This window comes from Lepisosteus platostomus, chromosome 5 (genome assembly GCF_059453375.1).
Source record: "Lepisosteus platostomus isolate fLepPlt1 chromosome 5, fLepPlt1.hap1, whole genome shotgun sequence".
Classification (NCBI taxonomy): Eukaryota; Metazoa; Chordata; class Actinopteri; order Semionotiformes; family Lepisosteidae; genus Lepisosteus; species Lepisosteus platostomus.
In genome coordinates, this window is record NC_142615.1 from 9,054,995 (window position 1) to 9,161,402 (window position 106,408).

At 43.9% G+C, this 106,408-nt stretch overlaps 2 protein-coding genes, 1 long non-coding RNA gene and 20 other non-coding genes across 23 annotated transcripts; 10 read left to right on the forward strand and 13 right to left on the reverse strand.

Moving 5' to 3' along the window:
• The first annotated feature begins 10,041 nt into the window (after nucleotides 1-10,041).
• trnal-uaa (transfer RNA leucine (anticodon UAA)) lies at nucleotides 10,042-10,124 on the forward strand. The gene has a single exon. It is a non-coding gene; the product is annotated as a tRNA-Leu (tRNA).
• LOC148663127 (zona pellucida sperm-binding protein 3-like) lies at nucleotides 10,048-19,912 on the forward strand. The gene is made up of 6 exons (XM_088630872.1): nucleotides 10,048-10,064; nucleotides 18,844-18,947; nucleotides 19,025-19,199; nucleotides 19,277-19,394; nucleotides 19,593-19,693; nucleotides 19,771-19,912. The coding sequence occupies exons 1-6, from the start codon at nucleotides 10,048-10,050 to the stop codon at nucleotides 19,910-19,912; spliced, it is 657 nt and encodes a 218-aa protein (XP_088486998.1).
• On the forward strand, nucleotides 12,570-12,641 carry trnaw-cca (transfer RNA tryptophan (anticodon CCA)). The gene has a single exon. It is a non-coding gene; the product is annotated as a tRNA-Trp (tRNA).
• A 7,628-nt stretch (nucleotides 19,913-27,540) lies between the features above and the next one.
• On the forward strand, nucleotides 27,541-27,651 carry trnal-caa (transfer RNA leucine (anticodon CAA)). Its single transcript has 2 exons — nucleotides 27,541-27,578; nucleotides 27,606-27,651. It is a non-coding gene; the product is annotated as a tRNA-Leu (tRNA).
• A 9,988-nt stretch (nucleotides 27,652-37,639) lies between these two features.
• Nucleotides 37,640-37,712, reverse strand: trnak-uuu (transfer RNA lysine (anticodon UUU)). The gene has a single exon. It is a non-coding gene; the product is annotated as a tRNA-Lys (tRNA).
• Nucleotides 37,713-39,026: 1,314 nt separating this feature from the next.
• On the reverse strand, nucleotides 39,027-39,098 carry trnaa-cgc (transfer RNA alanine (anticodon CGC)). The gene has a single exon. It is a non-coding gene; the product is annotated as a tRNA-Ala (tRNA).
• Nucleotides 39,099-54,624: 15,526 nt separating this feature from the next.
• Nucleotides 54,625-54,706, forward strand: trnal-aag (transfer RNA leucine (anticodon AAG)). Its single transcript has one exon. It is a non-coding gene; the product is annotated as a tRNA-Leu (tRNA).
• A 1,012-nt stretch (nucleotides 54,707-55,718) lies between these two features.
• On the reverse strand, nucleotides 55,719-55,792 carry trnat-agu (transfer RNA threonine (anticodon AGU)). Its single transcript has one exon. It is a non-coding gene; the product is annotated as a tRNA-Thr (tRNA).
• A 1,678-nt stretch (nucleotides 55,793-57,470) lies between these two features.
• trnal-aag (transfer RNA leucine (anticodon AAG)) lies at nucleotides 57,471-57,552 on the forward strand. The gene has a single exon. It is a non-coding gene; the product is annotated as a tRNA-Leu (tRNA).
• Nucleotides 57,553-58,554: 1,002 nt separating this feature from the next.
• trnat-agu (transfer RNA threonine (anticodon AGU)) lies at nucleotides 58,555-58,628 on the reverse strand. Its single transcript has one exon. It is a non-coding gene; the product is annotated as a tRNA-Thr (tRNA).
• Nucleotides 58,629-68,835: 10,207 nt separating this feature from the next.
• On the forward strand, nucleotides 68,836-68,908 carry trnav-aac (transfer RNA valine (anticodon AAC)). The gene has a single exon. It is a non-coding gene; the product is annotated as a tRNA-Val (tRNA).
• Nucleotides 68,909-69,483: 575 nt separating this feature from the next.
• On the reverse strand, nucleotides 69,484-69,555 carry trnah-gug (transfer RNA histidin (anticodon GUG)). The gene has a single exon. It is a non-coding gene; the product is annotated as a tRNA-His (tRNA).
• Nucleotides 69,556-70,241: 686 nt separating this feature from the next.
• On the forward strand, nucleotides 70,242-70,314 carry trnav-cac (transfer RNA valine (anticodon CAC)). Its single transcript has one exon. It is a non-coding gene; the product is annotated as a tRNA-Val (tRNA).
• Nucleotides 70,315-72,031: 1,717 nt separating this feature from the next.
• Nucleotides 72,032-72,104, forward strand: trnaf-gaa (transfer RNA phenylalanine (anticodon GAA)). The gene has a single exon. It is a non-coding gene; the product is annotated as a tRNA-Phe (tRNA).
• A 109-nt stretch (nucleotides 72,105-72,213) lies between these two features.
• trnav-aac (transfer RNA valine (anticodon AAC)) lies at nucleotides 72,214-72,286 on the forward strand. Its single transcript has one exon. It is a non-coding gene; the product is annotated as a tRNA-Val (tRNA).
• Nucleotides 72,287-72,860: 574 nt separating this feature from the next.
• Nucleotides 72,861-72,932, reverse strand: trnah-gug (transfer RNA histidin (anticodon GUG)). The gene has a single exon. It is a non-coding gene; the product is annotated as a tRNA-His (tRNA).
• Nucleotides 72,933-74,935: 2,003 nt separating this feature from the next.
• Nucleotides 74,936-75,281, reverse strand: LOC148663142 (uncharacterized). Its single transcript, XR_015937131.1, has 2 exons — nucleotides 75,103-75,281; nucleotides 74,936-75,027 (listed from the first exon to the last, which is right to left on the reverse strand). It is a non-coding gene; the product is annotated as an uncharacterized LOC148663142 (long non-coding RNA).
• A 547-nt stretch (nucleotides 75,282-75,828) lies between these two features.
• Nucleotides 75,829-77,528, reverse strand: LOC148663143 (zona pellucida sperm-binding protein 3-like). The gene is made up of 5 exons (XM_088630873.1): nucleotides 76,758-77,528; nucleotides 76,541-76,656; nucleotides 76,359-76,465; nucleotides 76,103-76,230; nucleotides 75,829-75,834 (listed from the first exon to the last, which is right to left on the reverse strand). Exons 1-5 carry the CDS (start codon nucleotides 77,037-77,039, stop codon nucleotides 75,829-75,831), a joined length of 639 nt encoding a protein of 212 aa, XP_088486999.1. The 5' UTR covers nucleotides 77,040-77,528.
• A 5,466-nt stretch (nucleotides 77,529-82,994) lies between these two features.
• Nucleotides 82,995-83,066, reverse strand: trnaw-cca (transfer RNA tryptophan (anticodon CCA)). The gene has a single exon. It is a non-coding gene; the product is annotated as a tRNA-Trp (tRNA).
• Nucleotides 83,067-85,511: 2,445 nt separating this feature from the next.
• trnal-uaa (transfer RNA leucine (anticodon UAA)) lies at nucleotides 85,512-85,594 on the reverse strand. Its single transcript has one exon. It is a non-coding gene; the product is annotated as a tRNA-Leu (tRNA).
• Nucleotides 85,595-98,601: 13,007 nt separating this feature from the next.
• On the reverse strand, nucleotides 98,602-98,674 carry trnav-aac (transfer RNA valine (anticodon AAC)). The gene has a single exon. It is a non-coding gene; the product is annotated as a tRNA-Val (tRNA).
• Nucleotides 98,675-98,783: 109 nt separating this feature from the next.
• trnaf-gaa (transfer RNA phenylalanine (anticodon GAA)) lies at nucleotides 98,784-98,856 on the reverse strand. Its single transcript has one exon. It is a non-coding gene; the product is annotated as a tRNA-Phe (tRNA).
• A 1,835-nt stretch (nucleotides 98,857-100,691) lies between these two features.
• On the reverse strand, nucleotides 100,692-100,763 carry trnad-guc (transfer RNA aspartic acid (anticodon GUC)). The gene has a single exon. It is a non-coding gene; the product is annotated as a tRNA-Asp (tRNA).
• Between the last annotated feature and the right edge of the window lie 5,645 nt (nucleotides 100,764-106,408).

A 106,408-nucleotide genomic window follows, 5' to 3' on the forward strand; every position in this document is an offset into this window, starting at 1 on the left:
TTCACGATACCAGGGGGACAGTGGGTGGTCAAGTCTCCCCTAAACAATGGATCTTGTCAGATTATGATGTCAGTGCATTTAATAAATGTTGTTGAACTCTCTTTAGCCCAAATACAGAGGAGCCCAGACCCAGAATGTTACACATACTGACAGAGAGTGATCTCATTATGTGTGTTTGGATTTTAACAACTATTTTTATTGTTTGCTAGAACCAAAACAATCTATGTTAGACATTTTCATCTTCAGCCAAAAATACAAACCTGTGTAGGTAGTGTGGTGCAGGTTCTTGTCCCATCCTGCTCTTGGTCCAGGTTGGAGGGTTGCACCGATTCTGAATCTTGTTAGCTGGTATGGATGGGTTTGGGGGTGTTGATACCAGAGTGGTCCAGGAGGGGGATTCAGGTGTCTCGGGGGCATTCTTGTTTTTCTATGAGTTCAGGTTGATTCTGTTGGTTCTGTCATGAATCTCCCTCACGCAGGCAAGCTCTCCCGCATTCCCTCGAGCTCTGCCCATACCAAACATGCACATGTCAATCAGTCCTCTACTTAAACCCTCATCTGTCCCCCGGTCATTGCTCACGATTGAGATTCTCTCCCGGAGCTTACCTACTAACTACGCCTTTGCCTTACTATGACTTCTCCCCTGGACCTCGACCCCGCTTTTCCGACAACTGCTTTAGCCACTCGATTTTGTACCTTCGCCTGTTTTACGCTTTCTCGGATCCTGACCCCAGCCTGTCTCTTCATTTATGCCTCTGCCTACCGACGCAACTTCTACGCCTTCCCGGACTCGGGCCCCTGCCTGTTTACTCCGACTACGCCTGCGTCTTGCGCCAACCCTACCAAGGGCACCGCATTGGATCCCTATCCTCAGCAGTCAGCCCCTGCGTGACAGGTTCTGAGTGTCTTGGTTACATCCGTTTGTGTGTATAGATGAAAAAGCTATTGAAGAGCACCCCCACACCCCCCACCCGTCTCGGTGGAAGTTGCCATGTTCAAAAAATCCTAAAAAGATAATTAAAGTTGCACACAACAAAGCATGACTGTGAAAGGTCAGGAGGCCTGCCTAGTGAGCACAACACTCGATTACAGTAAAAAAAAACATTAAAAAATAAAGAAATGTTCCACAACTCAAAGCAAGGTTGTATAAGGTTAGGGGAAATGTCTGGTGTAAAACACCTGGTTGCAGCACTGTGGCTGTTGTGCTTGAAGAGCTATTGACTCGTGAATAGCACCCCCCAATCCCCATGTACCGCCTGTCTAATGGTGCCATATTGAAAAACTAAAATTCTTATTAAAAAAATAAATAAAGGGGCCACAACCACAGAAAGGTTGTATAAGGTTAGGGGACCTGTGTGGTGTGTAAAACACTTGGTTTCAGCAGTGTGGTTGTTGTATTTGAAATGCTATTGAGCCATGAAGACGACCCACCTATCGCACTGTGTTACCTGTAGTGTTATCTTCAGAAAATCATAAAAAAATAAAGAAAGGGGCCACAGCCACAGCAAGGTTGTATGAGGTTCTGGGGCCTGTTTGGTGTGTAAAACGCTTGGTTTCAGCAGTGTGGGTGTTGTATTTGAAATGCTATTGAGCCATGAAGATGACCCACCTGTCCCAGTGTATTACCTGTAGTGTTATCTTCAGAAACTCATTACAAAATAAAGAAAGGAGCCACAGCCACAGTAAGGTTGTACGAGGTTCCGGGGCCTGCCTGGTGTGTAAAACACTTGGTTTCAGCAGTGTGGGTGCTGTATTTGAAATGCTATTGAGCCATGAAGACGACCCACCTGTCCCAGTGTATTACCTGTAGTGTTATCTTCAGAAACTCATTACAAAATAAAGAAAGGAGCCAAAGCCACAGTAAGGTTGTACGAGGTTCTGGGGCCTGTCTGGTGTGTAAAACACTTGGTTTCAGCAGTGTGGGTGCTGTATTTGAAATGCTATTGAGCCATGAAGACGACCCACCTGTCCCAGTGTATTACCTGTAGTGTAATCTTCAGAAAATCATAAAAAATTAAAGAAAGGGGCCACAGCCACAGCAAGGTTATATAAAGTTAGGGGGCCTGTCTGGTGTGTAAAACACTTGGTTTCAACAGTGTGGGTGCTGTATGTGAAATGCTATTGAGCCATGAAGATGACCCACCTATCCCAGTGTATTACCTGTAGTGTTATCTTCAGAAAATCCTAAAAAATATAAAGAAAGGTTCCACAACCCAAAACAAAGCTGGGAAAAGTCAAAGGACCTGCTTAGTGTGCAAAACACTTGCTGCATTGTGGGTGCTGTGGTTTAAATGCTATTGGTTTGTGAACAGAATACCCCTATCCCAGTGCATTGTGCCATATTAAATAAAAGCATGAGAAAAAGAGATTCAGAATGCAAAGCTGTGTCAGTGTTCTGTGTAAAAAATCGGTTTGAACATCATGGGAGCTGTTTTTAATAAGCTGCTGAGAAAAGAATATTTTAATCTTCCTGCTGTCAGTAGGATTGTGAATATAGTTGACCCTTACCTGAATGAAAACAGGGCGTAAAGGAAGGGTTTCAGAAATCAAACAAAGCTTTATTCCCGTGCTTACAGTCTGGGTAATGGGAGACTGCGCTGTTCTGCTTCCTATGGTCATACACGGGTTTTTCGCACGAAGCCGTATTGAACAGTATTTCTCGCGTTGTGAACGTGTGCACACAGCGGTCTCCCGGGTTCCAGTTCGTGCGTAATTACGCATCGATGAAAAACCGGAGGTGTAAAAAAAGATAATTAGCTCACTGATAGTTTGATGTAAAGAGTGTGGAAATATCCACAAGTCGTGGTCTTTAAAATGCATTTGGTTTGACGGCGTTCTGTGCTTCCATTGCGAAGATATGGACAAAAGAATATTCGTGCTTGGTCAAAAAAATGTCATAAAAACGAAAAAGTAAAGGCTGAGAAAGCATCCACAATGTATTTTATACACAAAACAAGCATTCTCGCAACTCTAAGAGGTTTCGTGAAAGCGCTACAGGCGTGCCAAAATCGTTTTCGAACTTCGAGCTAACTTTACCCCGGTAAGTTAGCTTGAAGTTCGAAAACGATTTTGGCACGCCTGTAGCGCTTTCACGAAACCTCTTAGAGTTGCGAGAATGCTTGTTTTGTGTATAAAATACATTGTGGATGATTTCTCAGCCTTTACTTTTTCGTTTTTATGACATTTTTTTGACCAAGCACGAATATGCTTTTGTCCATATCTCCGCAATGGAAGCACAGAACGCCTTCAAACCAAAAGCATTTTAAAGACCACGACTTGTGGATATTTCCACAGCCTTTACATCAATCTATCGGTGAGCTAATTATCTTTTTTTAAACCTCCGGTTTTTCATCGATGCGTAATTACGCACGAACTGGAACCCGGGGGACCGCTGTGTGCACACGTTCACAAAGCGAGAAATACTGTTCAATACGCTTCATGCGAAAAACCCGTATATGACCATAGGAAGCAGAACAGCGCGGTCTCCAATTACCCAGACTGTAAGCACGGGAATAAAGCTTTGTTTGATTTCTGAAACCCTTCCTTTACGTCCTGTTTTCGTTCAGGTAAGGGTCAACTATATTGAAAATACTACTGACAGCAGGAAGATTAAAATATTCTTTACTCAGCAGCTTATTAAAAACAGCTCCCATGATGTTCAAACCGATTTTTTACACAGAACACTGACACAGCTTTGTGTTCTGAATCTCTTTTTCTCTTGCTTTTATTTAATGTGGCACAATGCACTGGGATAGGGGTATTCTGTTCACAAACCAATAGCATTTAAACCACAGCACCCACAATGCTGCAGGTAAGTGTTTTGCACACTAAGCAGGTCATCTGACTATTCCAGGCTTTGTTTTGGGTTATGGAACCTTTATTTTTTTATGATTTTCTGAAGATAACACTACAGGTGGGATGGGTGGGTTGTCTTCATGGCTCAATAGCATTTCAAATACAGCACCCACACTGCTGAAACCAAGTGTTTTACACACCAGACAGGCCCCCGAACCTCATACAACCTTACTGTGGCTGTGGCCCCTTTCTTTATTTTGTAATGAGTTTCTGAAGATAACACTACAGGTAATACACTGGGACAGGTGGGTCGTCTTCATGGCTCAATAGCATTTCAAATACAGCACCCACACTGCTGAAACCAAGTGTTTTACACACCAGACAGGCCCCCTAACTTTATATAACCTTGCTGTGGCTGTGGCCCCTTTCTTTATTTTGTAATGAGTTTCTGAAGATAACACTACATGTAATACACTGGGACAGGTGGGTCATCTTCATGGCTCAATAGCATTTCAAATACAACAGCCACACTGCTGAAACCAGGTGTTTTACACACCAGACAGCCCCCAGAACCTTATACAACCTTGCTGTGGTTGTGGCCCCTTTCTTTATTTTTTTATGAGTTTTTCAATATGGCACCATTAGACAGGCGGTACATGGGGATAGTACATCGTGCTCTTCACGAGTCAATACCTCTTCAAGCACAACAGCCACAGTGCTGCAACCAGGTGTTTTACACACCAGACAGCTCCCCTAACCTTATACAACCTCGCTTTGAGTTGTTTAACATTTCTTTCAAATCACTTGGGTTCATCAATCATTTGATAATCTTTCAGCGTGGAATAAACCTAATACTTGTTCCTTGGAGATTACCATCTGCTGATAAGTTATGATCGCTATATTGACCATATACAATTTCTTGCATAAGGAATTCATATTTTGCATACACCGATCCCCCCGGAGTCCCAAGTGATTCTGGTTTGGAAAGCTAAAGGACAATGAGCTTCACGATACCAGGGGGACAGTGGGTGGTCAAGTCTCCCCTAAACAATGGATCTTGTCAGATTATGATGTCAGTGCATTTAATAAATGTTGTTGAACTCTCTTTAGCCCAAATACAGAGGAGCCCAGACCCAGAATGTTACACATACTGACAGAGAGTGATCTCATTATGTGTGTTTGGATTTTAACAACTATTTTTATTGTTTGCTAGAACCAAAACAATCTATGTTAGACATTTTCATCTTCAGCCAAAAATACAAACCTGTGTACGTAGTGTGGTGCAGGTTCTTGTCCCATCCTGCTCTTGGTCCAGGTTGGAGGGTTGCACCGATTCTGAATCTTGTTAGCTGGTATGGATGGGTTTGGGGGTGTTGATACCAGAGTGGTCCGGGGGGGGGGGTGCAGGTGTCTCGGGGGCATTCTTGTTTTTCTGTGAGTTCAGGTTGATTCTGTTGGTTTTGCCACGAATCTCCCTCACGCAGGCAAGCGCTCCCGCATTCCTACGAGCTCTCCCCGTACCAAACGTGCACGTGTCAATCAGTCCTCTGCTTAAACCCTCATCTGCCCCCGGTCATTGCTCACGATTGAGATTCTCTCCCGGAGCTTACGTACTAACTACACCTTTGCCTTACTACGACTTCTCCCCTGGACCTCGACCCCGCTTTTCCGACTACCGCTTTAGCCACTCGATTTTGTACCTTCGCCTGTTTTACGCTTTATCGGATCCTGACCCCAGCCTGTCTCTTCGTTTACGCCTCTGCCTTCTGAATCCACACCGACGCCTTCCCAGACTCCGACCCCTGCCAGTCCCTCGACTACACTTTCGCCTGTCGATTCTGTGCCTACGCCTGTGCTACATATGGAAGACCGAGTCAAAAGGTCAGGACAGTGACTATGCGTGGGAAAGGTTTTCTGTTCGCACCTAAGACCACTGTCTTAGGTGCAAACTAAAGCCTGTGATTCCTCACACCCATTCAACCAGAGAAAATTGAAACAGATTGTAGGATGCCAAATGGCACCCCCCTGTCCTGTTTGTTTGACTTCTGACACTGCCCCTTTCCCTGTATGTTCCTTTGATATGTTAAAGTATTGCCTACTTTTAATGTATAAAAAAGGAAAGTATAACTTCAGTCCAGTGAGCATGTCTTGAGTGCTAGGGGAAACCCTTTCTCTGTGATATGCTCCCCTTCAGCTGATTGTATTAAAGTTCTCTGTTGACAATCTCCCAACCTGAGTGAAGACTGAGTTTTTTTCGACATACGCCTTCCCGGACTCGGACCCCTGCCTGTTTACTCCGACTACGCCTGCGTCTCGTGCCAACCCTACCAAGGGCACCGCATTGGATCCCTATCCTCAGCAGTCAGCCCCTGCGTGACAGGTTCTGAGTGTCTTGGTTACATCCGTTTGTGTGTATAGATGAAAAAGCTATTGAAGAGCACCCCGACACCCCCCACCCATCTCGGTGGAAGTTGCCATGTTCAAAAAATTAAAGTTTCACACAACAAAGCATGACTTTGAAAGGTCAGGAGGCCTGCCTAATGGTGGTGCTGGCCCCACTAGCACCTCTTCCAGCAGCAACCTTAGTTTTTCCCAGGAGGTCTCCCATCCAGGTACTGACCAGGCTCACACCTGCTTCAGTACTGAAGGCTGCTGATTATGGCCAGCAGCCATATCACCCTGCAACTCACAACTGGCAACCCACTGAAGCTAAGCAGGTGTGAGCCTGGTCAGTACCTGGATGGTAGACCTCCTGGGAAAAACTAAGGTTCCTGAGGGAAGAGGTGCTAGTGGGGCCAGCAGGGGGCGCTCACCCTGCGGTCCATGTGGGTCCTAATGCCCCAGTATAGTGACGGGGACACTATACTGTAAACAGGCGCCTTCCTTCGAATGAGATGTAAAACTGAGGTCCTGACTCTCTGTGGTCATTACAAATCCCATTACGTTTCTTGAAAAGAGTAGGGGTGTAACCCCGGCGTCCTGGCCAAATATCCCCATTGGCCCTTACCAATCATGGCCTCCTAATAATCCCCCTCTTTGAATTGGCTACATTTCTCTTCTCTCCTCCTCACTGATAGTGGTGAGTGTTCTGGTGCACTATGGCTGCCGTCGCATCATCCAGGTGGATGCTGCACATTGGTGGTGGTGGAGGGGAGTCCCCATTACCTGTAAAGCGCTTTGAGTGGAGTGTCCAGAAAAGCACTATATAAGTGTAAGCAATTATTATTATTATTATTATTATTAATGAGCACAACACTTGATTACAGTAAAAAAATCATTAAAAAATAAAGAAATGTTCCACAACTCAAAGCGAGGTTGTATAAGGTTAGGTGGAATGTCTGATGTAAAACACCTGGTTGCTGCACTGTGGTTGTTGTGCTTGAAGAGCTATTGACTCGTGAATAGCACCCTCCTATCACCATGTACCGCCTGTCTAATGGTGCCATATTGAAAACATCATAAAAAATAAAGAAAAGGGACACAGCCACAGCAAGATTGTATAAGGTTAGGGGGCCTGTCTGGTGTGTAAAACACCTGGTTGCAGCACTGTGGCTGTTGTGCTTGAAGAGCTATTGACTCGTGAATACCACCCCCCTATTCCCATGTACCGGCTGTCTAATGGTGCCATATTGAAAAAATCATTACAAAATAAATAAAGGGGCCACAGCCACAGCAAGGTTGTATAAGGTTAGGGGGCCTGTCTGGTGTGTAAAACATATGGTTTCAGCAGTGTGGCTGTTGTATTTGAATTGCTATTGAGCCATGAAGAAGACCCACCTATCCCAATGTATTACCTGAAGTGTTACCTTCAGAAAATCATAAAAAAATAAAGAAAGGGGTCACAGCCACAGCAAGGTTGTATGAGGTTAGGGGGCCTGTCTGGTGTGTAAAACATATGGTTTAAGCAGTGTGGCTGTTGTATTTGAATTGCTATTGCAGGGGCAATGCTTGTTAATAAGACAGAATTAAGCGTTGGTATGCTGTCCTAAAGGAGGCCCCATCTCACCCTCCATCTCTGTGGTGCAGCCACAGAGAAAGTATTCATGCAGGCTGATTTAAGATGTTTTCTTTTGATAAGGAACAAGCTCCCAGACGGGGATGCACTTAGCTAAGCCTGGCTATCATGATCAATGGTCATCCATTGGCGCCTATCAGTCTAGAGAGTGCCGAATGGACATCTGGACTGCATTCCTAAGTATCAAGAGTAAGTGACTTATATCTCATCTTGACCAACCAATCAGGGACTGGCAGGGCGTGGTAATACCATGTGGGTCTCCAATGCCCACCGAACTCTCAACCAATCAGCACACACCTGGGTCTTGGTCAAAAAGGGTGCGCAAGCTCAGATCGGGGCTCTCCTTGGCCATTTTCGTGCATCCTCAGAGACAATCACGTGACAACTGCTGTTGTCTGCAAAAGGACTTGGACTTTGTTCTAAGCGCAAGGCCGAGGATCCCGTACGTACTCAGAATTCTACCAACGTGAATGCTCCGCTTGATCAACGGCAGCCTACAGTTGGACCCTCGTCGACAACCTGAATAGCTTATTCAGAAGCAGCGCTGGACCGGGAACTAACCAGTTTCTTCCCAGGCAAAAGAGTGACTTGTGAGGACTCGCGGTCATACTCTGTGCATAGAGACTTTCTACTAGCCAGCCGGACTGCTGGTAGATCCCCTCGGAGCAACGACTGCCCTGCGCGCCGCAGTCAGATTTCTCCGCCCGTCCTACTCCGAGCTGCACCTTGACTGGTTGGCCGGTAGCCAGAGAACGCCGACACAACGCCCATTGGACAACCGCTGCAACAGAGGCTGCAACAGAGCCTGTCAGCTGGTTTGGTGTTCGTGCCGGGAGATTCCAAATCCATACACAGTGGAAAAGTAAACCCCATGTTCTACATTGCTTCTCGAGAATTCAATTGTACCTCAACACAAGTTGTTATCAATTTAATTCATGAGTAATGTATTTACTTCCGAGTTTAGAGTAACAGTGGGTAATAACACTGGTTAGCGATCTGGTAACCGAACGATATATATTGAAATATATTCTCTGTTGTGTATCTCTTTGTGTTTGCATCTCTTCGAGATTAAGTACCTTGTATATTGATAACCCTCACAGTAAGGTCTGCTGCTCGTATCCAGGCAGACTAGTATATCTTTGGTGCACAATTTATATTAATACATGTATCTCGTGTATTGAACCCGTGTGTGTGCGTTGTTAGTTGTTCTGACGATTGATTTTCTAAAAGCTACAACGAACAACCTCGTGATTACTGTTACAATTAATAATTGTCTAAGTAAACCCATCAAACCACTACACTATTGAGCCATGAAGAAGACCCACCTGTTCCAGTGTATTACCTGTAGTGTTATCTTCAGAAATTCATAAAATATAAAGGTTCCACAACCCAAAACAAAGCTGGGAAAAGTCAGAAGACCTGCTTAGTGTGCAAAACACTTACTTGCAGCATTCTGGGTGCTGTGATTTAAATGCTATTGGTTTGTGAACAGAATACCCCTATCCCAGTGCATTGTGCCATATTAAATAAAAGCATGAGAAAAAGAGATTCAGAACGCAAAGCTGTGTCAGTGTTCTGTGTAAAAAATCGGTTTGAACATCATGGGAGCTGTTTTTAATGAGCTGCTGAGTAAAGAATATTTTAATCTTCCTGCTGTCAGTAGTATTGTCAATATAGTTGACCCTTACCTGAATGAAAACAGGGCGTAAAGGAAGGGTTTCAGAAATCAAACAAAGCTTTATTCCTGTGCTTACAGTCTGGGTAATTGGAGACTGCGCTGTTCTGCTTCCTATGGTCATATACGGGTTATTCGCACAAAGCTGTATTGAACAGTATTTCTCACGTTGTGAACGTCTGTACACAGTGGTCCTCCGGGTTCCAGTAAGTGCGTAATTACGCATCGATGAAAAACCGGAGGTTTAAAAAAAGATAATTAGCCCACTGATAGTTTGATGTAGAGGCTGTGGAAATATCCACAAGTCTTGGTCTTTAAAATGCATTTGGTTTGACGGCGTTCTGTGCTTCCATTGTGAAGATATGGACAAAAGAATATTCGTGCTCGGTCAAAAAAATGTCATAAAAACGAAAAAGTAAAGGCTGAGAAAGCATTCACAATGTATTTTATACACAAAGGAAGTATTCTCGCAACTCTAAGAGGTTTCGTGGTTTAATTTTTTTTAATTACTGAATCATATTTAAATGTTAAACAACTGAAAAGCATATTGCTGTAGACCAGGATGGCCGAGTGGTTAAGGTGTTGGACTTAAGATCCAATGGACAAATGTCCACGTGGGTTCAATCCCCACTCCTGGTAGTGTTGTAATAAGTTTTAAGTGACAGAACACTTTGATGATTTACACTCTATTTAAATATGAATTTACTAAATTTCAGTTCAGTTCTCTTTACTCCCACTCCCTGGCATAACTGAGCTCTCACTATCGCATACTGAAGGCTTTACATGCATTAGCTGTGATACAGCTCCCAATAAAGACGGAATCAAACAGTTTGTTCTGTCTCTCATGGTGATCCTCTTCTCGATCCAAATGAAATGTTTAATATGATGCGTCGAGAAAAAAAAAGGAGTGAATTTCCGCCTGTAATGATTGATGCCCCATCAAACATTTTGTAACATCCCCGGAAGATTATACAGTAGAATCCTGGTTTGTGGCTTAAATTCAAGGTAAACAAGACCAAGGAAACGAGTTGGAAACTTGATGTCGAACTGGAATTTAAGTACCCGGAATATTTCACTACATTGGGCAATATGTGCCAGAGAGGAGCACTTTAAATCCCTTCGATAGCTCAGTTGGTAGCACGGCTGACTGTATTAGAAACAGTTAGGAATCCTTAAGTTGCTGTTTCAACTACAGCTCGAAGAAAGGTGCTTTTGTGAACTTTAATTAAATAGTTAAAATAGCGAATCTTTTTCACTCAGACGTTGATCAAAAGCTCAATAAACGATGAAGCAGAGGCTGTTGTTCCGAATTCAGCTAACATCTGGTTGTCTTGTTTTGGCAAATGTCTTATCTGTGAATTAAGGGACTATGCTGTCTGATTTGTAATTCAAAAGTAGATACAAATGTCACTGTTTTCAAAGGATAGGTACTTAATTGGCTTTATGATTTGGTATTGATTTTGTATCATTATATTATTACGTTTGTGCTTTCTGTGTTTTTTATCGTATTGTGAACTTATTTTTTAAACAAATGCTTACAAAGGCAAACACAGCACACATCTGTTTATACCAGCGGTGAATTGTACATTTTTATTAAGTACAATCTACTGTATTTTTAGAAATAAATGGCATACTGTGCACGATATGTTGCAGAAACACAACCTGATATTTTCATAATTATTATTTTAATCATTTAACAAGTATGAGGTCCCGGATCCAAATCTTCAGTTCTGATTTTTTTTAAAGTGATATCTTCTCTTCCTCTTGTGGAAATCACAAGATGTGAGCAAATGTTTTTTGTTCTTTTTTTTTCACGTTGCGATTTAAAGAGCCTCAGACGCACAGTCTGATAGTAACCAAACCAGAATGGATTCTGCTGGGAGCCGGACTGAGCTCATTCTCACTCCCTGTGCTGAAAACAGAATTATCTCTTCCCCGAACATCGTCTACAGCTGCTAGATATTGCTCTGTGTCCTACTGCTCCAGCAATTCCTTTGACCAAAGACAGATCACTTGTGTGCTTTTAAACTTCTTGCCACTACAGGCTCTTTGATGGCTCATGCTGATCGTCCTGTGGATCCAAAAGAAAATATTAAAGCTGATACTGATATTTTCGATTGTAATTTGCATCTAGCTACAACGCCCCTGGAAAAGATAATTTATTAGTTGCGTGCAATCGGAATCTTTTACTTTATGTATGGTAGTGGAAATAGTTTTAAAAATGTTTTCTAAAGAAGATTGTATTGCCAGGACCTGCCTTTAGGGCTCACTAGCGATGACGCTGTTGATATAGATGGAGAAGAAATGTAAGATGAATTGATGATCTAAGCTAAAATAGCCCTAACACGCCTGCTGTAACAGTGTTTGTATTCATAGAAAGTAATATTCTTTTTCAAACCCGAACGTTCCTTTTGCATTGTGTTATGTAACCATTAGCGGTTTCGGTAGCTTCTGAAGAGCGCACTTTTCCAAACTGAAGCCTATAAGAACATTATTCAAGATGCACCATGGCCCAGAATCGTGCATCGGGACTAGGATTAACATCAATTGAAAGTACTCCCAAATAAAATATTTGACCGAAAAATTAAAAGAGTAGGCAAGTATTAAAAAAAAACCATAACTTCTTGACTTCCAATCTCTTTCCTGGTTCAGGCCATGTAAAATGACATATTCAGTGGACTCATGCCGAGGTTGTGAGTTTAAGCCTCACCTGCAGCAGCCTGGTTTTCTGTCTTGACAGGTAAACAGTGTTTTTTGTTATTTGCTAAATGGAGAGAGGATTCTGTGTTAATTGTGCTCCTCCTGGGAGAGGTCAAGATGAGACGTTCACGAGGCTGGTGGTAAATATCCTGTCCAGGAATATCGGGGCTGTAGGGGGTCAGATCTATAGATGTAGTAAACACATCAGTGGAGACGGTGTGTCTGCTCTCTGTGAGAGAGCCGGGCGGAAAGAATATTCTGTGGTCTGGGAAGAAGAGTCTCTCGTTGGAAGAGCGGCGCTCCTCACAGGAGAGAATGAAAAAAAATCTTTTTCAGGGATGCTGATTGTTCTCTTTGGGGGAATTAAAAGCACTTGTGGCGAGTGACCTCGTGGCGCAATGGTAGCGCGTCTGACTCCAGATCAGAAGGTTGCGTGTTCAAATCACGTCGAGGTCAGCTGAGGAGTTTGCAGGCGCTGCTGGTGCCGAACCCGGAAATTACACCACGCAGTCGGGTTTTATCTGTACACCACATAGGTAATCTGAACGAAGTAACAGCGCAGTACAAAACACCCAAACAGGAGCTTATGCAGCGAATCATCATGAACACGACAAGAGAAAAGGCACATTGCATATCCGCGAAACATCACGCCCGGCTTTAGAGACAGTGACATCAGAGAATGGAAGCTTCAGACCCCTTTTTTGTTACAGGTTCAAGCAAACCTGAAAGTTAGGGAGTGTTTGGTCTCTTTTGTTTGAAAAAGTGTCTGAAGCCTGTAATTATAATTTGCCCTTTTTTAATTGTGGTTGAAATCCACTCCCATGTACCAAGACCTTACAGTATATTCATGTTTACTTAAATGACTAACGCCATTGGACATTAGTTGGTGTTTTTTTTTGTAACGATTTGCTATTTCATGTAGGAAAGAAAGGAACCCAGACCCAACGTTTGCTTTCAGGTGCGGTTCATTTACATAACGGACATCTATTTCTGAGGAGCCTGATTTAAATCACACAACCCCGGTAGAAGTCGAATCGACAATCTAATAAACCGAAATCAGACGCGTTATCCATTAAACCACCAGCCCGTCACGTAAATGAATTGCACCATGGTGAGTTCAGCGCCGCTCCTAGTAATACTCCACCCCCATCTTAAATTTCTACGTGAGAAACGTGTTTTCTACATTTTTATCAGTTTTTAAAAATCATCACTTTTAAGCAGACAAAGCCTTTATGTGTCGCTCTGAATTTCTAATTGATTTAGAATTCCAAGAAAAAAGCGTTTTGTTCCACAACAGCGTGAAATGATCACGTCTTTCACTCTACTTCTCTCTTGTAGTAAAGCAGACCTTGCTGGGTGAGTATTTGTTCTGGTAAATTAGGTCACGGATCATGTTAACTCACTTCTGTTAAACACAACATTTCCTTATGCACGGGAGTGTCTTTGTACAGCTGTTATACAAAGGGCTGGTGGTCAGGGACGCGCTTCGGATTGTTTCGATGTAAACATAATCTCCGCTAAAAGCCCTCTTGAACTTTGCAGGAAATGTGCGTGAAACCATTTTCACGTGTGGAATTTTATCTTCAGCTGGCTGTAGTTAGAATGCCTTATACACCCGTTGTGTATCCTTAGCAAAAATGTTTTAAAATTATAACACAGAGTTGTCGGAGAACTCGACAATCATTATTAAATGAGCACAGTACAAATGTACATTGATATTTTTGTTGTATGTACTTTAATTTTAAAAGATATAAACATAACTGTGCTGATATGGATGTTCATTTGAAGGATTTGAGGAATCTATAAAAGATGTCAGAACAACAAAAGAAACATTTGGGCATCTGCATATTTGTAAAGATTAAAGAGCACCCTAAGTGTGAAGTTTGCACATACGAGAGAAGAAATCAGTTTCAATGCACGTCATTAAACTGATGGTGTGCTTATCAGTCGTGCATTAAACATATATAGCAGAGGATGGCTTTGATCCATTGATCTTTGGGTTATGGACCCAGGACGCTTCTGCTGCACCACTCAGCTATGTTTAACACAACTGCTTTTGCACCTGAGATGAAAAGTTTCAACGGTAAACGCAGACGTCACTGAGCACTTGGTCTTTTGTAGTACAAACCATCACACGCTGCTCTACATGGGCGTCTTCAAGATCGTTGAGAACCAAAGCTTCTGCCTTCCTGGTTACTGATTCTTTCTTCGTTAATTCCCAAATCTTCAATGAGAATCAGTGAAACGAAAACCAAACACATGTACACACTCGCGTCCTAGCATGAAAGAAAAATGATGGAAGCGTTTGAGAAATAACAAGAGTAGTCTGAACAGCTCCAGCCTATCAACTGCTCTACAAAGTGATCGCTATCTCCACACCCAGTTTATAACACTGAAAATGATTCAGGAAGCACAGCAAGGTTCTAAAAACAGCGGTTGAAAAGCATCTAGATACATAAAATGACAATTTCTCAAAAGTAAAATCTTCATCTTTTAAATATTGTCATCCATATATTTTCGTTTTCCTCTTTTTTACATAACACGCTTTCGAGAAATAGAGTGTCTTGTAATGAAGGCTGCATTAGAAAATGTGTATCTAAATTAAAATCGGGTTTATTACTTCTGCGTTTTTCAGCTTTCTTAGCGCTTGGGTCTCGATTCAGATATTGCAATGAAAGCAACAGGGGAGTAAGTTTTCCTTTTCTAAATCAAAGGTGATCTGCTCACAAGGAAGTATAAAAACTTCAGCGTTTACTTTTTGAAGACCGCAAATTGTCGAAACACTGTTGCTTCATAAGCTTATAAGTAACGTTTCTGAGCATGCATTGTATTACTCATGCTGTTATTAATAAAAAAAAGCTTAAATTCACATAATGGAATTTGGACGGCTCAAAGTAGTCTATTTTTTGTACAACTTTACTTGCCCGCTGAGTAGAGTTTAAAGCAACTGCAGCAGAAGTAGCAGTAATAGCAACAGCATGGTTAGAGTGTCACAATACACTCTGAAATTATTGCGGCTTCAGATCGTTTTGTTCTTTTGAAGCTACCTACAGGCCCTGAACTGTTGACATTGGCTGTGATCTTCTTTTTTCAGGTTTCATGAAATTCTTCACATATTTGAAATATTCCATTCGGGTTCGCCTAATACACGGTGCAACCCGTACCTGCAGCAGAATGCTGTGGCACATGAAGCCGTTTTGTTTATCGGTTGTAAGGATTGAGGAGCGTACTACAAATCGAGCAAGCGAAAAGAAAATTAAACAGGAGTCACTTTTTGGATTGCTAATCCATTGTACTCTGCTCGTCTAGGTTCAAATCCCATCCTTGTCATGGTTAAGGCCTGAGACGTGTGTGTTTTTTCTAAACGGTGTTTTCATTTGTTTCCTTTTTTACTCCTGTACTAGAGCAGTAATATTTCTAGCGGTGGAAGAACATGGTATCACATGCTGACAGCAGGAACACGTGGCCACAAGCTGCAGTACATTGGTTTGGGAACAGCAATAACTTTCCTGTGGAGACAGGTGCGCCGGTATTAATACAGCGCTTTCGAGCGGAAAGAGTTACAAGAACTGACTTAAACTTACCAGTTATGTTCAATAGCTAAAAACACAAAACCAACCTCTTCAGTGGTTGAATCTAAATAACACAAGCCAATGCTGCCATCAAGGGAAAAAAAATCCTGAGTTATGTAGTTTGAGACTACATATCTGACTTTCAGTTTGAAGCGGTACAATGGATTCTAGGTCACATTCGTTCTTGATTCAGGATATATATGAGTGTGCTAATGGTTAGAACTGTGTTTACATGAGGTACAAACGGTAACATTTTCATTGCGAGAAGAAAGTCAGTCCGTGCGCATTTCTCAGCATGCACGTTGTCAGGAAAACTAAACCCACAGTGCCAGCAAACCTTTCGATAGCCTGTAGGTACTGCCATTGCAAATGTAACAGGTTGTTCATACACACAAATGACATCGTTGCTATCTCGTAATTAGGAGATAATTTGGTATTTATTAATTAAGATTTTTTTCCTGGGTGGCAAAAATGCGCTTCCGCAATAAATCATAGACTCTGCTTTCAAAATAGCTGCACCAGGCACTTGGACACAGATAAACACAGGGATTTAAAATTCAGGAATATGAATGGTCAACTGCTTACAGTTGGGTTTTTACGTTTTCTTATTTAGCGATTTGTGTATCAATCTTTTAACAATTCATTAAAATGCTAACAACATGTAAAATAAAAACAACAGCACCGTTAAATGAAGGGGAGACAGGTAGTTTTTTTTTTTACAATCAGATTCCAATCTCTAATGCTGTGTGTGAGAGCTTAGGTAACTTTCCTTTTCTCACATTTTCTGACGACTATTCCAAAGGGGCACCCTGTCAACTCCTAATACTTTGTATGTTTGATTATTGTCGTTTTATTTAGAAAAAGTTCAATATTGATCATAACTTTAGAAAATTATGATCACGAATAAAAAAAGGGGCTAAAGATGTGAGTTGCTCTTAAATCAGAGCCGGGTGACACGGGCTTCTGTTCTGATATGGTTGTACGAGAAGCAGGAGGAATCGCTTCTCTCCTATGGAGCATGAGCTGAATCAGGAGGGAGACATTTTGTATGCTCGTGCATATGTTAACGCATGACCTACATCGTAAAACTAAATTAAAAACTAACATTAAGTTGTCAAAGACATTCATTTATATACAAACAAGAGACAGACATAGCAATGGTTCTACATTAACTTGTCCTGCACTGACCAGACTAATTGAAATGTATGAAAGCCCGTTTCTGCCAGGGAGTTAAAAAAACGCGCTATGGTATCGCAGAATTCCGACTAAGTAACTCAAAATTGCGACTTGGTAACTCAGAACTCCGACTTTATATCTAAAATGTTCTTTAGCTCAGCTAGCAAGGCCTGGATTCAAGCCAATACAGTGAGGCACGAAGTAGGGTGGGAGCGGCGAGGGCACAAGCCCTAGAACCCGAGTCCGTTACAATAACAAAAGGACAGACAATGAAATATGGGCTATTTCGAAGTCGCAAATGTGAGATATAAAGTCAAAATTCTGAGTTTTTAGGTCGCAATTCTGAGATTCTAAGTCACAATTCTGAGATACCATAGTGCGTTTTTTTTACTCCCTGGCGGAAACGGGCTTCCATTGGTTCTCAGTGCTGCGAAGCAAAAGCAATCTCTGAGAAATCAGACAAATTATTATCAGAACATGTCAAAAGCTGATCAGTATTTCTTTACTGGGAAGCAAAGAACTGCTTGTATTACACATTTTAATATGACATGCAATTACACATGAAAATTAGTAAAAATATTATTGTAAAATTACGTGTTGATAGAACAGCCCCCTCGATAAAAGAAAGTGTGGACGGACGTGTCGCATGTTCCGTAATCTGTCTGACAGCGAGTTTAACACTGTCCTTGGAAATTAGAAACGAATTGAACAATAAATTAATCTGAGCAAATTTTACAAGTGTGGGTGATTTCATTCTGTCGAAATTACGTGGAACTCCTTCGCTGGGGTCAGATACACACGGGAAAGTGTTCAGGCGGCTTCACGGAGACCCGCCTCAGACTGGAAGCAGGTTCTAATTAGACGCTGAGAACAATTCGGGTCTCTGTGTGTAATTGATTGTGTTGATTGAGCGGTAGTGCGACCATGTGTGTGGTAGCATAGTCCTGCTAGTATAAAAACCTAGTCACCGCGTTCACACTTTATGCTCTCTTGCTTCAACACAGTTTGGTGGTTTATGTGTCTTACTTCTGTAGCAGTTTAGCGGGACGTCAATTTGGCAATGCGCTCGTTTCTCTTTGTGCTGTGCCTGTGCGCAGGGGCCGGGCTCCCCGCACTGATTTCCGCCGGGCCGGCTGGCTGGGACTCTCGGGAATTAGCGCTCCAGGCCGACCTCCCGGCTCCTGAAGACTCAGCCCAGTCGGAGGATTTGAACCTGGCAGATGCGCCCTCCGAAGACCTGTCTGCAAGCGAGAACGACTCGCAGTCCTTGGCTCCCGACTTTCGCCGCCTTCCCGTGTCCAGAGACGCGTACTCGCCCTACTTCGACAAGGAGAAGATGAAGCCCGAAGCCGGCAGCCGCCCCTTACCCGCCTACATCAAGAGCGTCCTGTTTCCTCCCCAGCGAGGGCGGCAGCCGGCTCGCCCGGCCATCGGGGGCACCTGAGGAGTGGCTGTGTGGTGCGACTCCAGCAGGCTGTACGTGAGGGTCAGTCGGCTCCTGTTCGGCTTCAGCTGTCGGCCATCGGAGGTGACCTTGGGCAACTGCAGCGTCAGCCGAACCACACGCCGTTACTTCTACTTCATCTACGGGCTTCACGAGTGCGGCGCCGAGCGATCGGTAAGCGGCTCTTCATCTACAGGCAGTGTATCGATGTGAGCTGTAGGGCCAGTATCGGGGTTGCCTTTCCTGGGAATATCCCTTCCTCTGTGACTTTGCAGGTTGTCCAGGGCCGCCTGGTGTACTCCAACACTCTCCGCTATGCCCCGCCCTCCTCCAGTGCACCTGTGCATCGCTTCATTCCCTTCTCTGTGCCTGTCAAGTGCTCCTACAACAGGTAGGCAGGGCTCTGCTGCTGCTGAGAAGCCGCTGGGAAAGTGTCCAGAAGCCCCTCATCCCCTCTGTCCTGCAGGTTCCCCTACTCCTTCAAGGTTGGCTATGTCCCCACGTGGGCCTGGAGAAGGACCTTCAAGGACCTGAAGAACAAGCACAGCTTTGTCCTGCTCACCACCAACTGTAAGCTCCTTGAGCGAGTGGCTCCACCTGCCTGCAGGGGGTGCTGTGTGCAGGTGTAATGCTGCCTCTCTCTCCAGCCCACTGGGTCCGGCTCTCTCCCAAGGATGAGTACTTCCTGGGTCAGCCCATGTACTTCCAGGCCACTGCCTACTTTGCCACAGCGGAGCAGAGGCTGTACATCCACTCGTGTTACGTAACTGAGAAACCAGACCAGCACTGCCAGCCCCGTTTCCCCGTGATCGACAACTTGGGGTACGGCCCCTTCTGGGAGGGGAGGTGGGCAGGAGCCCTGAGAGCCTGCAGGGGTTCATCCTTGTCCTTGTCCCCAGGTGCATGGTGGACAGCAAGGCAGATGGCTGCCTGTCCAGGTTTGTCCCCTCCAAGCAGAAGGATGTGCTCCACTTCACAATTGATGCCTTCCTCTTCCAGAAGAAGCTGTCCAGGAAGGTACTGCTCTCAAAGGCTGCTCAGCCTTCTCGCTCTACTGATCCATGGTCTGCTTTTCCATCCATGATCTAGATGTGAACCAGACTGTGGCAGCTGTAGTTCCTAGAGCTGCCAGCTTGCCTTCACTGATGGCAGAAGGTCCTTCTCTGTCCCTCTATTGGCCTTGATCCCTTAATGCTGTGACCTTCCCTCTTGCAGCATGAAGTGACTGAGCTGTACATGCACTGTGTCATGGCTGTGGCTCCTGCTAAAGCAACACCAGGGACCAAGTCCTGCACCTACAACAGGGAGGCTAAGAGGTACTTCTGCAAGGAGCCTGCTGAGGGTGCTCTGGGACATGCCAGGTTTAGGCCTCACCTGTAAACCTTTCCTCCAGGTGGGAGGAGCTGTATGGTGACCATGAGGTCTGTGCCTGCTGTGATTCCAGGTGTGCTGGCAGTCGGAATGAAGGTGGGTCTGGTTCTCTATCCCTTGTGGATGCATCTCTGCCCAGGAGACAACCATGCTTGGACAACTGAGGAATGATCCCATGCTGGACAAAGGGACTGTTTAGATGAGTAGCATCACTGTGGGACTCTGGGTATAGCGGATCCCTCACTCCTGGGTGTTGCTTGTCCACAGGTACCAGGAGCCTGGTGACCAGCAGTCGGGTGGCTGTGGCACCAGTAGAAGCTCCTCTGGATGTGGGAGCTGACTGGACTGAGGATGAGGAGGGAGACCCTCAGAGCTCCAGTGAGGATGCTGAGAGCACCAGTGAGGATGTGGAGGGAGCAGAGGACTTTGGAGATGTTGGCCAGTGGACAGGTAGGGTCTGGCAGGAGGAGCTCCTGTAGGGGTGGGTGTCCTGCAGTTCAGCTGGATTGTTCTCCTTCTTCCTCCCCAGGTGCCTGAATGAAGGCTCCAGCCTGGCCCTTGTGACTCTCCTGCCTCCACTTGCCTTGTAATGGCAACATCTCAAACCTGTGAAAGACCCTTCTGCCTGCCCTCGTTTCTTTATGGTTTATAGGTTTGAATGGGGTGGAGGAATTCAAGGGAAGTGAGACCCATTAATCAATGGAAGTATTTGTGGGGGTTCCCCTTTCAAGAATGCTTCCCGTATTGCTGCCAATGAGGACTGAAAATGTCTGGAGTAATAGTGTTGTAGTTGGGGAAGATGGCCGCACTATTCCTTGGGCAGGGTAGTGTGACTTTTTTTTTTTACTTGGGGAGAGACAGAGGTGTTCAATATACTGGAAATCCTCCTGTTTCCGAGAGGGGTAGTGCTTATGGAGTGTGAGTTGCTACTGTAGTGCCCAGTAAGAGTGAGATCTGGTTTCCTATTCTAGGCTGCACAAACTGACTAAAAGAAACACAAGGAAGGGATTGTCAACAGGGGCTTGGTATAAAGTAGGCCTTCCCTTCCTTAGCAAAGGAACAATACTGGTGCACAAACATCAGTGAATAATGGTGTAGTTAGAATCTCGGAGGTCTTATCTTATGGGTGTTGGTTTCACAGTAGTGGTATTGGACAGTCATGAGAAGTATTAGGATTGAGACTGGAGATCCCAGTACTTGACTAGGAAGACAGGTGTTTACAACCACCTCTACCAGCAGCACAGACTGTGTAGATTGAGACTGAATGCTTACTACACAAAGCCTCTCCCCTGTTTCAGTGTCCCAGTCATGAATAACAAGTGAATCCTAGTCTTCCTTTGTGACTACCTATAACTTGCACAAATCCTGCTGGCCCACTAACAGTTAATCTTTAGCCCTACTGCACTGACCTATTAAAGCTTCAAGGATTTAGGATAAACTATTTTATATAATGGTTCCAAAGGTGGCTTCTCAAAGCACTTGTCTTAATTACAATAAGAATACACAGGATAAAACAATTCCAATAGACAGAGGAGACCATGGATGGTGGTACTAAGGAAAGTAGAAGCAGGGGGGTAAAGAATGGAACCAGTTCAGTAAAGGCTCTTCTACAGAACAAGGTGTTGAGTCTGAATTTGAAGGAGTTTAGGGAAGGTGACTCTGCTATCCTTGGGCAGAGCGTGGGGGCATAACAGGAGAAGGCCCTGTCACCCATACAGTGTAGACGGGCTTGGGGGACAGTTAGGAGACCAGAATTAGAAGAGCGAAGGTTATGAAGTGGGGAGTAGGGTGATAATAGATTAAACTGCAACTGAAATGTGAAGGCACGTTCTACAGTTTATGCAAGCAAGGGTAATGTTAGGCTTTTATGGGACGGGGGTAATGGCAGCACTTTTGAGGACCGTTGGTACAACAGCAGTGCTCAAGGATTCATTTTTAATATTGAGGACAATGGGTTATATACCCATCGTTCTTACCAAAGGCTCAGAGACCTTTTGCTAAATAAAAAGACTTCTTTCCACCACTAATTTATTCAGGTTTGGTTCATTTGGGTTTTATCAGTTAAACATTTAATATTGTATGTCAGTTTGTTGATGCCTGTATATCATAGTGATCTGCACACACACCTTTGACTGAATATGGGCTGCCAAACCTCTCCACCAAACTTATGTATCACGGTAGGTACACAAGAAGTTTATTTGTACTAACAGAGTTGTTGGTGCCAGTAGTCAGATTGGGTCAATTGCAAGGTAAGAACAGCATCACATTAACTGGAGATGATCCAAAGATTAGCATGCAGCTCTGTACACCAGATTAATACCGATTTGCAACTCGCTCGTCTGCTGACTTTAGTCCCCTGCTCAGTAATCACAATGTTCCCAATTGCAATGAGCCCAAGGAAACAGCTGCTGCTCTCTAGAGGACACTACAGGACAGGACTAAGTACAATTCCTGCAATAGACTAAGCAGTTTAGTGCCAAACTGATGGAACACTGAATGCTATGGGACAGTTCCGAATGTAGTAACAGCTTAATACTGAAATAATATCGTAAACACCTCGTGATCTTAAGAATCTGTCGCTGTTAAAAAGTATTATACTAATAAGCTAAAATTGTACTGCAGCCACAACACAGTGGACTTGCAGCTCCTGTCCTGATCATACAGAAAGATGTCATCACTATAACACCTGTTAACAAACATAGCACCTGCAGTCTGTGAAAGAGAGCTCTGAGGTAAATATTCCTTGCAGGGAAGTGAACTGAAAAACAGGCAAATACATCACTCACATGAAGAGCAACGACTGTCGCTAAAGAAAGTGAGCGAGGGTACACCTATAGTAGTTCATCCACAGAAATTCAAACGTAAATTTGTGACGCACCAGAGTACCACAAAGCTAGAAGCGTGCCTTCAACTGGAGTATTGTAGCACGACTATGTATAAGTAATATTAACTTATTCCAGGCGTTCATCTGGTTTAAGAATACGAATTGATGCCTTCAAATAGACCATTAACAGTCCTGTGATGTAGAATTAAGAAAATGGGGAAATATCTGATCCCGTTCTCAGTCCAGTAGTTTATGGACAGGCGCTCTCAGCGGACTGTGTGCAGGAGTGATGGGTGATGTGGAATTCTATGGGCTCAGTGGGACTCTGGGAGTCAACTCAGGGCTCTGCTGTAGATTCCTGTAGAACCGGTGTGAAATGATAATGTATCGTTGGCTGGTATTGTTAATGTAAAGTTTACTGGTACGTTTCGGCCAAAACATATTTTATTTCTTCTTTTTTTCAGCATGGAATAAACCTATTACTTGTTCCTTTGCAGCCTACGCATGCTGACGCAGCTATCCACCTGAACTACAAATTGTATGTTGGCCGTTCTGTTACACTATATTGATGAATCGTACAAGATCATAGGATCTATAAGCCTGAAGACTTGTCTTGTACAGTGACCTGATAAAAATCAAATTAATTACATTAATTTTTATGGAATTCCATTTCCAGTAGTGAGGCTTCCATAGTACACGGATGGAATAGTGGACGGTGGGCTTTTAATTTTTTTTTTTATTTAAACACCAGAAATACAAAAACGAAGACAATATGAAACAAGATACATAAATAGACACTTCACATCCAGGAGAATTCACAATTATAAAAGCTGAAACTTTTTAAATATTTCCATTGTATGTCATTTTTTACTTTAAAAAAAAAACTCTCCTTAGCTCAGCAGGCAAGGCCTGGGTTCGAGCCAATGCAGTGAGGCACGAACTAGGGTGGGAGCGGTGAGGGCACAAGCCCTGGAACCCGAATCCGTTACAATAACAAAAGGACAGACAATGAAATATGGGTTATTTCGAAGTCCCAAATGTGAGATATAAAGTCGGAAAGTTCTGAGTTTTTAAGTCGCAATTCTCAGTTACTTAGTCGGAATTCTGAGATACCATAGCGCGTTTTTATTTTTACTCCCTGGCGGAAACGGGCTTCCATAGAAATGGTCAGATTCAGAGCCATTGCAGTTCGTGCTAATTAGAACACCGCCAGTACTGAACCCTCAGCACCGTACTGACTACTGAGCACAAGTTCAGCTGTTCGCCAGCTTTGTTACGCACAGTTTTGCATTGCTATTGAGCTCAGAACAGGAGCTGATCTTCAGACAATACCGTGTTAAAAAAGCAACATGAGCCAGGCAGGAGTCAAACCTACAATCTTCTGTTTCGAAGTCAGATGCGTTATACATTACGTCACTGGCCCTAATCTTACGGTGCTCAACTGCACCATAGTGACCCTAGCGCCACTACTAGTAATACATCGCCCCTGGCCAAAATTGCTTAGTAAAAAAAAAACGTTTTCTATACTGTCTGTTTAAAAATATTATATCTTTAAAAAAGACAAAGGGTTTGTGTGTCGCGCTAAAGTTTCGATTCATTTTGAATGCAAAGAAAAAACATTTTCTTCCAAGAAATCATAAATTTGTCTCATCCTCCATACTATAATTCTCTCTTGTAGTAGTAAAGCATTTTGAGTCAAACCGAACAATATATTAAAGGAACAAGTAATAGGTTTATTCCATGCTGAAAAGAGAAGAGAGAAAACACAACGTTTCAGCTGTGAAACCTTCTTCAGGTTTGTTTTCTCTCTTCTCTTTTCAGCATGGAATAAACCTACAGTAGTACTTGTTCCTTTGCAGATACGCATGCTGACGTAGCTACCCACCTGAATATATTAAACGTTTCATCCATACGATTAACATAATGTTCTCCTGAATAACTACAGTAGATGACAAAGCCTTAGAGCCACAGAGAAAAACAAATTGCATTTAAAGTAATTTTAAAGGCTCCAGATAATATTGCACTATAAACGCAAATCTCTGTCTTCTTTGTGGCGCTTACTCTTTGTTGCTTTAGCAAATTTCATGCAGTTTATTTCTGACACAAGACATAACAAGCTTGTGTATTTATGACAAAAAAGCAGGGCAGCAATTTATATCGGCCTTGAAATTGATATTGTTAAAAAGTGAGTTAAATGCAGATATAGTAAATATATGTTCTCATATAATGGTGTGTTTTTTTGTCTAAAAATCCTTCATGAATGGTTTAACAGACACCTTGCATAATTAAAAAAAATATATATTTACGAATATTAACCTTTTATACAGTTAAGTTTTGTTGTGAACATGAGCCCTGTTTATCGATGTCACCAACACAGTTCTGGATTTTATTCTGCCTTCCTACGCACATATGAATTTTCTTTCACACAACAGCTCGCATGTATGGTAGCGTATTAGCGCCAGGGATAAAAAGAATGATGTTGGCTTTTAAATGATAAACCATTTGCGTTTATACAAAATCACAATGCGTTGTCGCAGACATTGGGACATACTCTGTTTAAACACCTGTCATTTTCTCTTATATTGGCTCCTGTGCTTCGGTCCATTTGAGAGAGAAGACACTGAAAAAGTCTTGTGAAAGTGGATTTTGCACCTACGCCAGTGCTGTAGTGGTATCATACAGACACCCATACAAATCCATCAAACGTTGGAAGCTCTGGAAGGCAACGTAAAATATTGCTCTGTCCGTTGGTGGATTAGGTATGCATGCTACATTTCAACGTAAAATGCAATGTAAAAAGATCAAATTTGATTCAAAATCGATTAATGTAAAAACCGATAAAGCTCATGTTTTTTATCTAGTTTTATCTATATCTATATCTAGTTTTTCAAAGGTCTTAAAAAAATGTTTATCGCGATTGTGAAAGTTCGAGAAGGTGTACCAGCGCGTGCCTTTATATCGCCAGCTTCAGTCTCGCCTGTAGCTGCGAGAAGGTTATAAGCGCACAAATGATCTGTCTTTCGTCCAAATAATTGCTGGAGCAGCAAGACGTAGAGCACCATCCAGCAGCTGTAGACGATGTTCGAGGAAGAGCTAATTCTGTTTTCAGCACAGGGAGCAAGAATGAGCTCAGTCCGGCTCCCAGCAGAATCCATTCTGGTTTGGTTGCTGTCAGACTGTGCATCTGAGGCTTTTTGGATCGCAACGTGAAAAAAAAGAACAAAAAACAATTGCTCACATCGTGTTACTTCTACCAGAGGATAGGAAGATATCACTTAAAAAAATCAGCAATTAATATTTGGATCCGTGGCCTCATACTAATTATTTAACTATCAGATTGTGTTTCTGCAACATTTCGTGCACAGTATGCCGTATTCAACAATAAAACAACAGTCACAACGAGGCCTTTACACCCAGTCTGGGGTATTTTCCCCTTTTATATTTTTGCCACTTTATATCGAACCTGTTATACTCCCAGAAGTGCGCAGTAGCTTCTACCTAATAAAAATATACAATTCACCGCTGGTATAAACAGATGTGTGCCATGTCTGCTTTTGTAAGCATTTGTTTCAAAAATAAGTTCACAATATGTTAAAAACACAAAAAGCACAAACTTAATAATACAACGATACAAAATCAAAACCAAATCATAAAGCCAATTAAGTACCTATCCTTTGAAAACAGAGAACACCTTTATATCTACAATAAAAAAGTGACATTTGTATCTACTTTTGAATTACTGTACAAAGCAGACAGAGTATTCCCTGAATTCAAAGATCAGATCTTGGCCAAAACAAGACAATCAGACGTGAGCTGAATTCAGAACAAGAGCCTCTGCTTCGTCGTTTATTGAGCTTGTGATCAAAGTCTGAGTGGAAAAAGATCGGCTATTTTAACTGTTTGAATGAAATACACAAAGGGCACCTTCCTTCGAACCAGTGTCAAACCAGCAACCTAAGGATTCCCTCTTGTTTCCACTACAGTCTTCCGCTCTACCAACTGAGCTACCAACAGATGTCAGGAGATGCTCTCTGGCACATACTGTCCAATGTAGTGAAATGTTCCGGATGATTTAAATCCCAGATCGACATCGTTTCCAACTTGTTTCCTTAGTCTTGTTTACCTTGAATTTAAGCCAATACCAGGATTCTACTGTATAAACTTCCGGAGATATTACAAAATGTTTGATGGAGCATCAATCTTTCCAGGCGGAAATTGACTCCTTTTCTTTCTCGAGGGATCATATTAAACATTTCATTTGGATCGAGAAGAGGATCACCATGAGACACAAAACAAACAGTTTCATTCTGTCTTTATTAGAATCTGTATTACAGCTAATGAATGTAAAGCCTTTAGTATGCGAGAGTGAGAGTTCAGTTATGCCAGGGAGTGTGAGAAAAGAGAACTGAGCTGCCAGCTCAGCCGGACTTACTTGTTTTGGGACTATTTCCAATAAGTACCGCATTAGTAGTTGTGTGTCCTTACTGGTATCTTTTAAACATTCGGTTATATACAAACGGGACAGAGACACAGTGATAATCTGATTTTAACATGTCCTGCATTTTAACTTACTGAACAGATAAATTGAAATGTTCTGATTCAGAGCCCCTGCAGTTCGTGCTAATTAGAACCACAACAATACTCCTGAGTCCTGAGCACCACACTGAGCAAAGGTTCAGCTGAACTCTGACTTTGTTCAGCATGACTTGTTGTTGCAGTTGAGCTCAGAGCTGGAGATGATCTCCATATTCTACCACACTAACTAGTCCTAAACGTAGTACACAGTACACACTTTTTAAAAACAATTTAAAATATTGCACAAAGGCTGTAAAGCACACTCTTAATCGATCCGAATATTTGATTTCCGCGATCCGTTTAGGCAACATTAGGCAACGTGGCGCTTCTCCAGCAAAGCATTTCTCAGTTTTGTGAACTACTGGTGCTTTTAACACACCAATTATGCAACTCGTCAGGATGCCCGAGTGGTCTAAGGCGCCAGACTCAAGGACTCCTGTCTTTCCATTGCTTGGGTGTTCTGGTCTCTGAATAGAGGTGTGGGTTCAAATCCCACTCCTGACAGCTTTTCCCTCTCTTGCATTTTTCCTGTCTTCTTGTGCTCGCTGACAACGACAGAAAGAAGAAAACGGAGAAACAGGCTTGCGGGCACATGATGGGCAGGGAAATGCTTCGTGAACTCTTCAAAGTGATTAGCAGAAAGTCAAATAGGCTTCGATTTCTCCCTTAAGAACTGTTTGGGGTGCCTGTAATCGAGTAAAGATTTACGGTCAATGTATGCATTCAAAGGTGAAAGACCGAAATATAAATCCAGAAGAAGATGTATTAAAACATATTGTTTTCCTTGCGGTGTCCCCTGTATTTCATTAAATGTGGCATTGTGAAATCAGCCTGTAGCCCTACGGAATGCAGCCACTCTCCCGGTGACAGCGGCAGGAGCCGAGAGGATTAAATCAGAGCTCGAACAGAGAGTTAAAAAAATATGGGCAACTAGAACATAGATCATAGAACATTTTTTTTAAACTTTCCTATCTGCTCGGCCTTACTGAAGTATTTTAGCTGCATTTTAGCTTCTATTTATATACTTTACAGTAGATAGTGTTTAGTAAGAGAAGAGAGATACAAGCGCTAAACCCCCACAATAACCAAACCTTAACTAAAGCAGGAAGATCAGTTTCTGCTCGAGACAGCCGTTTTCTGAACTGTAAATCTCTGGCTGGAGACGCTGTGTGTCCGGACTCAGAGGTTGTATAAGAAAAGACTCGGAGAGCTGCAGGCGCAGCTCATTGCTCTGCGCTCCCCGTGCGGAATGCGCGTGTCCTCCCTCCTTCATTACCTTCATACACTTCTCTCAAACCATATCAAACTCCTGGAATATTTCGGTGAACAGATACTGGATCTTTCTTTCCGAGATCATAGGCAGAAACAATAAACACGGTGAAAACAGGAAGGTATTCTGATCGTATAGAGAAATGCGCAAAAATAAATTTCCTAAAATCCAATAAAATCTAGTTACATTCTGATGCTATTTTGATGTATCTGAATAGTTTTGGCACAGTTGTTACAGCAAAGAGACAAATAAACTTTTTAAAATTTCATTCGAGCTGTAGTTTTGAAAATGTTTTTTCAATTCTCTAAATAATACAAACACAAACACCCGTTGTAAGCGTCTGACCATTGATATTCTTGAATTATAACACCGTACACACGCTGGCAGGCAGTTCAGCGAATATGATGCCCCTGCAGGGGCCGAATATTAGACAGACGTATACATACAGTCATCGTGTGGAGTTTATTCCTCCTCTACCGCAGTCTTTGCCTCTTGTCACATTTGCGCTTAATTGACGATTTTTTGTATAGAACACCGAATATCTTGAGGAAGCCTGTCAAGCGAAGACTGATGGATTATTGAGGTGCAAACACTGGTTCAAAATCAACACCCTCTGCTATTGCCGTTGTTTCTTTGATAATTTCTTCAAATTCCTCATCTGACCTTCAATATCGAGGGATATTGAGCATAATACCATACAAATTGTAACTTTCTTTTGATTGCCAGTTTTATTAAAATGCCATCCCCTTTTACAGTTATTTTAGATGTTTGGCAAGGCGTAATATCCCCCCTCTCACCCTCAGCTAAAATATTTTAAAAGTACAACAACATTACATTATATTGAACAGCGTTTATGTTAACATTTATATTCAAATTAAGGTAAATATACGAAAATATTAAAATAGAACTCCGGCGATCTGTTGTTTTTGCTTGACAAGTTCTCGAACAGTTTTGCATTGTTTTTTAAATTACTTTAGCTGAAGATGCAACGGGAGCATAAGTGAATTCTCCCTCACTCACTGGAACATATAATTCTATGGGTGAATACTAACTGCTTGCAAGTTGCCAATGTCGGTAATTATTGGAAATTCCCGGTAATGTTGACTCTGGTACTCAAATGTTTGAGTAAATATCAAAATAGTTCAGGTTTTGCGGAACAATTAAATTTTTGCGGTGATGATGTTTACTATAGGAAGAAGTGCGTCCCTGGGTGGGATCAAAAAACCCACCTGGGGATTAATAGCCGAAAACGCTAACCGATTGCACCACAGAAATGCTTACACCTTGCTTTTTTTCATTTACATACTTTTGGTGAACAAAAAAATTCGCTCGCATTTCATCTTTCGCAAGCTGTATGATTTAAAAAAAAACAAGTTGTTCTGCAAAGGAAATGAATAAACGCATTAAACCAAATCAAGACCTCTTTGAGTGTCCCAAATTACATGTTCTGTAAAACAAGACAGGAAAAAAAAGGTACCGTTGGAATTCGGATCCAGGATTTCCTCTTTATGAAACAGGTCTTTTAACCAGCTTTACCACAGCACTGGCAGAATACTATTCTTATACAGGTGGGTACCCACCCTCAAACCTTTGTTCTCTCGCTATTTTACCTTTGCCTACTGCCCTGTCTCTCTCACACCTGAAGAAGGCTCCACGGGCGAAACGTTGTGTTCTCGTTCTTCTTTTTTTCAGCATGGAATAAACCTATTACCTATTCTTATACAGCCTCTTGGACACACCCCTCTGAGACATCTGAGGTCGATGTGCGCTGAGCCTGGTCGCCGAGCAAAATCATGCCCAAGGGGGGTGGCTATTGTGACGAGGTGGCCGAGTGGTTAAGGCGATGGACTGCTACTCCATTGTGCTTTGCACGCGTGGGTTCCAATCCAATTCTCGTCGGTTTATGTTTTCGACTTGTGATCCGTTTCTAAGTCGGACTTGCTTTCTTTAGCTACTGTAGTAGAGCAGTAATATTTCTAGCGTTGCCTGAACATGGCTTACAGCAGTAGCTGACAGATATAGTCTCTTAATATTTAGGTTAAATTTATGCTTTGTACTGCTTTCACCTGATATTAATAGTAGTCCTGATGAACGATTTAGGGACATGGCGCATCTTGAAAATGTTCTTGTTAATTTCAGTTTGGAAAAGATGCACTCACCAGAAGCAGAAACTGGTCGTATCTGCAAAATGCGCAATGCAATAGCAATGTCTTGCTATGAGTCCTTACCTGTTACAGGAGGCGTTGTAGGACTTTTTTTGTTCAGAAAAAGCTATCAATTCATCTTACATTTCTACTCCATCAATATTAGCAATGCTATCTTTACTAAGCTCTAAATATAGCTCTAAATAAATGCAAATTTTAAAATACATTTTAAAATAAATGCTATTCCATATGTTGTAACTTTGTGGTATTTAGAAATTTTATCTGAGGATGCAAGGGAAAGTATTATACAACTGTGAAAGAGGCTTGTATTTTAATACAATTTTCGATCAAAAGAAAACCAAAGTCCCTATGATATTACCGTCAATATCTCTTGATATCAACGTTCAGTTGAAAGATTTGAAGAAACTCTCAAACAAGCAACTGCAGTAGCAGAGAGTTTTGATTTAAACCGATGCTTGCAGCTCAATACTCCATTCATCCTTGAAAGAAGCAAAGACAGGGGTATTTTGAGTGTCTCCATGATCCTCTTCTCAATCCAAAAGAAAGGTTTTATATGATCCTGATCCCACTAGAAAAAGGGTCAATTTCAGCCTGCACTGATGTCCCTTCAAACGTTTTATAAGAACTCTGGACGTTTATACAGTGGAAGCCTGGTCCATTTCTTCTTCTGAACGAGACTATGGGAGTGAGTATTTTGACGTCGAACTGGGATTTAAATAGAGGAACACTACACTACATTGGGCTACACGTGTGACAAAGCGTTTGCTTTCCGACCTCTCGATAGCTCAATTGCTGGATGTTAAGACTATAGACAAAAACAGTGGGCATTTCTTATGTCCCTGGTTTGAATCCAGCTCGAAGGATGGTGTTTTCTTGTTCCTTAATCAAAAAGTGAAAATTGCGAATTTGTCTTTCACTTTGACGTTCACCCGAAAGCTCAGTATATAAAGAAGTAAAGGATCCTGTTCTGGATCCTAATCCTAATCCTCACGTCAGATTGTTTTGCTTAGACCTTTAAAATGTACACTGTGGACTGTTTGCTCTTCCTAACACAATTAAAAAGCCGCCGACAAACTTATCGATCGGGAGTTTAGTTCAGTGATAGCGCGCACTTAAGGCGCTCCGTTTTCTATCGCCGGCATCTCTGTATTCTTTTTAAACGAGATATTTTTTATTCTTCGTGTGTGAATTTCAGGGAGACTCATAAACCCTTTGTCTGTTTTAAAGATACATTATTTTAAACCAGACATAATGAAAGACGTAGTAACTAGACACACATACAAGACACATGAATAGTAGCGGCTCTGAATGCAATACAAACGCCAATGGCGCAATGGATAACGTGTCTGATTACGGATCAGAAGACTTTAGGTTTGTACTCCTTCCTGGTTCGTGAAGAAGCTTTTAAACCTCACTACTCAACACTGACATCGTAGGGTGTGCGGTCCTACACAACCTTACTATCGACTGGATGAGTCTTCTGTTCAATCTCCGATTCTTTCCGCACATTCCTGCTATTTCACCACCGTTATTGTAGGATAACAGCCACAGACACGAGAAGATATACTATTCCGAACAAATGTCTTAAACAATCTCGTTGAAAAAGGTGACAATACGTTTTTGTTTCTTTAACTTAACCTTACTTTTGCCTGTAAAGTTACATTATTTTCTGTAGCCGCAAATCCCAATATTTCTGCTGTCTCCCGAGAAACACAAGCGTGGAGTCCAATCATATTAAATAACACAACACATCTATTAATTTAACACCCAGATGTGACAGAACACATGTAAGACTTACACACAGCTTTTAATATGCTCTAGTGAATCTGCAGGTGTCCTGGGGAGGGAAGAGAACTGATATTAAGGAAATACATATTTAAATGGGATGTAAGTCTTAAATGTGTTTTGTCACATCTGGGTGTTAACTGAATAATTTTTTAGCATTATTTATTGTGTTTTGACTCTATACTTGCGTTTCTCAGGAGACAGCAGAAATATTGATGTTTACATTTCTATTCACATTCCCGGTGATATTGACTGAGGTAATGCAGAAGCATGTTCTCTATAACAATAAACGGTGCGAGAAGACAGGAAGAAAGGCACCGCTAGGATTTGAACCCAGGATATCCTGTTTACTAGACAGGCGCGTTAACCAACTAAGCCACGGCACCGGCAGAATCCTCCTCTTTTACTGCGACTTGGACACACCGCTCAGACACCTGCGTTCAGTAAGCGCTGAGTCGGCTGGCTGAGCACGTTGCCTCATTTACATTCAATAGGAGCCCCGACACCAAGAGAAACGTATAGAAATGGGTTTTATCCGGCACTTTTCATGTCCAATGCGCTTGACATCTCCCACGGGCGACAAAGTTCATTTACACCACCTTTCTTTCTTTCTTCTTTCAGCAGGAGTACAATAATGGCAACAACATGTTTGGAGTTCGGCATTTCATTTAGTCTGAGGAAACATCGTATCGGAATGAACTGCCTAAGATAAAAGAGTAATTGCGGCTTCAGATCGTTTTTACAGAGCATTGCGTTGTTCTGCTCATGCTGACAACACGCTTTAGATATGTCATTTACTGCAAGCGTTGCTTTTCCAGGTTTTTCTGAAATTCCTCGCATTTGACCCAGCACTAAAACATTTCATTCCCGTCGCTGAATACATCGTGGAAACGGTATTTGCAACGGAATGCTGTTACACATGAAACATTTTCGTTATTCGGTTCTGAAGTTTGAAAATGAAATTAAAACGGGGGTCACTTCATAGGCTTGAAAGAAGTCCAAGCAGCATAAAAACCCGCAAATTCTTACAAAGGCTGTACCTTTCTTATGCTGCTTTTATAAATCAGCCTTAAACATTTGAATGCATACCTTACTGCTGCTAACCACATTCACGTGTTTACGAAGCTTTTTTCTGTCCGTTATGTTTTTGCTAAGCAGTTTCTCAGTTTTCCTCGTACTGTGATTGTCAGCGAGCACAACAAGACTGAAACAGTGTAAAGGCAGGTAAAAAAGTCAGGGTAAAACGCCTGATTGTCGGGAGTGGGATTTGAACCCGTGCCTCTATTTGGAGAGCGAAACACAAAGCTTATAAGACACGAATCTGTAAATTTGCTGTTTTAAACCGCTCAACTATCCTGAAGAAATGGGTGCGGATTGTATCAGTCACATCCGATTTTCCGTAAATTTAGGACGATTGATACAACTGGACGAACAATTTGTGGCGTTTAGCATGACATGGAAAACGGTACCGGAGCGTTCGGGTCCGGACTACAAGACTCAGAAACAGTTTTTACCCCCGCACTATCAAACTATTAAACTCCCAGCCTCTCTCACTCTCTCCTCACCTCTCACCTATGATCTGAACCTCACAGTGCCTTCTTTCTTACCAAAAACCCAAACACACATTGAAAATCTACCTCTACCTTACATGTCAAAAAGCTCACTCCCCATCATTTCTATCCCTTTATTTCATTCTTTTGATGCATGTTTTTGCACATAACCTGTTACCTTTTTGTTGTTTTGCACACTGCCCGTTGTTGTTTTTTGCACATCGGCTGTTGTCTCTGTCTTTCTTTTGTTATACAATTGTATTGTTGTTGAGTTTTTTTCTTGTACTACTTATGTCCGAGAGCTAGCTAAATAGCATTTCGTTATACCATATACCTGTGTATGAGTATAATGACAATAAACTTGGACTTGAACTTGAACTTGACATAGTCTTGCAGGCAGTATATTATTTTATCGTTTACTCGTTTAAAAAAAATGGTCTTCTTGTTCCTAAGTCAGATTTTTAGTGCTTCCAACCTGGACTGACAGCTCACCCGATCTGTTTGTGATCAGACCATGGAGTCGGGGGCTGTACCAAGCGCACGTTCCTTCCCAATGCTGAGGCGATCATTCAGAAGATGGTTGTGAAGAGAGACAAGCTTTGTCGACTAAAAAACAAGGCAGGATATGCAAGAATACTAATCACTGGCGACAGTTATGCTCTCTTACTATTGAGACTCTTACATTGCGAGTTTTTTTGAAGACTTTGAAACTAAAGGAAAGTGGAGACAAATGAAACAGGCACGGGTGGGGTGAACCCACAATTACAAAACCGACGCCTTACCACTTGGCCACCGCACCTTCGAGGAAATATGGGAATAATGTTGTTCAAATTATTTTTTTCTGAATCTGGTTTACATCGCCTGGAGGCAGCAACAACAATAAAAGGGATACTTAACAAGGAGATACGCTGTAGCAGTGCGACTCCAACAGATGCTCCTGAAGAGGCTGGAGGTTTAAGCCAGCTCCTTAAAGCACTCAGCCACGTTACTCTCAACAGCGGCTCTTCAGCTCTTGTTGTTTGACCTAGTGTTTTTATAACGCGTGGAATTGACCGCAGCTTCGTTTTCTGAGATGCTTTCTCTCACGTGGTGAAATCTCGACCTCTTTGGCATCTCTGGCTATAGTTCTTCTGTAGAGCAGGCTTTCACACCTCTGCTTTTAGTGCCCTTGAAGTCATTTTATTTTTACAGGAAGACGCATTCCCTAACGATCTCTCCTGTTTTAGAAATGCTTCATAAGGCGTGTTTGATTCAACGGACAAACAGTATACTAATTGTACAATGCAGATTTATGCGGCATTCGTACTGGATTTGAGTGGGATTCTGAAATACTTCTTGCAAAGGTATTCAGACTTTCTTGAACCTATAATAAAAAAACAGACCTGAAACTCCCTAACTTCCAATCTCTGATGTTGCTGTCCTTAAACTCGGACGTGATGTTCTGCAGACGTGTGCATAATGTCCTGTTTTCTTACAGTGTAGACATTTTGCTGTTCACGCTCCGCATTCATCTGCTTTGTGCATTGTTAGTCCGCACCTGTAACATGTAATGTCAGCCGTCCCCTGTTCTTCTATATCTCTAGCATGACTGCGTCCGGCTGCTCGGCTTTTGTTTGTAAAGTTTGAGCGAGCGCCCCGTTCAGTGTCACTTTGTCACTGTGGTCAGAAAGCATTCTTGATTCTGCTTGAGCTGCTTCATGAATTCTAGCGACTTTAAGAGCTCTTTCTAAAGTCAGCCCTTCCTCCTGCAGCAATTTATAGTCTCTTATGTGCACATTTTTCCACAAGTTGATATCTTAACATGTCAGTTTCCAATACTCCAAAGTCACAAGATTTAGCCAGTTCTCTTAGTGCAGTCACAAAAGCAACAACAGATGCGTCCTGAGACTAAGTTCTCTGCCTAAATTTATGCCGTTCCAAAACCACTTTTCTCCGCGGTGTAAAGTAAGCGTCTAAGGCAGCTACAGTCTGTTCATATGTACCTTTTTCTCCAGGGAGGTTGGCGAAAATCCGCTGCACGGGAGCCCCGATACAGTGCAGTAGTGTAGCCCGTCTTACGGCATCCTGAGCTTCTGTAGATCCACTGGCTATTTAAAAAAATCTGTAGGACTCCATCCATATCTTGTATTCCGAATACAAATCCGGAGCTCCGAGGTTCAGTAGAAATGGTGGAAAAAGCTGAGCATAAGCAAAGCTTCTCGGCGCGGCTACCATATCTTCCATGGCGCAAGCTAAACGAAAAGTCTGAAAATTCAGAAGTTCGTTTCTACCAGCAAGAGAACTAAAATCAGCAGTGTTCTGCTTGCTTTGAGTCCGTTAACCACTCATCTCTCGTCGCCATAAATGTTGTGTATCTAAATTTAGAGACGTTTTTATATTATTTTAACTATTTTATTAACTACACAGATCACGCCTTTACACCATATATTCCTGCCTTCTACTCTCTCGTTCTGTTGTCTCGCGATGTCTACTCACTATACTACATTTAGCATGACTTCTTGTTGCAGTTGAGCTCAAAGCTGGAGATGATCTCCATATTCTACCGCACTAACTAGTACGAAACGTAGTACACTTTTTAAGTGAAGTCAGGTTGTTAAAAAATTAAACCAACGCCCTGTCACAGAAACGTACCCCACTCTCCGGCGCAACAAGCGGGGGTACTCAGCACTATACTAAAGAGGAGCGCTTGTCTGCAGCTGAGCGTCAGCTCTGTTTACTGTCAGCACTCCTTTCCAAAGACTTTTTCACCTGCTCTCAGCTTTTAAAGACAGTCATAAACGCTCAAGAAGTAATTCATGTCAGTTGGAAGTCTGTTTCTGTTGTCTCAGCTCTTGATAAAGAAAAGCCGTGCTTGGAAGACTCCCTCTCTGAAGAATTTACCGTCACCCTGCGAGGGAGAAGAGCCATCAATCACCGAGGCAACCACTGAGACAGTTAACATTAAACACGTGAAATGCGAGATGTTGTGATTTTTTTCCCGCTTAAGGCTTCTATCGTTTCTACTCTAACGAGAAAGACCTCTTTATTAGAAGTGAGATTTTAACAAACGTCTCCAGGGTTAACTGCGACCTGAACGCAACGCCTTAGACCAACAGCCATCTTGCCTGTGCTACTTAGAGCAGCGCTCAATAAAAAATGATCAGAAACCGAAAGCGCTTCTTATGCGGATCAGTATATTCCGATTCCACTGGTTCTGCAGAAGAAATAAGAAAAGACGAACTCAAAGCACTGTGTTGCCATTACGGGTACTCTGCGGCTGCTTTAAGATCTACTCACACCGTGTTGCCATTAAGGCTACCTAGTTAAAAAAAAACTTATCGTCACCTTTTTGAACGTGATTATTAGACACCCGCTAAATCTCCACCGAGTTTTCTTGAGAGATCGTTCAGCGAGCAAGTAATAAAAACTACTTCGCTTCCAACCTCTGCTGTCACTGTAAACTCGAACGTGATGTTCTGCAGATGTGCAGTGTACCTTTCCTCTTGTCGTATTCAAGAGTTCTCACTGTGTGAGCTGTACTCTACTGTGATTTAATTTAGATGATTACGTGGAGTAGAGTGACAAGATCTACTTGAACATTTTCGTTTTTTGAAATGAAACACTAAATACACTACTGTAAATACAAGTAATGGACATTTAAAATAACCACAGTACAGCTAGAAGAGTGAAAGATAAAAGACTATTTAGAATGACATTCACAATAGAATTAAAAACGGCACAGCCGCCCGAACAGGGACTTGAACCCTGGGCCCTCAGATTAAAAGTCTGATGCTCTACCGACTGAGCTATCCGGGCTCTGAAAGAAGGAAGACACTGTCGGGATCCTCGCAAGTCACGTGTCTCTTGTTCCGAAGAGCAGTCATACCTGACCCGTCTGGAATGACCACTGACAGACTATCCAGAAGCGACGGCACCAATCCCAGTAAAATGAGTGAGAAATACAGCATGACATGGGTAGTTAAGGGGCTCCCACAATCCATCTTTCCTCACATTACTGATTTTTTTCAATAGCATTTGGACCTTTTTTCACATTCAGATTTTTTTCTCATTTGATAAAATCTTTTAATCAACAACATTAAAAAGAAAACAAATGGAACATTTTTTGGAACAATAATTAAAACAATCTTTCAATGCCTTTGTTGTATACGTGTGCACACCCTTTATAAAGGGAGTTGCAACAGTGCTGAAATTTAAAGAGCATTTCTGTAGAGAAAACAGCCTTGATGTTAAGCTTAGGGAGCCTGTCTTTTAGAAAATCTATTTCTTAACACCTTGCACAGCCTCCCGACAGACTAACAAATATTTTTTGGAGAAATTGTCTCACACACCGGAAGACACTCACGTTTATTTACGTTAGAGTATGTGAATAACAGTTTAACCGAAAAAGTTTGTAATTGTGATATTGTTAAAATTCAATAAATCGTCTCTCAACAGTTAGAATTTATTAAGAAATTATTTTATTTAATAAACTATAAGACAATTAAGAGAGTTTATAGGTCATATCCGTCGCTTATGTTCTTTTAACTCTAGAGTTCAGGATCCAAACCCAGCTGCGGACGATTGTGTTTCTTGAATCTCTTGTAATCATCAAAAGTCGATGTGTAGTCCTTCAGTACTTTCTCGAGTTGTGCCATGGATATTTTATACGTTCAATACTTGTCATGCTCTTTTGCATTTTCCTTAACAAACGGAAAAAGTTAAAAGTGTGTTTATGGCTGTGCTTCACATCTACACGAGAGCACTTGTAACAGTACAGGACACGCAGTGAGGAGTTCGTGAAGCTTTCAGTTTAGTGCGGAGTTCAGAAGGAGGATTCGCTCGCTGAATGATCTCTCAGGAAATCCCGGGTGAGATTCAACAGGTGTTTTCTGCAACAGCCATGACAAGTGTGAAGCAATCTCAGGATTTCCTGAATTTGAACTAAATTATTAGTTCAAATAATTTAGGATTTAACAGAACTAAAAGAGGTACATTTAAAACAGCAGCGCAACTCTGCAGCACGTCGAGTGTGCCTGCATTTAATTGTGTAAACCTGGCTCTCTCTGAACACGAGCAAAGAGTTCTCACTCACCAGAAGATTGCAATCTGAGTACTGTAATATAAAGCACCTGGAGATGCCAGGGATCGAACCCAGGACCTCATACATGCGAAGCATGCGCTCTACCGCTGAGCTACATCCCCGATGCTAAAATTTGCGGAACAGACTTAGAGATGTCTAAATGCTCACTGATCACACCACTCACGAAGAATGCCTGCAGTTTCCCACTTTCGCGTTTCTTCTACTACAGAGTAAATTCATAGGAATGAAGAAATAAGGAAGGAAAAATAATCGCATCGAAGCTTCAAGAGACTGGGCACAAATGAATCTGTTATTTTTGTATCCAGTTACATGGGCAACGGTGGTTGATTCCCAGACGGGGGAGTGCTTTTTTTCTACCTCCTTACTCGACTGTCTTTCAATTCTATTTTATTTGAAAGCTTTTTGCATCTTTTAAGTGCTCTTGATTAAACTATGCATAGAAAAACAGCAGTACTGATGATTTAACGTAAAAGGGTGAAACAACACCCCAACCACAGGAATGGTAACAGGAAGGATCGTGTTCTTATTTAATATGTCCTTTTGAGATGTCTTGTCAATGCACACAGGCGGTAGAGCTGAATAATTTACTTTTACTGGTGTTTTTAAACAAAGATGGAACACATTCTTTCTATACCAGGAAGAAAGGAGCAGACTTTACCTTTAAGAGGCAAAAATGACACCTTATCAAAGCTAATATTAATTAAAATGACATCACAACAAAAGAGTGGAGCCTTGAGTGAATAAAGCCTTGAGTTTTCATTGGAAGTCTGTGTCTCCATAACTTTGTAGGTGAGAGAGAGGATTGTAATAATTTGCAGGTGCTTCTCGGAAGTGCGTTGGTGGTACAGGCGCCTTCCAAATAATTGAGTCAGGTTTGAATCCCAGCCAGTGCAAACCCAAATCTTTTCAAGATAATCTGTGGTCCGCTAACACATCTTTTGAAACACTGCAACAGGTAACACCCCGTGTGAAACATCATTAGCATCTGTTAAACCTCTCTACCTACCCGTTCCTCACAGAGACATGACGAGGGTCTAAAGGGACATTTTGAGCCGTAGAAACGTTTTATCATTCCGTACTTTCCTGTGCAGTCAGGCCAGTTCCACTTTAACTGCGCTCGACAACGGAGGTCGTTTTGAAAACAACGAGAGTAAAGGGACACTGCACGTCTGCAGAACATCACGTCCGAGTTTAAGGACAGCAACTTTAGAGATTGGAAGCTAGGGAGTTTCAGGTCTGTGTTTTTATTATAGGTTCAAGAAAATCTGAATACCTTTTCAAGAAGTATTTCAGAATCCCAGTCAAATCCAGTACGAATGCCGCATAGATCTGCATTGTACAATTAGTATACTGTTTGTCCATTGAATCAAACACGCCTTATGAAGCATTTCTAAAACAGGAGAGATCGTTAGGGAATGCGTCTTCCTGTAAAAATAAAATGACTTCAAGGGCACTATAAGCAGAGGTGCTCTACAGAAGAACTATAGCCAGAGATGTCAAAGAGGTCGAGATTTCACCACGTGAGAGAAAGCATCTCAGAAAACGAAGTTGCGGTCATTTCCACGCCTTATAAAACCACTAGGTCAAACAACAAGAGCTGAAGAGCCGCTGTTGATAGTAACGCGGCCGAGCGCTCTAAGAAGCTGGCTTAAACCTCCAGCCTCTTCAGGAGCATCTGTTGGAGTCACACTGCTACGGCGTATCTCCTTGTTAAGTATCCCTTTTATTGTTGTTGCTACCTCCAGGCGATGTAAACCAGGTTCAGAAAAAAAACATTTGAACAACATTATTCCCATATTTACTCAAAGGTGCAGTGGCCAGGTGGTAAGGTGTTGGTCTTGTAAACTGAAGATTGTGGTTTCAAACCCCACCCATGCCTGTTTCAAGGTCTTCAAAAAAACTTGCAATGTAGGAGTCTCAATAACAAAAGAACATAAGTGTTGCAAGTGATTAGTGTTCTTGCATATCCTGCCTTGCTTTTTAGTCGACAAAACGTGTCTCTCTTCACACCCATCTTCCGAATGATCGCCTCAGCATTGGGAAGGAACGTGCGCTTGATACAGCCCCCGACTCCATGGTCTGATCACAAACAGATCTGGTGAGCTGTCAGTCCAGGTTGGAAGTAACGTTCGAAAGCACAAAAAAATCTGACTTAGGAACGAGAAGACCGTGTTTTTTTAAACGAGTTAACGATAAATTAATATACTGCCTGCAAGACTATGTCAAGTTCAAGTTCAAGTTTAAAGTTCAAGTTCAAGTTTATTGTCATTATACTCATACGCAGGTATATGGTATAACGAAATGCTATTTAGCTAGCTCTCGGACATAAGTAGTACAAAGAAAAAAACACAACAACAATACAATTGTATAACAAAAGAAAGACAGAGACAACAGCCGATGTCCAAAAAACAACAGGCAGCGTGCAAAACAACAAAAAGGTAACAGGTTATGTGCAAAAACATGCATCGAAAGAATGAAATAAAGGGATAGAAATGATGGGGTGAGCTTTTTGACATGTATGGTAGAGGTAGATTTTCAATGTGTGTTTGGGTTTTTGGTAAGAAAGAAGGCACTGTGAGGTTCAGGTCATAGGTGAGAGGTGAGGTGAGAGTGAGAGAGGCGGGGAGTTTAATAGTTTGATAGTGCGGGGGTAAAAACTGTTTCTGAGTCTGGTAGTCCGGACCCGAATGCTCCGGTACCGTTTTCCATGTCATGCTAAACGCCACAAATTGTGTTAGTCCAGCCGTATCAATCGTCCTAAAGTTACGGAAAATCGGATGCGACTGGTGCAATCAGCACACATTTTTTCAGGATAGTCGAGCAGTTTAAAACAGCAAATTCACAGCTTCGTGTCTTTTAAGCTTTGTGTTTCGCTCTCCAAATAGAGGCACGGATTCAAATCCCACTCCCGACAGTCAGGCATTTTACCCTGTCTTTTTTACCTGCTTTTACACTGTTTCAGTCTTGTTGTGCTCGCTGACAATCACAGTACGAGGAAAACGGAGAAACTACTTAGCAAAAAACATAACGGACAGAAAAAAGCTTCGTAAACACGTGAATGTGATTAGCAGCGGTAAGGTATGCATTCAAATGTTTAAGGCTGATTTATAAAAGCAGCAGAAGAAAGTTGCAGCGCAGTGCAATTTGTGAGAATTCGCGGGTTTTTATGCTGCTTGGACTTCTTTCAAGCCTATGAAGTGACCCCCGTTTTATTTTCATTTTCAAACTTCAGAACCGAATAACAAAAAGGTTTTATGTGTGACAGCATTCCGTTGCAAATACCGTTTCCACGATGTATTCAGCGACGGGAATGAAATATTTTAGTACTGGCTCAAATGCGAGGAATTTCAGAAAAACCTGGAAAAGCAACGCTTACAGTAAATGACAAATTTAAAGCATGTAGTCAGCATGAACAGAACAACGCAATGCTCTGTAATAACGATCTGAAGCCGCAATTACTCTTTTATTTCGGGCAGTTCATTCCGATAAGATGTTTCCGCAGAATAAATGAAATGCCGAACTCCAAACATGTTGTTGCCATTATTGTTACTCCTGCTGCTGTAGTTTTAAGCTTTAATCAGTAGATATGTAATGTTGTAAAGGGGCTGGACTACTTTGTTCAGTCCAAATTCCATTATGTGAATTTATGCTTTTTTTAATATAAGCATTAACAACACAATGCGTGCTCAAAAACCGTTACTTATTAGCTTAAGAAGCGGCAGTGTTTTGACAAAGTGTGGTATTCGAACAGTAAATGCTGAAGTGTTTAATACTTGCTTGTGAGCCTTAGATAAATTTTCGAAATCAGACTTCGAAATTTTGTTTCCCTTTCACTGTGTTGTATTTGCCCTACTCGTACAACATCAATTGTGATGTCATCATTGCCCATTGGTTTGTCTTGTTGTCATTGTGTATTTTACATTACAGGAACTGAAAGTACTGAACTGAAGGTACTGAAGGTAGGAACTGAAAGTACAGACTGCTTTAATTATAAGAAAGTTTTTTTTTCTGCTGTTCTCTTTCCTGATGCATTGGTATTTTAAGGCTATTGGGCAGCAAGGATTTATCTTCCTGAACTCGCTATATAACATATGGGTCCATGGTCATCTTAGTTTAGATGTACCTTTTAGAGTTGGTATTTTTCTCCATCGTTCAGCCTTCAGACATACTTGGAAAGTTTTAGGCACAGACATAATCTTTCTTAATCCCCTTTTATCCTGAGGTGACGTCCCAGACGAGCTTGCCCCCTGGGAATATTCACTGTGTTCTTCAGGCTTTTTTTCTGATTCTACACAGATTTTTTCCCCTTCAAACATGTCACCACTGTCTGTGCTGCCGTGTGCTGCCCATGCATCTTCTGTATCTCCTGATGAACTTCTAAGCTCTGTGTTGCCTTCCAAACTATGTCCCTCACTTTGACTTGAAATATTAACTATAGATTGTGTACTGTCATCTGGTTTGGAATCCTTACCAATACTCACCTCCTTTTGCGCCCTAAGCACTTGGATTCTTACTTTTTTTCTATCTTCATGCCAGATACTGATAACCATTTCCTGTTGCTGGAGCAATCCTCTCCAAGGACTCTGTTTGACAGTGTTGACCACATATTGTCATGCCACCTAATTTTTTTTTTCTTGCTTAGAAAACTTCAGAAATTCTTTGATCTCATTCCCTACTCCACCAGCCCTTGACCAGAGGTCTGGTCTCCTACTCCTCTGTCCTCCTTTAACATGTGGCATTGCCAACAACCTGAAAAATAGGGAACACATCTGAATGAAGTGGAAACATAATTGAAATTCAACTCCCATTGGATATTAATAGTGTAGGAGTGCAACAGTCCATTAAATGTTTTTATTTCTGTGTTTAATTTTTGAGGGACCCTATATTTTGATATAGCATCAATCACAAAACAGCATTCTGTCACTGTCACGACCACCAGCCAGGGGAGATCAACTCACAAAAGAACTAACCAGTACCAGCAGCGGGTTAATAATAACATTTGTTAATCCACCAGCAAAGCACTGTTTTAACCATTCAAACCCGCTTCCAGCTACTCGGTATTGAGTCTTCTCTTTGAGAGTTCTACCTCGCGTTTACTCTGAATCTCGCTTACTGGTTACTGAACTCCCTTTTGCCTCTCGACCTTGGACCTTACCTTCTGTTTTGAATTGTTTGCTTCTCTCTGTACTTCCAGTATTTCGATCTACCTTTCACCTAACAATCTCGGTCTGGATTCTTCGCCTGTCTCAATAACTACTTGCTCCTGCATCTGCACAGGATCTGCATACCTTTTCACTGATGATTTCTGACAGTCACAGCCACATAAAAAACTAGAAAAGAAGTATGTGTTTCTTAAAAAAAATACCCCAAATTGTTTTTGTTTTTTAAAAGTCAACATATCTGGGTTGTGTTTGCAAGATTTTTTAAAATTGCAAAGTTTGTGTGGGTATGATTGTAAAAAATCAAATCATAACTGAAGAAGGCTCCATGGTCAAAACATTGTGTTTTCTTCTTCTCTTTTCAGCATGGAATAAACCTATTACTTGTTCCTTGGAGATTACCATGTGCCAATACGATAAGATCACTGTATTGACCATATACAATTTCTTGCATTAGAAATTCCTATTTTGCATATCCCAGCTTGCTCTCCTTGAGACACACATACAGGGAGAGAAGCTGGGGGTCAGAGCGCAGGGTCAGCCATTTATACGGCACCCCTGCAGCAGTTGGGGTTAAGGGCCTTGTTCAGGAGCCCAATGGAGTAGGATTCCTCTGCCGACCGTGGGATGTTAACCAGCAACCTTCCAGCCACAGGTGCAGATCCTTAGCCACAGAGCCGCCGCTCTGCCAAATGTGCCAATTCTTTAAAAGCAGTCCAAAAAAATGCAAATTTATTTTTAAAAATAGCTGTTGTACAGAACATCAGTGGCTATTGAAGAGTACATACAAGCACAGAGACAAGTTAATAAACTTGGAATGACTACTTACAGCTCTGGAAAGACCGAAGATATTGTTTCCGGTTGTTAAGGAACAAGTAATAGGTTTATTCCATGCTGAAAAAAAGAAGAGAGAAAACAATGTTTCGGCCGTGGAGCATTCTTCAGGTGTGAGAGAGAGAAGGCAGTAGGCAAAGGTAATGTAGTGGGAGAACAAAGGCTGGGAGGGAGGAGGAGTGAGAGGCGGGAGCAGGGGACAGAAAGAGAGGCCAAACAAGAGGTGTGAAGTCAGAAAAGGTGTTGAGAGGTGTGAAATGAAACTTCCAATGAATGGAGAAAAACTTAGTAGAATAGTAGTCTGTCGTTTAGAGAAGGGGGAAGGTGTGATCCTAGCTGCAGGATAAGTTTGGTTTCAGTAGTCTTACTAATGTATGAGTTCAGAAAACCATCTTTGAGAACACAGACGTAGAGATTAGAGTGGTCATGGCCATCAGAGGTGAAATGAGAAACAGTGGTTTTTGGAGAGATCTTCAATCTTCACAGCCCTGACATGTTTTCTGAAGCGGTCTCCAAGTCTCCTTCCTGTTTCTCCAATATAGAGAGAAACTGGGCATTTACTGCAAGAGATACAGTAAATAAGGTTGCTGGAGGTACAAGATGCCATCTGGGTGATCCAGAATTGTCCTGAGGTGCGTTGAATGAGTGTGGTGTTGGATGTGTACTTGCAGGCGATACAGCGAGCTCTGTTGCAGGGGAAAGTACCTGGTGTGGATGGTTGCTGAGAGCGGTCAAGGGAGCTGTGAACACGAAGGTTGCGCAGATTAGGTGATTGCCAATATGAGATGATGGGGCGGTCAGAAAAGAGGGCCCCAATGGAGGGATCATCCTGTAGGATGGAAAAGTTGTCGTTAACAGTCCTGGGGATAGGAAGTGTGTTAGGGAAGCACCAAAGGAATGCGGTTGTTATGGTGGGAGTTCCTGATTGGGTTGATGGTCCAAGGGGTGTTTTTGGCTCGGGCAAGGGCCCTGTCAATAACACTGCTGGGGTATCCTCTGTTGATGAAAAAGGAGTAGATTTTGAGGGTTTGATTCTGGAAGTCGATGTCGTTGCTGCATATTTGTTGTAGCCGAAGGAACTGTGAAAAAGGGAGAGAATTTTTAGTATGTTTGGAGTGAAAACAAGAGATAGCTGTGTGAATCCGTGGGTTTGTAATAAACAGAAGTGGAGAGTCTGGGGTAGTTGATGGAGAAGTTGATGTCCAGAAACGGAAGAGTAGTGGAAGATATGTTAACCATATATTTGAGGGACAGGTGGAAGTTGGTGAAATGGTGCAGGAAGCACTTAAGCTGATCGTTGGAGCATGTGGTGGCACTGACGCAGCCATCGATATATTGCTTGTAGAGGTCAGGGACATAGCCAGTGTAGGAAGCGAAGAAGCGTTCTTCTACCCAGCCAACAAAGATATTGGCATAGCTGGGTCCCATTCTGGTGGCCATGGCAACTCCACTCACCTGTTGGTAAAAAAGATTATTGAAGGAGAATGCGTTCAGTCTGAGAACCAGTGTTTCTGGTTGTTGTCCTTTAATTGATCTGGCACCAAAACATTAATCCTAAACAGTCAAACAAGTCCATGTGATGAAAACCCTTATGCTCTTTAATGTTTTTTTACACACTAATTTCCCCCCCTCCCACTCATCAGCTTTTGGATGAGAGATTCTGACCACTGTATAAGATCAGAAGCAGTAGAAAAAACTTTGCCAAATGTCACAACCCATTTAACATTCATCAGACAGGTTAATCAGTTGGATATCTCTTAGGTTCTAAATGCACTTAACGGCTGTATAATGCAAGCAAAAGAGTAAAAAGAACAGTAGATAACTACAGTTCTTACAATAATAAACAGCCATTTGATCTTGTGAATGATCTATCATACACCCTTGAAATGATGTTAAAGATTTGGAAGTTTGCACAGCTTGTAGTCTTTCTAACTCCATGAGACACACAGACAGGGAGAGAAGCTGGGGGTCAGAGCGCAGGGTCGGCCACTGTGCTCTTGTGTCAAACAGGTCATACAAAGACCGCCATTCCTTATATCTTTCCCTGAACCTGTGCGTCACTTCCTCACCTTCCAGAAGCAAAATATCAAGCTTCCACACACCCTTCCCCACAGTAACAGCTGTTGGAATAGAAATTGTACATGACAGCAGACAATGGTCAAAGAAAAAAAAACAGGGGTTAGGCCTGCGGTCGTGCAAGTAAAATCACGTATCAAACAAAATGCGTGAGGCTTGGGTCCCATTAGACTAGTCCCATGTGAAACCTGCCCTCCCCTGACTATGAAGTTTGAAGCCATCTTTCAGTTTAAAATCTTTACATAATGTTTGCAATAATATTGATGATTTATCAAATTGGACCCGCCTCTCGCCCCTCATTCTGACTTCTCTTTCTAAAAGAGAATTAAAATCCCATCCCAATCAATATACTCAGTTCCTGAATTAGGACATATCTGTCATGTGAGCAACTCAGACAATATATATTTAAGAGTTTAAATTAGACATTCATGAAACCCAGATACACCACCAGTGCTCTCCCTGGTTTCACTACAAGGTGCTGACGTACCTCTACCATCTTATTTTTAATTAGAACAGCTATACCATCAGATTTATTTTCTTTGGACCCACTCCAGATTGATGGGCCCAATGTCCCCAGTTCTTCCATATCCTTATAGCCGTTTTTAAAGGGTAACCCACACTCCTGTAACAACACAATATCAGCATTTACCTTCCTCACAAAAGATAGTATATTCCTTGCCCTTAACTTGGAGCGAATGCTTCTCACATTTATGGACACAATATTAAGAGCCATAATTAAGTAGGACCAGGGGAGACTTAAAGCTCTGGCTACAATCATTCAGTAGGTGACACCTACTATACAGGCCTCCCCCCCCTTTTGCTTTAATTGTCTCCTCCTCCACCACCCCCACAATCCATAGGATATATCTCCACCTGCCTTCCTTGAGTCTCTGGTTCTAAAGCTTGGTCAGTAAGATCACATATATTGGAGACATCTAAACCCATGGGAGAACCTACCTGAGGACTCGGAAAATGATCTTCCCTCACTCTTCTGCTCTTCTGAGTTAAATCATTTTCTAAATCTAATGTCTCTTTTAGACTGCACCCTCTGTTCTGTACATTTCATTTGAGCACTTTCAGTCTCCACAGGTGGCAGGCTATTGGAAGAGCATTGGTCTTCCCAGTTTTGTTCTATTTGCAAAGGAATTTGGACAGTCTTTAAACACATGACCTTCACACTCACAGAGATTACATTTCCTCACGCTTGTACATTCAGTATATGCATGTCCAATTTCCTTGCACTTACCACACACCACCTTTGTACAGGCATCCACAAAGTGACCCAGCTCCCCACATCTCCTGCACGGTTTTGGCTGCCCTTGGTAGAACACAAGGCCTCTATTTTCACCTAATCCAATCAAAGAAGGAATGTGTTTAAATCCACCATAACCATTTTTTGTCTTCATGCAATGAAACAGGTACTCTCCATGCACAGTTCCAGATGCCATCATCATCCAAGACTTTCTGAAGCTCACCTTTCACTAAACAATACTTAGACAACCATGTCACAACATCTTCCTTCATCACCATCTCATTAAACATGCGAACAATCACAGTCCTATTAATTAATAATAATTGCTTACACTTATACAGCGCTTTTCTGGACACTCCACTCAAAGCGCTTTACAGGTAATGGGGACTCCCCTCCACCACCACCAATGTGCAGCATCCACCTGGATGATGCGACGGCAGCCATAGTGCGCCAGAACGCTCACCACACATCTGCTCTCAGTGGGGAGGAAAGCAGAGTAATGTAGCCAATTCATAGGGGGGGATTATTAGGAGGCCATGATTGGTGAGGGCCAATTGGAAATTTGGCCAGGACACCGGGGTTACACCCCTACTCTTTTCGAGAAACGCCCTGGGATTTTTAATGACCACAGAGAGTCAGGACCTCAGTTTTACATCTCATCCGAAGGACGGCGCCTGTTTACAGTATAGTGTCCCCGTCACTATACTGGGGCATTAGGACCCAAACAGACCACAGGGTGAGTGCCCCCTGCTGGCCCCACTAACACCTCTTCCAGCAGCAACCTTGGTTTTTCCCAGGAGGTCTCCCATCCAGGTACTGACCAGGCTCACACCACATTAGAAAGATCCATCAGCTTCTGCCATTCAAACATTCTAATCAGGCCCACATCTTTTTTTCTACTCTATTTTTATCCAAAATTGTTCCAGTAACTTCGCCGATTGAAACTAATGTCAAAACCAATTCCCTTCAGCAAAGTGATTAAGCATTTGACATCTAATGCCTTAATCCTTTCTGTAACACCTTCCTTGAAAAGTCCAACCGTGAAATATCACCCGAGTGAGCCGAACCCTCACCACCCTTATACACCAAAAGTGAGCAAAAGTAACGGTGCATGCCGACCCTACAGGCCGCCATGGCCGTTACAAATGTGTCAAAAGCAAACTAAACCTAAACCGAAACCTCTGCTGTGCACCAAACCCACCAAAACCCTATTCCCTTAATCTTACACTTATAAAAAAACTCCACTCTCGACTTCTGGGTTTAACCCTTTACATCTCAAACACTGGTTAGAGACTCAGTGTGTCCCAGGCTCAGCGGTTATATAGGACAGGACTCGGCGAGCTGCAGGTGAAACTCGTTGTTCTGCGCTCCCCGTGCGGAATGCTCGTCTCCTCCCTCCAGACTCATCAAACCGCCTTCATACTCTACAGCGGGAAAAAAAAACTCCCTTTACTGTCTTCATACAGTACATCCCTCTTAAATCCCAGAAACACAGAAACTCCGGGGCGTTTCTGTGAGTCAGTACTAGGTTTCTCTGTTCGAGGTTACAAGCAGAAACAATAAAAGCGCTGAAAGCAGGAACTTATTTCTGCTCGTAGGCATAAATGTGTAAAAATAAATGTTCTGATTCCTAAAACCTAATAAAATCCATGTAAGTCTCCTTTTCGTCCCCAATGCATATAACTGAATATAAACCAGTCACGTTCAGCTACTTTTCTGATGTATATGAATACACTAGTTCTGGTGCAGCTCTTACAACAAAGATACTTAAGAACTTTTTTTTCATACGAGCTCTTGCCGTTTTTAAATTGAATATTTTTTCATTTCAGTAAATCACACGAAACACCAGCAACACTCATTGTAAGCATCTGACCAATCACATTCCTGAATTTTAAACCCATTTAGTATTTATTTTTAACTTGTTTTATTTTTTAAAAATTTTAAAACCTGTTTTAAGTATTCTTGCCATTTTTAGCATATTGTAAGTGGATTTTTTCAAATATTTTATTTTTTAAATCATATCAACCCATTGTAAGTTCCCATTGATAATTCCTGAGCTTTATAACTGTGTATTATTTCTTTTTACCTTTTTTAATTTTTTTATTATTTTACAGAGCTTTTTAATATATTGTGAGCATTTTAGTGTCATTTTAAAATAGGACTATCAATGCTCCTGACTTTTAAACCTGTATTTATTCTGACATTATTCTCTCCACCTGCAGATGAGGGAGTTATTTGATTTTAAATTTGTTGATTTGGGGGGAAAATGTACATTCATTTCCTTGTATGTATCACCAGTGGGAAACTTTTTTTGGATGAATTGCATTTTTGGATGAATTGCAATCTTTACTTCAAGGCCTTCAGGCTGATATAGAAAAGACGGGAGATTTAAATGACACATTTGATAAATCAGACAGGAACAGCATAACATCTAAAATGGCAGAACCCTCTAAAGTACTGAAAAAATTCCGGCACATTCATAATAAATACAATTTATTTAATTTAAAGCATAAAATTTGCTTTAAAAAGAAAACCACAATTTGTACGATATCATATTTCAATATCGACATTCAGATGAAGAATTTGAGGATTTGAATATCATTGAAGAGTACATCGATTTTGGGACAATGTTTGCATCTGAATAATCCTTCCTCCTGGAAAGAAGGAAAAAAAAGTTTTGAGTCTCAGTCTTCAGGATCCCCCCCAAAAAACGTGCAAATTTGTTTCCGATGTATTTTGGATAAAGATATAACTTTCATAGAAGATACATTTTATCAGTTGAATGCAGTCGATACTTTCGACTTTTTATATGATGATAGGACCTACATTTAGGGCTCAGTACTGATAACACTGCTGCTATTGATGGAGTAGAAATAAGTGATGTACTGGCAGTTTTTTTTCTGAGGCAAGAGGTCCTAGAACACCTCCTATAAAAATGTTAAGATTCAGAGCAAGAAATATTTTTCCACCTCACCTAATGCTATTGCATTAACAAGGCTGAAGTTGGCTTCTTATTCGCCAGCTGCTGCTTTGTGTTTTTCGTTCCATCTTAAATGCGACTGCTGTGATGTTATGTCGTCTTTCGCCTGTAGATGGCTCTCTACAGTCATTTTTAAAAATACTTCTCCGGATGTATTATTGTACATTTCCTCAGTAAAGGGGAATATGTAAGTAGAGACTGTCCAAATTGCATTTTTGTATGAAACACATTTCAGAAACACAACTCACAATAAAACAAACTGGCATGTTATACCACGAGTAAATAAGACAAAGGCAAAATGTAAATTCACTGGCACTTCCTGCATATTTTCCACGACCTTGCCTTCTGATCATAAAAAGTCTCAAACTCTTGCATTTTACAAGAAATTTTAATATAGCAGTTTTAAATGGGACATTTAGAACATGGCATATGAGACTATATGGTTAACTGAGGATGAACAGAGGGTGATCGAACCTACCTCCTGGTTATGAAAATGTCTAAAAATTCTGACACAGATGTGTGAGAGACAATGGAAAAGACTATCAAAATCCTGAACTTCAGGACATTTTACTGTACCGTTTTTTAAATACGACCCTCTGAACATGGCACGAGAGAATACATTGTCAATGCAATGCAATGTTTGCTATATTCTAGGGCCCTCCCTCCTGATTTTAAAATCATCTCATATTTCTGACATCAAGGTGTGAGACACAATATACAGACTGTCAAAATCCTGAACTTCAGGACATTTTATGATACCATTTTAAAAATATGACCCTCTGAGCATGTGAGAAAATGGCATGTGAAAATGCATTGGGAAAAGGTGAATGCAATTTCTGCTGAATTGCTATTGCCCTCCCTCCTGATTACAAACTTGTCTCACAATTCTGAGACTGAGGTGTGAGACACAATGTAACAGACACTATTAAATTGTGAAGTACAAGAGATTATACTGTTACGTTTTTTTTTAATATTGACCCTCTGGCATGTGAGGACTTGTAGTCAACAAAATAGCACACATTCTGCCAATTTGCTTTGTCCGTCCTTCCTCGTTACCAAAACATCTTAGTATACCGACACTAAGGTAAATGTCTCTAAATCCAGAAGTTAAGTTGTCAAAGTATATCGGAGTCAACCGATACTGATCAGGTTCTGCTGCTGCTGAGCCCGCAGCCTTCACCATAAGGTCCAATTCTCCAAGCCTGTACCCTTCAGAAATTGCAGTATAGAATGAAAAAAACTCCAATAGATATCGGCCACTGTTGGCGATTTTCCTTTAAGAGAGATAGATAATACTTTATTAATCCCGTAGGGAAACTGACAAATGATTCTCCAGAAATTTTACGGAGTGTATCACTTTCACTGAGACCGAGGAGTGTTAAGCTGTACATGAGTCTTTGTGGCTCGGTTGTTAACAAAAAGGGTGGTGGTTTGAGCCTTCCCAGGGACCCTATGAGCCTTTTAATGTACACACCCGTCTCACTTTATCTCCACGGCCGGTCTTGTACCGCAATCAAATACAGAGCCCGCAGGGGGCAGTAGACTCGCAAATATAGCTCACTGTGTATATAATGAAGAAGCGGAGGTTAGTTTCTCATCTGCATGTTGCAGAGCCTTATGCAACTCGCAACAACAGTTGGGGTTTGATCCCTGCACGGGCTATTAGTTGAAAGACCATTGTAAATGACGTGTAACAGATTTATCCAGCTGGCTTTTATGTTTCATACTAAATTGCTATCTTGAAACCAAAATAATTAGAAATATGGAACACAACTGTTGTTCCCCATGAAGGAAAGCTGTTTTACACTGACGTCACTCCTTTTTATTTAATCCAGATTTTAAAAACAACTCGGCCCTATCAAAGGAAAATGTTACACAAAAGTTGGAAAGCACACTCTGAATCCATCTGTATATTTGATTTCCGCAATCCGTTCAAGGCTGCCTATGTTAATCGTAAGTGTATAGATGAAACATTTAATATATTGTTCAGTTTAAATCAAAATGCTTTACTACTACAAGAGAGAAGTATAGTATGGAGGATGCGACAAATGTGTGATTTCTTGGAAGAAAACTACTTTTCTTTGCGTTCGAAATTAATTCGAAACAATTGACACACAAACCCTTTGTCTTTTTTAAAGAGATTATATCTTTAAACAGACAAATGTATAAAATGTGTTTTTTTTACCTAGAGATTTTGGACAGGGGCGATGTATTACTAGTAGAGGCTGCTGACTAACACTGTACTGTCTGGAGATCAGCTCCATTTGCAATAAAAAAACATGCGTAACAAAGCTGGAGAGCAGCTGAACTTGTGCTCAGTAGTCAGTATGGTGCTGAGGGTTCAATACTGGCGTTGTTGTATTAGTACAAGCTGCACAGGCTCTGAATCAGACCATTTCAATTAGTCTGATCAGTGCAGGACAAGTTAGCCCATGTCACCCAGCTCTGATTCAAGATCGAGTTGCATCTTCAACATTTTGTTTTTGTTTCTGATCATAATTTTCTTTAGTTATGATCGATATTGAACATTTTCTAAGTAAAACAAAACTAATCAAACATGCAGGCAGATTTTTGAAAAGTATTAGGAGTTGACAGGGCGCTCCTTCGGAATAGTCGTCAGAAAATGTGAGAAAAGGAAAGTTACGTAAACTCTCACACACAGCATTAAAGACTGGAATCTGGTCATAAAAAAAACTAGCTGTCTCCCCGTCGGCAATCAAACCCCGGTTTCCCGCGTGACTGGCAGGGACACAAACAACTTTACTAACTAGGAGCGCTTGCTAGCTATTAGGAGGCATTTACTCTTAAATATGTTACTGTTTTGGGTTTCGACACAATTACACACATTACGTCCGAGTTTAGTGACAACTACCTCAGAGATTGTAAGCTGGGTAGTTTCAGATCACTTTTTTTTAAAGGTTCAAGCAAACCCGAATACCTTTGTGTAATCGTTTTTCATAAAGTGTAATTGTATTATAGCATGTCCCCTTGATGGTTTTCTTGATACGTTATATGTGCTCTTGTTTGTATTGTATGTAGTTTTGTTGTTCAAATAAAACGTAAAAGACACAACTTTCCAGATGCGGCTGCTGTAAAAATAAAATGACATCAAGGGTGCTGTACGCAGAGGTCTGAAACCTGCTCCACAGAAGATCTTTATCCAGAGGTGTTAAAGAAGTCGAGATCTCGCCATGAGAGGGGAAGCATCTCAGAAAAAGCAGGTGCAGTCGGTTCCACGGTCATAACGCCACTAAGTCGGGCGACAAGAGCAAAACCCACCCGGCTTCCTCCAGGCAAGTAATGAGATAAAGAGACAGCATGCTGCGGGTAGTGTGGCCGAGTGGTCTAAGGCACTGGATTAAGGCTCCAGTCTCTTCAGGGGCGTGGGTTTGAATCCCACCGCTTCCAGGTGCTTCTGTCGAGACCCCCTTTCAGCTGGCTTCAGATGAAAGGGAGGGAACTGCTTTTTGGCAGTCTCTCGAGAAACTAAGCAAAGTGTTTAAAGATACTTTCTCAGCTTGACATCAAGGCACAAAACAAAAACCTTCTTGCGTCTTCTCAACCCAAAAGCGCTTTGCCATTTTTTGCGTTATGCAGGGAACGATGTCTGCCCAGATCACTTTTGTGTCAATGCAAATCGTAGTGTGCCCTCCGTTTTAATGTTGGCTGTGCTGGCGTGCTGCTTCTGTCTGTGAAACTTGAATGTTCTGCTTCTTCACACCAAATCGTCGGCGGGGGTTGAGCTTGTTAAATCTTTGTGCATAGCGCTCCTTTGGAAGTACTTTGTCCAAGTTCAAAAGCAATCGTGGGATTTACTTCATGCGTGCAAAAAGCATGCCTCGCACGACAGATTTAAATGGGGAATGGAGCCTGCTTCTTGCTGTTTTTCCTGTGGTTGCAGTTACAAAGTTGATTGTGCTTTCACATTCTGTTAACAGTATTCACTGGCTGAGCTTTATCAGTTGGTTCGTAAAGGAATCTCTGCTTCGGTTCCAGAAAAGTCATCTGTAGTGTGTTTTTTTCCGTGCCCATGGCAGTCTTTTAAAGCTGGTAGTAATGGCGGCGAAGTTAATTTTTTATCCTCTTTAAAAGAATAAGGACGGGCTGGGGCGAGCTCCATTTACCACTCTTTCAGCTAACCGCCGAACTCGCGAACTGATTACACTGCAGAGCCACGGGCGCCTCGCTTTTCTCCATTCTCTGGGTTAGGGTGAAAAAAAACTTTGCTGGTATTAGCTGGCCTGCTGGGAGTTCCTCTTCTTCACTGATAAGCAAGATTTGTGTTTCATCTTTCGCAAGCTGTATAGATTTCTTTCAAAACAAGTTGTTCCAGAAAGGAAACGGACACTTGCATTCACCTGAATTAAAAGGCATGGGATTTGCCCATAAGGATAAATTCTGTACAGTAAGACAGGAAGAAAGGCACCGCTGGGAATCGGACCCAGGATCTCCTGTTTACTAGACAGGCGCTTTAGCCAACTAAGCCACGGCGCCGGCAAAGTGCTGTCCTTTGACAGCCACTTGGACACGTCTCTACTGCTCTGAGACATCTGCGTTCGGTGTGCACCGAGCCTGCTCGCCTTGCAAGTTGCCTCATTTACATGCGATAGTTCCACCACTAAGAGAAAGGATGAGAAATGGCTTTTATCTGTCACTTTTCATGTCAGAGGATCTCAATCTGCTTTCCCTGTACAAGAGGATGTCCAACTCATGTAGCTTAAGACGTAGACGACAGTGCTCCACTGAAATCTTGATCTCACAACCCTCGGCATGACTCCGCTGTGTTCCGCTTTAGACAAAGGGGGGAAAAGACTTCTTTCATCACACGTTTTGCACTGTTTACGGTGTTTGCAGTGCTCTTTCTTAAATGAAAACCAGGAATCGGCACCATATGAGGTGAGACTAGATAATATTGGAACAAGTAGCCTCGCCATTCCATGCGTGACGTGAGCAAAGTGTAATTCCTGTCTTTATAGTGTGCTTGTTAGAGACATAGCTGGCACCCAGAGCGCTTTAAATCCGGGAGTCAGCAGCCCAAGACAAGAGAGTTTCCTTCGTCTATGTTTTTTGGGTGAAGGGGGAAACCATGCGTGTGCTGCAAACGATCTTAGTATCGAAGTGCCGTCCCACATAACCGATCCCAACAATCTGCTTTACAGAGGAGCACTGCCGGAGCTTATCGTTGGCAAACTGAAGACCAGGCTGACCTCTTCTGTGACTCTTGAACACTGAGTTTCTAGGTTGTGAATTCAAGCTCCACGCTGGCGGGAAATTCCATAGGTAATGATCACATTTTCTTGCATGCTAATCAAAAGAAATATTAAGAAACTTTTCCCGATACCAGTTTTTTACAAAAGTAAAGGCACATGGCACATGTGTGCCACATCACGTCCGAGTTTAGTGACAACTACCTCAGAGATTGTAAGCTGGGTAGTCTCAGATCAGATCACTTTTTTTATCAAAGGTTCAAGCAAACCCAAATACTTTTGCAAGAGACATTTCAGAATCCCAGACAAATCCAGTACGATTGCTGGATCCTTTGAATTCGACTGAACTATAGCACAGATCTGCAGTCCACCATTAGAATACTGTGGGTGTGCTGTATAAGCCATACCGCCCAAAATAGTTCTAAAACAGGAGAAGCATCCTCGTTTAGGAATGTGGTATAAAGTGAAATGGTCTGGGAAGAGTCCTACATTTGAACAGTTCAAAATAGACGTAAAGGGGTATTTACGGACTCTTTCGAAATGTAAGAACAAGCTGGGCGGACCTTATCTTTATTTACCTTGTGTAATCGTTTTTCATAAAGTGTAATTGTATTATAGCATGTGCCCCTGACGATTTTCTTGATACGTTATATGTGCTCTTGTTTGTATTGTATGTAGTTTTGTTGTTCAAATAAAACGTAAAAGACACAACTTTCCGGATGCGGCTGCTGTAAAAATAAAATGACATCAAGGGTGCTGTACGCAGAGGTCTGAAACCTGCTCCACAGAAGATCTTTATCCAGAGGTGTTAAAGAAGTCGAGATCTCGCCATGAGAGGGGAAGCATCTCAGAAAAAGCAGGTGCAGTCAGTTCCACGGTCATAACGCCACTAAGTCGGGCGACAAGAGCAAAACCCACCCGGCTTCCTCCGGGCAAGTAATGAGACAAAGAAACAGTGCACGGCGGGTAGCGTGGCCGAGCGGTCTAAGGCGCTGGATTAAGGCTCCAGTCTCTTCGGGGGCGTGGGTTCGAATCCCACCGCTGCCAGGTGCTTCTGTCGAGACCCCCTTTCAGCTGGCTTCAGACGAAAGGGAGGGAACTGCTTTTTGGCAGTCTCTCGAGAAACTAAGCAAAGTGTTTAAAGATACTTTCTCAGCTTGACATCAAGGCACAAAACAAAAACCTTCTTGCGTCCTCTCAACCCAAAAGCGCTTTGCCACTTTTTGCGTTATGTAGGGAACGATGTCTGCCCAGATCACTTTTGTGTCAATGCAAATCGTAGTGTGCCCTCCGTTTTAATGTTGGCTGTGCTGGCGTGCTGCTTCTGTCTGTGAAACTTGAATGTTCTGCTTCTTCACACCAAATCGTCGGCGGGGGTTGAGCTTGTTAAATCTTTGCGCATAGCGCTCCTTTGGAAGTACTTTGTCCAAGTTCAAAAGCAATCGTGGGATTTACTTCATGCGTGCAAAAAGCATGCCTCGCACGACAGATTTAAATGGGGAATGGAGCCTGCTTCTTGCTGTTTTTCCTGTGGTTGCAGTTACAAAGTTGATCGTGCTTTCACATTCTGTTAACAGTATTCACTGGCTGAGCTTTATCAGTTGGTTGTAAAGGAATCTCTGCTTCGGTTCCAGAAAAGTCATCTGTAGTGTGTTTTTTTCCGTGTCTTTTAAAGCTGGTAGTAATGGCGGCGAAGTTAATTTTTTATCCTCTTTAAAAGAATAAGGACGGGCTGGGGCGAGCTCCATTTACCACTCTTTCAGCTAACCGCCGAACTCGCGAACTGATTACACTGCAGAGCCACAGGCGCCTCGCTTTTCTCCATTCTCTGGGTTAGGGTGAAAAAAAATTTTTGCTGGTATTAGCTGGCCTGCTGGGAGTACCTCTTCTTCACTGATAAGCAAGATTTGTGTTTCATCTTTCGCAAGCTGTATAGATTTCTTTCAAAACAAGTTGTTCCAGAAAGGAAACGGACACTTGCATTCACCTGAATTAAAAGGCATGGGATTTGCCCATAAGGATAAATTCTGTACAGTAAGACAGGAAGAAAGGCACCGCTGGGAATCGGACCCAGGATCTCCTGTTTACTAGACAGGCGCTTTAGCCAACTAAGCCACGGCGCCGGCAAAGTGCTGTCCTTTGACAGCCACTTGGACACGTCTCTACTGCTCTGAGACATCTGCGTTCGGTGTGCACCGAGCCTGCTCGCCTTGCAAGTTGCCTCATTTACATGCGATAGTTCCACCACTAAGAGAAAGGATGAGAAATAGCTTTTATCTGTCACTTTTCATGTCAGAGGATCTCAATCTGCTTTCCCTGTACAAGAGGATGTCCAACTCATGTAGCTAAAGACGTAGACGACAGTGCTCCACTGAAATCTTGATCTCACAACCCTCGGCATGACTCCGCTGTGTTCCGCTTTAGACAAAGGGGGGAAAAGACTTCTTTCATCACACGTTTTGCACTGTTTACGGTGTTTGCAGTGCTCTTTCTTAAATGAAAACCAGGAATCGGCACCATATGAGGTGAGACTAGATAATATTGGAACAAGTAGCCTCGCCATTCCATGCGTGACGTGAGCAAAGTGTAATTCCTGTCTTTATAGTGTGCTTGTTAGAGACATAGCTGGCTCCCAGAGCGCTTTAAATCCGGGAGTCAGCAGCCCAAGACAAGAGAGTTTCCTTCGTCTATGTTTTTTGCGTGAAGGGGGAAACCATGCGTGTGCTGCAAACGATCTTAGTATCGAAGTGCCGTCCCACATAACCGATCCGAACAATCTGCTTTACAGAGGAGCACTGCCGGAGCTTATCGTTGGCAAACTGAAGACCAGGCTGACCTCTTCTGTGACTCTTGAACACTGAGTCTCATGGTTGTGAATTCAAACTCCACGCCGGTGGGAAATTCAATAGGTAATGATCACATTTTCTTGCATGCTTCTGTAGGGTTTGGGCATTTACTTGGACAATTATTAATTGTAGCAGTAAATCACAAAATTGATTCTTTTGATGGCTTTAGAATCCAACCATGCAATATAACTCAAACAACGCACACACAGGTACTAATACACGAGGATACATTTATTAATACATAGAATATGCATATAAACAGATCTTATCGAGAGGGTTATCAGAATACAAAAGATATATATTCAGTCAGTTACAAAGAGTTACATATATCAAGAGGACATACATTCAGTATATCATTCATTTAGACCGTTTCGTAATTGAACTTGGTTATAACTTCTACATTAGATACTCAAAACAAGTACATAACTCTTGTTGGGATAACAATTGAATTCTCGAGCAGTAATGCAGTGAAGTTGAATACTCATCCAATCTCTGGGGATTCAGATCTCCTGCGGGCACAAAGAAACAGTTGCAGGCTGTTGCTGTCCAATCTGCGCTCTCTGGCTCGGTGCCAGGCTGTGCTGTGCGGCTTGTGACGGTGCGCTGCTGATGCTCTCTGAATACTGGCTAGTTAGTTTTGGCTGAAATTAGCGAAGTTTGTGCACAGGAGAAAAGATGACTGTGAGTCCCAGCAGGTCAGGAAGAAGACCAGTTCGTTCCTGATGAAGCGCTAGTTCTGAATAGTAATTCAGATGTCCACAGTTCTGACCTTTTCACCAGGCCTGCTGCTGGTGCTAACCTCGGGTGGATCCTCTGGTTACTCTCTGGCAACCTCCGCTCTCGACTCTTAGAACAAAGGAAAGTTCTGGCACTCGGACACACTGGCCGTTCCGTGGTTGTCCGGGTTGAGTCTCTGGATGGTCAGGAGGCGCGCTGCGAGAATGTCCTGCCCTTGGGAGCCTTCTGCTCCTGGGCCGTCCTGCCCTGGAATTCTCCTTTGAATTCCCTTTAGAAAAGTCCACAGAATTCTACACTTAAGGCTCTCTGTGTTGCCTGTTTTTACCTGGAAGAACTTCAGCTCGTTGATTGGCTGAAAGTTCCATGGGCATCAGAGTCCCACGTGGGTTACTCGGCCCTACCAGTCCCTGATTGGTTGATCAAGGTGAGATATGAGTCACTTACTCCTGACACTTAGGAATGCAATCCAGATGTCCATCTGGCACTCCCTAGACAGATAGGCGCCAATGGATGCCTATTGATCATGATAGCCAGGCTTAGCTAAGTGCACCCCCCTTTGGGAGCTGTCCCTTATCAAAAGAAAACATCTTTAAATCAGGTGGGTAGCTGCGTCAGCATGCGTAGGCTCCAAAGGAACAAGTAATAGGTTTATTCCATGCTGAAAAAAAGAAGAAAGAGAACACAACGTTTCGGCCGTGGAGCCTTCTTCAGGTGTGAGAGAGACAGGGCAGTAGGCAAAGGTAAAGTAGCGGGAGAACAAAGGTTGAGAGGGAGGAGGAGTGAGAGGCGGGAGCAGGGGACAGAAAGAGAGGCCAATCAAGAGGTGTGAAGTCAGAATGGGTGCAGAGAGGTGTGAAATGAAACTTCCAATGAATGGAGAAAATTTAAAAGAACAGTAATCTGTCGTTAAGGGAAGGGAGAATGCAGCTAGGATCACACATTCTCCCTTCCCTTAACGACAGATTACTGTTCTTTTAAATTTTCTCCATTCATTGGAAGTTTCATTTCACACCTCTCTGCACCCATTCTGACTTCACACCTCTTGATTGGCCTCTCTTTCTGTCCCCTGCTCCCGCCTCTCACTCCTCCTCCCTCTCAACCTTTGTTCTCCCGCTACTTTACCTTTGCCTACTGCCCTGTCTCTCTCACACCTGAAGAAGGCTCCACGGCCGAAACGTTGTGTTCTCTTTCTTCTTTTTTTCAGCATCTTTAAATCAGCCTGCATGAATAGTTTCTCTGTGGCTGCACCACAGAGATGAACAGAGAGATGAGGCCTCATTTGGGAAAGCACTGAAACACTTAATTCTGTCTTATTAACAAGCATTGCCGCTACACTGGGATAGGACATTCCACACTGGAGTATTATTATTGAGAGACAGGATCACTGTCTGTTCCCCAGGCTGGGGCAGGAGATCCCACACTGTATCATTATTATTGAGAGACAGGCTCACTGTCTCTTCCTTAGGCTGGGAAAGGAGGTCTCACGCTGTATTATTATTATTGAGAGACAGGTTCACCGTCTGTTCCTCAGGCTGGGACAGGAGATCACACACTGTATTATTATTTCTGAGAGACAGGCTCACTGTCTGTTCTTCAGGCTGGGGCAGGAGATCACATTGTATTATTATTTTTGAGAGACAAGCTCACTGTTCCTCAGGCTGGAACAGGAGATGACACACTGTATTATTATTATTGAGAGACAGCCTCCGTGCCCCCCAGGCTGGGTCAGGAGATCACACACTGATCTATTATTATTGAGAGACAAGCACACTTTTTGTTCCTCAGACTGGGACAGGACATCCCTTACTGGATTATTATTATTGAGAGACAGGATCACTGTCTGTTCCTCAGGCTAAGAAAGGAGCTCACACACTGGATTATTATTATTGAGAGATAGGTTTACTCTCTGTTCCCCAGGCTGGGACAGGAGATCACACACTGTATTATTATTATTGAGAGACAGCCTCCGTGCCCCCCAGGCTGGGTCAGGAGATCACACACTGATCTATTATTATTGAGAGACAAGCACACTTTTTGTTCCTCAGACTGGGACAGGACATCCCACACTGGATTATTATTATTGAGAGACAGGATCACTGTCTGTTCCTCAGGCTAAGAAAGGAGCTCACACACTGGATTATTATTATTGAGAGATAGGTTTACTCTCTGTTCCCCAGGCTGGGACAGGAGATCACACACTGTATTATTAATATTGAGAGGCAGGCTCACTGTCTCTTCCTCAGGCTGGGACAGGAGGTAACACACTGTATTATTATTATTACTGAGATACAGGCTCACTGTCTGTTCCTCAGACTGGGACACGAGATCACACACTGTATTTGTATTATTGAGAGACAAGCTCACTTTTCCTCAGGCTGGGACTGGAGATCACACACTGTTCTATTATTAGTGAGAGACATGCTCACTGTTTGTTCCCCAGACTGGGACAGGACATTCCACACTGGATTATTATTATTGAGAGATAGGTTTACTGTCTGTTCCCCAGGCTGGGACAGGAGATCACACACTGTATTATTATTATTGAGAGACAGGTTCACTGTCTGTTCCTCAGGCTGGGACAGGAGATCACACACTGTATTATTATTATTGAGAGACAAGCTCACTGTTCCTCAGGCTGGGACAGGAGATCACATTGTATTATTATTATTGACAGATAAACTCACTGTTCCTCACTGTTATTATTATTGAGAGTCTGGCTCCCTGTTCCCCAAGCTGGGACAGGAGGTCACACACTGTATTATTATTATTATTGAGAGACAGGCTCGCTGTCTGTTCCTCAGGCTGGGACAGGAGATCACACACTGTACTATTATTATTGAGAGACAGGCTCAGTGTTCCCCAGGCTGGGACAGGAGATCACACACTTTATTATTATTATTTAGAGACAGGCTCACTGTTTGTTCCTCAGGCTGGGACTGGAGATCACACACTGTTCTATTATTATTGAGAAACAGGCTCGCTGTCTGCTCCTCAGGCTGGGACAGGAGATCACACACTGTATTATTATTATTGAGAGACAGGGTCACTGTCTGTTCTTCAGGCTGGGATAGGAGATCACGCACTGTATTATTATAATTGAGAGACAGGCTCGGTGTCTGTCCCTCATGCTGGGAGAGGAGATCACACACTGTATTATTATTATTGAGAGACAGGTTCGGTGTCTGCTCCTCAGGCTGGGACAGGAGATCACACACTGTTGTAGTGTGCTCTCACGAGGCACCAGTTCTGTAGGGGTTTGTGCATTTACTGGGACAATTATTAATTGTGGCAGTTAATCACAAAATTGATTCTTTTAATGGTCTCAGAATCCAACCATGCGAGATAACTCAAACAACGCACACACAGGTACTAATACACGAGGATACATTCATTAATATATATAATATGCATGTAAACCAAACAGATCTTATCCTAAGGGTTATCAGAATACAAAAGATATATATTCATTCAGTTACAAAGAGTTACACATATCAAGAGGACATACGTTCGGTATATCATTCATTTAGACCGTTTCGTAATTTAACTTGGTTACAACTTCTGCATTAGATACTCAAAACAAGTACATAACTCTTAGGAATTACATTGATATCAACTGGTTGGGATAACAATAGAATTCTGGAGCAGTAATGCAGTGAAGTTGAATACTCTTCCGATCTCTGGGGATTCAGATCTCCTGCGGGCACAAAGAAACAGTTGCAGGCTTGTTGCTGTCCAATCCACACTCTCTGGCTCCGTGCCAGGCTGTGCTGTGCGGCTTGTGACGGTGCGCTGCTGATGCTCTCTGAATACTGGCTAGTTAGTTTGGGCTGAAACTAGCGAAGTTTGTGCACAGGAGAAAAGATGACTGTGAGTCCCAGCAGGTCAGGAAGAAGACCAGTTCGTTCCTGATGAAGCGCTAGTTCTGAATAGTAATTCAGCTGTCCACAGTTCTGACCTTTTCACCAGGCCTGCTGCTGGTGCTAACCTCGGGTGGATCCTCTGGTTACTCTCTGGCAACCTCCGCTCTCGACTCTTAGAACAAAGGAAAGTTCTGGCACTTGGACACACTGGCCGTTCCGTGGTGGTCCAGGCTGAGTCTCAGGATGGTCAGGAGGCGCGCTGCGAGAATGTTCTGCCCTTGGGAGCCTTTCTGCTCCTGGGCCGTCCCGCCCTGGAATTATCTCACAGCCCTGGAATTCTCCTTTGAATTCCCTTTAGAATAGTCTTGGAGCTCTGTGTTGCCTGTTTTTACCTGGAGGAACTTCAGCTCGTTCATTGGATGAAAGTTTCATGGGCATCAGAGACCCACGTGGGTTACTCTGCCCTACCAGTCCCTGATTGGTTGATCAAGGTGAGATATGAGTCACTTACTCCTGACACTTAGGAATGCAGTCCAGATGTCCATCTGGCACTCCCTAGACAGATAGGCGCCAATGGATGCCCATTGATCATGATAGCCAGGCTTAGCTAAATGCATCCCCATTTGGGAGCTGTCCCTTATCAAAAGAAAACATCTTTAAATCAGCCTGCCTGAATAGCTTCTCTGTGGCTGCACCACAGAGATGAAGAGAGAGATGGGGCCTCATTTGGGAAAGCACAGCAACACTTAATTCTGTCTTATTAACAAGCATTGCCGCTACAATTAGTAGAAAGAAAGATACAATGTTTTGAAAATGTAATATGTTTTAAAGGATTAAAGGGAAAATAAATACTTTATATACGCAAAGTAATTCAACTGAGCTCCTCTAAACAATATCGCCTGAAGAATTGCCAAAGCACAGTGTATCAATTTGGGTGACACTGGGGGAAAAGGATCACAACATTCTACACATTCTCACAATATTACACGCACGGAAACCAATATTTACCACTAGGATAGAATGCAGCATAGAACAGTTGGATAGAAGGTTAGTGTTACTCTATAGTGCATCACAGAGGTCAGTCTCTTCCCCCTCATTATGCAGGCTGACTTCACTGTCCTCCAGCGATAGTCAGCTGTAATCACTGATGCAGACATGATGTTAATACTCTGACAGCATCTTGGCTGATTTGGTTAAAGTGTTTTCCTATTAAACAGGAGATTCTGCGCTCAAATCCCAGCAGTGTCTTTCTTCCTGTCTTGTCTTACAAAATGTATCACTATGGATGATTACATGCAGCTTGATTTTGTTTAATGCAAGTTTTCATTCCCTTTCTGATGGCTCTCTAAAGTAATTTTTAAAAGTACTAATCGGGATGGATTACTGTACATATCCTCAGTAAAGGGGAATATATAAGTAGTGACTATCCAAATTGCATTTTTGTGTGAAACACATTTCAGAAAATTGAAAACCAATTTTCAAAACTCACAATAACAAGACAAAGGCAAAACATAAGTTCACTTTCACTTTATGCATATTTACCACAACCTTGCCTTCTGATCATAAAAAGTCTTAATTTTAATATAGCAGTTTTAAATGGGACATTCAGAACATGGCATATGAGAATATATGGTTAACCGAGGATGAGCAAAGGATGATCGCACTTTCTGCTTATTGCTATGAACCTACCCCTGGTTATAAAAATGTCTCAAAATTCTGACACTGAGGTGTGAGACACAATGTAACAGGCTCTCATAATCCCGAAATACAAGAAATTTTACTGTAGCGTTTTATAAATTTGACCCTGTGAACATTGCATGTCCCTCCTTACTCATTACCAAAACATCTCAATGTCCCGGCACTATGTACATTTGTAATTACAACACTTCACTGTTTCATTTATGAGTTGTGACATTGTGAACATGGCATGTTAAAGTATATAGAAAATCTAGATCAGAACAGGCTAAATGCAATTCCTAGTGATTTATCATTTTCTTACTTTCTAAATGAAAAAAAATATTTTTTCAGTGATTATGACACTTCAGTATGACATAAAATATGCTTCAATGACAGAATAAATAATAATAATAATAAATAATCATGGAAAAAATACCCAAAGTGGACATTCATAGTTGTGATTATAGAATGTTAGATATCGGGTGGGTAGCTGCGTCAGCATGCGTAGGCTGCAAAGGAACAAGTAAAGGACTATTCCAGCTGAAAAGAGAAGAAAAGAATCACAATGTTTCGGCTGTGGAGCCTTCTTCAGGTGTCCGAAAGACAGGGCAGTAAGCAAAGATAATTTTCTTTTTATCTTTGCTGAATGCAGTTTATCGCTGATGACATCAAAGACATTAAGGACATTAAGGAGTTTTTACGGCTAACAGCTCCACATCAACTTCCTTTCATAACTTTCATAACTAACCTCATCAGATCCTTCAACTCTTTTCTTGGGTGAATATGGTTTTCTGGGGAGTTGCGATGTTGGGCATACAGTAACTGGACATTTCCCGGTGATTCTGACACGTGTTAAGCACTCGCATTTCCTGCAAATATTAAAATGGTAAAGGTTTCGCTGAGAAATCCAATCGACCTTTGCGAAGACAATGTTTACATCGCAACAGAAACCCGTCCTTTGGTGGACTCAAACCACCGACTTTTCAGTTAACAACCGAATGCGCCACACAGACGGAATGGTGGATTCGTGTCTCACATCACAACTTTCCGGTTAAAAAAAAATATTTTTTTGCCAGCTGGCAATATTTCTTCTGCACTGATAATCAAGAATTGAATTTAATTTCTCGCAAGCTGTGTGAATTTCTTGAAATACAAGTTTTCCAGAAAGGAAATGAATACATGCATTTAACGAAATCAAGCCCTTTGTGATAGTCCGAAATGGTACGTTATGTACCACAAGATAGGAAAAAAAACATGATTGGGATTTTAAGCTACTGTACGTGACCTATGGTACCAGACCGGGGTAAAGTTAGCTTGAAGTTCGAAAACGATTTTGGCACGCCTGTAGCGTTTACACGAAACCTCTTAGAATCGCGAGAATACCTGCTTTGTGCATAAAATACATTGTGAATGCTTTCTCAGCCTTTACTTTTTCATTTATATTACATTTTTTTTGGACCAAGCACGAATATTCTTTTGTCCATATCTTCGCAACGGAAGCACAGAACGCCTTCAAACCAAATGCATTTTAAAGACCACGACGTGGATATTTCCACAGCCTCTACATCAAAGTATCAGTGAGCTAATTATCTTTTTTTAAACCTCCGGTTTTTCATCGATGAGTAATTACGCACTAACTGGAACCCGGGGGACCGCTGTATACACAAGTTCACAACGCGAGAAATACTGTTCAATACGGCTTCATGCGAAAAACCCGTATATGACCATAGGAAGCATAACTGTGCAGTCTCCAATTACCCAGACTGTAAGCACGGGAATAAAGCTTTGACTGAATTCTGAAACCCTTCCTTTACGTCCTGTTTTCATTCAGGTAAGAGTCAACTATATGCAAAATACTACTGACAGCAAGAAGATTAAAATATTCTTTACTCAGCAGCTTATTAAACACAGCTCCCATGATGTTCAAACCGATTTTTTACACAGAACACTGACACAGCTTTGCGTTCTGAATCTCTTTTTCTCGTGTGTTTATTTAATGTGGCACAATGTACTGGGATAGGGGTATTCTGTTCACAAACCAATAGCATTTAAACCACAGCACCCACAATGCTGCAAGTAAGTGTTTTGCACACTAAGCAGAGAGCGATGTCTTCCTCGTTAGTATAGTGGCAAGTATCCCCACCTGTCACCCGGGAGACCAGGGTTCATCAGGACATGCATTGAAGTGAAAGCAGGATGCGCTGCGACATCCACTGTGCAGACCCGCCACACTAAGAGGTGAGTGGGTCTTTTCGATCACAGCGCTAGGCGAATCCCTAAACAGTGTGCGTGGCAACAAACGAAACGGGCCTGTTTCCGCCCGGTTTCGATCCGGGGAAATCGGGCCCAGTAGTGGCGGGATCTGTACAGTGCATGTCGCAGCGCTTCAATGTGCTTCCTGATGTCCTACCCCGAGTGCAGAAAAGACAGCATCCACAGCAACAACAGCTCAGGTCTCTGCACAGGAGCTAAGCTGCCCTCATCTCCTCTGCTCTGCGGCTCCTGCGGAGTGGAGTCCTGCCTGGAGCCGTGTTTGCAGGCTGCGGCTCCCCGCGCCCTGTCTGTGCGTCGTGTCCAAGAGCTCCTGGGAGGAAGAGAGAGCCCTCCCACTCGGGGGCTTTTCCACGGTCTGTGTGAGGAGGGGCGGGTGTGTCCAGTAGCTTATCGAGCGGAAGCCTGGGGCGGCGGAGAGCTGTGATCGTGCAGACCTTGAGGTGTCACCTCTTTGTCTGCTTTCCCGCCCCCCCTCCGCCCAAGCTCTGCTCCAAAGTAGCCCGGCAACCCCTCACACCTGCACGTGTCACAACCTAAGGTGCGGTCATGAGACACCCATGGGGTGTCGTTCTGTTCTTGCTAATTGTTTCCTGCCCGTCGCAGGCAGGAGTCCATGCGAGGAAGATGCGCTGGACAGAGCTCAGAGGGCGCAGCTGGGTGGCTTTCCTTCTGAGTGACGTTCCTGCAACACTCTCCCGCTACTCTTGGTGCGCTCATGCCACAACACAGGAAGGCTGGAGCAGGTGGCTGTGGGCTTTGCGCACCGCCGAAATAGCTCAGTTGGGAGAGCGTTAGACTGAAGATCTAAAGATCCCGGGTTTCGGTATTTTGTTTCATCGCGCCCTTTGTTCCTCTCTCCAGCGCCCCCTGCCTAAAGTGACGCGTCCCTTTCTCAGCCCGAAACGCAAGCGAGACACCAGGAGCGGTCCCTGCAGGTTTCCGTAGTGTAGCGGCTATCACGTTCGCCTAACACGCGAAAGGTCCCCGGTTCGAGACCGGGCGGAAACAGCCTCGTTTTGCACGCTCCTGTACTTCACAGAGGTCTTGAGCGACCGGTCATTTGTTCCCAATGTATTTCCGGTGCCTTCGTGCACTCTTGTACCAAACACACGTTCCTTCTGTACGCGGAGCCGATCATTTGCAATTGGGCTGTGCCGACAGACCAGGTCGAGCTCTGTCGGCTCAAAAGCAGCGCAGGACCTGCAAGAACAACAGAAAGATTAGCATCCAGCGGGGGCCTCTTAGTGAGCCCAAGAGCTCATCAAGAATCGGCTCCAGCAACAGGGCTGGGCGCATTGTTCCATTCTCCGCCCACTCTCGGTGTAAACAAGTCCCTCCTGGTCTCTGCTTGAAATGCACTTTCCTGCGTTTGCTTTGGTGTAACTGGCTTCCCCTGCATGGGCGAATGTGAAGAAGATCCTTAGTAAGTCATTGAAGAAAACCGAGAAGAGGTCGGAGTGGCTTCTGTCGTTCATCAACGATCCAGTCAGGCAGTACTCCTCTGTAAAGCGCCGTTCGTTCACGTCGATTGGCTTTTTTTTTGCCTTCATTCGTGCGAGTAGTAAAAGCAGACGCCCCTATTCTGCCGTGACCCGGATTCGAACCGGGGTTGTTGCGGCCACAACGCAAAGTACTGACCACTATACGATCACAGCAAGTTACCGAGACACACGCGGAAAGGACTGTGCTCTCTTCGTGTGACATAATTCGGAAAAGTCCTGACGTTGCATTTCAACTGAGCCCCAGTATACATCGACCCTTCGACACTCTGAGTGACAACTCTCTTGCGTGTTTTCTCATATTTATGTAGTTTGCTTGCATGATGCCGGGAACAGCATGGTTGTTCGCTGCCATATAGTCTAGCGGTTAGGGTTCCTGGTTTTCACCCAGGCGGTTCCACTCGGTTTTGCCTCCTCCTTTCCAAAAGATCAGCACCGTGTACGAAAGAGCCGCATTAAAACTACTCGAACGTGCAAAACGTGCGAGAAGAGGGGGCGCTTGTTTCCAACCGAAACTTCTCGCGTGTGAGACGAGCTGATCATCGCTGTGGGAGGGTTACTCTGGTAGACAGGGCTGACCTTCGGCAATAGGATTTTTAGTCTCCAAGATGATATTTGCACTTTCTGGAGAGGCGATTTTCTCCACTTCAGTAGCCCGATTTCGTCGATTGCGTGGAGAGGGCTGTAGAATGTGGCGCCGCCTTTCCTGCTCCGTCCATGACAGGCGTGCTGGTCTCTGGAGAGAGAGCACGGTCCATCAGCGCACTCCAATAAAGGCACTGGAAGCAGCTGAATCGCATTGGCGAAGCTCAGGGCTGGGCCGCTGGGCACGTCTTACCACCGTTTCCGTAGTGTAGTGGTTATCACGTTCGCCTCACACGCGAAAGGTCCCCGGTTCGAAACCGGGCGGAAACAGACATCTTTTGTCGCCAGGCACAAAAGGGGATTGGGGATTCGCCTAGCGCTGTGATCGAACAGACCCACTGGACCCACCTCTTAGTGTGGCGGGATCTGCACAGTGCATGTCACAGCGCATCCTGCTTTCACTTCAAGGCGCGTCCTGATGCACCCCAGTCTCCCGCGTGACAGGTGGGGACAGGTGACAGGTCCTATACTAACGAGGAAGACATCGCTCTCTCCGACCCCCGGCATCGTGTCCCGACCCACCGTGCTGGAAGCCGACGCGTGCTGTGATTCCTTTACGGAGCAGAAATGACAACCGAGGAGCCGAGAGATCATTTCAGCATTTCGCGTCTGAACGGAAAACACAAACGACCAACTCGGAATGACTTGCCTTTGACGCTTCTCAAAGCGTTCTTTGTGCATCGAACAGACCCACCCACCTCTTAGTGTGGCGGGATCTGCACAGTGCATGTCGCAGCGCTTCCTGCTTTCACTTCAATGTGCTTCCTGATGTCGAGTTGTGTGCCGTGCGGAGGCTCTGAAAGGGAGAGCAATGAAAAGGTGCACGACGCTGTGAAAGAAAACAGAGAAGTGAAAGGCAGTCATTTCTCTAAGGAGGTGAAAGAAAAGCTACTCCCCGTCAGGGAATCGAACCCCAGTCTCCCGCGTGACAGGCAGGGATACTTGCCACTATACTAACGAGGAAGACATCGCTCTCTCCAACCCCCAGCATCGTGTCCCGACCCAGCATGATGGAAGCCGACGCGTGCTGTGATCCCTTTACGGAGCAGAAATGACAACCGAGGAGCCGAGAGATCATGTCAGCATTTCGCGTCTGAACGGAAAACACAAACGACCAACTCGGAATGACTTGCCTTTGACGCTTTTCAAAGTGTTCTTTGTGCACGACGACTGCGCCGCCTAGCAGATACAAATGGGTTGTACAACTTTGAACTAGCAAATGGAAGAGGGCTTAGCCCCCTCTCTTTTAGCCCAGGTTCGATCTGTCTCCCAGAATCACCAGGGCGCACACACACACACACCCGTGCCGTTGAAGTGCTCTGCTTCATTTCTAAGGGCAACTCAACATTCACTCCTACCCCGAGTGCAGAAAAGACAGCATCCACAGCAACAACAGCTCAGGTCTCTGCACAGGAGCTAAGCTGCCCTCATCTCCTCTGCTCTGCGGCTCCTGCGGAGTGGAGTCCTGCCTGGAGCCGTGTTTGCAGGCGGCGGCTCCCCGCGCCCTGTCTGGGCGTCGTGTCCAAGAGCTCCTGGGAGGAAGAGCGAGCCCTCCCACTCGGGGGCTTTTCCACGGTCTGTGTGAGGAGGGGCGGGTGTGTCCAGTAGCTTATCGAGCGGAAGCCTGGGGCGGCGGAGAGCTGTGATCGTGCAGACCTTGAGGTGTCACCTCTTTGTCTGCTTTCCCGCCCCCCCTCCGCCCAAGCTCTGCTCCAAAGTAGCCCGGCAACCCCTCACACCTGCACGTGTCACAACCTAAGGTGCGGTCATGAGACACCCATGGGGTGTCGTTCTGTTCTTGCTAATTGTTTCCTGCCCGTCGCAGGCAGGAGTCCATGCGAGGAAGATGCGCTGGACAGAGCTCAGAGGGCGCAGCTGGGTGGCTTTCCTTCTGAGTGACGTTCCTGCAACACTCTCCCGCTACTCTTGGTGCGCTCATGCCACAACACAGGAAGGCTGGAGCAGGTGGCTGTGGGCTTTGCGAACTGCCGAAATAGCTCAGTTGGGAGAGCGTTAGACTGAAGATCTAAAGGTCCCTGGTTCGATCCCGGGTTTCGGCATTTTGTTTCATCGCGCCCTTTGTTCCTCTCTCCAGCGCCACCTGCCTAAAGTGACGCGTCCCTTTCTCAGCCCGAAACGCAAGCGAGACACCAGCAGCAGTCCCTACAGGTTTCCGTAGTGTAGCGGCTATCACGTTCGCCTAACACGCGAAAGGTCCCCGGTTCGAGACCGGGCGGAAACAGCCTCGTTTTGCACGCTCCTGTACTTCACAGAGGTCTTGAGCGACCGGTCATTTGTTCCCAATGTATTTCCGGTGCCTTCGTGCACTCTTGTACCAAACGCTCGTTCCTTCTGTACGCGGAGCCGATTATTCGCAATTGGGCTGTGCCGACAGACCAGGTCGAGCTCTGTCGGCTCAAAAGCAGCGCAGGACCTGCAAGAACAACAGAAAGATTAGCATCCAGCGGGGGCTTCTTAGTGAGCCCAAGAACTCATCAAGAATCGGCTCCAGCAACAGGGCTGGGCGCATTGTTCCATTCTCCGCCCACTCTCGGTGTAAACAAGTCCCTCCTGGTCTCTGCTTGAAATGCACTTTCCTGCGTTTGCTTTGGTGTAACTGGCTTCCCCTGCATGGGCGAATGTGAAGAAGATCCTTAGTAAGTCATTGAAGAAAACCGAGAAGAGGTCGGAGTGGCCTCTGTCGTTCATCAACGATCCAGTCAGGCAGTACTCCTCTGTAAAGCGCCGTTCATTCACGTCGATTGGCTTTTTTTTGCCTTCATTCGTGCGAGTAGTAAAAGCAGACGCCCCTATTCTGCCGTGACCCGGATTCGAACCGGGGTTGTTGCGGCCACAACGCAAAGTACTGACCACTATACGATCACAGCGAGTTACCGAGACACACGCGGCAGGGCGGAAAGGGCTGTGCTCTCTTCGTGTGACATAATTCGGAAAAGTCCTGACGTTGCATTTCAACTGAGCCCCAGTATACATCGACCCTTCGACACTCTGAGTGACAACTCTCTTGCGTGTTTTCTCATATTTATGTAGTTTGCTTGGTGGCGCAGTCGTCTTGCACAAAGAACGCTTTGAAAAGCGTCAAAAGCAAGTCATTCCAAGTTAGTCGTTTGTGTTTTCCGTTCAGACGCGAAATGCTGAAATAATCTCTCGGCTCCTCGGTTGTCATTTCTGCTACATAGAGGAATCACAGCACGCGTGTTAAAAGAAGACTGTGATATTCGGTGCGTCTTGGAATAGACGAGATTAAAGAGTGAGTAGTTTTGTTTTTCTGTGATGTAATGGGACCAATGAAGAATGTGGCATTCAGACTAATGTGGAGTATTTGTTTCCTTAGGGAAATTGGCACTACCATATACTGGGGCATTAGGACCCATATGGACCGCAGGGTGAGCGCCCAGCGACAGAAACCAGACGGTACCGTGTGTCGGGCTCGGCCGCGAGCAGGACAATGACTTCACTTAAATGTTTAACTGATAAAACCCAAATGAACCAAACCTGTATAAATTAGTGGTGGAAAGGAGTCTTTTTATATAGCAAAAGGTCTCTGATCCTTTGGTAAGAACGATGGGTATATAACCCATTGTCCTCAATATTAGAAATGAATCCTTGAGCACTGCTGTTGTACCAACGGTCCATAAAAGCTTAACATTACCCTTTCTTGCATAAATTGTAGAACATGCCGTCACATTTCAGTTGCACCTCAGTAGCAGTTTGATCTATTATCACCCTACTCCCCACCTCAGAACCTTCGCTCTTCTTATTCTGGTCTCCTAACTGTCCCCCACGCCCATCTACACTGTATGAGTGACAAGGCCTTCTCCTGTTATGCCCCCATGCTCTGGAACTCTCACCCCAAGGATACCAGAGTCACCTTCCCTAAACTCCTTCAAATTCAGACTCAACACCTTGTTCTGTAGAAGAGCCTTTACTGAACTGGTTCCATTCTTTACCCCTCTGCTTCTACTTTCCTTAGTACCACCATCCATGGTCTCCTCTGTCTATTGGAATTGTTTTATCCTGTGTATTCTTATTGTAATTGTTTCAAGTACTTTGCGAAGCCACCTTTGGAACCATTATATAAAATAGTTTATCCTAAATCCTTGAAACTTTAATAGGGCATTGCAGTAGGGCTAAAAATTAACAGTGTTAGTGGGCCAGCAGGATTTGTGCAAATTATAGGTAGTCACAAAGGAAGACTAGAATTTACTTGAAATTCATGACATGGGACACTGAAACAGTGGAGAGGCTTTGTGTAGTAAGCATTCAGTCTCAATCTACACAGTCTGTGCTGCTGGTAGAGGTGGTTGTGAACACTTGTCTTCCGGATCAAGTACTGGGATCTCCAGTTTCAATCTGAATACTTCCCGTGACTGTCCAATACTGTGAAACCAACACCCATAAGACAAGACCTCCAAGATTCTAACTGTACCTTTATTCACTGATGTTTGGGCACCAGAATTGTTCCTCTGCTAAGGAAGGGAAGGCCTACTTTACACCAAGCCCCTGTTGACAATCCCTTCCTTGTGTTTCTTTTAGTCAGTTTGTGCAGCCTAGAATAGGACATCAGATCTCACTCTTACCGGGCACTACAGTAGCAACTCACACTCCATAAGCACTACCCCTCTAGGAAACAGGAGGACTGCCAGTATATTGAACACCTCTGTCTCTCCCCCAGTAAAAAAAGTCACAATGACCTGCCCAAGGAATAGTGCGGCTATCTTCCCCCAGTACAACGCTTTATTACTCCAGCCATTTTCAGTCCTCATTGGCAGCAATACGGGAAGCATTCTTGAAAGGGGAACCCCCACAAATACTTCCCTTGAATTCCTCCACCCCATTCAAACCATAAAGAAACAAGGGCAGGCAGAAGGGTCTTTCACAGCTTTATTGAGATGTTGCCATTACAAGGCAAGTGGAGGCAGGAGAGTCACAAGGGCCAGGCTGGAGCCTTCATTCAGGCACCTGGGGAGGAAGGAGAACAATCCAGCTGAACTGCAGGACACCACCCCTACAGGAGCTCCTCCTGCCAGACCCTACCTGTCCACTGGCCAACATCTCCAAAGTCATCTGCTCCCTCCACATCCTCACTGGTGCTCTCAGCATCTTCACTGGAGCTCCGAGGGTCTCCTTCCTCATCCTCAGTCCAGTCAGCTCCCACATCCAGAGGAGCTTCTACTGGTGCCACAGCCACCCGACTGCTGGTCACCAGGCTCCTGGTACCTGTGGACAAGCAGCACCCAGGAGTGAGGGATCTGCTATACCCAGAGTCCCACAGTGATGCTACTCATCTAAACAGTCTCTTTGTCCAGCATGGGATCATTCCTCAGTTGTCCAAGCATGGTTGTCTCTTGAGCAGAGATGCATCCACAAGGGATAGAGAACCAGACCCACCTTCATTCCAACTGCCAGCACACCTGGACTCACAGCAGGCACAGACCTCATGGTCACCATACAGCTCCTCCCACCTGGAGGAGAGGAGGACAGGTGAGGCCTCCACCTGGCATGTCCCAGAGCACCCTCAGCAGGCTCCTTGCAGAAGTACCCCTTCGCCTCCCTGTTGTAGGTGCAGGACTTGGTCCCTGGTGTTGCTTTAGCAGGAGCCACAGCCATGACAAAGTGCATGTACAGCTCAGTCACTTCATGCTGCAAGAGGGAAGGTCACAGCATTAAGGGATCAAGGCCAATAGATGGACAGAGAAGGACCTTCTGCCATCAGTGAAGGCAAGCTGGCAGCTCTAGGCACTACAGCTGCCACAGTCTGGTTCACATCTAGATCATGGATGAAAAAGCAGACAATCGATCAGTACAGCAAGAAGGCTGAGCAGCCTTTGAGAGCAGTACCTTCCTGGACAGCTTCTTCTTCCTCGAGGAAGGCATCAATTGTGAAGCGGAGCACATCCTTCTGCTTGGAGGGGACAAACCTGGACAGGCAGCCATCTGCCTTGCTGTCCACCATGCACCTGGGGACAAGGACAAGGATGAACCCCTGCAGGCTCTCGGGGCTCCTGCCCACCTCCCCTCCCAGAAGGGGCCGTACCCCAAGTTGTGGATCACGGGGAAACGGGGCTGGGAGTGCTGGTCCGGTTTCTCCGTTACGTAACACGAGTGGATGTACAGCCTCTGCTCCGCTGTGGCAAAGTAGGCAGTGGCCTGGAAGTACATGGGCTGACCCAGGAAGTACTCATCCTTAGGAGAAACCCGGACCCAGTGGGCTGGAGAAAGAGAGAGGCAGCATTACACCTGCACACAGCACCCCCTGCAGGCAGGAGGAGCCACTCACTCAAGGAGCTTACAGTTGGTGGTGAGCAGCACAAAGCTGTGTTTGTTCTTCAGGTCCTTGAAGAAGGTCCTTCTCCTGGCCCACGTGGGGACATAGCCAACCTTGTAGGAGTAGTGGAACCTGCAGGACAGAGGGGATGAGGGGCTTCTGGACACTTTCCCAGCAGCTTCTCAGCAGCAGCAGAGCCCTGCCTACCTGTTGTAGGAGCACTTGACAGGCACAGAGAAGGGAATGAAGCGATGCACAGGTGCACTGGAGGAGGGCGGGGCATAGCGGAGAGTGTTGGAGTACACCAGGCGGCCCTGGACAACCTGCAAAGTCACAGAGGAAGGGATATTCCCAGGAAAGGCAACCCCGACACTGGCCCTACAGCTCACATCGATACACTGCCTGTAGATGAAGAACCGCTTACCGATCGCTCGGTGCCGCACTCGTGAAGCCCGTAGATGAAGTAGAAGTAACTGCGTGTGGTTCGGCTGGCGCTGCAGTTGCCCAAGGTCACCTCCGATGGCCGACAGCTGAAGCCGAACAGGAGCCGACTGACCCTCACGTACATCCTGCTGGAGTCACACCACACAGCCACTCCTCGGGTGCCCCCGATGGCAGGGCGAGCCGGCTGCCGCCCTCGCTGGGGAGGAAACAGGAAGCTCTTGATGTAGGCGGGTGAGGGGCGGCTGCCGGCTTCGGGCTTCATCTTCTCCTTGTCGAAGTAGGGCGAGTACGCATCTCTTGACACGGGAAGGCGGCGAAAGTCAGGAGCCAAGGACTGCGAGTCGTTCTCGCTTGCAGACAGGTCTTCGGAGGGCGCATCTGCCAGGCTCAAGTCCTCCGACTGGGCTGCGTCTTCAGGAGCCGGGAGGTCGGCCTGGAGCGCTAATTCCCCGAGAGACCCAGCGGAGATCAGTGCGGGGAGCCCATCTGTCACGGACGTCCAAAGGGACTAACCGTGGGGAGCAGGAGAGCGGAAAAAGACCCATATGCATAGCGGCGAGATGGGAAAAAGGCCCGGGCTCATTAGTGCAAAGAGTTCAGGAATGCCGTATAGAAACCTATGCCCTCAGGGAGCGGACGTAGGGCGCCCTGGTGCTAGGCGGGTCTCAGGACATCCGAACATCAATGCTGAGGGAGGACAGAGTGCAAGACCCGGAAATATATAGCCCAAGGGAAAGAGAGGGACAGGAAGGACAGCAGACCAGAAACTAGGGACAGGACAGAGAAGGAGCGCCCTCTGGCTGCAGAGGGTGTGACACCGGCCCCTGCGTACAGGCACAGCACAAAGAGAAACGAGCGCATTGCCAAATTGACGTCCCGCTAAACTGCTACAGAAGTAAGACAAGTAAACCACCAAACTGTGTTGAAGCAAGAGAGCATAAAGTGTGAACACGGTGAATAGGTTTTTATACTAGCAGGACTATGCTACCACACACATGGTCACACTACCGCTCAATCAACACAATCAATTACATACAGAGACCCGGATTGTTCTCAGCGTCTAATTAGAACCTGCTTCCAGTCTGAGGCGGGACTCCGTGAAGCCGCCTGAACACTTTCCCGTGTGTATCTGACCTCAGCAGAGGAGTTCCACGCAATTTCGACAGAATTAAATCACCCACACGTGTAAAATTTGCTCAGATTCATTTATTGTTCAATTAGTTTCTAATTTCAGAGGACAGTGTGTTAAACTCGCTGTCAGACAGAGTACGGAACATGCGACACGTCCGTCCACACTTTCTTTTATCGAGGGGGCTGTTCTATCAACACGTACCGCAATGAAAATAATTTTACCATTTTTCATGTGTAATTGCATGTCATATTAAAATGTGTAATACAACCATTTCTTTGCTTCCCAGTAAATAAATACTGATCAGCTTTTGACATGATCTGATAATAATTTGTCTGATTTTCCAGAGATTGCTTTTGCTTCGCAGCACTGAGAACCTATGGAAGCCCGTTTCCGCCAGGGAGTAAAAAAAAACGCACTATGGTATCTCAGAATTGTGACTTAGAATCTCAGAATTGCGACCTAAAAACTCAGAATTTTGACTTTATATCTCACATTTGCGACTTCGAAATAGCCCATATTTCATTGTCTGTCCTTTTGTTATTGTAACGGATTCGGGTTCTAGGGCTTGTGCCCTCGCCGCTCCCACCCTACTTCGTGCCTCACTGTATTGGCTTGAATCCAGGCCTTGCTAGCTGAGCTAAAGAACATTTTAGATATAAAGTCGGAGTTCTGAGTTACCAAGTCGCAATTTTGAGTTACTTAGTCGGAATTCTGCGATACCATAGCGCGTTTTTTTAACTCCCTGGCAGAAACGGGCTTTCATACATTTCAATTAGTCTGATCAGTGTAGGACAAGTTAATGTAGAACCATTGCTATGTCTGTCTCTTGTTTGTATATAAATGAATGTCTTTGACAACTTAATGTTAGTTTTTAATTTAGTTTTACGATGTAGGTCATGCGTTAACATATGCAGGAGCATACAAAATGTCTCCCTCCTGATTCAGCTCATGCTCCATAGGAGAGAAGCGATTCCTCCTGCTTCTCGTACAACCATATCAGAACAGAAGCCCGTGTCACCCGGCTCTGATTTAAGAGCAACTCACATCTTTAGCCCCTTTTTTATTCGTGATCATAATTTTCTAAAGTTATGATCAATATTGAACTTTTTCTAAATAAAACGACAATAATCAAACATACAAAGTATTAGGAGTTGACAGGGTGCCCCTTTGGAATAGTCGTCAGAAAATGTGAGAAAAGGAAAGTTACCTAAGCTCTCACACACAGCATTAGAGATTGGAATCTGATTGTAAAAAAAAAAACTACCTGTCTCCCCTTCATTTAACGGTGCTGTTGTTTTTATTTTACATGTTGTTAGCATTTTAATGAATTGTTAAAAGATTGATACACAAATCGCTAAATAAGAAAACGTAAAAACCCAACTGTAAGCAGTTGACCATTCATATTCCTGAATTTTAAATCCCTGTGTTTATCTGTGTCCAAGTGCCTGGTGCAGCTATTTTGAAAGCAGAGTCTATGATTTATTGCGGAAGCGCATTTTTGCCACCCAGGAAAAAAATCTTAATTAATAAATACCAAATTATCTCCTAATTACGAGATAGCAACGATGTCATTTGTGTGTATGAACAACCTGTTACATTTGCAATGGCAGTACCTACAGGCTATCAAAAGGTTTGCTGGCACTGTGGGTTTAGTTTTCCTGACAACGTGCATGCTGAGAAATGCGCACGGACTGACTTTCTTCTCGCAATGAAAATGTTACCGTTTGTACCTCATGTAAACACAGTTCTAACCATTAGCACACTCATATATATCCTGAATCAAGAACGAATGTGACCTAGAATCCATTGTACCGCTTCAAACTGAAAGTCAGATATGTAGTCTCAAACTACATAACTCAGGATTTTTTTTCCCTTGATGGCAGCATTGGCTTGTGTTATTTAGATTCAACCACTGAAGAGGTTGGTTTTGTGTTTTTAGCTATTGAACATAACTGGTAAGTTTAAGTCAGTTCTTGTAACTCTTTCCGCTCGAAAGCGCTGTATTAATACCGGCGCACCTGTCTCCACAGGAAAGTTATTGCTGTTCCCAAACCAATGTACTGCAGCTTGTGGCCACGTGTTCCTGCTGTCAGCATGTGATACCATGTTCTTCCACCGCTAGAAATATTACTGCTCTAGTACAGGAGTAAAAAAGGAAACAAATGAAAACACCGTTTAGAAAAAACACACACGTCTCAGGCCTTAACCATGACAAGGATGGGATTTGAACCTAGACGAGCAGAGTACAATGGATTAGCAATCCAAAAAGTGACTCCTGTTTAATTTTCTTTTCGCTTGCTCGATTTGTAGTACGCTCCTCAATCCTTACAACCGATAAACAAAACGGCTTCATGTGCCACAGCATTCTGCTGCAGGTACGGGTTGCACCGTGTATTAGGCGAACCCGAATGGAATATTTCAAATATGTGAAGAATTTCATGAAACCTGAAAAAAGAAGATCACAGCCAATGTCAACAGTTCAGGGCCTGTAGGTAGCTTCAACAGAACAAAACGATCTGAAGCCGCAATAATTTCAGAGTGTATTGTGACACTCTAACCATGCTGTTGCTATTACTGCTACTTCTGCTGCAGTTGCTTTAAACTCTACTCAGCGGGCAAGTAAAGTTGTACAAAAAATAGACTACTTTGAGCCGTCCAAATTCCATTATGTGAATTTAAGCTTTTTTTTTATTAATAACAGCATGAGTAATACAATGCATGCTCAGAAACGTTACTTATAAGCTTATGAAGCAACAGTGTTTCGACAATTTGCGGTCTTCAAAAAGTAAACGCTGAAGTTTTTATACTTCCTTGTGAGCAGATCACCTTTGATTTAGAAAAGGAAAACTTACTCCCCTGTTGCTTTCATTGCAATATCTGAATCGAGACCCAAGCGCTAAGAAAGCTGAAAAACGCAGAAGTAATAAACCCGATTTTAATTTAGATACACATTTTCTAATGCAGCCTTCATTACAAGACACTCTATTTCTCGAAAGCGTCTTATGTAAAAAAGAGGAAAACGAAAATATATGGATGACAATATTTAAAAGATGAAGATTTTACTTTTGAGAAATTGTCATTTTATGTATCTAGATGCTTTTCAACCGCTGTTTTTAGAACCTTGCTGTGCTTCCTGAATCATTTTAAGTGTTATAAACTGGGTGTGGAGATAGCGATCACTTTGTAGAGCAGTTGATAGGCTGGAGCTGTTCAGACTACTCTTGTTATTTCTCAAACGCTTCCATCATTTTTCTTTCATGCTAGGACGCGAGTGTGTACATGTGTTTGGTTTTCGTTTCACTGATTCTCATTGAAGATTTGGGAATTAACGAAGAAAGAATCAGTAACCAGGAAGGCAGAAGCTTTGGTTCTCAACGATCTTGAAGACGCCCATGTAGAGCAGCGTGTGATGGTTTGTACTACAAAAGACCAAGTGCTCAGTGACGTCTGCGTTTACCGTTGAAACTTTTCATCTCAGGTGCAAAAGCAGTTGTGTTAAACATAGCTGAGTGGTGCAGCAGAAGCGTCCTGGGTCCATAACCCAAAGATCAATGGATCAAAGCCATCCTCTGCTATATATGTTTAATGCACGACTGATAAGCACACCATCAGTTTAATGACGTGCATTGAAACTGATTTCTTCTCTCGTATGTGCAAACTTCACACTTAGGGTGCTCTTTAATCTTTACAAATATGCAGATGCCCAAATGTTTCTTTTGTTGTTCTGACATCTTTTATAGATTCCTCAAATCCTTCAAATGAACATCCATATCAGCACAGTTATGTTTATATCTTTTAAAATTAAAGTACATACAACAAAAATATCAATGTACATTTGTACTGTGCTCATTTAATAATGATTGTCGAGTTCTCCGACAACTCTGTGTTATAATTTTAAAACATTTTTGCTAAGGATACACAACGGGTGTATAAGGCATTCTAACTACAGCCAGCTGAAGATAAAATTCCACACGTGAAAATGGTTTCACGCACATTTCCTGCAAAGTTCAAGAGGGCTTTTAGCGGAGATTATGTTTACATCGAAACAATCCGAAGCGCGTCCCTGACCACCAGCCCTTTGTATAACAGCTGTACAAAGACACTCCCGTGCATAAGGAAATGTTGTGTTTAACAGAAGTGAGTTAACATGATCCGTGACCTAATTTACCAGAACAAATACTCACCCAGCAAGGTCTGCTTTACTACAAGAGAGAAGTAGAGTGAAAGACGTGATCATTTCACGCTGTTGTGGAACAAAACGCTTTTTTCTTGGAATTCTAAATCAATTAGAAATTCAGAGCGACACATAAAGGCTTTGTCTGCTTAAAAGTGATGATTTTTAAAAACTGATAAAAATGTAGAAAACACGTTTCTCACGTAGAAATTTAAGATGGGGGTGGAGTATTACTAGGAGCGGCGCTGAACTCACCATGGTGCAATTCATTTACGTGACGGGCTGGTGGTTTAATGGATAACGCGTCTGATTTCGGTTTATTAGATTGTCGATTCGACTTCTACCGGGGTTGTGTGATTTAAATCAGGCTCCTCAGAAATAGATGTCCGTTATGTAAATGAACCGCACCTGAAAGCAAACGTTGGGTCTGGGTTCCTTTCTTTCCTACATGAAATAGCAAATCGTTACAAAAAAAAAACACCAACTAATGTCCAATGGCGTTAGTCATTTAAGTAAACATGAATATACTGTAAGGTCTTGGTACATGGGAGTGGATTTCAACCACAATTAAAAAAGGGCAAATTATAATTACAGGCTTCAGACACTTTTTCAAACAAAAGAGACCAAACACTCCCTAACTTTCAGGTTTGCTTGAACCTGTAACAAAAAAGGGGTCTGAAGCTTCCATTCTCTGATGTCACTGTCTCTAAAGCCGGGCGTGATGTTTCGCGGATATGCAATGTGCCTTTTCTCTTGTCGTGTTCATGATGATTCGCTGCATAAGCTCCTGATTGGGTGTTTTGTACTGCGCTGTTACTTCGTTCAGATTACCTATGTGGTGTACAGATAAAACCCGACTGCGTGGTGTAATTTCCGGGTTCGGCACCAGCAGCGCCTGCAAACTCCTCAGCTGACCTCGACGTGATTTGAACACGCAACCTTCTGATCTGGAGTCAGACGCGCTACCATTGCGCCACGAGGTCACTCGCCACAAGTGCTTTTAATTCCCCCAAAGAGAACAATCAGCATCCCTGAAAAAGATTTTTTTTCATTCTCTCCTGTGAGGAGCGCCGCTCTTCCAACGAGAGACTCTTCTTCCCAGACCACAGAATATTCTTTCCGCCCGGCTCTCTCACAGAGAGCAGACACACCGTCTCCACTGATGTGTTTACTACATCTATAGATCTGACCCCCTACAGCCCCGATATTCCTGGACAGGATATTTACCACCAGCCTCGTGAACGTCTCATCTTGACCTCTCCCAGGAGGAGCACAATTAACACAGAATCCTCTCTCCATTTAGCAAATAACAAAAAACACTGTTTACCTGTCAAGACAGAAAACCAGGCTGCTGCAGGTGAGGCTTAAACTCACAACCTCGGCATGAGTCCACTGAATATGTCATTTTACATGGCCTGAACCAGGAAAGAGATTGGAAGTCAAGAAGTTATGTTTTTTTTTTAATACTTGCCTACTCTTTTAATTTTTCGGTCAAATATTTTATTTGGGAGTACTTTCAATTGATGTTAATCCTAGTCCCGATGCACGATTCTGGGCCATGGTGCATCTTGAATAATGTTCTTATAGGCTTCAGTTTGGAAAAGTGCGCTCTTCAGAAGCTACCGAAACCGCTAATGGTTACATAACACAATGCAAAAGGAACGTTCGGGTTTGAAAAAGAATATTACTTGCTATGAATACAAACACTGTTACAGCAGGCGTGTTAGGGCTATTTTAGCTTAGATCATCAATTCATCTTACATTTCTTCTCCATCTATATCAACAGCGTCATCGCTAGTGAGCCCTAAAGGCAGGTCCTGGCAATACAATCTTCTTTAGAAAACATTTTTAAAACTATTTCCACTACCATACATAAAGTAAAAGATTCCGATTGCACGCAACTAATAAATTATCTTTTCCAGGGGCGTTGTAGCTAGATGCAAATTACAATCGAAAATATCAGTATCAGCTTTAATATTTTCTTTTGGATCCACAGGACGATCAGCATGAGCCATCAAAGAGCCTGTAGTGGCAAGAAGTTTAAAAGCACACAAGTGATCTGTCTTTGGTCAAAGGAATTGCTGGAGCAGTAGGACACAGAGCAATATCTAGCAGCTGTAGACGATGTTCGGGGAAGAGATAATTCTGTTTTCAGCACAGGGAGTGAGAATGAGTTCAGTCCGGCTCCCAGCAGAATCCATTCTGGTTTGGTTACTATCAGACTGTGCGTCTGAGGCTCTTTAAATCGCAACGTGAAAAAAAAAGAACAAAAAACATTTGCTCACATCTTGTGATTTCCACAAGAGGAAGAGAAGATATCACTTTAAAAAAAATCAGAACTGAAGATTTGGATCCGGGACCTCATACTTGTCAAATGATTAAAATAATAATTATGAAAATATCAGGTTGTGTTTCTGCAACATATCGTGCACAGTATGCCATTTATTTCTAAAAATACAGTAGATTGTACTTAATAAAAATGTACAATTCACCGCTGGTATAAACAGATGTGTGCTGTGTTTGCCTTTGTAAGCATTTGTTTAAAAAATAAGTTCACAATACGATAAAAAACACAGAAAGCACAAACGTAATAATATAATGATACAAAATCAATACCAAATCATAAAGCCAATTAAGTACCTATCCTTTGAAAACAGTGACATTTGTATCTACTTTTGAATTACAAATCAGACAGCATAGTCCCTTAATTCACAGATAAGACATTTGCCAAAACAAGACAACCAGATGTTAGCTGAATTCGGAACAACAGCCTCTGCTTCATCGTTTATTGAGCTTTTGATCAACGTCTGAGTGAAAAAGATTCGCTATTTTAACTATTTAATTAAAGTTCACAAAAGCACCTTTCTTCGAGCTGTAGTTGAAACAGCAACTTAAGGATTCCTAACTGTTTCTAATACAGTCAGCCGCGCTACCAACTGAGCTATCGAAGGGATTTAAAGTGCTCCTCTCTGGCACATATTGCCCAATGTAGTGAAATATTCCGGGTACTTAAATTCCAGTTCGACATCAAGTTTCCAACTCGTTTCCTTGGTCTTGTTTACCTTGAATTTAAGCCACAAACCAGGATTCTACTGTATAATCTTCCGGGGATGTTACAAAATGTTTGATGGGGCATCAATCATTACAGGCGGAAATTCACTCCTTTTTTTTTCTCGACGCATCATATTAAACATTTCATTTGGATCGAGAAGAGGATCACCATGAGAGACAGAACAAACTGTTTGATTCCGTCTTTATTGGGAGCTGTATCACAGCTAATGCATGTAAAGCCTTCAGTATGCGATAGTGAGAGCTCAGTTATGCCAGGGAGTGGGAGTAAAGAGAACTGAACTGAAATTTATTAAATTCATATTTAAATAGAGTGTAAATCATCAAAGTGTTCTGTCACTTAAAACTTATTACAACACTACCAGGAGTGGGGATTGAACCCACGTGGACATTTGTCCATTGGATCTTAAGTCCAACGCCTTAACCACTCGGCCATCCTGGTCTACAGCAATATGCTTTTCAGTTGTTTAACATTTAAATATGATTCAGTAATTAAAAAAAAATTAAACCACGAAACCTCTTAGAGTTGCGAGAATACTTCCTTTGTGTATAAAATACATTGTGAATGCTTTCTCAGCCTTTACTTTTTCGTTTTTATGACATTTTTTTGACCGAGCACGAATATTCTTTTGTCCATATCTTCACAATGGAAGCACAGAACGCCGTCAAACCAAATGCATTTTAAAGACCAAGACTTGTGGATATTTCCACAGCCGCTACATCAAACTATCAGTGGGCTAATTATCTTTTTTTAAACCTCCGGTTTTTCATCGATGCGTAATTACGCACTTACTGGAACCTGGAGGACCACTGTGTACAGACGTTCACAACGTGAGAAATACTGTTCAATACAGCTTTGTGCGAATAACCCGTATATGACCATAGGAAGCAGAACAGCGCAGTCTCCAATTACCCAGACTGTAAGCACAGGAATAAAGCTTTGTTTGATTTCTGAAACCCTTCCTTTACGCCCTGTTTTCATTCAGGTAAGGGTCAACTATATTGACAATACTACTGACAGCAGGAAGATTAAAATATTCTTTACTCAGCAGCTCATTAAAAACAGCTCCCATGATGTTCAAACCGATTTTTTACACAGAACACTGACACAGCTTTGCGTTCTGAATCTCTTTTTCTCATGCTTTTATTTAATATGGCACAATGCACTGGGATAGGGGTATTCTGTTCACAAACCAATAGCATTTAAATCACAGCACCCAGAATGCTGCAAGTAAGTGTTTTGCACACTAAGCAGGTCTTCTGACTTTTCCCAGCTTTGTTTTGGGTTGTGGAACCTTTATATTTTATGAATTTCTGAAGATAACACTACAGGTAATACACTGGAACAGGTGGGTCTTCTTCATGGCTCAATAGTGTAGTGGTTTGATGGGTTTACTTAGACAATTATTAATTGTAACAGTAATCACGAGGTTGTTCGTTGTAGCTTTTAGAAAATCAATCGTCAGAACAACTAACAATGCACACACACGGGTTCAATACACGAGATACATGTATTAATATAAATTGTGCACCAAAGATATACTAGTCTGCCTGGATACGAGCAGCAGACCTTACTGTGAGGGTTATCAATATACAAGGTACTTAATCTCGAAGAGATGCAAACACAAAGAGATACACAACAGAGAATATATTTCAATATATATCGTTCGGTTACCAAATCGCTAACCAGTGTTATTACCCACTGTTACTCTAAACTCGGAAGTAAATACATTACTCATGAATTAAATTGATAACAACTTGTGTTGAGGTACAATTGAATTCTCGAGAAGCAATGTAGAACATGGGGTTTACTTTTCCACTGTGTATGGATTTGGAATCTCCCGGCACGAACACCAAACCAGCTGACAGGCTCTGTTGCAGCCTCTGTTGCAGCGGTTGTCCAATGGGCGTTGTGTCGGCGTTCTCTGGCTACCGGCCAACCAGTCAAGGTGCAGCTCGGAGTAGGACGGGCGGAGAAATCTGACTGCGGCACGCAGGGCAGTCGTTGCTCCGAGGGGATCTACCAGCAGTCCGGCTGGCTAGTAGAAAGTCTCTATGCACAGAGTATGACCGCGAGTCCTCACAAGTCACTCTTTTGCCTGGGAAGAAACTGGTTAGTTCCCGGTCCAGCGCTGCTTCTGAATAAGCTATTCAGGTTGTCGACGAGGGTCCAACTGTAGGCTGCCGTTGATCAAGCGGAGCATTCACGTTGGTAGAATTCTGAGTACGTACGGGATCCTCGGCCTTGCGCTTAGAACAAAGTCCAAGTCCTTTTGCAGACAACAGCAGTTGTCACGTGATTGTCTCTGAGGATGCACGAAAATGGCCAAGGAGAGCCCCGATCTGAGCTTGCGCACCCTTTTTGACCAAGACCCAGGTGTGTGCTGATTGGTTGAGAGTTCGGTGGGCATTGGAGACCCACATGGTATTACCACGCCCTGCCAGTCCCTGATTGGTTGGTCAAGATGAGATATAAGTCACTTACTCTTGATACTTAGGAATGCAGTCCAGATGTCCATTCGGCACTCTCTAGACTGATAGGCGCCAATGGATGACCATTGATCATGATAGCCAGGCTTAGCTAAGTGCATCCCCGTCTGGGAGCTTGTTCCTTATCAAAAGAAAACATCTTAAATCAGCCTGCATGAATACTTTCTCTGTGGCTGCACCACAGAGATGGAGGGTGAGATGGGGCCTCCTTTAGGACAGCATACCAACGCTTAATTCTGTCTTATTAACAAGCATTGCCCCTGCAATAGCAATTCAAATACAACAGCCACACTGCTTAAACCATATGTTTTACACACCAGACAGGCCCCCTAACCTCATACAACCTTGCTGTGGCTGTGACCCCTTTCTTTATTTTTTTATGATTTTCTGAAGGTAACACTTCAGGTAATACATTGGGATAGGTGGGTCTTCTTCATGGCTCAATAGCAATTCAAATACAACAGCCACACTGCTGAAACCATATGTTTTACACACCAGACAGGCCCCCTAACCTTATACAACCTTGCTGTGGCTGTGGCCCCTTTATTTATTTTGTAATGATTTTTTCAATATGGCACCATTAGACAGCCGGTACATGGGAATAGGGGGGTGGTATTCACGAGTCAATAGCTCTTCAAGCACAACAGCCACAGTGCTGCAACCAGGTGTTTTACACACCAGACAGGCCCCCTAACCTTATACAATCTTGCTGTGGCTGTGTCCCTTTTCTTTATTTTTTATGATGTTTTCAATATGGCACCATTAGACAGGCGGTACATGGTGATAGGAGGGTGCTATTCACGAGTCAATAGCTCTTCAAGCACAACAACCACAGTGCAGCAACCAGGTGTTTTACATCAGACATTCCACCTAACCTTATACAACCTCGCTTTGAGTTGTGGAACATTTCTTTATTTTTTAATGATTTTTTTACTGTAATCAAGTGTTGTGCTCATTAATAATAATAATAATAATTGCTTACACTTATATAGTGCTTTTCTGGACACTCCACTCAAAGCGCTTTACAGGTAATGGGGACTCCCCTCCACCACCACCAATGTGCAGCATCCACCTGGATGATGCGACGGCAGCCATAGTGCACCAGAACACTCACCACTATCAGTGAGGAGGAGAGAAGAGAAATGTAGCCAATTCAAAGAGGGGGATTATTAGGAGGCCATGATTGGTAAGGGCCAATGGGGAAATTTGGCCAGGACGCCGGGGTTACACCCCTACTCTTTTCAAGAAACGTAATGGGATTTGTAATGACCACAGAGAGTCAGGACCTCAGTTTTACATCTCATTCGAAGGAAGGCGCCTGTTTACAGTATAGTGTCCCCGTCACTATACTGGGGCATTAGGACCCACATGGACCGCAGGGTGAGCGCCCCCTGCTGGCCCCACTAGCACCTCTTCCCTCAGGAACCTTAGTTTTTCCCAGGAGGTCTACCATCCAGGTACTGACCAGGCTCACACCTGCTTAGCTTCAGTGGGTTGCCAGTTGTGAGTTGCAGGGTGATATGGCTGCTGGCCATAATCAGCAGCCTTCAGTACTGAAGCAGGTGTGAGCCTGGTCAGTACCTGGATGGGAGACCTCCTGGGAAAAACTAAGGTTGCTGCTGGAAGAGGTGCTAGTGGGGCCAGCACCACCATTAGGCAGGCCTCCTGACCTTTCAAAGTCATGCTTTGTTGTGTGAAACTTTAATTTTTTGAACATGGCAACTTCCACCGAGATGGGTGGGGGGTGTCGGGGTGCTCTTCAATAGCTTTTTCATCTATACACACAAACGGATGTAACCAAGACACTCAGAACCTGTCACGCAGGGGCTGACTGCTGAGGATAGGGATCCAATGCGGTGCCCTTGGTAGGGTTGGCACGAGACGCAGGCGTAGTCGGAGTAAACAGGCAGGGGTCCGAGTCCGGGAAGGCGTATGTCGAAGAAAACTCAGTCTTCACTCAGGTTGGGAGATTGTCAACAGAGATCTTTAATACAATCAGCTGAAGGGGAGCATATCACAGAGAAAGGGTTTCCCCTAGCACTCAAGACATGCTCACTGGACTGAAGTTATACTTTCCTTTTTTATACATTAAAAGTAGGCAATACTTTAACATATCAAAGGAACATACAGGGAAAGGGGCAGTGTCAGAAGTCAAACAAACAGGACAGGGGGGTGCCATTTGGCATCCTACAATCTGTTTCAATTTTCTCTGGTTGAATGGGTGTGAGGAATCACAGGCTTTAGTTTGCACCTAAGACAGTGGTCTTAGGTGCGAACAGAAAACCTTTCCCACGCATAGTCAGTGTCCTGACCTTTTGACTCGGTCTTCCACATGTAGCACAGGCGTAGGCACAGAATCGACAGGCGAAAGTGTAGTCGAGGGACTGGCAGGGGTCGGAGTCCGGGAAGGTGTAGAAGTTGCGTCGGTGTGGATTCAGAAGGCAGAGGCGTAAACGAAGAGACAGGCTGGGGTCAGGATACGATAAAGCGTAAAACAGGCGAAGGTACAAAATCGAGTGGCTAAAGCGGTAGTCGGAAAAGCGGGGTCGAGGTCCAGGGGAGAAGTCGTAGTAAGGCAAAGGTGTAGTTAGTACGTAAGCTCTGGGAGAGAATCTCAATCGTGAGCAATGACCGGGGGGCAGATGAGGGTTTAAGCAGAGGACTGATTGACACGTGCACGTTTGGTACGGGGAGAGCTCGTAAGAATGCGGGAGCGCTTGCCTGCGTGAGGGAGATTCGTGGCAAAACCAACAGAATCAACCTGAACTCACAGAAAAACAAGAATGCCCCCGAGACACCTGCACCCCCCCCGGACCACTCTGGTATCAACACCCCCAAACCCATCCATACCAGCTAACAAGACTCAGAATCGGTGCAACCCTCCAACCTGGATCAAGAGCAGGATGGGACAAGAACCTGCACCACAGGCCCAATGGGCTCAGAGCTGGGGGACATACAGATGCAGCCATTCAAAATGCGTGGGCGATACCGCATTATTTTCCGGTACGCTGTACGCAGTCTACCGCAAGTTACCATTAAATACCGCGAGTTACTGGTAAATACCGCTAGTTACCGTAAATTCTCCTATAATATGACAAGCAAAATAATAGTATCGGGAATTTCGGCAAGGTGGAGCTAATAAACTCAACCTCTCATGTTTGAGCTGTGGCCATCAAAGTCTTTAACGAAGGTATTACTAAAAGTATTAATAATGAATGACCTTGGACAAGCTGTAAGTATAAACTCAAAGTATTGCCCTGGTCAACATTCTTTTTTTCAAAAGTAACACCACAGCATTTCGCAATCACGCATTTGTTTCCAATCATGCAAAGTACAGTAATTTTTGAGAATCGATTCACCATGCCTTTCACATGCTCATAAAAGAGATTGATTTAGGAACATAAACATATTACTGTATGAAAACTGTACTGTATACAGTATGTATATGTATATTTAATGTCTTAACTGTGCCCGTTTAAGTATTGAATATTCATATCTAATTTTACCACTGAAGGGAAATCTTAGTAGCTGAGCATAAAAAGAATAGGAGCATACTGCAACGCGTGTGAAGGCCATAAACGATATTAATTTTGGAACATAAACATACAGAATATGGCTGGTCTCGGTACTTTAAAGAAAACATACACGAAAGATGGTTTCATTATGACCAGAATCGGTCTTGAGATATTTTTAACTTGATTTACAGTATTTGAGAGGTATGTCTTAACACCGATTCTACAGTACGTAAATACTGCTCACGTATGTTTCTAGGTTTATATTATGCATTTCATACGGTCAAATTACTTTTGAGAAACTAATAAGAAGCGCGAAACGGTATGCCCAGGGCGTTTTAGTTTATTTTTACTGGAACTCTGCTTTAACAATGTCGCCGTGGATTGATTAGAGATATCAAGTACATACAAGTAATTTTTTAAATGTTGTAGTTCGTCTTGTAAAAATGTTACGAGTACATCATCTATCAACAATTACACAGGTTCTGTTTCCATATTGCGGATTTTGGTTACGTAATATGATTTTCTAAATTTCACGTTGTGAATATATGATTTGGGCAAACAGAGCCGCAAAGAAGTACATTATGGGTTGTTGTTTTTTTTTTTGCAGTTTTATCTAGAACAAGCGATGCTTAAACCTTTGTCTGATTCTTGTGAAACTATCCACACGACAGTTACAGTACCTAGGAGTTGACTTCAGTGATGTCACTGATGGGATGTTTCTAAAAATCCTTCCTCTGTAAAACGTCTTCTCTAGTTGTCCTGCATATGTATTCGGTAATGAAGCTGTGTGTTCTGTCATGGAAATATAACTATCAAGGAAGCCACAAAAGAGAGTTCTCACCTGAGTAAGGTCTTTATTTCAATATTGCAATATTGGGAGCCCTGTGGAGACATCACTCCTGCTCTTTGCTCAGTTCGTTTGTGACCTTTTTACAGTGGGAAGCATGAATTCAGGACACCTGGCACCCCCTCCACCTGAGCGAACACCACTTCTTTTTCCTGTCTTTCACCAGAATCCAGTCTCCTTATTCATGCATTAGTTCCTACAGCACAGGTAAATCCCTGTGGGCTGGAGCCCAGCATTTTTCTTAGGGTTTTTTTTTACAAGATTGGTCAACAGCTGGGTCACCTAAACAGCTGTCTATCACCCTAATAGAGAATGGCCTAAAACTGTGATTATAGCGAGGAGCATACAGTTATTTCCATTCTAATACATCTGAGTTACACTCAGACTGAAAGCAGGGCTATTTACCCATGCCAATAAACCTAAATAATCACCTCTATCAAAGGGGATTACTCCCATGAGCATCTTTTATAGCATTACAATCCCAACATGAGCTCTGGTTATTATTTGTGGCTGACTGATAAAGTATTGATTCCATATCCCCATTTTATGTAAAGTAAAGCTCCTTACACTTAACAGGTACACTGTCGCCCCTCCTCAGGAAGCTCAACAAACACAGAAACAGTGACAATATAATAATTAATGTTCACTCAGTCTCTGGTGCAGTGGTTCGGTGTCGGCGCAATGCGTAGATCCAGCGATCTCATCCTGTCACTCAGATGGCAGAGTCGGTAGTCAGTTGCACTTGATATGGTCCTTCCCAGCAGGGTTGCAACATCTGGCAGGGTATATCTTCCTCACCACACCCACTCGCCAGGTATCAGGTCGTGTCTTCCCTCTACTGGAGGTCTCCAAGTGTCCAGCACCTGTTCACCAGCCCCGTGCACCACTTCAATTAACAACCTACAATACTACAATAGAGAATTAGCAAATTCAACAATCCATTAGCCAAATTCATCCCTCCAGGAAGTTTCGTTGATTGGCCTGTGATGATATCAAACAGGCTCTATTACACAGTTCTGTTTGATCCAGCCCGCATCCCATGGCGCTCCTTCAGTCTGATGTCTAGTCGATCTTTTAGAGTTCTGTTCCTTCATTCCACTGTTCCAGCAGACTGAGGGTGATCTCAGTCCATCTCACCCCGAATAATCCAGCCACAGCCTGTCCCTTGATCATAATACAAGCGGTAGGTCAGTGCCCACCGAGGGCTTATCTCCATCATCAAGTGTTTGGTAGACACAGAGGCAGTGACAGCAACCCACTGGGAAAACAGATTATAAGAGCCAAGGTTTCCCTTTACAAATGTAAATTGTAAACATTTGCTACTGCATGAAAGGTTTCTCAGGAGCAGGCCGTTTGAGCTGTAGCACCTGCACCTGAACTGTAGTTGAGTTCCTTTGATAAGCATCACATTGAGATACCACATAAGTGGCTACTGCTTCAAACACGGTCCCCACCCAGGTTTGGGTAACCAGCACACCATTTGACTCGCACCCAGGTGTCCAACTGAGTGCATTTGTTGAGCTACAAAGGGCATTAGGCTGTGAGGGCATGCAGGGCGTCCAGTGTGCTGGCAGCACCACACACTTTTCTAACCATGTCCTTTTCTCTGCTTTAGAGGCCTCAGCCTGAATATCCTGTAGCTGTCCCCTTTTCACCAACAGAGGTCTCACAGGGGTCTCAGACTCCTGTTCTACCAGGACTGCGCACCTGACAGCTACATCTGCAAAGTTGTTCTCTCGAGTTACTGGAAACATTTCTTTATTATGTGATTTACACTTTACCACAGCTACTTCAGTCAGCAGCTGCAAAGCTTCTAACAGTTCAGAGACAAACCCAGCATTCTTAACTGGAGTCCCTGCCATGTTGGGGAAATCCCTATTCCTTCACTGCCATCCAAAATTGTGGCATACACCAAATGTATATATACAGTCTTTATAAATTGCTACAGTTTTCCATTTAGCATATTTACAAGTTTCAATTAAATCTTTTCATTCGGTCTGCTAGTTCTACACCAGATTATTCACAGTTTATACAGCCAGGCAGGTAGCCTGCACAACACATAAACACGGCCCCTTGGCCACCGCATCAAGGGGTCCTGAATAATAATAGCCCACTAGACGATGCCTATCTCCATGCTCCTGCACCAGCACAACGGCTCACAACCCATTTCTTTCACTTACATACAGATTACATACAGATGATCTGTCTGAGGGAATCCAGTCCAGGGCCAGTGCCTGCAAGAAAGCTTGTTTCAAAACATCAAAAACGGTTTCTGCTGCAGGGGTCAAGGCAATTTTGTCTTTAGACTGCACTACCCCCCTTAAACCAATACGTCACTAGACAAGCTCGTTCTGAGAAGGCATTCACCCTGGCTTTATCATGTAGTTGGTTTTATACTCCTTTTTTTTCCTCTCAAGATCCAATACTTGGAGTAGCCCGGCCTTATGGATTCCCTCATTAGGTAAAACAATCACAATATCACATAACTCTATTGAGTTAGTTTACATAAATGCTATTTCATGCAGTAATTCCTTATAAAATGCTGCAGTCTGGGCCTAAAATAGGTCTGGGGTGTCCCCCACCCACATCAGTAGTTGAAACTGTACATATTTTCCCAAGCAGACTGTGACAGCTTATATTTGCTTTAAACACAACCCTTGCACCCCTTCTCCTGTAGCCTCCTGTTACCCGTTAGAAAACTTTATATCACATCTTTATGCTGTTTTAGTCTAAAAACAGGACAGCTGTGCTCCTGTGTCCCCCAGTTACTGCACACTGTAAGATTATTTCAATCCTGAGATAAATTTAGGAAGGCTACAGAGGTGTTTACTAGATTAAAACTGTTAGTTCACACACGGCTCTCGTTTCAGCTTCTGACATGGTCTTTAATTGTGAAATCAAGCCTCTTTCTTCCAATTTCTCCAAAAAACACATTTTTTTTTAGTAACTGCACACCAGCTTATTAGTAGTTTTGTCTTTGGGGTTTTATATCTCGGTATAACATGAAAGTCGCACAATAATTTCGACAAACTGGCGGCTCCCTTTTCTCCTCCTTGGGAGTCTTTTTACCTCCCATTTGCAGCGCTCGCACTTCTGCATGCATGCTTCGCGAGTTATTAAATCAAATCTGTCTCCGCTGTCCGTAATATCAGGAAAGCATAGTTGTACATTCTTGGCAACATCAGGTTTTAACCCACTCAAGTAAATTTGTTTTATTACTGTGGAAGTATCTTCATTCACTTCCTTCTCATCGGCTAACCCCGAGTATACTATCCATAAAGCTATAAACCTTTCTGTAAAATCTGAAACATCCTCACTTCCTTCTGCTGACATGCTGTTACTTTTCTCTAATCAGTTTTCGGTGGGTAATGCTCTTTCAAAAATCTCCACACTAATTCCCACCCTTCTCCTAGATTCTCTCTTAAGGCGTTCTATTTCTTCTTTTGCTGTTTCTTTTTCTGCATATATATCTTCGTTTCGTTCAGCCATTGCTTTTAGCTTTTCCATCAGAGATTTTTGCGTCTCATCTATGATATTCTGTTGAATTCTCAAATATTCCTCTAAATATTGTTTATTTTTATCCAAATGTTCATACACTTTTCTACATTCCTGTTCAGCCTAAATTCCGTCTGACATATTTCTTTTAAGTTTCACTTTGGATTAATCAAACTTTTTTTTTCTTCACACCAAACCATTTTCACGTCTCCCACGCGCCCCGCTGAATCCCCCAGTCGAGACAAACTGACGAACTATCACAATTCGGGAACACGGACCAGGTTCCAAATCCTGGCTTTAAACACACAGTTGAATCGAGTTACCATTTTCGGCTCTTCTGCGAGTACAGTTCTAGTTACTACCTTCAGCCATACTGCAGTCGTGTACCAGGATGCAACACCTGGATTTTTTCACACGGGCAGGGCGAGATGCTATTCCTTCAGCAATCCCTCCTTTTCTACCCCACCTTCACAAAACAGGCATCTAAGACACATACACCATTAACTCATTTTTCTGTTGTACTCGCTTCAGCTTCAGGAAAACCCTGAACCCACCACAGCAACATGGAGAGGACAAGGGACTTTTTAGAAAAGAGGAGTCCTTACCTCTTTTAAGAAGCGGCCGCCTAACTTTTCCTCTCCATGTCCGTGTGGTTTAATTTAGATGGATACTTCTTCATCATTTGGGTCACGTATCCGCCAATCTGCCTCCTCCTTTTTAGAGGACGTTGTAAACCTTTAGGAACAATATGATCTAGCAACAAGGTTATGTCACTGTAATTAGGCTTAAGACAATCAAGAACAAGGCGCTTGCCTTTCTTCTAAATTCTTTACGATCATCAGGCAATTTAGGAAAAGACTTAACTAATGCAAATAATTCACCAGGAGACCAATGTCAATGTACTGTACATATGCTGGAGTTCCTTCTGGACCTGGAAAAGTGCACATTGGCATTTCACAAACAAGTGGCTCCGGACCGCTTTCTAATTTAGGTGGAGACTTTTTCTTTTGAGTACACATGGCCATGACTTTAGCTGCAGCTTGCTGTTCTTTAGTTTCAAGACTAGTCTTTTTTTAAGCTTCCCATTATTTCTGTGATTCCTCTTTCCATTAAATAAGTTTTCCAATTCACTTTCTTTCCTTTCTTCTCCTTCTCTTCTAAGTTTCCCCTTCTTCAGGAAACTTCTTTTTCCTAATTCAACTTTCCTCTGTCCATTCTGATTCACTTCATAGTTCCTTCATAGTTATGGGCCCCTAATTATCATATATAAATTATGTGCAAGTTCCCTTACACCTATTACCCTAGCTTTACAGTTCATGAACATAAAACATTTTTTTTACTCTAACCCAGGCTATAATTGTTTCTCTGAATTTGTCGTACATGTACTTTTGCTGGACTGCTCGGTCCCATTTTCGTCTTTGAATTTTAATTTCCCATTTTTACCGATCGGTGCCTTACTTAGAACCTTATCACATTAACTACTCCGCAGAGCAAAAACCACACGTCTGTGTTAAGATAAGTTCTTTATATGAGTCCCAGACTCATCAAACCCGCGTGAGAACACCCCTGTGGCTCGCTTCTCAAACTATTTATTTTTAAGGATCACTTACTGGCGTCAGACAGCTGCCAATTCTCCAGACGCGTCTCTGGAAGGATAAACAGTTTATCCTCCGAGGTTCGTCCAATTTTGCTAAAATTGTCCGGGTCCGGATGGAGTTTCAGCAGCCGTTCGCGTTTAGGTTTGTGATCCCGTACGAGCCCCCAAACTGTCATGGAAATATAACTGTCAAGGAAGCCACAAGAGAGAGTTCTCACCTGAGTAAGGTCTTTATTTCAATATTGCAATATTGGGAGCCCTGCTGCCACTTCGCCAAGTGCATCAGAGACTCAATTTGTTACAAGCAGTTCAGGGTTTTTATAAGACGTTGCGCTGTAAAAAAGTTCAGCACTTGGTCCCTTCTAAAACTTCCCCTTTCTCTAAGAGAAAACAGATTACATCATAGAGCGAGAGAAGAAAAACTAGATTTGTTATTCAAAGCTTATCAGTTACTTTCAGCTAATTCTAATGACCCAGACAGCATATATTGTTTTGGTACATTGTCTTCTAAACTAACCTAAACAGTGTACTTTGTTGACGAACTGTTTTCTAAAATTCTGCACGCACTGTAGCACAGCAGTTACATCCTTGAAATATATTATCTAAAAGCACCAATATATTTTTTCAAAGCTCTCTACATTTTTAAGAATCAATTTACTTATTAGATTTCCACTTCACCGGCATCATGCAAGCAAACTACATAAATATGAGAAAACACGCAAGAGAGTTGTCACTCAGAGTGTCGAAGGGTCGATGTATACTGGGGCTCAGTTGAAATGCAACGTCAGGACTTTTCCGAATTATGTCACACGAAGAGAGCACAGCCCTTTCCGCCCTGCCGCGTGTGTCTCGGTAACTCGCTGTGATCGTATAGTGGTCAGTACTTTGCGTTGTGGCCGCAACAACCCCGGTTCGAATCCGGGTTACGGCAGAATAGGGGTGTCTGCTTTTACTACTCGCACGAATGAAGGCAAAAAAAAGCCAATCGATGTGAACGAACGGCGCTTTACAGAGGAGTACTGCCTGACTGGATCGTTGATGAACGACAGAGGCCACTCCGACCTCTTCTCGGTTTTCTTCAATGACTTACTAAGCATCTTCTTCACATTCACCCATGCAGGGGAAGCCAGTTACACCAAAGCAAACGCAGGAAAGTGCATTTCAAGCAGAGACCAGGAGGGACTTGTTTACACCGAGAGTGGGCGGAGAATGGAACAATGCGCCCAGCCCTGTTGCTGGAGCCGATTCTTGATGAGCTCTTGGGCTCACTAAGAGGCCCCCGCTGGATGCTAATCTTTCTGTTGTTCTTGCAGGTCCTGCGCTGCTTTTGAGCCGACAGAGCTCGTCCTGGTCTGTCGGCACAGCCCAATTGCAAATGATCGGCTCCGTGTACAGAAGGAATGTGCGTTTGGTACAAGAGTGCACGAAGGCACCGGAAATACATTGGGAACAAATGACCGGTCGCTCAAGACCTCTGTGAAGTACAGGAGCGTGCAAAACGAGGCTGTTTCCGCCCGGTCTCGAACCGGGGACCTTTCGCGTGTTAGGCGAACGTGATAGCCGCTACACTACGGAAACCTGCGGGGACCGCTGCTGGTGTCTCGCTTGCGTTTCGGGCTGAGAAAGGGACGCGTCACTTTAGGAAGGGGGCGCTGGAGAGAGGAACAAAGGGCGCGATGAAACAAAATGCCGAAACCCGGGAACGAACCAGGGACCTTTAGATCTTCAGTCTAACGCTCTCCCAACTGAGCTATTTCGGCGGTGCGCAAAGCCCACAGCCACCTGCTCCAGCCTTCCTGTGTTGTGGCATGAGCGCACCAAGAGTAGCGGGAGAGTGTTGCAGGAACGTCACTCAGAAGGAAAGCCACCCAGCTGCGCCCTCTGAGCTCTGTCCAGCGCATCTTCCTCGCATGGACTCCTGCCTGCGACGGGCAGGAAACAATTAGCAAGAACAGAACGACACCCCATGGGTGTCTCATGACCGCACCTTAGGTTGTGACACGTGCAGGTGTGAGGGGTTGCCGGGCTACTTTGGAGCAGAGCTTGGGCGGAGGGGGGGCGGGAAAGCAGACAAAGAGGTGACACCTCAAGGTCTGCACGATCACAGCTCTCCGCCGCCCCAGGCTTCCGCTCGATAAGCTACTGGACACACCCGCCCCTCCTCACACAGACCGTGGAAAAGCCCCCGAGTGGGAGGGCTCTCTCTTCCTCCCAGGAGCTCTTGGACACGACGCACAGACAGGGCGCGGGGAGCCGCCGCCTGCAAACACGGCTCCAGGCAGGACTCCACTCCGCAGGAGCTGCAGAGCAGAGGAGATGAGGGCAGCTTAGCTCCTGTGCAGAGACCTGAGCTGTTGTTGCTGCAGACGCTGTCTTTTCTGTTCTCGGGGTAGGACATCAGGAAGCACATTGAAGCGCTGCGACATGCACTGTACAGATCCCGCCACTACTGGGCCCGATTTCCCCGGATCGAAACCGGGCGGAAACAGGCCCATTTTGTTTGTTGCCACCCACACTGTTTGGGGGTTCGCCTAGCGCTGTGATCGAACAGACCCACTCACCTCTTAGTGTGGCGGGATCTGCACAGTGGATGTCGCAGCGCGTCCTGCTTTCACTTCAATGCGCGTCCTGATGTACCCTGGTCTCCCGCGTGACAGGTGGGGATACTTGCCACTATACTAACGAGGAAGACATCGCTCTCTGCTTAGTGTGTAAAACACTTACTTGCAGCATTGTGGGTGCTGTGGTTTAAATGCTATTGGTTTGTGAACAGAATACCCCTATCCCAGTGCATTGTGCCACATTAAATAAAAGCACGAGAAAAAGAGATTCAGAACGCAAAGCTGTGTCAGTGTTCTGTGTAAAAAATGGGTTTGAACATCATGGGAGCTGTTTTTAATAAGCTGCTGAGTAAAGAATATTTTAATCTTCCTGCTGTCAGTAGTATTGTGCATATAGCTGACTCTTACCTGAATGAAAACAGGACGTAAAGGAAGGGTTTCAGAATTCAGACAAAGCTTTATTCCCGTGCTTACAGTCTGAGTAATTGGAGACTGCGCTGTTATGCTTCCTATGGTCATATATGGGTTTTTCGCATGAAGCCGTATTGAACAGTATTTCTCGCGTTGTGAACTTGTGTATACAGCGGTCCCCCGGGTTCCAGTTAGTGCGTAACTACACATCGATGAAAAACCGGAGGTTTAAAAAAAGATAATTAGCTCACTGATACTTTGATGTAGAGGCTGTGGAAAGACCACGTCGTGGTCTTTAAAATGCATTTGGTTTGAAGGCGTTCTGTGCTTCCGTTGCGAAGATATGGACAAAAGAATATTCGTGCTTGGTCCAAAAAATGTAATATAAACGAAAAAGTAAAGGCTGAGAAAGCATTCACAATGTATTTTATGCACAAAGCAAGTATTCTCGCGATTCTAAGAGGTTTCGTGTAAACGCTACAGGCGTGGCAAAATCGTTTTCGAACTTCAAGCTAACTTTACATCGGTCAGACAGCGAGAGCAATGAAAAGGTGCACGACGCTGTGAAAGAAAACAGAGAAGTGAAAGGCAGTCCTTTCTCTAAGGAGGTGAAAGAAAAGCTACTCCCCGTCGGGGAATCGAACCCCGGTCTCCCACGTGACAGGCGGGGATACTTGCCACTATACTAACGAGGAAGACATCGCTCTCTCCAACCCCCGGCATCGTGTCCCGACCCAGCATGCTGGAAGCCGATGCGTGCTGTGATCCCTTTACGGAGCAGAAATGACAACCGAGGAGCCGAGAGATCATTTCAGCATTTCGCGTCTGAACGGAAAACACAAACGACCAACTCGGAATGACTTGCCTTTGACGCTTTTCAAAGTGTTCTTTGTGCACGACGACTGCGCCGCCTAGCAGATACAAAGGGGTTGTACAACTTTGAACTAGCAAATGGAAGAGGGCTAAGCCCCCTCTCTTTTAGCCCAGGTTCGATCTGTCTCCCAGAATCACCAGGGCGCACACACACACACACCCGTGCCGTTGAAGTGCTCTGCTTCATTTCTAAGGGCAACTCAACATTCACTCCTACCCCGAGTGCAGAAAAGACAGCATCCACAGCAACAACAGCTCAGGTCTCTGCACAGGAGCTAAGCTGCCCTCATCTCCTCTGCTCTGCAGCTCCTGCGGAGTGGAGTCCACTGGGGTAAAGTTAGCTTGAAGTTCAAAAACGATTTTGACACGCCTGTAGCATTTACACGAAACCTCTAAGAATCGCGAGAATACTTGTGTATAAAACACATTGTGAATGCTTTCTCAGCCTTTACTTTTTCATTTATATGACATTTTTTTGACCAAGCACGAATATTCTTTTGTCCATATCTTCGCAACGGAAGCACAGAACGCCTTCAAACCAAATACATTTTAAAGACCACGACATGTGGATATTTCCACAGCCTCTACATCAAAGTATCAGTGAGCTAATTATCTTTTTTTAAACCTCCGGTTTTTCATCGATGCGTAATTACGCACTAACTGGAACCCGGGGGACCGCTGTATACACAAGTTCACAACACGAGAAATACTGTTCAATACGGCTTCATGCGAAAAACCCGTATATGACTATAGGCAACAGAATAGTGCAGTCTTCAATTACTCAGACTGTAAGCACGCGAATAAAGCTTTGTCTGAATTCTCAAACCCTTCCTTTACATCCTGTTTTCATTCAGGTAAGAGTCAACTATATGCACAATACTACTGACAGCAGGAAGATTAAAATATTCTTTACTCAGCAGCTTATTAAAAACAGCTCCCATGATATTCAAACCGATTTTTTACACAGAACACTGACACAGCTTTGCGTTCTGAATCTCATTTTCTCGTGCGTTTATTTAATGTGGCACAATGCACTGGGATAGGGGTATTCTGTTCACAAACCAATAGCATTTAAACCACAGCACCCACAATGCTGCAAGTAAGTGTTTTGCACACTAAGCAGAGAGCGATGTCTTCCTCGTTAGTATAGTGGCAAGTATCCCCACCTGTCACGCGGGAGACCGGGGTACATCAGGACATGCATTGAAGTGAAAGCAGGATGCACTGCGACATCCACTGTTCCGATCCCGCCACACTAAGAGGTGAGTGGGTCTGTTCGATCACAGCGCTAGGCGAATCCCCAAACAGTGTGTGTGGCAACAAACGAAACGGGCCTGTTTCCGCCCGGTTTCGATCCGGGGAAATCGGGCCCAGTGGTGGCGGGATCTGTACAGTGCATGTCGCAGTGCTTCAATGTGCTTCCTGATGTCCTACCCCGAGAACAGAAAGGACAGCATACACAGCAATAACAGATCAGGTCTCTGCACTGGAGCTAAGCTGCCCCCATCTCCTCTGCTCTGCTCTGCTCTGCGGCTCCTGCGGAGCGGAGTCCTGCCTGGAGCCGTGTTTGCAGGCGGCGGCTCCCCGCGCCCTGTCTGTGCGTCGTGTCCAAGAGCTCCTGGGAGGAAGAGAGAGCCCTCCCACTCGGGGGCTTTTCCACGGTCTGTGTGAGGAGGGGCGGGTGTGTCCAGTAGCTATTTGAGCAGAAGCCTGGGGCGGCGGAGAGCTGTGATCGTGCAGACCTTGAGGTGTCACCTCTTTGTCTGCTTTCCCGCCCCCCCTCCGCCCAAGCTCTGCTCCAAAGTAGCCCGGCAACCCCTCACACCTGCACGTGTCACAACCTAAGGTGCGGTCATGAGACACCCATGGGGTGTTGTTCTGTTCTTGCTAATTGTTTCCTGCCCGTCGCAGGCAGGAGTCCATGCGAGGAAGATGCGCTGGACAGAGCTCAGAGGGCACAGCTGGGTGGCTTTCCTTCTGAGTGACGTTCCTGCAACACTCTCCCGCTACTCTTGGTGCGCTCATGCCGCAACACAGGAAGGCTGGAGCAGGTGGGTGTGGAGAGTGTTAGACTGAAGATTTAAAGGTCCCTGGTTCAATCCCGGGTTTCAGCGTTTTGTTTCATTGAGCCCTCTGTTCCTCTCTGCAGCACCCCCTTCCTAAAGTGACGCTTCCCTTTCTCAGCCTGAAACGCAAGCGGGACACCAGCAGCAGTCCCTGCAGGTTTCCGTAGTGTAGCGCCTGTCACGTCAGCTTAACACCTGAAAAGTCCCCGGTTCGAGACTGGGCGGAAACAGCCTCGTTTTGCACGCTCCTGTACTTCACAGAGGTCTTGAGCGACCGGTCATTTGTTGACAATGTATTTCCGGTGCCTTCATGCACTCTTGTACCAAACGCACGTTCCTTCTGTACGCGGAGCCGATCATTTGCAATTGGGCTGTGCCGACAGACCAGCACGAGCTCTGTCGGCTCAAAAGCAGCGCAGGACCTGCAAGAACAACAGAAAGATTAGCATCCAGCGGGGGCCTCTTAGTGAGCCCAAGAGCTCATCAAGAATCGGCTCCAGCAACAGGGCTGGGCGCATTGTTCCATTCTCCGCCCACTCTCGGTGTAAACAAGTCCCTCCTGGTCTCTGCTTGAAATGCACTTTCCTGCTTTTGCTTTGGTGTAACTGGCTTCCCCTGCATGGTCGATTGTGAAGAAAATCCTTAGTAACTCATTGAAGAAAACCGAGAAGAGGTCGGAGTGGCCTCTGTCGTTCATCAACGATCCAGTCAGGCAGTACTCCTCTGTAAAGCGCCGTCTGTTCACATCGATTGGCTTTTTTTTGCCTTCATTCGTGCAAGTAGTAAAAGCAGACACCCCTTTAGGGAGCCTGTCAGCACCCTGAGTTTTCCCCTTCTGTAAGCTCTCCATAGCCTCTCAGCTCTTCTACTGTCAAATCCCCCTCAAGTACTTCCCTATCTTCTTCACTCAAAACGTTTTCTAGCTTTGAGGTAAAAAAATGAATTTCTTCATCCTTTACCTCTGTAGAGCTGTACAGTCTTGAGTAGAAGTGTCACGCCCTCTGCAGCCAGAGGGCGGTCCTTCTCTGTCCTGTCCCTAGTTTCTGGTCTGCTGTCCTTCCTGTCCCTCTCTTTCCCTTGGCTAAATATTTCAGGGTCTTGCACTCTGTCCTCGCTCAGCACTGACGTTCGGATGTCCTGAGACCCGCCTAGCACCAGGGCGCCCCACGTCCGCTCCCTGAGGGCACAGGTTTCTATATGGCATTCCTGAACTCTTTGCACTAATGAGCCCGGGCCTTTTTCCCGTCTCACCGCTACGCATATGGGTCTTTTTCCGCCCTCCTGCTCCCCACGGTTAGTCCCCTTGGACGTCCGTGACAAGAAGGCCTCGATGCAGGAGAGGATAGCACTCAGCTCTGTACTCTCTCTTCCCTCCTCATCAACTACACTTTCCATGACAGACTTGGAGCTTACCACTTTACTGAAAAAGAAGCGAGTACACTTCTCATTTTCTTCCAAGAACTGCACTCAGCTTCTTAACAGCACTCCTCGACTACTTTCTTCCGCTATGCTCCGGACATCCTTTTTTAAAAGGGTGATATCCTCGAGCACATCGAAGCCACTGTCTCGTGTAGAGACGCTGCAGCTGCCTCTGTTTCCTGGCTAGCACTCCTCTCCGTCTGGCAGCAGCCTTCCTTCCCTCAGCCATGAAAAAGGCCTTTGTCCTCACCTTCACCTCCTCCCACCACTCTCCTACTGACCCGTACAGACACTGCAAGGACAGCCACTGTGATAGTTTCTCCTTGTAGCGGGATACTACCCCCTCGTTCTCTAGCAGCTTTGTGTTGAGTTTCCAGAGGCCTGGGCCAAAGACAGTCCCGCCCTGGAGTTCCACTCTACACCCTAAAGCCTGATGATCTGAGAAGAAGACAGGCTGAAGAGTGACCCCAACAACTTTCACTCTCTCTGAGACAAAGCAATAGTCAATTCTGATTCCTCCCTGACCATGTATATCCTGCTGTTGTGGGATATATACATCTATATGTGTCTGAGAGTTTAAAGTCTTGAACTAAGTTTTGCAGGGCCAGTGAGCTGGAATCCAGTTTTATCGGAGAGCAGTAAAAGTGTTCACGGAGTCCATTTCAAGGAAGGGGGTAGAGGGAGGGGTGGAGGGGTTCCAGCTGTCCCCATCACCATGCTCTCCTTCCTCCTCGCTCGGGGAGAAAACAGAGTCATTTTTCCTTTTCCTCAAGTCCACCTCCTGGGAGCACTGAGGGGAAAGGGGTGCAGCCGATGCACCAGTCTCCTCTTCCCTCTCACCCACCAGCTGCTGCAGATCCTCCGTGATGGACTGGATGGAGGAGAGGAGGACATCTCTAGCACTTGCAGAGTCTGAGAAAAGCAGCTCCGCTGAATCCTGGGTATCCTCGCTGGACCCGCTCCACCGGGGGGCCCCACACTGGCCCTCGTTCTGAGGAGCAGGAGTGGGGGAGGGGTCCTCGCTGTTCTCGGGGGTTTTCAAACCCTCGTGCTTGTCTGGTGCAGTCTGCAGTTGTGGGGTCGTAGTGGATTTCTCTTCCACCGGCCCCAGAGCCACAGCAGGACTGATCCTGGCTGGAGGCTGAGAGTCTTTGTCCAACAAGGGTTTTTTGTTTGAGTTGTTGTTTGCTTTGGATTTACGGGCCAGTTTGGCTGAAACAAGCACTGCCTCATCCTTTCTCATTTTGAGTTTATTGGCGTAGGCGTGAGGGCAGTTCTTAAAAACGTGTCCTTCCGAGCCACATAAATTGCACTTTGGCAGCATTGAACAGTCAGAGGCTAAATGTCCCTGTTTGCCACAGGTCTTGCAGCATTTCACAGTGCAGGACGATGCCAGGTGTCCCACAGCACCACAGCGCCAACACACCTTTGGTTGTCCCACATAAAACACATAGCCATTGCAGGCGCCCAGCCGGATTGTAGAGGGCAGGTGCCTTAAGCCTCCATTTACATTGTCCGGTAGCAAACGAACCTCGAATTTCCTTGCTCCTGTTTTTATACCGTCAACATCTCTAACCTCAGTTCCATGGTGGACGGTGCAGTACTGGTTAAGCCAGGTGTGAATGTCCTCAGTCTTTGCCAGTTCCGAGAACATAACAACATGCACCATTTTCCTCTCTCTCTGTGTCAGAGGCTGCAAGTTGATCTTCTCAAGGGCAGGAACTTTCCCTCCTCTTGCCTCAAACACATCCACACATTGTTCAAACAGAGGATAGGTAGCAAATACAACCTCAAATGCTTTCTGACCTGGGAGAGCGAAGATGAAATCAAAGTGCTGAGGTTCAAAGCCAAGTTCCTTCTGCAACACTTTTCTGCTAAACTGCATACGATCCATGAAGAGGTCATCCAAAAGCTCAAAACGCACAGAATTCTTGCGGGATCCAAAAGTTGCCATTTCGTAAACTGCAAAACAAACACTGCTT

Bases quoted from the DNA above. Each gene is read 5' to 3' on its own strand.
- LOC148663127 (XM_088630872.1), top strand. The intron at 18,948-19,024 runs GTAAGCTCCTTG...CTCTCTCTCCAG, and splicing joins TGTCCTGCTCACCACCAACT to CCCACTGGGTCCGGCTCTCT. The intron at 19,200-19,276 runs GTACGGCCCCTT...CCTTGTCCCCAG, and splicing joins CCCGTGATCGACAACTTGGG to GTGCATGGTGGACAGCAAGG.
- LOC148663143 (XM_088630873.1), bottom strand. From the start codon at position 77,039: ATGAAGCCCGAAGCCGGCAGCCGCCCCTCACCCGCCTACATCAAGAGC. The intron at 76,657-76,757 runs GTAAGCGGTTCT...GTGACTTTGCAG, and splicing joins AGTGCGGCACCGAGCGATCG to GTTGTCCAGGGCCGCCTGGT. The intron at 76,231-76,358 runs GTAAGCTCCTTG...TTCCTGGGTCAG, and splicing joins TGTGCTGCTCACCACCAACT to CCCATGTACTTCCAGGCCAC.